The sequence below is a fragment of the Sceloporus occidentalis genome, unplaced genomic scaffold, assembly GCF_023333645.1.
Source record: "Sceloporus occidentalis isolate IW3139 unplaced genomic scaffold, rSceOcc1.0.p SCAF_2, whole genome shotgun sequence".
Taxonomy (NCBI): domain Eukaryota; kingdom Metazoa; phylum Chordata; class Lepidosauria; order Squamata; family Phrynosomatidae; genus Sceloporus; species Sceloporus occidentalis.
This window is the reverse complement of record NW_028316982.1, coordinates 250,723,322-250,867,500: the sequence shown is the minus strand read 5'-3', so window position 1 is coordinate 250,867,500 and position 144,179 is coordinate 250,723,322. Positions and strand designations below refer to the sequence as shown.

The 144,179-nt window shown below is 40.1% G+C and overlaps 3 protein-coding genes across 4 annotated transcripts; 1 reads left to right on the top strand and 2 right to left on the bottom strand.

Moving 5' to 3' along the window:
- Window positions 1–643: 643 nt before the first annotated feature.
- On the bottom strand, window positions 644–4,627 carry LOC149319984 (vitelline membrane outer layer protein 1-like). The gene is made up of 3 exons (XM_089508239.1): window positions 4,453–4,627; window positions 2,874–2,968; window positions 644–1,737 (listed from the first exon to the last, which is right to left on the bottom strand). The coding sequence occupies exons 1-3, from the start codon at window positions 4,621–4,623 to the stop codon at window positions 1,443–1,445; spliced, it is 561 nt and encodes a 186-aa protein (XP_089364365.1). The 5' UTR covers window positions 4,624–4,627; the 3' UTR covers window positions 644–1,442.
- A 27,095-nt stretch (window positions 4,628–31,722) lies between these two features.
- LOC149319983 (vitelline membrane outer layer protein 1-like) lies at window positions 31,723–39,490 on the top strand. The gene is made up of 3 exons (XM_089512717.1): window positions 31,723–31,913; window positions 35,899–35,993; window positions 38,690–39,490. The coding sequence occupies exons 1-3, from the start codon at window positions 31,743–31,745 to the stop codon at window positions 38,982–38,984; spliced, it is 561 nt and encodes a 186-aa protein (XP_089368843.1). The 5' UTR covers window positions 31,723–31,742; the 3' UTR covers window positions 38,985–39,490.
- Window positions 39,491–61,538: 22,048 nt separating this feature from the next.
- LOC149319982 (pre-mRNA splicing factor CWF19L2-like) lies at window positions 61,539–143,705 on the bottom strand. Of its 2 annotated transcripts, XM_089512715.1 has the most exons (18): window positions 143,580–143,705; window positions 128,167–128,277; window positions 127,300–127,413; window positions 125,351–125,464; window positions 120,231–120,350; window positions 113,894–113,981; window positions 112,472–112,587; window positions 110,231–110,913; window positions 106,849–106,945; window positions 106,390–106,482; window positions 91,830–91,955; window positions 91,143–91,280; window positions 80,348–80,560; window positions 76,867–76,983; window positions 69,004–69,159; window positions 67,288–67,368; window positions 62,582–62,683; window positions 61,539–62,023 (listed from the first exon to the last, which is right to left on the bottom strand). In XM_089512715.1, the coding sequence occupies exons 1-18, from the start codon at window positions 143,661–143,663 to the stop codon at window positions 61,883–61,885; spliced, it is 2,694 nt and encodes an 897-aa protein (XP_089368841.1). In that variant the 5' UTR covers window positions 143,664–143,705; the 3' UTR covers window positions 61,539–61,882. The 2 variants fall into 2 exon arrangements, with proteins under 2 accessions (XP_089368841.1, XP_089368842.1); XM_089512716.1 differs by lacking the exon at window positions 106,390–106,482.
- Between the last annotated feature and the right edge of the window lie 474 nt (window positions 143,706–144,179).

Sequence of the window (144,179 nt, the reverse complement as noted above, 5' to 3'; positions counted from 1 at the left end):
AAAAGCATTTAGCTCAGTGTAGTTGTTTCAAAGCTTGAGCACTACTTCATAAAAGAGATTCCTTGTATTTAATGCTTAAGATGACAGCATTTACTCTCCTCTTTGACTTTTGCACACACTCTCTCTTTCTCTTTGTGTTTTTTTCTCCTTTCATTTCCCTTTGCTGATTTACACCCTCACCCTGTTTGTTGTATTTAATAAAAATGGGAAGGGAAACAGAAGTGGGGAATAGGGAGAAAGTTGTGAGAGTAAGGGAAATAAGTGTATTTCTAATTATATTTGTAAGTTATCTATGGACAGAACAAGAAAACTGGGCAGAGTGAGGCCCTTAGGTTCTAGGGCCCCCATAGGAGCATAATCCTCCTAACAGCCCTGTGAGGTGAGACAGATAAAATGTGAGTGACTGGCCAAAGGCCAGAGTTTTAAGGTTCACAAGGGATTGTGATTTAGAGTATTATGGTTCATGAGGGACTTAGCCTGGATACACTCAATTCCAGTCTAATGCTCTAGACCAGTGCACCATATTGACTCTCTCTTTTGATGACAAATTCACACATGGAAACCTCAAAAGAAAGGAGCATAACAAGTACAAAAAGAATGAACACACATTAACATATAGATGTATTTATTTATTAGCTTTTTAATTTTTTTATAGGTTACTACTGTTTCTTTGCTACAGGAAAAACTATATTCTTTTCTATTGGAAAAAGCCTCTGAAATCCCCTTACGGTCACCATAAGTCCGAAATGACTTGAAATCATAAAGCAACAACAAATCACCTTGCTAAACCACTGGAAAACAAGTGAGATGGCTATTCTGAGCATAAAAATTATTGGAGCTCAGCATATGTTCCTTTCTGGAGCATGTGGAGGCCAGATGTTTTCATATAAAGAGCTTTTTTTTAACCATTCTGAATAACAAATGGAGTGATTAAAGGTATAGATGTACTGTAAATCTAACCAAATCTGAGATTACAGTTACTTTGAATTTCATTCAGAGTTGTCAAGCAGATTTGGTGTGATTAAAATGGAATCACTACTGTTGATGCATGAAAAAAAAGAAAAGAAACCAAATATGGATTCTAATAAAGACAGTAGTTTGGGCATCATGTATCTTATGTTTACAGAATATAGAAAATCTGTTAATTATACAGAAAAATTCATTATTGAGTAAACTGAGGGTGCATCCAGAATGATTGAGAAGTTCTAGATTTGTTCCAATGAACACTGTTCTTATTAATTTAGATAGAAGATATCCTTGTTAATAACCACTACCTGATTGTCAGTACTACATATTGTGACTTTAGAATACATATTATTGATATTTTAAGAAGCAGATAACAGTAAATCAATAAGAAATTTTTGGTAAACTATTGGGAAAATTAAGCTGGTTATCACAGTTTGTGGGAAATGACTAATTCTAGGAGGAAAAATACTTATACTTTATTTGCAGCAGAAGAATTTCACATCATTAAGTGCTGAGTCATCACCACTTCCTTGGTCTTCCTCTACCTTTGTCACAATCCCACATATGGCGCCAAAGTGACATTGAGGGCTCCACAGACCAAAATCACCCCAGCCTGCTCCATCACCAGTGAGTTCACTTCCATCATCACATGAAAACTTGATGTTGTTGGCTGCTGTATTATCACCACTCCCTTGATTTCTTTCCACTCTTAGTGAGAAAGAGACTAGCTTGCCTTTTGGACAATATTGAACCTTCGTCCATTGTCCCCACCTGTCAAAGAAAACAATAATGTTAGCCAGAAATTGATCACGTTAACTGCCTTGGGTCCCAATATCAGGAGAAAGGTAAGATATAAATAATAAATAAGGAAGTTAGTAAGTAAAGGCCTCTTTTGGACCATTTGAGGGGGAAAGTAAATGTCTTCTCCCTCTTTCCAAAATGGCATGACCTGTACATAAATTGGATGGACAGATCGAAATGTGATACTAATGCCTCACACACCTCATAGAAGACACTTTGGAGCAAGAAAATTAAAAAAAAGATTAACAATTTTGTGCGGAGCAAGGAGGTTCCCAAACATAATGGGCAAGCATTCCACATCTTCCAGAGATTGTTTAGGATGGGGAAAATATTGAACCTGGAGGCCACAAAAACAGCCCTGGGAGCTTCATGCAGCCTAAGAGCTGCATTTTGCCCATCCCTGACCTATGTAAAATTTAGATCTCTTGCATCAGAAGAGGCGAGTAGTATGAGCAACTCATACATTTATTTGTCCCCATGCTGGTCAATAATATTTTATTGGACACTATTATATTTGTGAATCTCCCTGAGCAAATTTTAATGACCTGTTTGAAAGGTGTACATAGTCATCCTTTTCCAACTCTAGCATAGGAATCCCACTGAGGCATCACCATTATTCAGTGCTTTTTTTTATGCTTAACCTTGCTCCCATATTGGTGTCCATAGGCTTCTTTATTAATAAACTGTTGTTTGTTTTGTTTTGTTTTGTTTTGTTTTGTTTTGTTGCATTGTATGTTACATTTCTTCACTTAAAGTAGGGCTGGGGAATATGCAGTCATCCAAGCCGCTCCTTGTTCCTTGATAGTAAAAATGCAGCAATATGTTAAATGCCTACTAATTTGCTGCCATTTCATGAACTTGTAGATCTATATTTAAAAACAAATTCAGACAAATACAAAAAGAAATAGCAAACTCCTTCAGCTCAGGTGTGTGTGCATGACTGAGAGAGAAAACAGAATCAAACCACTTTCCCCTGCCCATCTGTTCTGGATCACTGTGATCTTTGGTGCATACTGAACTAACTTAATTCAAACTATTTTACCCATCCAAATACCATTTTCCAAATAATACAAGAAAACAAAAATGAAAGTGATGCATGTACTTACTTTCCAGACTCAGATTCAATTACTTGGCCATTAGTACAGTACAGTTTGATTCCATTCAGGGCACTGTCATCCCCTTTACCTTGATTGCTTTCTACCTGGTGGAAGAAAAGATAAAGAGAGAATGATAAAACTGGATAAATCTAAAATTGCACTATTGCTTAGATCTGTCCATGAATAGAGGACACTGAGTTGGATCTAATGATAGTCATGTTTGATAACTTTTTTAAAAAGTGTGAAAATAAGGATGTGAAAGAAGACTTGGATTCAGTTTGGAGTCCAATGTAGCATTTTGAAAAATGATATTTCAAGAATTTATCATTCCCCCCCCCCCTTTGGTGAGAAAGGGATTAATCTACCTCTGTCCATATGAATTTGGAAACTGTTGGAGAAATGACCACAAGTAGTTTAAGTCAAGGTCAAACTGTTTGAGACAGCATATACGCTGGTCTTCTTCAGGGCATTCAGGACCAGTCATCTGGTTAGGTACATCAGGCTCATGGTCAGTTATCAGACCAACACCTAAGGGTACAGCTTGGAAAAAGCATGGCTGCCCACTTTAGGGTGGTAAGAGGACTTTGTCCTTGCCCAGTCTGGACAATCAGGACCTTTCTTGTGCTCTGCATTCCAAATTGGGGCAACTTACTAATGCATGAGGACACCACTCCCATTCTTGATAACTGTATATGGCTCTCCTTGTGACTATTTAAGTTGAGAGTGAAACCAGGGGATTTAAGAATCATTCATTTAAAATAGGGGCAGCCACCTCTGCTGCCAGGTGTGGATGTTGGAGGATGGTCAGTCTGCTGAATTTGAGGTATATATCCACCCTGGTTTAGATAAAAGAGTGTAGGTAGTAGCGGGGTGGGGGAGCGGATACTATCAGACCTTTTTCTTGGGGGGGAGGGGTTGTTTTTTCTTTCTCTCCTTTGTTTGGATCCTGTCCTTACTTCTCTGAACACATCTAGGCAAAAACAAAGAAAACTGTAGTGCTTCTTTAAAGAAAAAGTACTGATGGATTCAGCCTTGTATGAAATATAGAACTCTTTTACTTGAAAACAGGAGACAAGAGCTTTTACACATTATGTGCTGCTGCTCCTCATTTTCAGGGCTAAGGAAGACTTTGGTATGGATCTGTGGTGATCATATTGTTTACTGGGGCTCCATTAAGGGCCCTTGAGTGTGTGTGAAGGTAGCATGGGGCACACCCAGCTCAGGGGCAGAAAGCCTAGTTTTGCACCCAGGTGACTGGAGATCCACACAGAGGTTTACATCTACATAACAACCCAACAGCCATCACTCCAGGGAGGAATACCAACAGCCAGGTTGCCAGTGCTGAAGCTGATTCCATCTGGGCCAAGCCTTCTACAGCTGTAACAAATGAAGCTTGTGGATTTCCCTATGCAAATCTGTAAGTGTTTGTGATCAGTTGCCTTAGTGTAGCCTTATGACTTCATTGCTGAGCACAGCAGATTTGGGACTACACCTTTCACTATGTTTTTTTTAAAATTGGGCATGCTGGCTAAGGCTAAACTATCTTAACTTAAGGGCACCAGAGTCCAAAAAAAGAGAAGTAACCTACCTTTAATGAGAAGCCATTGGCAAAGCCCGCACGATAAAATTCTGGAATCCTCCAACTACCCCACTGTCCTCCATTTTGTACTGTGATAAGGTTAATGACTTCTTCAGCTTCTGCATCCCAGAGGCAGCAGGAAAGGATCAAGAAGAGCAAAGTGCTCATGTAGAAGTCCATTGCCACTCTGAGTGTAGATGGAGAAGTGAAGTGGAAGGCTAAGAGCTTGAGAATTTATAGCCCGGGAATTTGAACTGAGTCATATCTGGAAGCAGGGAAATTCTTTTAGAACATTCTGAAAATTGAGGCAACACATAAAAATAGACTTGACTTGACTTTGCTAAATTGTTAAACAAGATAGATAGTGCTATAAAAGTCACTCGTAGTTGATTGTAATGTGGGCTGAGGCTGATCTAAAGAGGGTTAGAACTGATAAACATCAACATTTCCTTTGCCCTGCTATTAACTTAGAAACTTCTTGGCCCAAAATATTTGTTTCTTTCCCTCAAAATGGGATAGAAAAACTGTTGTCAATTATCTAGACCCATTTTAGTCTGGCATCAGGCCTAGTTTGGAGACTGAAATTACCTTTGGTTATGTGCTTATGTGTTTCTTCATACTAAGAAAAGATGTTGCAAAAGCAGTCAACTGATACAATGCAAAATCAGACTATAGAATCATAGACTCGTAGAGTTGGAAGAGACCACAAGGGCCATCCAGTCCAACCCCTGCCATCAAAGCACCGCCAACAGATCACCATCCAACCTCTGTTTAAAAATCTCAGAAGAAGAAGATTCCACCACTCTCCAAGGGAGTGTGTTCCATTGTCAAATAGCTCTTACTGTCAGGAAGTTCTTCACAGTGTTGAGATGGAAGCTCTTTTCCTGTAGCTTGCATCCATTGTTCCGGGTCCTATTCTCTGGAGCAGCAGAAAACAAGCTTACTCCCTCCTCAATACAACATTCCTTTAAGTATTTAAACAGGGCTATCATATCACTTCTTAACCTTCTCTTCTCCGGGCTAAACATCCACAGCTCCCTAAGTCATTCCTCATAGGACATGGTTTCCAGACCCTTCACCATTTTAGTCACTCTCCTTTGGACACGCTCCAGTTTCTCAACATTCTTCTTGAATTGTGGTGCCCAGAACTGGACACAGTATTCCAGGTGGGGCCTGACAAAAGCAGAAGAGAGTGGCACTATTACTTCCCTTGATCTAGACACTATACTTCTATTGATGCAGCCTAAAATTGCATTGGCCTTTTTAGCTGCCTCATCACACTGTTGACTCATGTTCAACTTGTGGCTCCTAGATCCCTTTTACATGTAGTCTCCTTAAGCCAGGTGTCCCCCATCCTATATCTATGCATTTCATTTTTCCGCCCTAAGTGCAGTACCTTACATTTTTCTGTGTTGAATATAATTTTGTTAGCTTTGGCCCAGCTTTCCAGTTTATTCAGGTCATTTTGAATTTTGATCCTGTCCTCTGGGGTGTTAGCTACTCCTAATTTGTCGTCATCTGCAAATTTGATAAGTATGCCCCCAATTCTGTCATCCAAGTCATTGATAAAGATTCTGCAATGTCTGTGTTTTTGGTGTGTGGTTGTGGTTGTGTGTGTGCGCGCGCATGCTTGCACACGCATCTCAATAAGGCTCCACAGGAAACCTACGAATATCACCCTAATTCAAATATATGCAGCAGCCACTGAGGCAGAACAAGAAGAAACTGATAGATTTTACGAAGGAGTACAGGAAGAAATTGACAATACACCAACACAGGATGTCCAGCTGATCACTGGAGATTGGAACGCAAAGGTTGGAATTAAAGAAAAGTCAAAAACAGTAGGGAGACTTGGACTAGGCAAAAGGAATGAAGCAGGTGAGCATCTGATAGATTTTTGTTAAACCAACAACCTATTCATTGCAAACACATTTTTCATACAACCAGAGAAAAGGTTATACACATGGATATCACCAGATAGCAAACACAAAAACCAAATAGATTACATAACTGGAAGTGAAAGATGGCAAAGCTCCATACTGGTGGCCAAGAGTAGACCAGATTCTGATTGTGGCACAGATTATGAACTACTCATTTAAAAAAATAAAAGTAAACTTAAGAAGAGAACAAAACCAGTCATCATACTAAAATACAATTTAAACAACATTTCCTCAGAATTCATTGACAATATAAGGAACAGATTTACAGTCCTAAGAATAATAGATCATGAACCGGAAGAGCTTTGGTCCGAAGCCAAGGACATAATAAAAGAAAAATGCATAAAGACATTTCCAACGGACAAAAGGAAAGTGAAGAAAACATGGATGACAGATAAAATTCTAAAAGAAATAAAGGAAAGAAGAGAAACACTTTATTGCCGTGCAATCACCTCCCAGATGTCACTTCTTGCCATGCCTGGAGCATCACCATTCTAATCTACAACAGTTCTGTGACTCGAAACTGGCAGAACACATTAATCCATGCTACTCTGAATGGGATAGAACCATTGTTTCAAAGTGAACAACTGTGCCATGTTATGTTATCAAGGTAAATACCAACATCCTCTTCATGCCCAAACAAGTAAAAAAATTACTCTCTGCCCAAGAGACTGTACTCTCAATCGCACCACTGCCAGAGATTTGTTTGGTGCAAAAATGAGAGAAGGCCTTGTCTGAAGCTGTTCCCAGATTATGGAATGTCCTTCCAAAAGAATTTAGGAGAACTTCATCTCTGTTGTCATTCTAGTAGTGGACAAGTACCTTTCAATTCAAGCAGCTGTCAGGATCATAGGTTCTACCATTAGCTATGTTTCTGTATATGCTTTGTAAATTGAATGATGGGATGTGCAACACAACTAGTGAAAGTTTGTTTGCTGTTCATGGCTCCAGATAATGAGCAAATGACTGTAGGGTCCCTCAGGGTTCTGTTCTGTCACCCATATTATATAACATATAACCGCTGGAAGAAGTTTTGGGATGTGGTATCACCAGTATGCTGATGACACCCAAATCTATCTCTCCTTTTCATCTGATTGCAAGGAAGCTGTCTCTGTGCTGAACCAATGTCTGCTGTCAGTAATGAACGAGATGAGGGCAAACAAACTGAAAATTAATCCAGAGAAGACAAAGGTGCTTCTGGTCAGTAATAAGGCAGATCAGTGAATAGGGATTTTGTCTGTGCTAGATGGAATTACACTACCTCTGAAATCTCAGGCTTACCGCTCTGAGCTTGGATGCTCAGATCTCAGCAGTGGCTAGGAGTGCATTCGCACAGTTAAAACTTGTGTACCAACTGCACCCATTTCTTGAGATGCCAGATCTGGCTACAGTGACACATGCCTTGATTACATCCAGTTTGAACTAATGTAACAGACTCTACTGGGGGCTGCCTTTGGAAACTCTTCACAAACTTCAGCAGGTCCAGAATGGTGTGATTTGAATGCTGACTGGGGCCAGTCATAGGGAGCACATAATTCCCTTGTTTAAACAGTTTCATGGACTATCAGTTCATTTCCAGGCACAATTCAACAATTGACCTATAAAGCACTATATGGCTTAAGTCCAGACTATTTGAAGAACCATTTCTCCCCCTATGAATCTGCCAAAATACTAAGATCTTTGGAGGAAGGCTTTCTCTTGCTCCCACCACCATAGCAGGCTTGCTTGGTAAGGACATAAGAGAGCCTTCTCTGTGGCTGCACCCACCCTCTGGAATGTCCTTCCACAATGTGCTAGGCTGGCATTTAGCTTGCAAACCAAGATGTTTTTATTTAAGCAGATGTTTGAGATATAATCATACCAAGGTAGTGTTTATGGAGTATGTGTGTTTTAGTCATGCTTTTAAATTTTGTATCTTTTTATGTAATTTTATATGCTTTTTAGATTATTTAAAACTGTTTTTATCTATGAGCCACATTGGGTCCCTTCTAGGAGAAAAGCAACATGCAAATAAAATAAATAAATAAATGCGTAGATCCCAGGTTGAGGGAAATAATTACCAGCCCTATATTTTACACTACTAAAACCTCATCTGGAGTATTATGTTCAGTTCTGAGTGCCTCATTTTTAGAAGGATATAGACAGGTTGAAGTAGGTTCAAAGAAAGACAACAAGGATGTCAAGAGATATGGAGAACAACACACATGAGGAAAGGGTGAAGGAGGTGGACGTGTTCAGACTGATGAAGAGAAGACTGAAGGGTGACAAGATTGCACTCTTTAGATACCTCAAGGGCAGTCACAGACAGGAGAAGGCAGGTTTGTTCTCTTCTGCCCCAGAGGGTAGGATGAGATCTAATGGATTTAAGTTACAGGAGGGTAGATTTCAAGTGGTTCAGCAATGGAACCAGTTTCCTAGATAGGTAGTGAGGTCTCCTTCCTTGCATGTTTTCAAAAAGTGCCTGGGCCATTACCTGCTGCGATGCTTTAGCTGAAGATTCTATACTGATCAGAGTTTACAAGGTTTACAAGGCATCTTCCAACTCTGTGATTCTTTAATTCTGTGATTCTGTAATTCTGTGATTCTATGAAATTGCTCCATTCACACAATTCCTTGACAAGGAAAAGCATTAATATTATATTGATTCTTTCTTTCATCATTTAAGTTGACTTTAGGGTTATGCCTAATAAGATAGTTACAGTCCTCTGTTACATTTTCAGTTCAGCTCAGGGTTTCCAAATTTGACACTGTAGGCCCCTCAGGAATATTTTTTTTTTTCTGAACTGCTTTGTGAATAATTTTACAGCAATAGATACAATACATCAACCATGGAATACTAGAACAACTGAGAAGATATGGTTGTAAAAAAGATTAAGTAACTATCAGTGACAATTTGAAGACAGCAGTAAAGACCAAAAAGTCAGCCACTATTTCTGGAGATGAAGATTTTTATCCTCTTGTGGAAGGCTATTAAAGAAAGTGATGAAGTGACATCTCACTAGTCCCAATTCATTTGAGATGTGGTGCTGGAGAAGAGTACCATGGACAGCTAAAATGATAAACAAATGGATCCTAAAACAGATGGACACTGGAAGCCAAGATGACCAAATTGAGACTTTCATACCTTGGACACATCATAATGAGGAGGAATGATGCATTAGAAAATTCAGTAATGCTAGGAAAAATGGAGTGCAGTAGAAAGAGAGGAAGACCACATGCTAACTGGATAGACTCGATTAAGGAAGCCCACAGTCTTGGGCCTTCAGGACCTGAGCAGAGCAGCTGAGGAAAAGGGGCTTGCAGGTGTCTCACGCACAGGGTCGCAATGAGTCAAAGTTGACTTGAACACAGGACCAAACCCCACTGCAGAAATAATCCAGTTTGAGAGTGCTTTAACTGCCCTGGCTCAGTGCTAGGGAATCCTGGCAATTGTAGTTTATTGTGGCAATAGAGCTCTCTTGACAGAGAAGGGCTAAATGACTCACAAAACTACAGTTCCTAGACTTCCCTAGCATTGAGCCAGGGCAGTTAAAGCAGTCTCAAACTGGATTATTTCTGCAGTGGGTTTTAAACCACAGTTAATAACAACAAAGTCCCAATTAGAATTACTTCTCATGAAAGTCAGGATTCTCAGGAAGGAAGGGATTATAATCTCAGTAAAAACAGGAGTAAAATACAAAAGGAAAAAAGAATGTATGACACATGGGATGAAGAACTGAAATAAAATGAACCCCGAATCCTAAAGAGTGGGATGGACACTACAATAAGAAATACTGGGAAGAATAAATAACCATGATGTTTCAATAGAACTGCTACAATCCATAGAGACAGAATCAGCTGTAGTGATAATTAAAATATGCAAGCAAATATGGAAAACAAAATGTTGGCCAACAGAATGGAAATGATCAATATGCAATATGGAAATGATCAATATGCAAAAAAGGAGACACAAAGGACTACAGCAACTATAGGACCATAATGTAAATTTCCAATGCAAGCAAAATTATGTTCAATATTCTGCAGCGTAGACTCTAATCATATATGGAGAGAGAGGTGGAAGTGGAGGTGGAAGTGGGGTTCAGAAAAGGAAGAGGTATTAGGGATCACATTGCAAGCATACAACAGCTAATGGAGCACACCAAGGTACTCCAAAAGAATATTAGTATGTGCTTTATACAGCAAAGCCCTTGACTGTATATGGTGACCCTTTTACAGACCGAGTGCCCAAACCCAGACCCCACTTATTTATTGCAAAGTGCCACATCCCTCTGGCTTTCTAGTAAGAAACTCTGGCAAACTCTGTGCTAGGGCAACAGCATGTGTGCCCACAGAGAGGGTTCTGAGTGCCACCTCTGGCACATGTGCCATAGGTTCGCCATCAATGGCATAGGTCATGAAAAATATGAAACTCTCTTAAAGACATGGGAGTGCCACTACATTGGATAGTCTTGATAAGAAATTTGTACTTAGAAAAAGAGAATACATTTGGAACAGAATATGAAGAAACAGAATGGTTCCCAATTGGCAAAGGGGTAAGGCAAGACTGCATGCAATCACCCTATTTGTTCAACTTGTATGCAGAAAATATCATATGCAGGACAGGTTTATATTAGGAAGGATGAAGACTAAGGATAGGATGAAAGAAAATCAACTATCTGAGGTATGCAGGTGACACCATAATACTAGTAGAAAACATCACAAACTTGGAACTTTTACTAAGGAAGGTCAAAGAAAAAAGTGCAAAGTCTGGCTTACTGCTAAACATAAAGAAAAAATAGTAATGACCATGGATAATAAGTTCAACCTAGACAATGAGGACATTGAAAAAATTAAAGAGTTCCTGTACCTTAAATCAAACATCTATAAGAACAGAGATAACAGTCCAGGAATAATAACAATAAGAAGAATACCAGGACTGGAAAAAGCAGCCATGAAAGCAATAGACATGATCCTAAAGTGTAAAGATATCCAGCACAGCACCAAAGTCAGAATCATCCAAGCCATTATATTCCCCATTACCATGTACGAATGTGAGAGCTGGACAGTGAAGAAAGCTGACAGAAAGAAAATCAATTCAACTTAGATGTGGTGCCAGAGTAGAGTGAAGAGGGTTTTGTGGACATACAGAAAGAGAAAGAAATGGGTCCTGGACCAGATCAAGCCTGAACTCTCCCTGGAAGCAAAGATAATGAAACTGAGTTGTGATACTTAGGCCACATCATGAAAAAGCATGACTCACTGGAAAAGACAATAATGCTAGGAAAGGTGGAGGAAATCAAAAAGAGACGAAAACTACATACTAGATGGCTGGACTTTACTAATGAGGTCACAGGTATGAATTTAGAGGACCTAAACAGAGCAGTGGAGAACAGAGAGTCTTGGAAATGTCTCATTCACAGGGTCGCCATGAGCCGGAACCATCTCAAGAGCAGTCAACATCAACAGCACAAGCAGACCTCACAGCAATCTAATCTGGAAGAACTGCCTTTTCATCTTTGTTGTATACATTTCTGACATGCAAAGGACAATCAGTGTGGTGCAGTGGTTAATATGTTGTACTGGGACTTGGGAAAACTAGACTTATGAACCTTCTGAGGCATGAAATCCCTGGATAAACTTGGGCCAGTCTCAACAGCATCACAGGGTGGTTCGTGAGAATAAGATGAGTAAAGTGGCAGCCTTGAACTTGGAGGCATGGCAGAAAATGAATATGACAAATGAAAAACAGGATGAGATGAAAAGGAATATCCAGGGGTATATGCATGGCATGCTATTAAATTTTGGAGGGTTAGGAAGCAAATCATCTTTCTTACTTTTTTTGGAGAATAGTCACTGGGCAGGTTGGTAGTAATAGAATCATAGAATCATAGAATTGTGGAGTTGGAAGAGACCACAAGGGTCATCCAGTCCAACCCCCTGCCATGCAGGAAATCCAAATCAAAGCATCCCCGACAGATGGCCATCTAGCATCTGCTTAAAGACCTCCAAGGAAGGAGACTCCACTACACTCCGAGGGAGTTTGTTCCACTGTCGAACAGCCCTTACTGTCAGGAAGTTCCTCCTAATGTTGAGGTGGAATCCCTTTTCCTGCAGCTTGCATCCATTGCTCCAGATCATAGTCTCTAGAGCAGCAGAAAACAAGCTTGTTCCCTCCTCAATGTGACACCCCTTCAAATATTTAAACAGGGCTATCTGTCAGAGTTAGCACCCAGAATTCCAGACAATCAACCAGTCAGCTTGATTGATATAATCAACAGCACTTTATTGATAGATCCAGAATCAGACATGTGCCTCACTCAGCTTCTTAGCTGAGACTGACCACACCCTCCCCAAAGACAAAGGAACAGAATTCCCAAAAGCCAAATCCCCTCCCAAGCAGAAACCCGCCAAGCGAAGCCCCTCCTGGTTCCCACAAAAGTGAAAGCACATTCCCCAGCTCTGAGCGCTCGGAGAGCCAGGCTTTCAAGGCCACTAGATAAGACACCTGGCCCTGGTATGCACTACCATCACTATCTACTCTTCTACTGCAGCTAAAGCCCCATCATCCCCCAACTACTATACTACACTACAAACACTATCTGGTAGAATACTAACAGGATTCTAACAGTCAGCCCCCCGAAAAAAAAAAAAAAAAACCCCTACCCCAAAAGACAGCAGAAAACTAAATCAAGTGACAGCAGAAAGAGAAGGCTTGTTAGGGTACTGTGCATGTTGTGGCAACCTGGAAAGTGCATCAGCCAAAATGTTTTGGCGCCCAGGGAAGAATTTCAGCTTGAACTTGTATTTATAAAAGTCCTTGGCCCACCTTCTCTGTTTGGGGGTCAGTTTTCGAGGAGTTTGCAATGCCTCCAAATTCCTGTGGTCCGTCCACACCTCAAAAGGTTGTGGAGCCCCCTCTAAGAACTGCCGCCAACTTTCTAAGGCGTGTTTTATGGCATAAGCCTCTTTCTCCCAGCAAGGCCAAGATAACTCAGCCTTTTGGAACCTTCTAGACAGGTAAGCACATGGCCTTAGTTTATCATCTGAGTCCCTCTGCAATAATACCGCGCCCATGGCAAAGTCACTTGCATCCACTTGCACAACAAAGGGCCTATCTGGGTCAGGGTGAAGCAAAATGGGTTCATTACTGAACAGCAACTTCAACTGGTCGAAAGCCCGTTGGCACTCCTCTGACCACCGAATTGGAGCAGAAGGCTTGGGTCCCTTGCTCCCCTTTGGTGCCTCTCCCCCTTTCTTCTCCAAAGACTTAGTTTTAAGTAGGTCAGTTATGGGTAATGCAATTCTGGCGAAATCAGGAATGAATTGTCTGTAAAAGTTGGCAAAGCCCAAGAACCTCTGAACATCCTTGCGGTTTCTAGGGGGCGCCCAGTCTAGTACAGTTTGCACTTTAGCAGGATCCATTTCTATGCCCTGGTTAGAAACCCTATACCCCAAAAAGTCCAGTCTTTCTGTGTGGAAATGACATTTTGACAGTTTTACATACAGCTGATTATCCAACAGTCTCTTGAGTACCTCTCGGACTAACTTAATGTGGCTATCCAAGTCTTTGGAGTAAATTAGCACATCATCCAGGTATACCAGGACCCCTTCAAACAATAGATCATGTAGTACCTCGTTAATATGCCTCATGAAAATCCCTGGCGCCCCCGCTAGGCCAAAAGGGAGAACTAGGTACTCAAATGCCCCCAAGGGGCAATTAAATGCAGTCTTGTATTCATCCCCCTCTTTGATGCGAACACGGTAGTAAGCATCCCTCAAATCCAGCTTGGTAAAAATCTTGCCCGTGACCAACCGTCCCAGCATGTCTTTCATCAATGGCAAGGGGTATTTGTTGGTACTACAAATCCCATTCAAGTTACGGTAGTCTGTGACCAACCGTAAAGAGCCATCCTTCTTTTCCCTGAAGAAGACAGGAGCGGCAAAAGTCGAGGTCGATGGTCTAATAAATCCCCGGGCCAAGTTTTTCTCAATAAACTCCTTTAAGGTGGTGAGTTCCCTTGGGGTCATCGAGTACAACTTAGGTTTAGGCAGCGGCGCCCCCGGCTCTATTTCAATGGCGCAATCCGTCTCTCTATGTGGAGGCAGCACATCACATTCCTTAGCTTCAAAAACCCCCTGCAAATCTTGATAGCACTGAGGGAAGGAGACTGCTCCCTCCCCAACACAGTCCATTATCCCATCTCCTTGCACAGTCTCTAAATGGGCAGCCACCTCCTTTGGAGTCAACCCCGGGCGTGGCACCGGCGGGAGGAGAGGGGGAAGCACAACAGCCTGGTCCAGGCAATGCTCTCTGCAGACTGGATCATCAAAAATCAATTGTCTGTCCCTCCACCGTAAAGAGGGGTTGTGGTGATGCAACCAGTCAATTCCCAGCATCAAATGGTAGTTGTAGGTGGGCCCCACCACCAGCTGAAGTTGTTCCCAATGGTCTGCCACCCCAAGCCACAACGGGGCGGTTTTCCTCTCTGCTGCTTGCCCACCCATCAGAGACCCATCCATCTGTGTAAAGGGTATGGGCTCCTGCAAGGGGTGAGTTGCAATGTCCAAACTGCTGACTACAGCCGGGTTTATTAAGCACCTGGTGCACCCACAGTCAATGGCTGCAATTAGTTGCATGGCCCTTTTCTTTGACCCCACCATCAAAGTCACAGTCAATGAAAATAGGGGGACACCCCCACTCACCATTCGCACGCGGCTCTCAGTTCCATCAGCCCGCCTTTCGCCGCTTTCTAAGGCAGGCTCTGGTAGTTTAAAGGCCCCTCCTCAGGCTCCGAACTCCCACTGTCTGTCCAGACTTCAGACTCCCCTTCCTCCGCTGCTTGCAGACTGCGATCAGCTGGGGTCTTCTTCTCTGGCTTGCCTTTTCCCCCTTTCGCTGCTTTGCCAGGGGGGGTCTGTGAGGGGTTGGGTTTCCTCTCCTGGCCTTTGTCTGGACAGGCTGCAATTAAGTGGCCTTTATTGCCGCATTTCAAACACAGGCCCAGCCTGCGCCTTCTCTCCCACTCACTCTCCGCAGAGCTTCCTTGCCCTTTAGCTTTCGGTGCTGGGGCCCTGTTTCCCTTCCCTTTGGAATCTTTTTCTCTCCTCCGAGACAGCATCTTGACCTCTTGCTGAATGGCCTCCGCCTCTCCAGCCAATCTGATCCACTCCATCACGGTGGGGGGGTTGCCTCTGGTGAGGGCCCATCTCACAATCTCAGGACGCAGTCCCTCTTTAAAGTACTGAATCTTCATTCCCTCCGTACAGTCAGGCACTTGTGCCACCAATCTTCTGAATTCCATTGCATATTCAGACACCGACCTGGATCCCTGATCCAACGCCTTAAGTTCAGCCAAGGCAATGCTAGCCCGAAAGGGGTCTTCAAATCTGGCCCTTAGAGCTCTCATGAATTCTGCTAGGCTTCTCAGCTCAGTGGCCTGGCAGTCGTATAGCTGCACCAGCCAGTTCGCAGCCTCCCCTTTGAGATATCTAGCCACACACTTTACTTTGGCTGCCTCGTTGGGGAAGGTGGGTCCCCACTCCTCCATATGGTCCGCCACTTGCGATAGGAAGTAGGGCAGGGTGTGGGGATCCCCATCAAACTTGACTCCCAGCCTCCTGGCTTGGACCTCGTGCACTCTGTCTTGGGGGGGTGCCGCCGGTGGGGGACCCTGGGGCAAAGCCTCTTCCTCCCCAGCTCCCGCGCCAGCTCCAGCCCCTGGGAGCACCACTGCTGGGGCAGGGGCCGGTCCTGCACCTGCTCCTGCTCCTGCTCCCCCTCCTCCTTCACCAGTGAGCCATTGGAGGACCTCTAGGATCGTGGCCAGGGTGCCCTGGACCCCCTCCATGTCCACCGTCAGCTGCTGTACCTGCGTTTCCAAGTCGGCTTCTTCCCCAGGAGGCAGTTGCAGCGGCTGCGTGAAGCCTGTGTCCCAGTCCGACCAGCGTGTAGCACGCCTTCGCTCTTTCGTTCGGGGTGGCGCCACTGGCAGGCCAAACCACTGCCCTGGTGCCAGTGGGGTCTGTGGCAACTGCTGCCTCACCACCCTTGGCGCTGCCCCAGTTCCTCGAGCCTCAGTCTGAGTGTCCCCCACAGCCTCGGTCGTTTGGCTTTCTTTGGAGGATGCAGTTTCCCCTTTAGCCTCCTGGTCCGTCATGGTTGTTGCAGAAGTTGGTATAAGGAGTCTCAGCTAACTGTCAGAGTTAGCACCCAGAATTCCAGACAATCAACCAGTCAGCTTGATTGATATAATCAACAGCACTTTATTGATAGATCCAGAATCAGACATGTGCCTCACTCAGCTTCTTAGCTGAGACTGACCACACCCTCCCCAAAGACAAAGGAACAGAATTCCCAAAAGCCAAATCCCCTCCCAAGCAGAAACCCGCCAAGCGAAGCCCCTCCTGGTTCCCACAAAAGTGAAAGCACATTCCCCAGCTCTGAGCGCTCGGAGAGCCAGGCTTTCAAGGCCACTAGATAAGACACCTGGCCCTGGTATGCACTACCATCACTATCTACTCTTCTACTGCAGCTAAAGCCCCATCATCCCCCAACTACTATACTACACTACAAACACTATCTGGTAGAATACTAACAGGATTCTAACACTATCATATCACCTCTTAATCTTCTTTTCTCCCTAAGTCGTTCCTTATAGGGCATGGTTTCCAGACCCTTCACCATTTTAGTCACCCTCCTTTGGACATGCTCAAGTTTCTCAATGTCCTTTTTGAATTGTGATGCCCAGAACTGGACACAATATTCCAAGTGGGGCCTGACCAAAGCAGAATACAGTGGCACTATTACTTCTCTTGATCTAGACACTATACTTTTATTGATGCAGACTAAAATTGCATTGACCTTTTTAGCTGCTGCATCGCACTGTTGAACATCGCACTCATGTTCAACTTGTGGTCTACTTGGACTCCTAGATCCCTTTTACACGTAGTCTCATTCAGCCAGGTGTCCCCCATCCTATATCTGTGCATTTTATTTTTCTGTCCTAAGTGCAGTACCTTACATTTCTCCATGTTGAATTTCATTTTGATAGCTTTGGCCCAGCTTTCTAGTCTATTCAGATCATTTTGAATTTTAATCCTGTCCTCTGGAGTATTAGCTACTCCTCCTAATTTGGTGTCATCTGCAAATTTGATAAGTATGCCCCCAATTCTATCATCCAAGTCATTGATAAAGATGTTGAATAGCACTGGGTCCAGGACAGAACCCTGTGGGACCCCACTGGTCACTTCTCTCCAGGATGAAAAGGTGCCATTGTTGAGCACCCTTTGGGTTCGGCCGGTCAACCAATTACAAATCCATGTAACAGTTACTTTGTCTAGCCCACATTTTACAAGCTTGTTTGCAAGAATGTCATGGGAAACCTTGTCAAAGGCCTTACTGAAATCAAGATATACTATATCCACAGCATTCCCTTCATCTACCAAGCTGGTAATTTTATCAAAGAAAGAGATTAGATTTGCCTGGCATGACTTGTTTCTCTGAAACCCGTGTTGACTTTTTGTGATTATGGCATTGCCTTCTAGATGTTCACAGACTTTCTGTTTAATGATCTGCTCCAGAATCTTTCCTGGTATTGATGTCAGACTAACTGGACGATAATTGTTGGGATCCTCTTTTTTTCCCCTTTCTGAAGATGGGGACAACATTTGCCCTCCTCCAGTCTGCTGGGATTTCTCCTGTTCTCCAGGAGTTTTCAAAGATTATTGCCAATGGCTCCGATATTACATTTGCCAGTTCTTTTAATACACTTGGATGGAGTTCATCTGGTCCTGGAGACTTAGGTGGGTTACAAACCACCAAAAATACGTATGGAATACGTATTAGGGTTAGGAAGGGGCGGTGCTTCCGCTCACCCCTAACCCTAGTACGTATTCCATACGTACAACATGGCGGTGCCCCTTCCACATGGGGGCCGCCATGTTTACGTATCAGACGCTGTGCGTCCGCACGTGTCGCGGTGTCTATGACGTCGCGAGTCCGCCCTTGGCGCCTCACAACGTCATAGAGGCGCCGCTTAAAGAAGCTCCATTTTGGAGCTTCTTTTTCGGTCCGTGCGGGAGCCGCGCGGTGTGGCTGCTGCGGCTCCCGCATGGAGCAAATGGCGGCGGCGGCAGACCGCCTCAAAGCGGCGGTTTATAACCCACCTTATATTCATTTAGATTAACAAGATATTCCTGTACTATCTCTTTGCTTATTCTGCGCTGAAATTCCCCTATTCTGTCCTCTGCTCCATTATCCTCAGGTTGAGCACCCTTTGCCTTTTCTGAGAAGACTGAGGCAAAGAAGGTGTTGAGTAATTCTGCCTTTTCTCTATCTTCTGTTAGCATTTTGCCATCTTCTCCATGCAGTGGCCCTCCCATTTCCTTCTTCTTCCTTTTGCTGCGGTCATATCCAAAAAAGCCTTTTTTATTCTTTTTAACCTCTCTAGTAATCCTGAGTTCATTCTGCCCTTAAGCTTTTCTGACTTTATCCCTACATGTGCTTGCTATTTGCTTGAATTCCCCTTTGGTGATTTCCCCCTTTTTCCATTTCTTATACATGTTCCGTTTAAAACTTAGCTCAGTTGAAAGTTCCTTAGTCATCCATCCTGGTTTCTTGAGACACCTCCTGTTTTTCTTTCTCACTGGAACTGTTTGAAATTGTGCCTTCAGTATCTCCCTTTTGAGAAACTCCCATCCGTCCTGAACTCCCTTATCTTGTAGTATTTCTGACCACAGGATCACCCTCAATACTTCTCTAAGATTACTGAAATCCACTCTCCTAAAGTCTAGAATGTGTGTTTGACTATGCCTGGCTTCTCCTTCCCATTGTATAACAAACTCCAGGAGAACATGGTCACTTCTACCTAATGATCCCACCACTTGTACCCCATTAACCAAGTCATCCTTGTTGGTTAGGATCAGATCTAAAATAGCTGACCCCCTTGTTGCCTCTTCCACCTTTTGGACCATGAAATTGTCTTCCAGGCAAGTGAGGAATTTGCTGCTAGACCTTGAGGATTTTGCTGAGTTTGACTTCCAGCAAATATCAGGGTAGTTGAAGTCACCCATCACTACTACATCTCTCCTTTCTGAGTGTGTGGTCATCTGTTCTAGAAAGAAATCATCCAATTCCTCAGTCTGACTTGGGGGTCTGTAGTAGACTCCCACCGTAACATCCTTGTTGTTTCCCTCCCCTTTAATTTTTATCCAGATGCTCTTCACCTGGCTTCCATGACTGATGTCCTGGATCTCTTCACCGGCGTAAATATCTCTGACATATAGTGCTATTCCTCCTCCTTTCCTGTTTGGCCTATTTCTCTTAATAAGGTTATACCCCTCTATTTCCACATTCCAATCATGAGACTCATCCCACCAGGTTTCAGTGATGCCTATTATATCATATTTGCTTTGTTGTACTAGGAGTTTGAGTTCATCTTCCTTATTTCCCATGCTCTGTGCATTAGTGTAGAGACATCGCAGACCACGGGTCCCATTTATTTGCTGCTTGTGCAAGTTTTTTTGCCTCCCACTGTTGGGTCCTTACACTTTTTTTCTTGTTTACTCTATGTCAGTTTGACTATTTTCACCATCCCTTTCGCCTTCCTTAATATTGTCTCCCTTCCCCACAGAACTCAGTTTAATAAACAACCACAACAGGAAGGTTTCACAAATAATACCAAAGATAGAAGGGAGAAACTAACAAAGTACTGAGATACAGTATGTTAATTAAAAAATGTATATCCCAAATAAATGAAACCACCACTTGAACATGATACTGAAGTGTATTTTACAATGACACCATGTAGCTAACAGTGAAAACCATCAAATAATCATACAAAATATTAAATAAAGCAGAGTTTCTCAATTAAAGTCCAAATGCTATGTCAGGTCCTTCAGGCCTCTGCTGCAGAAAACAGGTAGTAGTAAATGGAGGCCATTTCACCATGTGTCTTCTTATCTCAGTTTGGTTCTTTCCCATGGGTTTGACTCCATCTGGGGGAAATTTAAAGAACTCAAATAAATACCCAGAGATAGCAATAGGATTCCTTTGAATTTTAACTAAACCACTGTAAATATTCACAAGAAACAATAAATAATGATACAATTTCCCTCTGTCAGTTTCCAGTTAATTTGATTGTTTATCTGTTCTTGTCTCTCCGGATTTTCTTCTCTTTGATGTGTGTACATGCACGTTTTTCACATCAACCAGTTATTTTCCTGCTTCTCCTTCCTGTGGCAGATATCCCACTCTTCTCATAGTATTTCTGCCCCTTATGTACTATGCAGTACTTTTTAAAGAAAATCAGCAGGTTACCTCCTCATCTCATTTTTCAACTAAGGGCAAACTCGACATGATGTTGAAGATGTATTCACAATAATTAACCTGGTTAATTTGAGTTTGTTTGTGCCAGCATGAGACTTACAAATTAAGCCTTGTTTATGTTCAATGACCAATCAGAAATACAGCCTAATATATACAAGATACATATGTGAGGAAAATCAGTGCTATAACAAAGTAGTATCTTTTCATCAGCTCTTCTAAGCATCTGTCTGATTTTCCCCTTAGACAAAAGGTAAAAACTAATCTTCCCAAAAACATCTTCCTTTGCTGCCACTTCCTTCTCTCTTGATGCTAACAACCATTCCTTGCCTAGAACCTACTGGAGTACCTCTCACTCGTCCCATGATTCAGTTTTCCTGGCCTCTGTTACTAATATTCCTTTGTATACTATATATACAATGTCTGGAAAGGCAGGCTTACTGTTGAACATAAATAAAACAAAAATAATGACCATGAAGGATATACATAAATTCAATCTAGATAACAAAGGAATCAAAATAGTAAAATATTTCCCATACTTTGGATCAGAACAGAGACTTAACACAATAAGTAACTGAGAGTCTTTCAATGTAACTTTACTTTGCATAACTATTTTTAAAATAATTCAACCAGTTAATTTGACTGTTTATCTTGTCTAGTTTTTCCTGATTGTCCCCATGCCAGGTGTTAGCAGTGGTGGTGGCCAAAAGGGGACACTGGCCCTCCAGGATTTGCCACAGCTTTCTCCCCTGGAAAGGAAGCCCAGGGCTGGAGCAGCCAGTAAGGGGGGCATGCACCCCTCCTGTTCCTCTGGTCTCAGACTTTCTTCCCTAGAGAGGAAACCCAGTGCCAAAGAAGCCAACAAGGACACACATTCATCACTCCTGCCCCAAAAGATGATGAGGGCCCAGGTGTCCCCCATCTTCTGGGTGTCACCCACTTCATCTGGTCATACTGTCCATGGGAATGGACCTCCCAGCTTGGTGCTGTTATGCAAAATAGCCTTATCTCACATGGCCCAAGACCCTCACTCTTGAAGAAATACACTACAAGACTGAAAGAAGAGTTACAGACTGGTTCGTATGAGGGTGGCAGCCTTTCAGATACCTTGGCCTCAAACCATTTGGGGCTTTATAGGGCATGGAATCAAACTGGAAGACAGCACTGCTGTTTCAGGATTGTTGTCGCAGCGCTTGGGAATAATTTGTTAGAAATTATTTCATTATCCTTAAGTCATTAAAATCATCAAATACAATTTTAAAATGCATTATTTTGCATCTTTTTATGCCAACCATGTTAAATATTTAGAGTAGCAATTAATGTTTCAAATTAATTAATGCAGTTACTTTGGGTGAGTAATTTTTGGTTGGGCCAGCCACCTTTATTAACACTTACTTTTTAAAAATGAAATTAATTATTAATGATTAACATAAATTAACTTCTTGAAATTCCCTTATCATTTTAACATTAACAATCAACAAATTTAATTTTCTTTAAATTTAATCATTAATTTTCTTAATGATTTAACATTAATTAACACTAAGCATTAACACTGTGATGCTCTGTGTGGTCTGTAAAACACATTCAAGTTGTTTCTGACTTACGGTGACCCTCAGGTGAACCTATCACAGGGTTTTCTGGAGCTGAGAGTGTGTGACTTGCCCAAAGTCACCCAATTAGTTTCCATGGCTCAGTAGGGAATTGAAACAAAAGCCTCATGATGCTTTTTATCATCTCTACTCAGAACCATCTCACAGGTTCACACTTCTGCCCAGCTGCTCATCTCACGGGGCAATTGCTATCTCCTCTCCTGTGATGCTGGCCCTCATGAAAATGTAAATGTACCCCCTCCCATATTTAACCCTTTGTCATCAGTGGAGAAGGTTCTGATAAATGGAAGGACTCCTATTTATCACACCCTGACCACCAGAGTCATAGTCCAATGCTCAAACCACTACACCACGCTGGCTCTGGCCCAACATCTCCTGTGTTCTCCATTTTCTGCCCCCTCAGTTAATCACAATGGCTGCTCCTCCTGCTCCTGTTCAGTTCAGATATGTTTACCTGTTGTCCTCTCATTTCCACAGCTGAGACACATTGTTGTACCACCTCCTTTCTGCTCCATCTCCCGCCTGCTTGTTTGCTTATCTAGGAGTTGTTGCTCTTTCTTACTCTTTCCATAGAACTAGTAGGACCATGCCAACTTGTGGGATATTTTTTTTAATAGAACAAGAAGTCAGTGGCCAAGCATCTGCAAGATAAGCAACAGTATTGCTTCTCCCATTCCAGGCAGCGGGAGGGTGTGGGCCATAACTATTTACAAATGCTTATGCCAAATAAAAAGGGTTAGTCTTTAAGGTACTTCTGTTGGTTTTCTTGGGAAACAGGGTTGGGCAACTGGGTGGAGAGACCAGGAGTCAATTCCAGGCCCTGGGTGTGCATGTGGGCCACACACCCCACAGCAAACCCAAAAATCAGATTTCCTTCCACAGGCCCCTCTTAACATGGCAACTGGAAGCAACATCCTGTCAATTCATGTCAACATTTTGAGCAGGATTGCAGGGGGCAGGGAATGGAAGCATTTGGGTTCTGTGATGTTTGTGGGGTGAGGATATTTCCACATGTTTTCAAAGGTTTTGGTGGCTTTCTGCCTGGTTTGGGAGTATGAATGGCCTGAAAAAATGTGTTGAAAACTTGAAAAATTGAGAGTGGATTGGGGGCTTTGGGGGCCACAAAAGTGGAGTCCAAGGTTGCATGTGTCCCACAAGTAACACTTTGCCCATTTTTGCTGTAAAGGAACATAGTTGCCTCCCTGAACATTTTGAAATGTTTTCCTATGTAAGAAAATGTATATTCTTCAAAGCAGATGTGAGTGCAATCTTGTAGATCTGTTCTTCCCCTTTGGCACCATTCTCCAATATTTTATTTCCACTTCTTATTGTAAATCCCTTCTACACTCCCACCAGTCCTGTAGCTGCTACTTTGCATACCTGCTCTAGATTACATTATAGTGGATAATGGGATAGAATCTATCTAAATTCAAATGTATAAATCTCAAATGCAGTGTATGCTTACTTTGGTGTAAGACACTTTTAAATTAGGATATAGTTCAAACTGGGATGTAGCCAGGATTTTGGGAAGGGGGGTGTCCAGACTAAGTGCCACCATTATAATGGGGCTTGGATGCAGCAGCGCACACCATTCATTGTAGCTAATGGAAGGGGGGGTCCAGACCCCACGGACACCCCCCCCCCCTTGGCTATGTCCCTGGTTCAAAGAACTATGCCATACAAGACATGCCATACATGTCTCTGCCATAAAAGACAAGTAAACATGGAAATAATCCTTCTAAATAATTTTATTACTTGGACCCACTTACTAAAAATCTAAGACACCTATGTACTACATAAACCTCTATTTGTCTTCCTCATTCCTTTTCATAAAAAAAAAAGGCTGAGCCCACAAGAAGTCTTGGAAAAATAAAATGAAACTTGCATTTTCCAGAAAACCCATTAAGATGAATATTATTGCCATGCCAAGTTGTAGAATCAGAATCATAGAGTTGGAAGAGACCTCAAGGGCCATCCAGACTAACCCCCTGTCATGTATGAAATCACAATCAAAGCACCCCCAACAGATGGCCATCCAGCCTCTGTTTAAAAGCCCCCAGACAAGGAGACTCCACTACACTTCAAGGCAGTGTATTCCATTGTTGAACAGTTCTTACCCTCAGAAAGTTCTTCTTGATGTTTAAGTGGAATCTCCTTTTTTGTAACTTGAATCCATTGGTTCATGTTCTAATCTAAGGAGCCTCAGAAAACAAACTTGCTCCATCTTCAATAGCGCCTCAGAAAACAAACTTGCTCCATCTTCAATAGCACATTCAAATATTTAAATACGGCAATCATGTCACCTCTTAGCCTTCTCTTCCCAGGTCAAGCATACCCAGCTCCCTAAGCTGCTCCTTATAGGGCATGATTTCCAGACTTTTCACCATTTTGGTCACTCTCCTCTGGACACACTCCAGCTTGTCAATATCCCTCTTGAATTGTGGTACCCAAAACTGGGCACAGTATTTCACATAAGGGCTGACTAAAACATACTAGAGTGGCAGTATTACTTCCCTCGGTCTAGATACTGCATGCCTATTGATACAGCACGTTGCAGCAAAAACAACAGAGTCCATGATACATAATACTATTTATTATTATTACTGCATTTTACTCTGCTTTACCTTACAACTTTGTTCTGTTGCATTTTCCTCTTCCATTCCTAATACTATTATTTACCAGGAACTATTTGCTGGCAGCCAAGACCCCAGTTCCCTGAAATCAGAGAAGGATTTCCTCACAGTTGCAATATTTATACTGGGAATTGGAGAAGGTCATATCAGACTACAAAGAGATTTCAATGAATACTGGTGAGTAGCAGCAAGACTATTTCTCATAAAACGATAAGGCTGCATGTATTGTCATCTATCTTGCCTTCCAGAAGGGCTAGAAACTTACTTTTTAAAAGCAAGTGAGCTTGGCATCTGAGTCAGCTAAATGTCCAAACAGCTGCCAGGCAGTATGCCTTGAATTTGGATAAAATCCAGCTGATTGGGTCATATGCCAACCCTACTTTTGATTCCTGCAGCAATCTTTTATCTGACAATAAAGCCTTTGACTTTACATTTTATCTAACACTTTTTTTGGATGTCTAAGGCAGATCATTGTCAGACCTAAATCTGAAAAAAAAATCTGAGTGGTTCTTTTCTCCCATAAGAAGGCCAAACCAGAACCAGATTTACACACAAACCTAGCCCTACAGCTCAAGGCAGGGGTGGGCAAAGTTTTGCCACTAGGAATTGAATTCCAAGCATATTTTTGTGGTTGCTGCCCCACACTAAAAAAAAGAGAAAAGGAAACAAAATGTTCTGAAGCCATCAGTTTCAAGGACAACAAATTTGCTTTAAAACAAGTTTGAAACAAAGCAAACAAACATAAACACAATTCACAACATCTTCCTTTCTGGATTGTGGGGAGGACAGCATGGACTATCCTGGGAGCTGCTTGCTCATGGCTTCGAATTTGAGACTATGAGGTAGACGTACCCTTCAATCAGCTCCATTTGGCAAGGACAGGCCCAGTTAATGACAATGTCATACCATTTTTTTTCAGCTGCTTTAAGAATGTCCCATTTTCTCTCTCTTCCTCCCACTGTCCCCTTTTGTCCTCAGATTCCTTCAATTGCTATAAACAGAGTTTAAAGTGTAAGCGTAGTTTGCATTCAACTCATTAGGAAGAAGGGAAGAAACAGTAACAGAACAGCTCCCTTCCTGTTAGGCACAGGCAAAAGCAAACTGCTGCAACCTCTTCTATCTTGTGTTTCCTTCCTCATTAAAGACTTCTGAGATTTTGGCCAACATGTCCTGGTTATCCCCAACGAAATGGTGAAGGGTATAAGTGGGACACCTCTAAATTCAAACAAAACTTTAGCAGCAATGAGACACTGGATTTATTCTCTAATCCACTGTCATCACATGAATGTTTGATGGGGACATGAGAAAAGGGCTGCTCCCAGAGTGGAATTGCCTGCCATGGAAAGCTAGGTTGGTTCCCTCTTGACAGTTTAATACCATTTTTGTTTACAAAGGCCTTTGCATGTTAACTGTCTGTTTTATTTGATGTGTGATATACCTTTATCATTATGACTATATTTTAATGAACTTTTAAAACTTTTGGTTTTAATCCGGTTTTTTAATTGTTTTAAAAACTTTTGTACTATCCATTTAAAAATATGTATACATTGTGTTTTAACTCACAATTTGAGCTGCCTTGGGTCTCATGTTGGAAGAAAGGCAATGTATAAATTAGATAGACTGCTCAACAATGGCTCCTCTTCATCCTGGAGAGTAGTGACTAGTGAGTGCCACAAGGTTTTGTCCTGGGCCCAGTGCTATTCAACATCTTTATCAATGACTTGGATGAAGGAATAGAGGGCATGTTTCTCAAATTTGCAGATGACACCAAATCAGGAGGAGTAGCTAATATCCCAGAGGACAGAATCAAAATTTAAAATGATTTTAATAAATTAGAAAGCTGGCCCAAAATAACAAAATGAATTTCAGTGGGGAGAAATGTAAGATACTGCACTTGGGTAGAAAAAATGAAATGCATAGATATAGGATGGGGGACAACTGACTTGAGGAGACTACATATCTCCTTTGCTCTTACTCATACTCCACCTCCTCGTCATACTGTTCAACGCCATTTTCGTAACCTTCAATCTGTTGACTCTAACCATCTTGGTCAGACCTTGGACTCATCTCTCTCTTCCCTAAATCTCGGGGACTCTGCTGATTCAGCAATGTCTTTATTTAACTCCACTCTTTCCTTGACTCTTGACAGCTTTGCCCCTGTCTCTGTATGCACTTCTTCCTCTAAGACTAGGCCTCAGCCCTGGCTTACCCCTATCATCAAGCTTCTCCAGTCCTGCTCTAGAGCAGTCGAACGTCTTTGGAGAAAGTCCAAAGAGTGGGCTGATTTTATTCATTACAAATTTGTTCTTTCTTCCTTCTCACGTGCCCTCTCTATGGCTAAACAAACTTATTACAAATCATTGATCTCCGCCAATGAGAGGCGCCCGCAGCGTTTGTTCTCCATCTTCAACTCGTTGCTTAAACCTCCCTCTCCTCCTGTCTCTTCATCATTCTCTCCTAATGACTTTGCTAATTATTTCGTCTCTAAGGTTACCACCATTCGCTCTGAGATAGTCCCTCCTGATTCCTCTTCTGCTCATAATCTTCTTTCGCCTTCCCCTAAAAAAATTTATGTGTTTCCTCCTGCTTCTTTGGATGAACTCTCTACACTTCTGAACTCTTCCAAACCTGCAACCTGTCCTCTTGATCCAATTCCTACTCGTCTTCTAATTTCTATGGCTCCCTCTTTTCTGCCCTCGCTTCTCCATATCTTCAGTCTCTCTCTCTACAGGCTCCTTCCCGTCGGACTTTAAACATGCTCTCATTTCCCCAATTCTGAAAAAACCTTCTCTTGACCCCTCCTCTTTGTCTAGCTATCGTCTGATTTCTCTTCTTCCCTTTCTTTCTAAGGTTTTGGAACGGGTAGTTTATTCGCGCTGTCTTGAGTTTCTTGAAGGCAACTCCATCCTCGATCCCTTTCAGTCTGGCTTCCGCCCAAGGCATTCCACAGAGACAGCTCTCACTAAGATCTCGAATGACCTTTTACAGGCCAAGGCTAATGGCCTTTACTCTGTTCTCAATCCTTCTTGATTTGTCTGCAGCCTTTGACACCGTTGATCACTGTCTCCTAGTTGACATACTCTCTGACCTTGGGTTCTCAGACTCTGTTCTCGACTGGTTTAGATCTTATTTGTCAGACAGATCTTTTGCAGTGGTTGCAGGGGGTCAGACTTCATCTCCTGTTCCCTTATCTGTTGGAGTTCCCCAGGGCTCTGTTCTGAGTCCCCTTCTGTTTTCTCTCTACACACTGTCCTTACGTAAACTCATCAGCTCTTTTGGTTTCTCCTACCATCTGTATGCTGATGACACCCAGTTGTATCTTTCCACCCCTGACCTTTCTCCAAGGCTTGAACAGCAAGTTTCGTCTTGCCTCACAGCTGTCTCGCAGTGGATGCGCCATCGGCGTTTGAAGCTCAACATGTCCAAGACGGAGCTTCTTGTCTTTCCTCCTAAGCCCACCCTTCAACACTCCTTTTCTGTCTCTGTGGACAACATTTCTATTCAACCAGTCCAGCAAGCCCGCAGTCTTGGTTTTATCTTTGATTCTTCTTTGTCGTGTATCCCTCAGATCCAGACCACAGCCAAGGCTTGTAGATTCTTTTTGTACAATATTGCTAAAATCCGACCTTATCTTTCCGCCTCTACTGCCAAGATCCTGGTCCATGCCCTAGTGGTCTCACGACTTGATTACTGTAACGTCCTCCTGACTGGGCTTCCTCTTTCTCACCTCCGTCCTTTAATCTCTGTCCAGCATTCAGCTGCACGCATTATCACTTCCACCCACTGCTCTGACCATATCTCTCCTGTGTTGGCATCCCTTCACTGGCTCCCCCTCCCTTTCCGCATTCAGTATAAGCTTCTGCTGTCGACATTTAAAGCCCTCCATGGACTGGCCCCTCCTTACTTATCAGACTTTATTTCTCCTCACCTTCCCACTCGGACCCTCCGTTCTGGTAGTCAAGGGTTCCTGTCTCAGCCCAGGATTTCCTCTGCCCCATCCCGGATTCGCCCCTTTTCACTTGCTGCCCCTCACTCCTGGAACCTTCTTCCCCCACAAGCAAGAGCCATCACTTCTTTAACCAGCTTCAAAACGGAGTTGAAGACCATCCTGTTCAGAGAAGCCTTCCCAGGCATTGCATAATTGTCGCTTACTATTTGATGTTCTTTTGGTGCCTGTTTTATTGAATCATTTCCTATATTGCTATGTATTTTATATGTATTATCCTACTAGAAAGGCCCCTTCCCCACCACCACTCCCTTTGTGTTGTGTCTTTTTAGTTTGTAAGCCTGAGGGCAGGGAACTGTCCAATTAAAAAGATTGTATGTACAGCGCTGTGTAAATTTACAGCACTTTATAAATAAAGGTTAATAATAATAATAATAATAATAATAATAATAATAATAATGGGATCTAGGAGTCCTAGTAGACCACAACATGAACATGAGTCAAAAGTGTGATGCAGCAGCTTAAAATGCCAATGCTATTTTAGACTGCATCAATAGAAATATAGTGTCTAGATCAAGGGAAATAATAGTGCCATTCTATCTGCCTTGGTCAGGCCTCACCAGGAATACTGTGTCCAATTCTGGGTACCACAATTCAAAAAGGATGTTGACAAATTGGAGTGTGTCCAAAGGAGGGCCACCAAAATGGTGAAGGGCCTTGAAACCACACCTTATGAAGAAAGAATTAGGGAGCTGAGTATGTTTAGCCTGGAAAAGAGACAGTTAAGAGATGATATGATAGCCCTGTTAAGTATTTGAAGGGGTGTTACACTGAGGATGGAGCAAGCTTGTTTTCTGCTGCTCCAGAGACTAGAACACAGAACAATGGATACAAGCTACAAGGAAAGAGATTCCACCTTAACATTAGGAGGAACTTCCTGACAGTAAGAGCTGTTCGACAGTGGAACAAACTCCTTTGGATAGTGGTGGAATCTCCTTCTTTGGAGGTCTTTAAGCAGAGGCTGGACAGGGACGTAGCCAAGGGGGGGTTCTTGGGGTCCGGACCCCCCTTCCATTAGAAAAATGAATGGTGTGTGCTGCTGCGCTGCCGCACCCAAGCCCCATTATAATGGTCTGGACCCCCCCCTTCCTAAAATCCTAGCTACGTCCCTGGGCTGGATGACCATCTGTCAGGAGTGCTTTGATTATGAGGTACTGCATGGCAGGGGGATGGCCCTTGTGGTCTCTTTCAACTCTGTGATTCTATGATTTTAAGCAAATGCAACAAATATAAAAAATGAAAAATCAATCTGAGTAATGCAAATTTGCCTTGGAGTGGAGGCGCCGCAACAATAACCACTTATATTGGAAGGAAAAAGGTCACAACTTTATTAACAAGAACAACTGTAAGAAGGGTTGTCCTGAGTATGCATGAGGTCTGAATCTGTCATCAATCAATCCATTATTGATTGATGAACCCATTTGTTTGGTCATGGCCAAGCTTCAGGATGACCAAAGGAGGTGACTGATTAATCGCCCTTCCAGCTCTCTGTTAACTGGTTGTGTGCATATTCACATCTCTACCCTTTGTCACTGGGGGATGTTGACATGATGCTGCCCCCGCAATGCCAACATGACAATCTTGCAGCACTCCGAGTCCCCACAGGACTCCTGATCCAGTGTTACGCAGCCCTGGAAACCACGTCCACCAGATCCAAGACCTATGCTACAGCCCAAACCAAACATAGGAAGGGAGGGGAGAGCCGGGCTGGAGCCGGGGCGCCACATGGCCTTAAATAGGCCCAATAACCAATCAGGAGCTGGGAAAGAGGGGGAGTCCTGCCCCTCCTGGCTCACGGGCCCTGGTCGGCCCAGCCAGCCACCAATCAGGCAGCACTTCTGTCTTTCAAAGCCTGCTGGGAGTTGAAGTCCAGGCATGAGCCCGAAGGTTCCACCCCTGATGCTGACTGGAGCCACTCCTGGCCCAGCTAGCCAGCCCCGAGCACTCTGGGGCTCTGCTGGGCCAGAGAGCCCTAACACACTGCAGCCTTTCTGCCGGTGGCAACCAGGCCAGCCCAGTAAGTCGGGTAGCCTTATTTTTGGCGAATGCTGTATGTGGCTTTCAGCTGATGCTGAAAGCCATGCAACAAAGAGGAAAGGGTGTGCGCGCCTATGGTGCGCATGCTACAGTATGCCACATGCATGAGCCCCATTAGTTTCAATGGGGCTCGAGCACATGCGGAACTTGCCTTATGCAGTGGGGTCCGGAACAGATCTCTGCATAAGGCAAGGGCGTGCTGTATAATGAGGCCAGCTTAAGGCCTTAGCATGTCTTATGCCAATCCTATCACTCACTAAACACCTCTGACCCATCCAGTGTGTGGTAAACAATCTCCAACAAAGGGCTTCTCACATTGCTCTCGTGTTTGGCATTTAAGGTTCATACATTTTACCTTCAGTGATTAACAAGTTTTTCTCCATTCCTTGGATAGCTGGAAGGCTCACTATCACCATTCTAAGAGAGACAGATGCAAATGCTTTTGACCAAAAGAGGTCTAAAATATAAGCAGAACAGAGAAAAAACATCAATAGTTGTCATGTATATTTACACTGGACCAGTTCCAACCTAAATTGCCAGGAACTCCTTCATGGGGATATACTTCCTTAACAGTTTAGCAACAGTATTACGACACAATATGTTTTTAGAGTAATTCTGTCTTTGCATATTGATTTCACATAGATATGACATTTTTCTTGAGGAATTTCCTGGTTTGCATGAGTGAGTCAGGTCAAATACCTAGGCTATAAATTCGCAAGGCTGTTCTTTTCTAGATAGGTTTCTGCATCTAGACTCAGAGCACTGTTGGTTAGAATGGACTTCTCCATCAGCACTGCATTCTTCTTGGTCCTCTCCTGCTGCTTCTGGAATGCAGAAGCCCGATCTTATAATTCCATCCTCATGGTGTCAAATGGAGGACCATGGGGTGATTGGGGAAACATTCAATTTTGTCCCCATGGTTATGCCCATGGCTTCTCATTGAAGGTAGGTTTCTTTTCTTTTTTAAACAGTGTAAAGGTACCTTGTAGTTAATTTAGAGTACAGTTTCTATCAGCCCCAGCCAGGATAGCAATTGATCAGGCATAATGATCCAAACATCTGGAGAGCACTACGGCTGCATCCGCACTGCAGAAATAATCCAGTTTGACACTGTTTTAACAGTTTGACACTGCTTTAACTTTAACATGGCTCAGTGTTCAATTATGGAAACTGTAGCTTGGTGACATATTTAGCCTTCTCTGCCAGAGAGCTCTCATGCAACAACTACAAATCCGAGGATTCTATAACATTCAACCATGGTAGTTAAAGTGCAGTCAAACTGGATTATTTCTGCAGTGCAGATGTAACCTATGTTGGGAAAGGTTGATCTAATGACTCAGTTTTCACTTCTGGTGGGCAGGGATCACATAGAGATCCTGGGCAAACCCTGCAACTGTTAAAGAGAGGGTAGAACTTTGAACAAAATTGTGGTGTGACAGGAAAGGCATAATGGACTATTGCTTATTTGTTAGGAATATGTACAGTGGACCCTTGTTATATGCTGGGGTTAGGTTCCACGATCCCCCGTGTATAACAAAATCCATGGATGCTCAAGTCCCATTAAATATAATGACATAGAAAAATGGTGTCCCTTATAAAAAATGGAAAATCAAGGTTTGATATTTGAAATTAATACTTTTTTTAAATATTTTCAAACCATGGATGCTTGAATCCGTGTATAAAAAAATCCGTGTATAAGAAGGGCTGACTGTACATATGAATCTTTTTAGATTCAATACTCAAACTAGGTTTAATACACAGAGGCCCTTATCACACGGAGGGTTTTGCAGCTCTGATCCAAAGCCACTGCAGGTCCAACCTTGCAAATTCATGTTAAAACATAATGAATTATCTCACATGATTGCTTTCTATGGGAGGTTGTTCCGAGGCAGATCCACAGTCAATCCAAAATAACTCCTGATTTTTGTGAATTCAGTAACAAGCGAATTCACAAAAATTGTTTCCAAGCTCACTTCAATTTCAATCCGAATTGATCTGGTGTGGAATGCGACTTTGTTTCCGTCCTGGTACACCCCCCTAAACCTCCAAGGTCCCACATGTCCCATAATTCTGCACAGCAATTTTGCCCCATTTGCTTCCGGTGCTCCTTCAAGAATGGAGGGCACGTTTGGATGTAGCTGACAGGGATGAAGGGAATGAAACAGGAGGCTGGGGGGAGAGATGGGAGCAACGGAGGGGGCCACCGGAAACTGGGGGGAGCAACAAACTCCAACTCCCAAAATTCCATAGCCTCAAGCCAAGGACCCCACAACAAACTCCAACTCCCAGAATTCCATAGCATTGAGCCAGGACAGTTAAAGTGGAGTCAAACTGGATTATTTCCTAAGTGTGGATGCAACCTAAGAGAAGGCAACTGTTACACAGGGAAGGAGAGTGGATTGGATTCAGGGAGGTGGAACTTTAGGGAGCATGGAGAATAATTATAATAATTATAATAAAAAAAACAAAAAATGTTTTTAAAATAAATAAATAATAATAATAATAATTTATTTTTAAAATAAGAAGAAGAAGAAGAAGAAGAAGAAGAAGAAGAAGAAGAAGAAGAAGAAGAAGTAGTAGTAGTAGTTGTTATTAGTTTGCTGAGGCACCAGAGCTCTCTGACAGAGAAGGCTCAATGGCTCATGACACTACAGTTCCCAGAATTCCATAGCACCAAGCCAGGACAGTTAAAGTGGAGTCAAACCAGATTATTTCCCCAGTGCAGATGCAACCTACGAGAAGGCAACTGTTACAAAGGGAAGGAGAGTAGATTGGATTCAGGGAGGTGGTACTTTAGGGAGCATGGAGAATAAGGGAAACCAGATCATTTCTGCACTCCTCCAAGATGGGTCTCCTTCAGATCCAAAGGATTTACTTCCAAGTAAACCTGCAGCTTCTACACTGATTATTTTGCAGTGAAAGAATATTATTATTATTATTATTATTATTATTATTATTATTATTATTATTTTGCCAGTGATACATTCGGATGAAGCAGAGGGCATGTAGGGATAGGTGACATTCCCTATCATTCACGTGAGGCTCTAGCATCCACATGAAACTGGAACCAGGAAGTGGCCCCCTTCTTCACCCCAGAAGTGCAAATGTTCACAATGCATTCAGAGCCCCACTGAGCATGCGCAAGGGTCCCAATTTGAATTATTGAATCCACATGGTATGTACCAGTGTGATAATTTAATGTGCACTCGCTCCGCTTTGACTCAGGAATTACCACAATTTCATTCTTCATGTGTGATAATTCATCACGTGAATTGCCCTGGATTTGAATTGACTCTGCTTCCCTTTCACTTTGGATTCTGTCTGGATTGGAGTTCCAGTCTCATGTGTGATAAAGGCCAGAGCAAGACAAACTCTCTTAATGACGCTTGAATAGATGTTGGGTAGATGGTTTGACTCAATAAAAGCCAGCTGCATATGTTGCACTGTGATATAGTGGTTAGAGTGCCAGGGAAGAGTGTCATTGATCTAGGGCTCAAATGTGCATGAACTTGTCATTAACCTTAATGAGTAGGCTTCCTATTTATCAGAGCCTGGAATGTTTTCTCTGGTTCTTTAAGGGCAGGAATTATAAGGCACTTGAATGCCTTATATGCCTTGAGTGCCTCTATCTATCAACCTATCTATCTATCATCTATCTGTCTATCTGCCTATTGTGGCTCTTGCTAGTACTCTGGGCTGCTTTGTTGTGATTGGGCTGCTATTGTTGTTGACTACAGGGAATTCATTTGGTTCACTACTCCTTTCCTTCTTCCTTTTCTCATGGCTAACAGGAGGAAATGTGCAGGATAGAAAAATACTGAGCTACTGTACCTCAGGATTTGCTATCTCAAGAGCCACTGGTTATGGTACTGCAGGATTCCCACCTGGAATATTGTGTCCAGTTCTGGGCACCACAATTCAAGAAGGATGTGGACAAGCTGGAGCATGTCCAGAGGAAGGAGACCAAAATGATGAAAGGTCTGGAAACCATGCCCTATGAGACGTGACTTAGGGAGCTGGGTAGTTTTAGCCTGGAGAAGAAAAGGTTAAGAGGTGATATGGTAGGGATGATTAAATATTTGAAAGGATGTCATATTGAGGATGGAGCAGGCTTGTTTTCTGCTGCACCAGAGACTAGGACACAGAGCACTGGATTCCAGCTATAGGAAAAGAGATTTCACCTCAACATTAGGAAGAACTTCCTGACTGTAAGAGCTGTTAGACAGTGGAACATGCTGCCTCAGAATGTGGTGGAGTTTTCTTCTTGGGAGGTTTTTAAGCAGATGCGATTTGTTAGGAGTGCAGGGACGTAGCCAAAGGGGGGGGGGATCTTGGGGTCTGGACCCCCCCCCTTTCCATTAGAAAAATGAATGGTGTGTGCTGCTGCGCCGCCGCACCCAAGCCCCATTATAATGGTGGCACTTAGCCTGGACCCCCCCCCCCCCTTCCTAAAATCCTAGCTACGTCTCTGAGGAGTGCTTTGATTGTGTTATTCCTGCATGGCAGAAAGTTGGACAGGATGGCCTTTGTGGTCTCATCCAACTCTATGATTCTATTATTCTATCTTCCTCACCCTACCCTGAATGGTTGTAGCAGCAATATAATTTCATTTCTTGGCCTGAGACACATGAGGATTGCAGCCTTGTTAGCAAAAGCAGGGCTTGTATGTCTTTCCTCTTCATCTCTGTTTCATTTATCATCTTCCTGTCCTTTCTCTTTGTATCCCACTTTTCACTATTTTGAGCTGATTTCCAGGCATGGTACCTCTATAGTCCTATTCCTGTACCTCTCCTGCTGCTTTCAGACCTGAAGCAATCTCTTGGTCTTCATTCAACACTATGTCTCCTATTCATGGATAAATCCGAGCAGTGTTGCAACCTTAGATTTATCCACAGTTTTATCATTATGTCTTTATCTCTTCTTCCATCAGGTGGAATGGAGTCAAGGTCGGGGGGATGACACAGCTATGAATGGAATCCGCCTGTACTGTACTGACGGTGCCGTAATAGAGTCTAGGGTTGGACCGTGAGTATTTATTAATTTTCTTATGCTTTACTTCCTCTTTCTCTTTGGCTTTATTGTTTGGGAAGTGGTGATTGGAGGGGCTAGTTTAAAATACTTTATCTTAGGTTAGTTTAGCACCACTCAAAGTTCATCTAGCTTATTCTGAACTTCAAAGGGTACCACCTTCTTGGCTTTTTTTGGCTTCTGATATGATCTCACAGGTCCCAGTGATGTTGATGGAGCCGTTGACATGGAACAAATGTTGGGTACTTGCCTATGCCCACACCCCAGTATGGAGCCCATGGGGGCTGAATGGGCTAGCTCTTCCTCCTTTTCCTTGCTGTCAGTACTTGTCTACTTGATCACTTTAAGTAACTAAGCAGTGACCAGGCCCAACCTTTCAACTACATGTAGTGCAGCAGTCACCTCCACATGTGGTGCAGCAGTCAGCAAACGACAGGAGTAGCAAACTATACTGCTCTCACAACAGCTTTCTGGAACCAATTGGTCCTCACAGGTCCAGCTGTGAGGAAGGCTCAGTCAGAGCCAAGCATAATATTCTTCTGTTCAGCCATGACTGACTGTCTCAGTGGAGCCATCCTGGTTACTTTGTACGAGTGCTTCAGCTCTCCTTGGAGATCAGCCAAGCTCACCCTGTTCTCAGAGGATGAGTAGTGGTGGTGGCAAGAGCAGTAGTAAGGGGGGCATGGCAAGGGATGGGTATGGCAAGACAAAATGGAGAGCTATGGCATAGTAGCAGCCTCCCCTCTTCTTGCCATCTTTCTCTTGGTAGCCATTTGCGAGCCTACCAATGAGACCAGGACAGGCAACATACCTTAAGTGGCAAAACCAGGAGGAGTGCCAGATCAGGAATAGGCTCCCTGCCCCCTTCCCTCTCATCCTCACAAATAGGTCTGGGTTTTGTTGCTCCATCAAACACAATGGTAGCTATAACTTCTTGCAGCTGCTATTCTTCTTCCACTCCCTATACTGTTCTGAGATGCCCCTCTTTCTTATTCACTCAACTAGCCCATGAAGTCCCTGCTGGGTGATGGCAGGGAGGGATGAGGTGGGCTCACCACTCTCTCCTTTTCTTTCTATCCACTGCTGCATTGGAGTAATCTCTATTGTCCTCTTCCTGATTCTGATGCCCTATGGGAGTTCATCAGCCCTCTTTTCTTCCATAACCTGAGTGGATAAAATAAAAGCTTCATTACTAAGGTAGGGCTTCTGGATTGCCATTCTCAACATGTCTACACAGGCCAAATGAAGTGGTTTCCCCCCGTCCTCATGCTCAGGCCCCATTCCCATTCCCACTATTAAAAGAATCGGATTGCTGAGCAAATTTAATAACCCTAGTTCCCATTTGAAACTGTCACGATGTGATCGAATCTGTCATGATGAAAAAGGCAAAGGCAAAAGAATCGTTTTTTTTCCAGACACCAGCTAAAAAGAGGTTCTTTTGAAAAAAACGTGATTCTGGAGCAAGTGGGAACGAAAGATTGGAATCGCAGCATTCTGGAGGGGAGGGACTAATGGCAGAGGGGTATTTAATATCCCTCCCCAGTTTTTGGAGATGTCACCCCCCTCCCCTGAGTGCTGTCTTGTCATTATTCGTGTGATGTTTGGTTACTTTTTTAAAAATAAAACTAAGTGCTTAAGCGACAGAATGGTTTAGCAACTACTTGCAAAGGTGCTAAACCACTCTGTCGCTTAAGCGCTTAATAGTATTTACAAAAAAGAAAGAAAGAAAGAAAGAAAGAAAGAAAGAAAGAAAGAAAGAAAAGAAAACATGCCCTGTCTTCCTTCTCACGGGCCTCCCTGGGTCCTGGTGCCCTCCATTTCCCTCCTCCTCCTCCTCCTCCTCCTCTTCTCCCTTTTCAGACTGGCAATGTCCCTTCCCCGGCCCCCAAGGTCCCTTCCCAGACTTGCCTCCATCTCATCCTCTTCTCCACTTCCCCCCACCTTGCCTTGCTCCATTGCCATCCTCCTTGTCACACTCTCTCAGCCTCAGAACACACTTTCTCAGGAGAATTCAAAGTGGTTCTGCCAGTGGGAACCACAATTGCCTAAAAAAAACTCGATCACACAGGGTAAGGGAAAAAAACCTTTCATAATGAGAACTAGGGATCTTTTGAAATCGCTTTCCAAACTGGCGCAAGGAGCGAATCACAAAACAATTCATCCTGCCAGTGAGAATGACCCCTCACTAAGTAAATAAGAGGGAATATTCATTTTACCTTGCTTTGGGAAGAGACCCTTTAACTAAGATTTCTTTCTTAATTTCAAAACCAGAAAATACATTCTCTGGGTGTTGTGTTTGAATGATAAGCTAGAAGCAATTGTGATTGGCACTTAATGCATAAAGCTTAATGATATCACCAGGTACAATCCCTACATCACAGGTCTTGAAACTCAGAAACCTCAGGGCTTTAAAAGATCCTGAACTGAGAGGCCTACAGAAGAGGGTTCGAAGAGACTTCAGTCCTCAAGCAGCCCTATAGATAGAAAGGGGTACTCCTTCAAGTATTGATGTTCCAAACTGCTTAGGGCTTTAAATTTTATCACCAGTATCTTGAATTTGGACTGGAAGAGTATTGGCAACTGGTGTAATTCTTTTAAAACTGCTGATATATAGTTTCTGTATAGCCAGCAGTCTAGCTGCTGCATTTTGCAGTACCTGATGACTAGCTAACATCATTTGCTTTCTTTGGCAGATGGGGAGATTGGACAGCGATTCAGTATTGCCCAAGAGGCAACCTAGTCTCTTTCTCTCTGAGAGTGGAAGGACAACAAGGGAAAGGTGATGATACAGCAGCCAACAATATCCAATTCACCTGTGAAGATGGAACTGGACTCACTGGTAATGGACAAGGCTGGGGCTCTTTTGGTCCATGGAGCCGCCGCTGCTCTTCTGGATCCATCTGTGGGATCCAGACAAGGGTGGAAGGTCAACAAGGGAAGGGTGATGACACAGCCCTTAATGATGTGAAGCTCTTCTGCTGTAGCTGAACCAAGTCTTCCCATGGGTTCACCAGAAATGTTATTCACTCTTTTTATTAACCTGAGTACTGTGTATATATATATATCTTTGGGCCCATTCACACTAGTCTATACCAAAGCAGATTGATAGTCGTGATTTTCTTTTTTTCAATGCTGCTCTCCTTCTCATGACCTACCTTTTAATACCTGTAATTTACCTCTAACTGTGCATCTAAAATGTAGAAATAATGCAGTTGGACACCACTTTAAGTGTTATTGCTCCATCCCACGGAATCATTGGATTTAATAGTTTTACAAGATCTTTACCTTTCTTTGCCAAAGAGTCCCACAAAACTACAATTTCCAGCATTCTATAGTAAGGAGCCATGGCAATCAAATCTACAATGTAGATGCACCCTATGAGAGTCAGTGTGGTGTAGTGGTTTTAGCCTACGTATGTTGAATCTTGATGTCATGCTTTATTAAATTTAAAGTATATGTGTGCATTGTAATCTAAATTAAAAATGCAGTCAAGAGTTGCTGTGTGTTATAGTTTTTGGTCTCTGCTATTACCTGTTAGTAAAATACCAAAACTGAAAGCAGCCTGCAGCATTTTGTGTTGAACTTGAAACAAGTGTGGATGTGATTGTAGATGGTCAACTGGTGTTCCAAGGGTTAATTGTAGATGGTTATCTTGCCTTAATGTTCCAAAATACAGAAGCTATAGAAAGATGATGATGAACAATGGTACAAAATGATGGGGGAGAAGTCTTTATTCAGTTTTGTTTTTAAAAAAAAAAACAATGTTATTTTTTGAAATTTAAACCTTTCAAGGAAAAAAACATTGAGTTGGTAAGCACTTATCTAAAATGAGAAAAGATAATTTCATTACTTTGAATGTAGGAAACAAACTGTTCTTTAATGAATTGAGATGGACTACCTAATCATATTTGCAGTGACTGGAAATAATGAACGAGCTACAACAAATTGCTTTCTTTTTTCCCCCACTCCCTTTTTTTTCCAGCAGTGAGGACATAGTGGAGTTATATTTCAAAAATAGCATAATGGATAGTATCCTCTTACTGACATTCACAACCTTAAGTCTAACGTACACCTTTGTATTGGGAGGGGGGGAGGTGACTGGAGAGATTAGTAATCTTTTCCCACCCAACACCATGATCAACCCACTTACCCACTCACATACAGTACATACATACACACACACACACCAACTAACCACTATAGCAGTCTCTTCATGACCGTGGCTGGTGGAGAACTGGGGATTGGAGAAGTATGTGACTATGTCCCCATAGGTCACATGCTAGGAGATCTCCAGAGGACCCCGGCAGTGGTTTATGTCATAATTCTGCATGTAGTTACAAGAACACAGGATGCTTCTCTGATCTCCTCCCCACTTTTCATGTACAACTGAATGGTGCATGGGGTATTACAGGAGCTTAACAGTGAGTCTGTTGGGGGGAGTACCAAGAGGAGAGATGTAGCATAATTCCACTGATAAAAGACACAGAAGAGAGCCTCTGCAATAGATTTCACTTCTCTGATAGGCATGTGTGTATAGAGAGATGTTCTTTTTGAAGAAGGTAAACAAACAAACAAACAAACAAATATTAATTCCTAGATGTAGCCAATGTATAGTCAGTATGTTAATGGTTAGATAATTTAGATATGAAGTCAGGGCTAAAAGATAGATAGCTGAGGATGCCAGAGTGACATCTCCGAGGCCTCTCTATTGACATCTTCAGGGCCTCTTTTCTCATCCTTGTGGCGCCTAAAGGGCTGCACTAGGCAAGGTCAGAGATCTTTGGAATGCAGACTGGATGAGTGGGGTTGATGGGTACTCATCTGGGGTTCAAAATGTATATTTTTGCTGTAACAAATGAAAATGTGATTTGGCGTTTTCTTTGTTCAAGGAACGATAAAGGGCTGATTCTTTTGAGATCTTGGTCCCAGAATGTGGATGAATTTCCTCTGGGAATGCTGCAGCAATAAACTATGTTTCCTTTCCAGTCGGGCTCCTGGGTCTCCCTGGTTCTGGTTCTAAACTAAATTCTACAAGAATTCTATTACATCTCAAGTATCCCAAGCTGTAAGATGAGAACAAAGAAGGAAAGGGAATGGAGAAGTTTTAACAAATGGAAGAAGAGGGAATTAATCAGGACTATCCCTACAAAATTGGGACAGTTGGAGGATATGAGCCTCTGCAAGGAATAGGAACAAAATGGCTGACCTTAACGCACTGCAGTTATATCATTCCTAAATACTGGCTGCTGCCACACAGGAGAATTGATGCAGTTTGACATTGCTTTAACTGCCATGGCTCCATCCTATGGAATCCCGGTATTTGCAGTTTGTTGTGGCACCAGAGCTCTCAAGCAGAGAAGGTTAAATATTTTACAAAATTACAAATCCTAAAATTCCATAGCACTGAGCCATGGCTGTAAAAGCGATGTCAAACTGTGTTAATTCTGTACTGCAGATGCAGCCACCATCTGTTACTGCTCTATTTTTAAACAGATTTGCTTTTCACTCTTTACCCCCAAATGAGTTCTTAAACTCTTTCTTTCAGCTATTCCTGTTATAGTGAAAAAAGAGTGTATGGGGGCAATGGAGCGGATAGGCAGACACATAGATTTCATTCAGTTGTACACAGAAGACATGGTCTAAGATATATTAACACATTCTAAAGAAGACTATCCAATACGGTCAAGTGCTGAGAAAGAAAATCCATCAACAAGCTATACCCCAAATAGTACAATACCTGCACCAGAATATAGCTGGGAAATGTTGAATTTGGCAAGGGCATTGGTTTCTTTCCAATGACAAGCCAAAACATGGATTTTTACTAAAGCCTTTGGGCCTAATTTATTTCAAGGTTTCAAACTGTTCTCATTTTTAAAGTCTTTTGCCATGTTTAACATGTTTTTATGTTGTTCAAATTATTTCTGCTATTAACCTGACATGTTTTTTAAAATATTTATATTGTATGTCACCCTAAAATCCTATGATAAAAGGTGGGATAGAAGTGTTTTAATAACTCATAAATAGTAGTCTGAGTTTTGCATTTCCTAGGTTCAAATCATGGCAGTAAACTCAGGATCTAGGTCTACATCAGCCCTACGTCAGTGTCCAGGCATTTCACAGGGGAAATTGTATTCTTGCCTGTAATCTTTTACCTAACGAGGCTAGTGTAGAATGGGAAGAATCTGACTTTCTGAAATAAGCTTTCTACTGTAATTAGCAGGCCTACTGTATTCCTGAGCTTGAAAAATCTCTTTTTGGCTTCTCGCAGAAGCATTTTTTAAAGGGAAAAGAAAATGTGTCTTGTTCTGTCTCATCATCACTCACTCATTCTCAGCTTTGCTGCACAACACACTGGTAAACTCAGCTCCTGATCCTTTCTGCTTCAGTGAGATCTATACTCACACACAAAACAAGCGGCTTAGAAATCCAGCTGGTCTGGTAAAGCTAATGGTATCCTCCCTGTCAGCCACAGATCTTCATCTTCCATAGCTAAAAAGAAAGAGGGGAGGGAGTTGCAGAGGAGGAGAGAATTGACTTTCAGATATGGCCAAAACATACAATCTTTGAAAGTCAGTTGTTCTAGAATAGTCTGCAAGTGGTGGAACCAATAAGTATTGGGATATATTTTGACCTATGATTATGTTGTGAATTATTGATTGTCTAACTCAGGTTGCGTCTCCCTTATCTGAAATGCTTTGAACTAGAAGTGTTTTGGATTGTGGATTTGCATATACATATAAAATAAGATATCTTGGTAATGGGACCCACGTCTAAACACAAAATTCAATTACGTTTCATAGCCTGATGGTAATTTTATACTATATTTTTAATAATTTTATACATGAAACAAAATTTGTGTACACTGAAAGCGAAGATGACACTATCTCAACCACCCATGAAAAAAGTTTTGGTTATTGGAATACTTCAGATTTGAGAATTCCTGTTAAGGAAGACTGAGAACTTTATCTCACAGGCCCTGGAACGAGCCTGTCGCGTTCTAAAAGGGAATGTTATGAGGACGGGAGGCGGCAAAGAACGCTGCTTACCGCACAGCAAGAACACTGCCGCCACTGCTGATCATTCCCATCACATTCCAGATGTGTTCTCCAGCGGGAAATTTTCAGGAACACTTGAGAAACGTTCCTGAAAATTGCCCCCTTGTGGAAGTATCCCAAACGTGATGGGAACGATTGGCAGTGGCAGCAGTGTTCTTGCTGTATGGTAAACAGCATTCTTTGCCGCCTCCCGACCCCATAACATTTCCTTTTAGAATGCAACAGGCCCATTCCAGGGCCTGTGCGATAAAGTTCTCATTCTGTACAGTGGGCCCTCAGTATCCATTCTGGATCCTCCACGGATATCAAAATCCATGAATGTTCAAGTCCCATTGTCTTCAATGGTGGTGCAGCCATGCAGCTGCACCATCATTGAAGACAATGGGACTTCGCCATCCCATCCCCTCAAAGCTTGCCTTGCCGCTGTCATTGTCCTAGCCACCTCCACCTCCATCTCCTGCTCCTCTTCCTCTTCCCCTTCCTCCTCTTCTGCTGCCTCTGCCTTCATCCTTCCTCCTCCCTCTTCTTCTTTCTTCCCTCCTCCTCCTCTTCCTCCTCCTCCCCCTGCCTCTGCTCATCAAGCTTCATTTCATTTATATACCGCTTCATACCACCTAAGCAGTGTCTAAGCGGTTTACAACTATAAGCTAATTTGCCCCCAACAATCTGGGTACTCATTTTAGCGACCTTGGAAGGATGCAAGCCTGAGTCAAGCTTGAGCCCTTTTTCTGGTCTTGAACTCTCAAACCTTATGGTTTTGAGTGAGTGGCTGCAGTACAGGCATTTAACCACTGCACCACCAGGGCATCCTCTTCCTTCCTCCTCCACTTTCTCCTCCACCTCCTCTCACTTGCCCCGCTGCTGCCACTCTTCCTCCTTTTCCTCTTCCTTCCTCCTCCTCCTCCTCTTACCCCCTGCCTCTACCGGCGCTTTTCCTCTTCTTCCTTCCTCCTCCCTCCTCCTCTTTCCCCCATTGCTGCCACCACTCTCCCTCCCTCCCTCCCTCCCTCCTCCTCCTCTTTCTCTTCTTTCCTCCTGCCTTCACCACTGCTGCTCTTCCCCTTCTTTCCTCCTCCTCCTCTTACCCCTCTGTCACTGCCACTCCTTCCTCCTCTGCCACCACCTCCCACAGGCTTGCCATCCATGAATGCTCAAATCCACAGATTGCATGTCCATGCATAAGGAGGGTCCACTGTATCTAGATTCCACTGAGGAAGGAGTTTTATTCTGCCTTCTTCATAATGATTCTTTGAGCTCTCTTTTACATCTCGGTAGCTCTTTCTTCTGGATTTGGGCACAGGAGAAAGAGGAGGAAGAACCTAACCCTGAGCCTAGTCCCAGTTCCTCATTGCCTGTGTCCATGGAGGCTGATGCTAAAGAGGACAGTCAGGAGCTGAGCACCCAGGCAGCAGAGTCTCCTGCTAACTTGGGCAGTGAGGTAGAGGAGGAAGCCAACTTACCTGTGCCTTCTTAAAGCCAGCAAAGATTAGAAGAGGTGGGGCTGCATCGTTCCAGGAGACTTTATGAGAAACACCAGGCAATTAGGAAGCAGTTGCATTAGGAAGTGCTGAAGATAAAAACCTGGGAAGAATGCCAGAACCTTTGTCAGAGATTAACTGACTTCCCTGGTGTAAGCATCCTTGTTGTCTGATTTCTTTGATTGGACCCTTGAACTTTACACTGACAATTCTGCTTGTTGAACCCCTGGACTCTTGGACTGGTTTACTATTTGGATTATTCAAACCCTGATGATGGCTAAACAACTTTGCTTTTGGAACCCTTGGTATCCTCTCTGGCCACCAATGTTGCATAATAATAACATTTTCAGAAATTATGTCAAATTATGTCCTGAATTATGATATTCAGGACTCCTGATATTCAGGACTTGAATTGGAAAGGGACATCATGGCGGCAGAAGCCACAGACTCCTATTCCTGCCACTATTGCCTTCCTTTCTGGTCTGGCCAGTAGGCCCGACAGACCAAGAAGCAGCTGCTGGGTAGCAACAGCACCATATTTTCCAGATACCTAGCACACAGCTGCTGACCTTGCCCTGCCTTCCCTTCCATCACACTGCACTTCCTTCTGGGGCAGATAGCATCATCACCCCTGTTGACCTCCATCAGTTGAAGATCAACTGATAAATAGAATTAAACTATTCACAGTATCAAAACAATTCAAATCCCTAGTAAAACATTTTAAAAGATAAAAAGCCAGTATAATGTTAAAATGTATGTGAATTGCACAACGCTAATGTTTTGACGCCTATGAAATTTGAGTAATTTCTGTAGTTTTCTGTTTATGAGAATGGATGGATGGTGAGGAGGGAGGTTGCAATAATAGCCTACATCAAGAAAAGAAAGAATTACAGATTTTAAAAGATGGTTTGTTGGCATGTTCAACTTATGGGATTGTTTTCATACCTGTCCCCTCTAGTCAGGCTGCTATCTCTTTAACTGCTCTATAAGTATTAGAAATTCAATAGCTATAAAAATTCTCCATTATTGCTCAAAAAGTCCACACCTAGTGTACTCTTGAAAGTTACATCACTGATATAAAGGCATTCCTCTAGAGGCAAAAGCTGGAGATCCATCAGTCTTCTTAGCACATGTCATCAATAAAGGTTGTGGCTTGATGGGAGTTCCAACTCCCATCTTCTCCTGATAGGATGGGAGATGGAGTCCAAGACTCCAGAGGACATAAAACTGGCAAAAACTTTACTATGGACCCTTCTTCACATACTCCATATTCCAAGGCCAACCTCTGCATTTGACAGACGGAAGCAATTGCCTTAGGCAGCTGGGTCTGCATATTCATGAAAAGGCAGCAGATGGTTAACTTTTAAAATTACTGTTGTGTTTCTTATTGTTAGAGAAGAGAGAGTGTGCTGGTGGGATTAGTTGCTTCATGGGTCACAATAAATAGATTTGCCTTTGATGCTATACACTTAGAATCATAGAACTGGAAAAACTGCAAGGGGCATCTAATCCAACCCCATTCCATGCAAGAATTCACAACTAAAGCAGTCCTGAAAAGTGACTATCCACTTTCTTCTTAAAGACCTCCAAAGAAGGAGAGTCCACTATCATGTGAGGCAATCTATTCCATTCTCAAACAGATCCAGCAGGAAATAAATTCTTCCTATTGTTTAAGTGGAATGTCTTATCTCAGAATTTGAATTCATTGGTTTGTATTCTAGATTCTGGAGTAAAAACAAAATAAGTTTGCTACATCTTCTATGGGATGTCACTTCAGATATTTAAACATGACTATCATATCTCAGTCTGCAAGCTAAACACCCCCACCTCCCTAAGCGATTCCGCCTAGTACTTTATTTTCAGACCTTTGGCCCATCTTGGTCTCCCTCCTCAGAGCATGTCCAAGCTTTGCAATATCCTTCTTGAAGTGTGGTGCCAAAAATGGATACAGGATTCCAGGTGCAGTTTTATCAAAGCAGAATTGAGCAGTAAGATTTGGAAAGGGGCATTGGCTGATCTGCCTCAGGCACCAAAATTACTTGGCTGGCTATAATAATCAGAGAAGGCTGTAGTTAAAGAGGTGTACTTTAGTTTTCAGAAATGTATGTTCTACTAACAGATCTCACCTGTCATCATTTAAATCCCATTATATGCATATTTATTTACTTATACTTCTCCCCACCCAAGTTCTTTTATGAAAACCTGTAAAAAAAACACTCCTGTCTCGATTATTTGATTTTAAACATTGCTTGTCAGTTTTGTACAAGATTTGCCTCAATGCTGCACTGTCATTTGTAATAAAGTAATAGGTCTTAAAATTGCTTGTGTGACATCTCATTGCTTCTGCAGAGGTGCATCTGATCCTTTCCTTAAATTGATGCCATTATCACAGCATTCTCCCTGTTAGAGGCTGTTCTTTGTAGATACCTGTTTTCCAGAATATTTACAAGATAATTCCTGAAATAACTCGTGAAGAGGGAGTCTTATAATGAGATTGGGATGATTCTGGTATATTAGGGTTGTCATATTCCAGCCAGCCAAATCTGCACATTGATAATACGCATATTATGTAAATTACTCTAATTATACAAGTTCTCATTTGCTTTCTAATTATGCAGGTTGTACATTGTTGTATCATTTCTACCATTATGGCTGCATCTGCACTGCAGAAATTATCCACTTTGACACGACTTTAACTTGCCATGGCTCCATGCAATGGAACTCTGGGAGTTGTAATTTTGTGAAACATTTTGCCTTCTCCATGAAAGACCACTAGTGCCACAACAAACTACAGTTCCCAGAATTCCATAGCATTGATCCATGGCAGTTAAAGTGGTGTCAAACTGCAATGATCAAAGAGAACCAGTATAAAATAATATTTAAAGGGAAATTCAAATTCAAATCCCAGCTTACATACATACATACACACAGAGAGAGAAAGAGAGAGGGGGGGGGGGGATATAATGCCTTTTTTCCAACATGGGAACCAAGGTGGTTTGGCCATGGAAGTTAGCATGTGACCTCCACTCTCCATTGACAAATACATTGGCATTTGAAGAGGGCTGCAACAGCTAAGAGATGAGTTTGGAGTTAGGTTTGTCATTGTGGACAGTTGGTAGTGAATTCCGACCTCTGCCAAATTCTTGCATGGGCATATGAAGGGATAGAGACCAGAAAGGGTTAAGGTCTGTTGAATATTCCAGGAAAATGATGTGATTTGTAAGCCTAAACCAATGCTATGACTGTTGTTTCTGGGCAGAATTGTAGGCCCCCTTGCCTTTAATGTAGCTATTTTGTGACTGACAGCAATAGGAAGGCTCTGCTGAAATGTTCTGGAAAGTTCTATGTATGGCTCTATAAAGAGTCTGCAACTGCTCTCTCTTTGTAGCTGCTTGCAGTAGGCTCTACCTGTGTACACATATAATAAACCTGGGTTACTGATCTCCTCTCAGGTAGATTCCAGAGGGTGATGCTCGGGACAGCTGCTCCTCAAAAGCAGAGTTTAATTGTGGCGTCCCTCAGGGCACCACCCTGTCCCCAATGCTATTCAATATATATATGAAGCCACTGGGAGAAATCATCTGCAGACATGGGGTGGGGTGTTATCAATATGCTGATGACACCCAAATATACTTCTCCATGTCCCAGTCAACAGCTCTGACAACAGATGGTATTTCTGCTCTCAGTCAGTGTCTTGAAGCGGTAATGGACTGGATGAGGAAAAACAAACTCAAATTGAATCCAGACAAAATGGAGGTGCTTACAGTAGGGTCCCCCAAACCATGCATCACTTCAGATAACAAACCAGGTAAATGCGACAGTCAGGAGTGCCTGTTATCAGCTTCAGCTGATACTCCAGCTGTGACCTTTCCTGGAAGTAAAGGACCTTGAAACCATAATACATGAACTGGTAACCTCATGACTCAATTTCTGCAATGCGCTCTACATCGGGCTATCCTTGTGGCTAGTCCAGAAACTCCAACTAGTACAAAATATGGCAGACCGGATAACACCTATCCTAAAATCACTTCACTGGCTGCCTATTAGTTTCCAGGTAGAGTACAAGGTGTTGGTTATTATCTTTAAAACCCTACATTGCTTGGGTCCAACCTATTTGAGGTATCGCCTACTTCCATATAATCCACCCCACACACTCAGGTCCTCTGGGAGGAACTTATTGCAAGCTTTAAAGACCAGACTAACAGCAACCTCAGTTAGCGGAGGGCCTTCTCTGCTACTGCTCCCAGACTATGTAATGGCCTGCCAGATGAGATTCGTCAAATTACCACCTTAGACAGCTTTAAAAAAGCTGTCAAGACGGATCTCTTCTGGCATGTCTTCCCTGAACAGAACCACTTGGCCACAGAATGATTACCCCCTCACACCAGGTATTATACTGTTGTGCTGTCCATTATTATTATTATTATTATTATTATTATTATTATTATTATTATTATGCTTTATTTATATAGAGCTGTAGATTTGCACAGGGCTGTACATACAAAAAATAAAACAGATAAGAGTAAACCTGTCCATGGCATACAATCTAAGAAATAATAGCATAATACATATAAGTAATACATAACAATAGAAGAAAGGGGTCAATAAAACAGGCAACAAATTAAAAATGTCAAATAGCAAATAATAGTCACGCAATACTTGGGAACACTTCTCTGAACAGGATAGTCTTCAAAACTCCGTTTTGAAGCTGGTTAAAGAAGTGATGACCTGTGTGGCTCATGGGGGAAGGAGGTTCCAGGAGTGAGGGGCAGCAAGTGAAAAGGGACAAATCCGGGATGGGACAGAGAAAATCCTGGGCTGAGACAGCAGACCTTGACTACCAAAACGGAGGGCCCAAGCGGGAAGGTGAGGAGAAAGAAGGCTTGATAAATAAGGAGGGGCCAGCCCATTGAGGGCTTTAAAAGTCAGCAACAGGAGCTTACACTGAATACGGAAAGGGAGGGGGAGCCAGCGAAGGGATGACAATAAAGGAGAGATATGGTTGGAGTGTCGCGTGGATGTAATAATGCATGCAGCCGAATGCTGGACAGAAATTAAAGGATGGAGGTGAGAAAGCGGAAGCCCAGCCAGAAGGATGCTACAGAAATCAAGTCATGATACCTCTATGGCATGGACCAGAATCTTAGCAGTAGAGGCAGAGAGAAATGGTCGGATTTTGGCAATATTGTATAAAAATAATCTACATGCCTTAGTGTGGTCTGGATCTGGGGGATACACAACAGAGAAGAATAAAAAATGAAACCAAGACTATGGGCTTCCTGGACTGGTCGAATAGAAATGTCATCAACAGAAACAGAAAAGGAGTATTGAAGAATAGACTCAGGTGGAAAAACGAGAAGCTCCATGTCTTATTTATTTTAATTAGATATTTTAAAACTCTGATTTTAACTGTAATATGTTTAATTCTTTTTTAAGGGGGGATGTTGTGAGGATATTATGTGAGGATATTTTAATAGTTAGCCACTTTGATTGTTTTTATTACAGAAAAGTGGGATACAAATAAAAGTTTTATTTATTATTTATTATTACTCCATGTCTCTGTATTTTACCTCCAAGCAAGGATCTCCTCTTGGCAGGGGGAGGCTCCTCACATTAGGAGTTCCCACTACTCATACACCTGCATAAATGCTTAACAGAATGTTCGCCAACAGCTTTAAACATGATTTGGTTAATGGAATGGAAGGCATGCTTATCAAATTAGCAGATAATACTAAATTAGGAGAGGCAGCTAACACCTCAGAGGATAGGATTGGGATTCTAAATGACCTTAACAGATAGGATTGCTGAGACTAAGCTAACAAAACGAATTTCAACGGGGGGAAATGTTGAAGAGTGAAGAGAAGAAATGGATTTCAGCTGGTTCTCTCCCATGTTAGTCTATGGCCAAGAATCAAGACCCTGGACAAGGAACCTGGAAATTGAAAAGGCTTGCTTTGCTTAAATCTGATTTATAGAGTTTATGTTTAGATAAAGAGAGAATCCACTGAGCTAATGTACTGCCATCTTTGAAGCAATTCTCCCCCTTTCTCCTTGGCAAGTCCTCATGCAATGGAAGTGTGTTAAGCAGAAGGCAGCTATGGGAAGGAATCCATTATATCTTGATGTTGTAAATACTTTTCATCTGGTGGATTTCCCAGAGACCAGTTTTTCAGACCCTTATTGTAATAATATTTGCTTGTAAGTAACTGCCTTCCTTGGCTGGTTCAGGGTCTACCTGCCATACCATGTTCCCAAGGGGACCTGGTAGAATTCTGTGGTTCCAGAATTTGCCCAACGGTATATAAGGTACTACATTTAAGCAGAAAAAAATGAAATGCGCAAATATAAGAATGGTGATGCCTGGTTTGACAATACATGTAAAAAAAATAAATTTTAGCAAGTACATCAAAATTTTAGTAGGCCACAAGCTACACATGAGTCAACAGTCAAAATGCCAGTTCTGTTCTAAGCAATATCAACATAAGTACAGTATCCAGACTGAGCAAACAGTATCACCCTTTTATGGTTTGGTCAGACCCAACCTGGAACACTGTGTCCAGTTCTGGGCACCAGAGTTCAAGAAGGATACGGACAACCTGGTACATCTCCAGAGGAGGATGACTAAGATGATTAAAAGTGTGAAACCAAGCCCAGTTAGGAATAGCTTTGGGGGCTGACTATATTAAGTTTGATGAAGAGAAGACTGGGAGGTGACATAATAGCCATCTTTTAAATCTGAAGCTATGTCTTGCAAAAGATGCATCAAGTTTGTTTTCTGCTACTCCATAGACTGAAGCATGTACCCATGGATTCAAATGTCAAGAAAAGAGATTTCACCTCAACATTAGAAAAATCTCCTGACAGTAAGAGCTGTTTGACATGGTAATGGACTGCGACAGACACTAGTAGGCTCTCTTTCATTTGAGGTCTTTAAAAAGAGGTTGGCCATGTCTCAGAAGTGTTTTAGCTGTATATTTCTCATAGGAGGGCATTAGACTAAATGGTCCTTGGGTCCCTTTCACTTCTATGATTCTACAAAATACTTGCAACAATGTCTTTATTTATTATGATCATCCCTTCATCAGTTTTGGTGTGGCAACTATGATCTACAATATTCATCCATAACATCATGTTTCCTTGAAGTAATGGGCATCAGATTCAAAATAAACTTCAGTGGCACCACAGACATATCTGATAAGCTAAATATTTGAAATTTGTTTAAAATATTTGACAGTATGTGAAAAATTGCTATTTTTTACTAAGAACAAATTGAGTATTCGAACATTTGTGTCCAGGTTTGTAATTATCTGGGTCTCCAGATGCTATGAGATTACAAGTTTCACCAACCCAAATAACATGGCCAATGGCAGGAATGATGAGAGGTGTTGTGTAAGGGGAATGCCAGAAAAGTAAAAGCACAGAATGAGCTCAGACTTGCTAGAGAGGTTAAAAACAACAAAAAGGACTTTTTTGGATATGTCCATAGCAAAAGGAAGAAAAAGAAAATGGTAGGGCCACTACATGGAGAAGATGGTGAAATGCTAACAGGAGGCAGAGACAAGGCAGAACTGCTCAACACCTTCTTTGCCTCAGTATTCTCAGAAAAGGCAAAAGGTGCTCAACTTGAGGAAAATGGAGCAGAGGACACAATAGGAGATGTGCAGCATAGAATAAGTAAAGGGGAAGTATAGGAATACTTGGTAAATCTAAATGAATTTAAGGCCCAGTACACATGGGTGGGACACAGCATGCTGGCACCGATTCTAGGGTTTGGGAGCATGCAGCAACCTCTGTGTGGTCTTTAAACAGAGGCTGGATGGCCATCTGTCAGGGATGCTTTGATTATGAGTTCTTGCATGGCAGGGGGTTGGACTGGATAGCCCTTGAGGTCTCTTCCAACTATGATTCTATGATTCTATGACAAAGTAACAGAAAATGTAGGGCATTAACTGCATAAAATACGGTAGTCCAGTTTGATACCACTTTAACTGCCCTGGCTCAATGCTATAGAATCCTGTAGTATGCTGTGGCACCAGAGCTCTCTGACAGAAAAGGCTAAATGCCTCACAAAACACAGTTCCCAGAATTCCACAGCACTGAGCCATGGCAGTTAAAGTGGTGTCAGACTGGAGTATTTTTGCAGTGTGGATGCAACCTATAAAACAAAAGTTAAAAATACTGATATAAATATATATTTATGCATCTTAGTCATGCTCAGCCTGGAGGACATTTTGGAATTCCTCCTGTAGAGAAGGTTGAAATGTAGGACATGTCCTGGAAAAGGAGGATGTGTGGTCACCTGACAAGTGGTCACTTAGCCAGGTACATCCTCAAAGCTGCAGTTAGCCCTGGTAGAAACACATATACCGCAAGATCTTGACATGCACTTGATCCTTTTAGTGAGCAAAGCCATCTTCATTCCTTACAGGTCAATGTGATTTGTTTTCCAAACACTTAACAGAATTAACCTAGGGTCAGAAACTAAGTTTTATTTGCATAGTCATTCAACCTTCACAAAAGAAATACCAGATAACACAAACAAATACTAAACAACGTTCATAAATCAAGGGTACTGAGATGACACACAGTGTTCTCTTTCAAAGGCTTTTGTCTAATAAAGATGGATAAAGACAAAAATCAGGCTGTCTTCATAGAACATAATTACAGCAGGGTACTTTAATACAGTAAAGTAATTAATTCACAGTTTTATCTAACCCTTTAGCAAATAAATTAATACAAAGCAGAAGCTGCCCTTTTTGAGGATAGAGTTGGTGCAAATCTTGCTTGTTGCATTGTTTGAAAACTAATACGGCATTACTGCTTGCACTATTTAAAAGATAACTCATTCAGTTGTTCATGATGTTACCAGTTTCTGCTATTTTTCATCTTTCTCTTTAAAAAAAATGAGATGGTTGTGGAAAACATCTGAGAATGGCATAGATTTGCTGAATAAACTAGAAAGTTGGGCCACAGCTAACAAAATGAACTTCAACAGGGAGAAATGCAAGGTACTGCACTTAGGGCAGAAAAATAAAATGCACAGATATAGGATGGGAGACACATGGCTGAATGAGACTACGTGTGAAAGTGATCTGGGAGTCCAAGTAGACCACAAGCAGAACATGAGTGAACAGTGTGATGTGGCAGCTAAAAAGGCCAATGCAATTTTAGGCTGCATCAGTAAGAGTATCGTATCTAGATCAAGGGAAGTAATAGTACCACTCTATTCTGCTTTGGTCAGGCCCCACCTGGAATATTGTGTCCAGTTCTGGGCACCACAATTCAAAAAGGATGTTTAAAAACTGGAGCGTGTCCAAAGTAGGGCAAGTAAAATGGTGAAAGGTCTAGAAACCATGCCCTATGAGGAACAACGTAAGGAGCTGGGGATGTTTAGCCTGGAGAAGAGAAGGTTAAGATAAGATATGATAGCCCTGTTTAAATACTTGAAGGGATGCCATACGGAGGAGGGAGCTGACTTGTTTTCACTTGCTCCAGAGACTAGGACCCGGAGCAATGGATGCAAGCTACAAGAAAAGAGATTCCACCTCAACATTAGGAAGAACTTCCTGACAGTAAGGGCTGTCCGACAGTGGAACAAACTCCCTTGGAGTGTAGTGGAGTCTCCTTCCTTGGAGGTCTTTAAACAGAGGCTAGATGGCCATCTGTCGGAGATGATTTGATTTGGATTCCTGCATGACAGGAGGTTGGACTGGATGGCCCTTGCGGTCTCTTCCAACTTTATTATTCTATGATTCTATGAAATACCCGAAAGGCCTGTAAAATGCCAATAATGTCCTTTAAAAGAAATTGTAAAAGGTAAGAAAACATTATTATACGTAGTAACTTTAGTTCTGTTTTTGTTTTTTAAAAAAACACCTTACAACATCTCCACTTGTCATACAGCTTTTGAAATGTAGCTTCAGGTGCACCCACACTACACAGTCATAGCACTTCAACACTACTTTAACAGCTATGACCCCACTCACTGGAATCCCAGAATTTGTAGTTGATGAGGGACTTATAATTTTCTGCTAGAGCACTGAAGTGCAGTTCTTCAGAGGAGGAACTAGAGCTCTCTCTACCTGAGAATTCTGAGCACCTCAGCAGACTACAAGATTCCATAGGAGAGAGCCATAGCCGTTAAAGAGCTATCAGACTGTTATAACTACACAGTGTGGATACATCCTTCATAAAGTCCTTCTTTCCAAAGGAACAATAAATCATTACCTAAAAGTTTTTTGGGATGGGGGCATAGGTGGAGCTGGGAGATCTAATACAACCATTATGATGACATAATTTTTTATGATTGGAATGGGATTGGAGTGATCTCCACAAACTCCTTTTCCTCCACTAGCTTTCAAGGCTTGGAAATCCTCCAGATCAAGTTTTTGTGTGACAGGGAAGGTTGCATGAGACGGGATGGAAAGAAAGATCCTGACATGCAGTTGTCTACTAGCTCAACATTGGCTTTAAACCATTCCCACACACTCTCAGCCCCAGAATAGCCCATGATAGGTTCACGTTCGATTCACCGTAAATTTGAAACGGCTTGAAGGCACACAAGAACAGCAATATTACCTCTGTTTATAGGCAGTGAGGTGTAGTGGTTTGAGCACTGGACTGTGACTCTAGAGACCAGGGTTTGAATCCCTGCTCAGCCATGGAAACCCACTGGGTGGCCTTGGGCAAGTCACAGTCTTTCAGCCTTTGGGGAAGGCAATGGCAAACCTCCTCTGAACAAATCTTGCCAAGAAAATCCCATGACAGGTTTGCCTTACAGTCACCATTTTTGTTTACCCATTAACCACATGGCAGCCATTTTGTGGTGGTATACAAAATATTTTAAAATAAATTCCCAACATGAGAATAGTCTCCAGAGAGTAAGAAAAGTCTGTGCTACAGTAACAATTCTGTATGCTATATAGTGGGCCTGTGGTATCAGCTGCAGTTTGATCCTGGACCCCCATGAATACCAAAATCCGTGCTCAAGTCCCAGTAAATACAACAATGTTGTATTTTGCTTTTTGGCGTTTATTAATTTTAAAAATTATTTTCAAGGCGCAGATGGTTGAATCTATGGATAAAGAATTCAGGGATATCAAGGGACAACTGTAGTAATCCCATCTTTTCCATCTTATCTTTATATCTACAACACACCAACCCTCTTTCCATTTTTATGAATTCACAGATCCCCTCTTGCCCTCTGCCTTGGGATGCTAATACAAAAACAGGATCAATAATCCATGGAACTGTAGCAACTGATAGTGTTTCAGCTTTCAAAATCAAAATAAAGTGATAATTATAATAACACAGTCTTTGATAATAGCCACAGGTGAAGGTCTAATACATTGAACACTAGTAATTTTTTTATTTGAATCATCCTAGGTATTTTTTTAAAGCCATTAATGGCCAATTGGTGAATTACTAAATGCCCCAAAGTCATATTCATGAAAAAAAACCTCTGCACTTATCAAAATGTTGATAAGACCCAGTGTCCTAATAGCAACCAGACAGCTATGTTTTACCCAGTATCTAAGCATGCCACCCCATGCCAATTAGGCTGTTCTTTAACTCAGATTCCAATCTTTCATCTTAAGAAAAACACGTCTCTTGTGCCTATAGAGGCCCAAGATACAAGGCAAAATATGGAAGCCCTCTTCTGCCAAATTGTTCTGGAAATTTCCGGCTTCAAGGAAGTTAAAGCAAGGGTTATAAGGTGATCAGCTTCCACTTGTGTTTTCTATTAACCACTTCCAGCTTTATAAAGTAGCAGTGGTTTGTCTTTAACTAGGGTTTTTTGAAAGCAGTCAGCTTCATAACCCATAATTTGACGTTTGTTTAATCAGTTTGTTAGGCCTCAGTGACATGACAAACCGAGCTGAAGCCAAAATTGAAACAAAGCTTCCCAAGCACATCCTCTTAAGCCTTGAGGAGGAGGGAGGAGGGGGAACAACCACATGGCTTACTATGGCTCTTCTTTTTAACACAAATGGAAAATATCCAAGCCAAACCATAATGTATCTTTTTAGAAAGAGGACAGGAAACTGGTCTTTTAATATATCACACCGAGGGAAAGACAAAACGAGAATTAATTATGAAAATACATGTTTTGGTGGATGGATGGAGAAAACCTTTCAGATATTATGCTCCAAGAGGTGCTTACTGCCTTACTACTGGATAGTAGTAAAATCCTGATAATATTTCCCAGCTGCTAAGAAATGTCCAGAGAAATACTAAGTTCTCTGCCTGAGAATTCTAAATACCCCTCCTTAAAACTGCAAATCCCAGAATGCAACAGGAGGCAGCTAGAGCAGTTAAAGTGGAATAGTAGCACTATAAGAGTATGGTGTGATAAACACCTAAGGCAGAATAACTTGTTGAAATTTTCAAAGCTCTTGTTGGATTAGCTTTGTAGAACCATTTCTTGCTGCTGTTAGATCAAAGATCTTGGCATGCATTTTTATCTTTTCATATTCATTGCATATTCGTTTCTTAATTTGCTATTACCTCCTCAGAGCCTTTGGGATAGATTGTGCTTATACATTTAAAACATGTCACTGACGTAGTTATGAATGCACAACTACACATCCTCTCCTGGCCTGATCCCAAAAGTTTTGCAGCTGTGCTGAACAGAGTAGATCAGTTCTGCTGGAAATCAGGGCACCATGGAATGATGTTTCCAGCCCCCTCCCACCAGTGATCTATAGTGCGACAAGGAATTGTGACAGGGGCCCTACTTGTGCTCCTTGGAGCCTTGTATGGTGGCAGTAAGGGTTGGAAACACTATCTTGCTGTGCCTTATCATCAGCAAAACAGATCTTCACTCAGTGAACCTGCTGACTGTTAACATTTACCATCATGCCAATAATGACACAATTGTAAACTTGAATACCAAGCAATTACAAATACCTAAGTCTACTCTTCATATTCATAGCTGCTCAACAGAATGCCAGCCCTGGTTTTTAAATTTAAGTGAGGAATAGCAGTGGAAATTTTCCTGATAGGCAAAGCGCCAAATGCAATTCACCAGGATCAGCAATTGGTCAGTTCCTAGAATACACTTTTGCTCACCACTAGACCACCCACCTGTTCTTTTTCTATTTTTCAAAGTTATAAAGTTATCACACTAGAGATAAAAGAATTAGCACAAGGTTGTCAAACCTGAGGTTTCAAAAGATCCATTTATCTAGGGTGAAAATATAAGGGAGACATATGCCAAAGGAATACTGTAATTGGTTATTTTGTCATGACTGTTAGAGGTGTACAAAGTAGTATGAACGAAGAGGCAATGAACAGTGCAGTGTATAACTACAGCTCAGTCTCTCTGCCAAGCCAACTGCTTTGAGGATGTTTTTTGTTGATAGCCAGAATGACCTTATAGCCATTACAGCAGGCAAAGATGTCCATTGTCCAGATGTGAAGCATCTCACACAGAGAGAAAGGAGGAAAGCCAAGGACCCTTTTCGATTAAGAACCTTGCTCACACTGTGTACTCAGGGAGGGATATAATGAATGCTAAAATCTTCAGAGAATGTCTTAAAGAAATGGGAATGCCACGACATTTGATAGTCTGTATTTAAGACAAGAGGCTACTGTTAGAACAGAATATGGAGAAACAGAATGGTTCCCAATTAGCAAGGGGGTCAGGCAAAGCTGCGTGCTATCACCCTAATTGTGAAGAGTGTGAACATAAGAAGAAGGAACATTAACAATCTAAGATATGCAGATGACACCATACTACCAGTGGAAAACATCATAGACTTGGGACAAATACTAAGGAAAGTTAAAGAAGAAAGTGCAAAGGTAGGCTGAACATGGAGATGTCTCATCCATGAATTCACCATGAGTTGGGGTCAACTCAAAGGCAGTTAACAACCACAAGATCTTCATTCCATTAGCAGGAAGAATTGGTTCTACAAAGACACTCCAGAATAAAAGACTCTGCAAAACCTCAGCAAGATCCCATGGCTTAGGGCTTTGTGTGGCCTAGGAATTTTCTCCAAGATTTTAGTGTTAACAGGGAAGAGAGGACAGTTAATACAGCAATGAATCTATTTATCAAGTGGGGAAGTTAACAGATTTCAGATTCAACAAAGAGCAAACTCCTGAACATACCTGACTAGACTCTTATAGAACAGTGATGGAGGACATCACTGAAGGACAGGGAAACTTGGAAATGCCTCATCCACAGCATCAACATGAGTCAAGGGTAGTTTACAACAATTGTCACCAACAGTGATTCTTTGGAGGAGTCTTACACACTTGCAAAGGGAATGTTGAGCCTCACAGTGGATACAGACAGGCCTGTTTTTCAGAGGGGGTACTTTATATTTTCAAATGGAGAAGCACACTCTGTTGCTTTTCTTTGTTTCTAGCCAGTTCAAGCAATTGGAGATGTGGGCAAATTTTACACTCTGCACAGACCCTTCCTCTATACTACCTTATATGATGCATGACAAATATCATCATCTCTCTCATGCATGCTTTTTCTTTGTTTCTTTGGGCTAGAACAATGAATTTTGAGCCCTTTTGGTTGGCTTAATATATTTTTCATCACACTATGGGTGTCTAAATTTGATCCTTTTGAAATTTCTCATTTATGCCATCCCAGTATGTTCCTTCTTATGGACGAGTGTGTTTCCAGACATTTTCAGTATCTCCACCATATCTATGTTCTTTGAAAACCAAAAATTCCCATTACCTCTTCTTGTTTTAGTACAATTGGCCCTCCTTAGCTATGAATTTTTTTATCCACGGATTCAAACATCCCTGCCTTAAAAGTCCTAAAAAAAGTACTGCCATTGAATAATATGAAGTGTGGCAATTCATGGGCAGTCAAATCCACAGAACGCCAGTGTCCACTGGACATCAGTTAACAGGAAGACTACATAGTTATGGAACTGTAACTGCAATACTGAATATCAGCCATAGATTTTTGGTCATCCTTCTCGGATCCAGAACGAATGTGTCAGCAGTACTTTTTTTTTTAAATCAACTAGCTACATCTATAGTTCTGTCTCTGTCTGTTTCTCTCTCTTTGACGTATCACTAGTCTGATGCCATTTGCACTCAGATGGCACATGCCCTTTTCATACTGACCTGGCTTGTTCTAAAATGTTCCTTAGTTCTAACAGAAATGAAACCTTCCCCCTATTATCATCAAGTTTAGACGTAAGCAGATGTAGCCAAAGAATTGACCTAGGCCAAGCCAACAAATGCCAACCATGTTCATCATTTTAATGCCTATAAAAATACTGCTGATTTAAGCATACCCATCCATTTACAAGCCCTATAAATATTAAGATCTATTCTTAGCATTTAATTTTTTTACTGGGAAAAGAAAGCATTTGGTGTTCACATACAATTCAGCAACCATTTGGACCCAGGGTCAAGGACTATATTTATTCATACAGGTGTCAGGTGACAACCTAATGAACTATCATTTGAGTACTGTACAAAATATGGTTCTCTTGAGATCAACATAGAAAATGCTAAAGTTTTTTTTAAAAAAAAACTCTTGGAAACAAGAATTGAAAAAAAAGTTGAAATATTGCTAGATCCCATGGTTTTGTTTATAAGCAACCTTCCCTTCCTGTAATACACTGCCAAAAATACACACCCATGAATTCACATATTCAAAGAAAAAAACAGATTGCATTTTTATGGATTCCACAGCTTTAGTGTGATCTGTACTCAGAACCAAACCATCATTCAGTCAATCAGTACCAACTGGGCATATAAGACGACTCCCAAGTTGCGTGCAGGCAGCGCCCTGGCCTACTATATGCCAAATTGAAGGGGCCTGGCACCCACACACGCTGGCCTGAGGGGGCTTTTGTGGAGGCCTGAAAGGCGGGTGTCACAAGTGGCAGTAGGGCCTCCTGTAGTCCGGCCCAAAAGGGCACTAGATGCCGCAGAAGAAGCTGCTGGAGTGGAATATCCCAGGCGGTGGCGGCGATGGTGAGGCATAAGGGGTCGGCTCTTTCCCTCATCCCAACTATCCCTCTCCCGCCGGACCGGCTCTGGAGCCACTTCTCCGCCACCTTTTCTGGCTTCCAGTCCCTGAAACCAGCAATGGCGGCGAGAAAGAGAGCCTGGCCGCGGTGCCTGCTGGGATAGGAAACCGCAAGGACCCCCCCCCCCCCCCGGGAGACAGAGAGGTGGCTACACCATTCGCCTGTCTCTGTGGAGGTCACCAAACACAACCTGGCATATAAGACGGGGGTAAAAGGTCGTCTTATACACCAGAAAATATGATATGTATTGCTCTAGATGTTATTTTATTTTTACATAAAAGGGAGTTTTCAGTTTGTACAGTCGGCCCTTCTTATACACGGATTTTTTATACACGGATTCAAGCATACACGGTTTGAAAATGTTCCAAAAAAGTATAAATTTACCTTGATGTTCCATTTTTTATTAGGGACACCATTTTGCTATGTCATTATATTTAATGGGACTTGAGCATACACGGATTTTGTTATACACGGGAGATCTTGGAACCAAACCCCAGTGTATAACAAGGGTCCACTGTAGTAGTTTCCTGTTATGTTGTTGTTATGCATCTTAAAATTGACTCCAACTTGTGAAAGTTATTTTTTGCTTCTGTAGGCTGTTGTACATTTTTTCACTAGGTGACAGACTTCCCGAATTTTTCGAAGAGATGAAGTCACAGTCAGGCCTGGGATATGAACTTCTCTAGAGGGTTTCTATGCAGCTCCCATGTGGTGCTTTCCTTCTGCAGAGCCTCCAAGCTCTTCAACCCAAGAAAGAAAGAAAGAAAGAAAGAAAGAAAGAAAGAAAGAAAGAAAGAAAGAAAGAGCTACCACCTAGAGTCCAGATAGAGAGAGGGCAAGACTACCGAGAAATAAAATATTTGCGGGCTGGAGTGAGGGGTGAAGAAAAGAAAGAACGTTGGGTGGAGACTGGGCTGTTTCTAGCCCTTGCCAAGCTGGGTAATACTTAATAAACTACAAACTACTGAATGAAAAACTCACAGCACTATCATCTATAAAAACAGACTAGCATTTAATAGAATGTAACTGGCAAACACTAAGTACAGAGGGCAGGAGGAACAGATTACAAAAGACACTTCTCATCAATTTCACTAAGGTCCTAATTTTCCAACAAGCACTCATGTCAACATTGTGATACTGAAATTAACATAATTCATAGTTAGGTTTCTTACTGTTGTTTCAAAGAACTAATTCCCCTATTTATTTTGTGCCTCTTAAAGTGTTCACAAAAAATAGAAAACATCCACGTCATCTTTAATACAAGCTTTAACATGAGCTTCTCTGATGGTTTACTGGGAAATCCAGATACTGTAAATGTCCGCGTAGTTTCTTTATCTTCATGCTTTGTTTTTGGTGAAGTCAAACTGTTTCCATCTTTGAGCAAAATGCAGCACCTTCTTCCTCTGGTCCTCAAAGTTCTCTCGCAGTCCTTTTCTCCAAAGCCTCGGCTCCAAATCCAGCATGCCACCAATTATTTCCTTGCAAAATAGGACAAACCAAACACAAGATTACTGCTCTCTACTCTTAACCTGGAAATCTCACAGCTATTCAAAACAAGGACTGCAAAGTGGGAGGGGAAGAAACATTCTAAGCTTTGCATTTTACAGGTGATTCACACCCTTGGGTGCAACTTGAAAGTGTACCAAGTAAATGTACTTCCCACAAGGAATATGTGGATGGAGTGGGAACATGAGATTTGAATAAAAACAACTCTTCCTCCCCTGAAAATCCATCCACTATGTTCTAGATTCTATCTAGCAAAGAAAGACAATTAAGTTATCTCATAGATCCATTACTGAGGCTTTTATATATTGATTCTGCTAAAAAAAAATAGTCCTGTGCCTTCAAGCAAATCTGCACTTCTATTTTTCCTTTGCTGGTACCATGTAGATTGGATTAGTTTGTACAGCTCAGTTACTAATATAATACAGTTCGTGTTTTCAAGCATGTAACAAAACTGCCTTGCTAATACATATATGACATTTCTCAGTATGTCTTGTGCCACATCACAGAAAAGAAGCTGTACATGCCAATACCTTTCCAAAATAATGCGGGAACTTTTGTTGATCTTCAATGACATGAGCAAAGCCCCCTTGGAGGCCAAAGTCCACAGAGAAGTACGGCAACCCTTTTGGAACCTAAACAAAAGAAATAAAAAGTACATTTTTAAAAAATGGTCAACACTATTATTTATTTAGATTTAAAGCTTGCTGCATCTAGGAAACCTGGAGTGGGAGACAGCACCGCATAAAATGATCAGCAAGACTGTGTGGTGGTGTTCTGAGAATCCTGAAAAGAAGTTTCATGCAATCCTCATCCCCAACATGGTCCTAAAGGCTGCTGTTTCCCTTTGTCTTTCTTGCACACCAATACTTTGACTGAAGGCCCCCTGCCGCTCCATTTTCCTTCACTGCCCCCTCAAGCCTTCCAATGCCCCCAGAGGGGAGGCACAACACCAACATTGGGAATCACTTTATTAGACCAAAACAGTCGTAGGGGGATTTACATCCTGGTTGTCTTTCATATTTTACTGATTTTATTGGTTTGATACTAATAAATGGAAAACCATAACCCATCCTGGATTGTCTGCTGATGAAAGGTGCTTTTTTTTTTAAATAGCAAAGAAAGAAGCAGACAGACAAACAACTGACTCTTGAGCCTCAACAATCAAACCAAAAGGTATTACAATATTTTTTTTTAAATGGTATTACAAGGCCTTCAAAAGCACTCTGGCTTCCTTGCAAATCCAAAATAAATAGAAATTCTTTTTGGGGTAGCATGAACCAGGAGAGACACCTTTCTGTTTCCACTGACAGACAACCTTTTGGTGTGTTTGTGTAATATTTCAATATTTTATTGGGAATTTTCTATGTGAAAACATAGCAGTCAGAATTGTACAGTATTAGACAAGTGCACTTTCCACCCCAAAAGCTGCCTTACTGGGGAAAGACTAGAAGGGTGAAGAGACTGAGGGATGCATGACCAAATAATATACGGGACATCCCAGGGATGCCAAGTGCTCATCTGATGAAGCACTGACATAACAAACATTAGAGAGAAGACTCTCAAACAAAAGAACTCAAAACAAGCAAGACAGTCTATATTATAAATTGCTGGGTTTTTATTCAGGTTTGCATTTCTATGATCATTTATCTTTGTTCACTTGTTATATGAATGGGCAGTTGGTGCATTCATGTTTCATACATGTTTGTAATATTATGAATTGTTTCTATCGTTTGTTTGAGGTTGTTTATTTGTTATGGTCTTAATATAGTATGAGTACTAACATTCACAAAGAAGTAGTAAATTTCTAAGAACTTTTAAACAGTGCAGAAAGCTTCACAATTTGAAGTCTAACAAAAAATAAATAAATAACATCATCACCACCAACATCCTGTGCATGGGATGGAAGCATTTCCCAGTTCTTCATGCAGCCTCACTGTGCCTCCCCAAACTCTATTCTGGAAGATTTGGAGCCTGGAGAAATGTATGGGAGATGGTACTGTATGCTGCAAGGTGGCAGGAGGAGATTGGCAACTTCCATGAGCAGGATTCTATCACTGAATCAAAAGCCTTCTTCCATTCAGAAAAAAGTGAAGTTTGGATTTCACACAAAGTGTTTTGATATACATCATACAAAACAACACACAGCTGACATATGTTTGGATTTCATTCAGGTGGTTTAAAGCAGTGTTGCTTATGCTATCCAATGTGAGAGAATGGCTCCCTCCTCCAATGCACCAGGGAGTGATACCATATTTGTGCCCATTGGTTACAAGTCTTTGGCGGGTTACAGACTACCTGATTGGGGTGCCCTGCGCCCGCCCCTTTCCCCGCTGTATTGGGGCCTCAGCTGCCAGACTGGCAGCCTCTGAGGCCCCGATCCACCGCTTTGCAGGCCGCGAGGAAGTGGCAAAAGGCCCCTTTCTCCTCTGCGTCGCTGGGCGCAGCCATGTAAAGGCTGCGCCCAGTGACACAAACCCCAGAAGGAGCTCCGTTTCAGAGCTCCTTCTTACGCCACGGAAAGGGCACTCTAGGCGCCCTCGTGCGGCACAGAGGCGGTGCGGTCGTGACGTTGTAATGGCGGCGGCTGTGTGGAACGGCCGCCGCCGTTTTGTACAGACTCAGTCCATGCTAGGGTTTGGGATGTCTGGAAGAGACGCCCCTTTCTAACCCTAGCATGGACTGAGTCCGTTCTAGGGTGCCCGTCTGTAACGGGCTTTTATTTCCCTGAAATGATCTAGGGACTGGCAGGTGATGGCTTGTAGTTCACGGATCACCTCTTTTGAGTAACCCTAGTTTAAAAGATAGCCGGCCGGGGGGCGGGGGGGGGGGGGGAATCCAAAAAGTTAGTGAAATGTAAAATGGCCTGGTACCTCCATTTGCTTTGCATTTATTGAAATGTGAAAAAGTGATAGTTTGGTTAAATGAACATTTATCGTCATTAGAAATCTGAGGAGCCCTTGAGAAAGATAAAAAAAAAAAAAGAGCCCATCAAGGTTCAAGATCCCTGATACCAAAACCTTTACCTGCAAAAATACAAGAAGCCTTACTGTAGCCTCAAATGGGACAAACGTCACAGCAGCATATAATTTTCAGTGCCTGCTAGATGGTCTGAAAAGAACTCTAAGCATCCTTTCCCTGCTGATGTGCAAATCAGGACTATGAGTTTATGCACCAGAGTTTAATAGTTTTAGAAATGTACTGCTTCTGCTATGTTAGATGGATACGTCAACCATCCTTCCTTTCTTCCCTAACCATGAGTTTAAATTTGCTTTGCAAAATTCATTTTGGCACTATAACCAATTTAGTGCAGCATACTCAAGAGAAGGGAGTAATCAGAAGAAGGAAATGAGAATACTAAGCATAAATATTTTATGTTTGAAGGACTTATTCCTGAAATTTACTCTTGCACCTATAAAATTATAAAAAGTGTCATTATACACTCCATGCATCTGAGGAAGTAAACCAAGCCTACAAAAGCTTATGCTACAATTTCTTTCATTCAGTTAATCTCAAGATCCCTTTGCATACTGATAATTAAACAGCTATGTCTCTGTATGCTTTGATATGTTAGTTCTGATTGTGTTTTTATGAAATAAGTATATGGAAACAATGTCAAATAAATCATATATAAGACAACTATTTTCTTCTCCTGCTGACAACCAAATGAAATAAAATGTACCATATATACTTGTGTATAAGCTGTCATCATGTATAAGCCAAGGGCAGGTTTTGGGGTTAATTTATCGAATTTGATATGACCTGTGGCTAAGTTGAGGGTAAAATATAGGAGCATGTAACAAAGGATGTAAAGGATAAAGCAAAGGAAAACAATGCCCAAGATCTTACAAAATTCCAACAGGCATAACTGTCTGTGTTCACAATAAAGGCTTGATGGATGAGAAAGGAACTATGGTAAATGGTGGTTGTATGATGTGGGTGAGATAACCAGACATAGGTGGGGCTGAAAACAAGGTGCACATGTCAAAAAAGGATGTTAAAGTACAATAAAAAATGGAATCATCACGTTTTCAGAGTAAAGTGGTGAAAGGTGAGAGCTTAGCCTGTCCTTGGAGATCCTAAAAGAAACACCAACACCATCTACTCCCTTGGTGCTTTTTTGAAGGGAAGCGTCAAAGAGCCACCACTGCTGCCATTTTCCTGCCCAGGCATTCAAAAAAGGCCAGAGGCGGCATCATGGCAGAGACAATAAAAGGGCTCAGGACTTTTTAAAAGTTCTCCCATGATGGACTAAGCTGTCATCCTTTGCCACTCAGCAAAGAGATGGTTTCTTTTGTTGACAAGAGTTAAGATACACTACTTACACTGACCCATAGATAAGTTGACCTAGTTTTCCAAGTAAATTTCTTTTACTTAAATTTCTAGATTTATATAGTAATGATGCCATTTCTGGCCTTTTTGAATGCCTGGGCAGAAAAATGGCAGCAGCGGTGGCTCTTGACACTTTCCCTCAAAAAAGCACTAAGAGAGTGGAGGGGGTTAGTATTCTTTTAGGTTTAAGTAAATTGAAAGTGTCTTTAAAAGGGTAGCTGTAAATGTGAATCTATATACTAGAAAGTCTCATCTGTTGAAGCTCAAATTGATCTAGTCTTTTTATTTAGTCTTAAACCAGAGTAAGATCAACCCTTACTGAAATAAGAAGCTGAGGAAGATATAGAGAGATTAACTTTGAAAGACAGTGAACAATCAGACAGCCTTAATTTAAAATCCTGAAATAGCAGAAACCAAGAATGAGGAAAACACAGACAGTAACTTCAATTCCAAGCAGACATTTGGCACAGTGAACACTATTCACCTTCCATGTATATGATGAGATGACTCTAGATTTCAGGATGCTGCTCTACATTCCCTGGTTCCCTATGAATAGTTCAAATCAACTCAATAAGCAGTTGTTGTTTAGGACTGCAGCCTTAGATATTTTGATAAATGAGCTGAAAGATGAAGTTATTTGCCAGCTTCATCACTATGGCTAGTGCTTAAAAAATTTAGGATTAATTAAAAAGTGTTACCTTATCTGCATTAACTTATGCAGTTAAATGTTTGAATCTCATCACTGTGATCATATTGGCCCTTGGAATTCAAATCTCTTTTGCATCAACTATATTCAAAAGTATTTTCTCCATTCAGAGTTCTGTTATGAAATGTAACTTGGGCAGAATGAATTGCTCATCTGTGCAAAAATTACTTTGCATTACTATTAAAATAATTCAATACATACCGATTTACGGATATCTTTTGAAGACAGATCAATCAGTTTTTTATTCATGGACCATTCTTCATCAGACTCCATTATAGCTTTCTGAAAAATTATTGCAAGAATTATGAAACATTTGTGAAATGGCATTATATGCCACAAATGAAGTGTAACTTTAAAAAAAAGATGAAAAGCAAAATTAGGGAATTTAAATAGTGCATATTAATTTTATAATGTAAAAAAATTATTTGGAGACATTTCTGTAATTTGTCAAATTTAATTTGCATAGATTAAAGTATAATGAAGATTGATTTCATTCTAATTTTATTCAGTACCTTTCACTTTTTATTTTTGCAGTTTTAGAACTGTATTGTAACTTTAGCCTGACACAAATTAAGTTAGAGAATTAAAAATGGCACAAGCCTTTAACAGTTCTGTGAATTAACTGAAGGCCTGAAAAGATGGATTAAAAAAGCCTGCTTCCGGGCATCATCGGAGTGTGGCATTTACATGCTGCACACTCCGATGACACCCTAAAGCCAGTGTGAAGCCATCCAGCTGCCCAAACATGGGTGGCTTCAAAGCACTCTGGTGTGGAGCGTTTACACACAGCACACTGCCAGAGCATCTTGAAGCCAGCTTCAGGCTGCAGCAGAGCTGCAAAAGCCAGCTTTTTTTCCAGCCCAAAAAGGAGTGGATCTTTCCCAGTCCTTTTTGGGCTGGCTTCAAGGCAGACTGGAGCCGTGGCGTGTGTGGTTGCCGCAGCCCCAATCCGTCTTTGGAAGGGGCAGCTTGAAGCCGCCTCTTCTTGTCAGTCTGTTCTGGCCCTTTTTGTATAGAAAGGGTAAATCAAAGACTCAAAATGTTATTCTTTTGTTGTCATTAAAATCAACAGTACCTATTCTATTTTTCAAAATAACTACTTCTTGTGCTATTTTGTTTGCTTCCAGATTTTAATTTTCATAACATCTAGCCAAGGTCTTCCAAAAGGAAGCCATTCTGTTTCAACTTTGTTTATGGAGTTATTATTAATTAGAAAAGTCAGTATATCTAGCTCTTTCATACCCCAGACACAGTTTTAAATGGCGCTGAATAATTTTTTAGTATCACTATCATTACCATCTATTCCATCTTTTTTCCAAACTGAGACTCAAAAAGATTTACAACAATTAACACACACAAACCACAAGCACAACAAAGGCTAAAGCTCCCATTTTAATGAGACTTTGGGGGCTGAGTGTTCTTTTAATGCCCAAAGAGCAAAAAGAAAGCATAAGATAGATGTACCCCAAGTCTCATAAGCACAGCATACAAGGATGGATAGGAGGAACAAACTGTATCCAAAAAAGCCCCATAAACACACACATCACTGCACGTTTGACTTGTTCCCTTTTCTTGTAGAGCACATTTGCTCTAATGTTTGAAAAGGCACAGGGGCATATCTAATACCAATCTTGATCATAACTGTAAACTGGGGTAAAGAAACTGTGGGATAATAATGGGCTGCAGAGAGCTGTCTGCAAAGCAGCCCTCTTGGATTTTGTCCAAGGACCATTTTGACCCAACTTGTATACTTCCAATATTTTGTCCAGCTTTAGGTATACTTGCATTTTCATATCTTAAGTTGGGAGAAGAAACATACATTGATGGGAAATTTTATATGGAGTATAAAAATTGTAATTTTAAAACAAAAGGAAAAGTGGAAAAAAGCACAAAATGTGGAAGTCAAATCTAAATTACCTTGAAGTAGATGGGGGCCATGTCTCCGACCTCCTTTGGAAGTGGGATACATTCATATACCATGTGATATCGCTTCTTTATGCTTAAGTTTGTCTCAAGAAAGACACAGTCCAGCTCCTCAGCTTCAAACATCTTTACCAAAGTTTTTCTGAATACCTGTAAGGTGAGGGGAGAAGAAGATCAAGACAACTACTTTTCAGTCACAAGAAATTACATAATGTAATTCTTATATGAACTGAGAAGTCTATTTTCACAGACAAATGTCATGTAGCATTCAAAGTGAGATTATAATATGGTCACCACAGGAACTGTGTTTATAATGCTAGTGTCGGGTGTCATCTTACATGTCAGTTGAAGAACACTCTGAAGTTGAGAAAATTTGGCATTGTAAATGGAGGCAGAAACAACAGGAGGTTTCAGAGTGTCATTTGCCTAAAAGTTAATACTTTCTCTTGTACTGAGTCAAAATGCCACCATACCTTGACTCTGCCTTCCAATTACACATCTTATCAAAAAGTGACATTTTCATCAGGCATGATTGACCTTTTAGTAAGATACTTAAATTCCCCCTTCTTAAAAAGCTGTTTTGAGATCTTTCATCTCCAGTTTGCAGAAATTTATCTGATCTGTTATTGTAACAGACTTGACCTGTGTTCATACTTACTCATCTTCCTCATAGGATACAATGTCACAAACAATTATGAAGTGGATTGATTTGCATCTGAAGTGGTGTCTGGAACCCAACATTTTTTAAAAAAACAAGCAGATATGGTGGAAATCACAGTCTTGATTTCCAATAACTCAAAGATGACTTTGGTGCCCAAATATGAAATGGTATGATGATATCTGGACAGAAGGCAGGTGCTAAAAGGTTCCATCAAACTGAGCTCCATGAAAAAAGTAATAAGCTAGAAATAACTTTGAGGCACCTTACATTTTTATTTGTAAAGTCTTAAGTCCACAGTGCAGAGAATTAGTGTTTCACTGTACACCACATAAACTAACCTTGTAAGTTTAACATGACTGGAAGCTAATTACTGTTGGAATAGAAACAAGATCTACAACTTGAGTCATTATAGGGTTAATGACCATTATAGGATTAATGGTGAGCTACTGAGATATAGGTGATTTTCAGCTGTGTGTGTTGCTCTAATCAGTTGTTGAATCTTCACAAGGCTAGCTTTAGTATGTGATCTCTCTCTCTTTTTCTCACTCACTCTTTCTCTTAAGTCTCTTTTCTGTTGCATTATATTTTGTGTTACTTGCTTCAATGTAGTTTATATTATTTAATGTATTTGCTATTTTGTGTCATTCTGTTTGCCATTATTATTATGATCCTTTTTATATCTTTCATATATATTGGTTTTGAATGCTTTTGTTATATACAGTGCGCCCACGCCATACGCGGACTTGAGCATATGCGCTCAAGCTGCGGCGCGCGCGCGGGGCGGAAGGGGCAGCGCGTCCCATTCAATTGAATGGGTGCGCGCACCCGTTGCGTCCTGTGCGCCCCAAGGACACCCCTTTTCAGGCTGCGGGGAAGCGGCCTTTTGCCGCTTCCCCGCAGCCTGGAAAGCGGCGGATCGGGGCCTCGGAGGCTGCCGGTCTGGCAGCTGAGGCCCCGATACACCGGGGAAAGGGGCGGGTGCAGCCCGCCCCAAAGATAAAGATTATTTATAGTACCTTTTGCTTTTGGCAGTTTCAGTACCTTTGTTTCAACAATTACCATACTGCACTGCCAAACAAAACTGTATATAAGTTTTTAACACTGAAAACCTGTATTTTGTTCTTCAAAACATACATTGCAAAACACTAACTTCACAGGCCATCGCGTCACTGTAAAGCAGTGTTTTCTTATTTCCCTAACAAAATACCTAAATGTTTGCCTTAATCACACATTTCATAGAATCATAGCTGGAAAGTAAAGTAAATGTTATCCAATAAAAATCCTTTTCAATGCAGGAAAACCCAACTAAAACCAACTAAAGTTATCACCAAACACTGTCATACAACTTCTGCATACAAAAGAAAATCCATGATCTCCAGAGATAGTCTATTACAGTATGAGTCTCCTTTATCCAAAATGCTTGGGTAATCCAGAAGCATTTTGGATTTTTTTAAGATTTTGGAATATTTACATTTATACAATGAGTTATCTTGAAGCTGGGAACCAGGTCTTAACATGAAATTCATTTTTGTTTTGCATACACTTTATACACATAGGCTGAAGGTAATTTACACACAATATTTTTTAATAATTTTCTGCATGAAGCAAGGTTTGTGTACACTCACCAATCAAAGCAAGTAATTAAGCAAAGGTGTCTCTATCTCAGCCAGCCATGTGAGCAATTTTGGAGTACAGTGGACCCTTCATATTTACTGAGGTTAGGAGCACAGGACACTCATGAAAGTAGGAAAATCGCAAATTAAAAAAAAATATTTTTTGTATCTCAGAGAATACCTCTCCAGGAATCTCTAGGTCCTCCAGGCTACTTCTTTGGTCATGAGATGCCAGAAGTTGACCATGAAATTGTGCAAGAGGACCTACAAATGCCCAGAGAAGAGTTCTCTCTAGGAATCTCTGGGCCCTCCAGTATGACTTTTGGCACAAACTGACAACAGAGTCAAGCTGGAGGACCTAGAGATTCCTAGAGAGAATGTATTAATAAAATCCATGAATAAGCAAATCCACAAAAGTCAAAACCACAAATGTGGAGGGATGACTATATTTTGAGTTTCAGAATTCCGGATAAGGAATAGTCAATTTGTACACTGTCAATCAGTCCTTACTGTCAGGAGAATCTTCCTAATGTTTAGTTGAAATCTCTCTTCTTGTAATTTGAATCTAGTGGTTCTGGTCCTATTTTTGGCGGCAGCAGGAATCAAGCTTGTTCCATCTTCTGAAAATAGGTCAGAGGAAACCTCCACTATCGTGATTCTTTACAGTTCATACTTCATACTTCTTCTTGGAAAGGGGCACCTGTCTAAAGAGTGCTTCTAAGACAAGCAAAAGCTGCGAAGACAGGTTAAGTGCTGTCAACGAAACATACAGACATAAGGATGTCCAAGAAGCAATGGCATTTAAATACAAATTAAACTGAAATAACCCCTGTGATGATCCCCCTGTAGTCTAAGCAGCCAAACAGCAGGCCTGCCTTGGCTCTTAGTCCCAGCAGATCCTTAACTTCTCCCCGAGTCTCCTGGTCTATGTTCCTACTCCTTTCTGAGTTGAAGATGACCCCTGGAGATCCTTGAATCATGCTGCCACCACCCAGTGAATTCGTATTGTATTTCCCTTAACATACACTGGGACTTGTTAAGGACTTCTAGTTCTACTTCTTGCTAATCTTCTCAAGCATCAACCGAGCTGGGACATGTGTAAAGGAGTGTCGAAGTAGCAGATATGTTTAAGGAAGTATTTATTATAATTAAACAAAACATTTTTTTCTGGAAAAAAATGAAATACAACTGCAAACACTGAGGAAGAGTGGGTGAAAGCAGGACCCAGATATTTCTTTATGCACAGGTTGTAACAACATGTGCCCTGAATTTTCATTCTCTGTTAGAAAATAATTCCCAAATACACTTTCTGATGTCTCTAGGTTAATTTACATTTTTTAAGGGAGAATGGATTTATACATCACATTTAGGAACGTCCACAGAGAAAGCCATTCATGCAATTCAGAAAGAAAATTAAACTAGCATACAGTTTTAATTATGAGGAGGGCCTCTGCCTATATGAAGTGCAACCAGGATAGGCTTTGAATCAACGTAACTGCTGTTATGATTTGCAGGATATTGCTGGAATATTGGGGAGAGGGGAGGTAGAAGAGGCTTAACCTTTATGCATTGTTAGGAGCTATTTATTTTTCAAGCGAACTTTTCTACATTCTCTTACACCAAATTTGGACAAAGTAGGTATGAGGATTGTGAATCTGTGCTGCACATGAACAAAATAATAAATAAGGTATCTCCACAAAACTTGAAATAAGAATGTAAGAGGATATTTACACAGGAAACTACTGTGTCCACTTCTGGACACCGCAATTCAAGGAGGATGACAAGTTGGAGAGTGTCCAGAGGAGGGCGACCAAAATGATGAAAGGTCTGAAAACCATGCCCTATGAGGAGCTATTTCGGGAGCTGGGTATGCTTAGTTAGCCTACAGAAGAGAAGGTTAAGGTTTGGCATGATAGCCACATTTAAACATTTGAAGAGATGTCATATTGAGGATGGGCAATCTTGTTTTCAGTTGCTCCAGAAACTAGGACAGAGGAATGGATTCCAGCTACAGGAAAAGAGGTTACATCTAAACATTAGGATTAACGTACTGACTGGTAAGAGCTGTTCAACAGTGGAGCATGCTGCCTTGGAGAATGGTGGACTCTCCTTCTTTGAAGATTTTTAAACAGAGGCTGGATGGCCATATGTCAGGAGTGCTTTGACTGTTATTCCTGTATGCCAGGGAGCTGGATTGGATGGTCCTTGTGGTCTGTTTCAACTGTCTGATTCTATGATTATAGGAAACAAATTTAATAGAGCTTTGAGTCTTCTCAATTATAAATGCTCTTTTCAACCCTTATGTATTTTGCTGATGCACAATTGGCTAAGCTACTTGGGAAATATGTACTTAGTGAAATAGATGAATCTTCTAAGTGTTTCTGCAGAATTTCCCACGCATATTTAATTACACTTTCCCATTATAAAAAAAGTATTTTCCCTATCATTTTCCTGTGTTTATTTTTAGCTGTTCTGGGGTCAAATCCTAGAAAGTTTTTGACTTGAATGACCTCTAGCTGGCTCCACTAATCCTTTTAAATAAACATTATCTCTTAAATGTAAACCATTCCTGTGTTTTAATCTACGTGTGTGTGTGTGTGTGTGTGTGTGTGTGTGTGTGTGTGTCGAGTGATAGTAACATCACCTTCACACATTTTATTAAGGATTTAGTTTTTGTGGTGGTCTGAAAAATTGAAAAACTGAAAAAATCAAGGAATTTTGGGGGAACAGAAGTATCGTAGCTTTGGATCAGTGAACTGGGGCCACATATACCATACTGACCTCCTTAGAGGAAAGAGAATATAAACAAAATAAACCTTGTTCAGTTTTTATTTCTTGCACTTTCAGTTCACTTCCTTTGATAAGATCCAAAATAGTAATTGAAGGACTGTATCATCATATAATGAGCCTACTCGGGCTTTAAGATCTACAGGCGATGCACTTCTCTCTATCCCATTGCCTTCACAGGCATGGCTGGTGGGAATACAGAAGGCTTTCTCTGTGGCTGCTGCCAAAAGTTGGAACTCCCTCCTTAGGGAAGTAAGGATGGCCTCTTCTCTGCTTTTCTTACAGTGAAAGGTTAAGACCTTTCTTTCCCCACAAGCACTTCCAGCAAGCTTTTGTAAACTGGTTTTAACTTTTATGGTTCTGTACCATTTTTAATGCTTTAAAGAAAGCGGTGGATTCATGCTGCCCTTTCCAAAAGCAGATTGGTACTGCGGCAACTGTACACTGCAGCCCCAATCCGCCTTGAAGCCGGCCAAAAAAGGATCGTCAAAGACAGCTTTTTATGCCAGTCTGTTTCACTCCTAAGATTTTAATTCATTTTAATTTCGTTGTTATTTAATATTATTTTAATCTTGATTTTGTGTGTTTGTAACTACAGTTGTCCCTCCATATTCGCTAGGGTTAGGGGCACAAGACCCCCGTGAATATGGAAAAACCGCAAATAACAAAAACACCATGTTTTTACATGAAAGGGCACCTCTCTAGGAATCTCTAGGTCCTCCAGGGCAACTCTGTGGCCAACGTCTGAGAGACACTGACCACAAATGCCTAGTAGTGTATCCTCTCTAGGAATCTCTAGGTCTTTCAGTGCAACTTTAAGTTAAAGTTGACCATAGAGTTGCACTGGAGGACCTAGATATTTCTAGAGAGAACCTATTAATCAAATCTGTGAATAATCAAATCTGCAAATATCAAATCCGCAAATATGGAGGGATGACTGTATATGTGTTTTTATTGGATTCTGGCTTTTTGTTAGTCACATTGAGTTCCAGCCCAGAAGAAAAGTGGGATATATATAAAGTGAAGAATGGATGAATGGGTGGGTGGATGATTCCAAGGTTGTGTCACATCTAGGCAGGATAGGTCCAAAACACACTGCAGAAATAATACAGTTTGAGACTGCTGTAACTGCCCTGGCTCAGTGCTAGGGAATCCTGGAAATTGTAGTTTATTGTGGCACCTGACCTCTCTTTCAGATAAGGCTAAGTGTCTCACAAAACTACATTTCTCAGAATTCCCTAGCATTGAGGCAGAGCAGTCAAAGCAGTTTCAAACTGGATTATTTCTGCAGTGTGATTTGGACCATGGAGGACCTTTGGGTATGAGCTTCAAAAGAAATTGTCTAATTTATCTAAAAAACCATGCTTCAATCCTAGAGAAGTGTAGATTATACTTTTCTTACTAGATGTGTGATGTGTGCCGTCAAGTCGTTTCTGACTTATAGCAACCCTAAGGTGAATCTATCATGGGGTTTTCTTGGCAAGATTTGCTTATCATTAAAACCAAATCGCTTTTAAGCAGCATTATAGTATTTGGATCACTGAGCAAGCAAACCACAGGCATTTGGGGAGAAACTGGAAAATAACACAACCCAGCCTTTGTACAAGTGAACCACATGACTAGAATTTGTAGAATATCATAAAAGACATCAATAAGAAAGCATATGTCTGTCACCAGCAGTTTGAATCAGTTTTAGCAAAGCCATGTCTTGCAAGACTCAATGCAGATGTCTTCCAAGCCCAGGTATGGAAGAGTTACACACATGCTGTAGGGAATATCAGTGTACTGCTTTCTAAGATGCTGCTAAAACATAAGGAATTATGCTATCATGAAATCACAAAAGTCCCATTGACTATTACACATATACAGATTAAGAAAGCAAGGATAATTTTTCTAGCACTTTTGGAGTTCATGTAAAAAAGCAAGCCAAAACAAACATCACAATGTGGCCATATGAAGGGCAAACTGAAGATCATTTCAAATTAAGATACTATCTAAATAACAGGATTAAGACAGGCACATTTTGATAGACGATATTCATAATATTATTTGCTATATGCAAAGGTGTCACTATCTCAGCTACCCATATGGACAATTTTGGAATATTTTGGATTTTGGAATTCAGGATAAGGGAGACTCAACCTGCAGCAATTGACAGCCATCTAATGTTGTTTGAAATAGATATACAGGTGCTCTACCTCCTGAACAAATACCATTCACGTTTTTCTGTTTTCTGACAAAGTTACAAGGATCAGATAAATTGGCATGCTAAATGTTGCTAACCTTTATACACCCACTTAATGTTATTTTTATACTTCAGAGCACTTATTCAGAATGTTGACTTACAGCGAAATTCCAAGTGAAAGAAAGTAAAAACTTTAACTTCAAACTATTTAAAGTTTCTATTTCCCCCATACTATTACCACTTTTATTCTCCTGACTATATATAATTATTCACTTTAGTTATCCCTTTGTACACTATTCCCATCTTGGGAGAAGAGAACTGATTATTTATGGACACAACTTCCATACCAGAGCTGCAAACATCTTTCTGAATACAATAGTCCCCTTCCCACTGTGGCAGTCTGGTTGGAATTCAGAGGAATATCAAGTGCTATGAGTTCCACTCTTTTAAATGGCAGACTTAAGTATATGATGACAGGTCTGCCACTGAAATTTAATAAGAGCTTAATTTTGTTTGGGGTGTCATCTCAGTGTTAAACACCACAAAAGTAATGAATGTATGAGAAACCCCCATAGAAAGCTAGCTACATCAAACTCAAGGTTTTTGCTCACCTGAATTTCCTCCCAGATATCTTCATCTAGAAGAGTGGCTGCAGTATAGTGCTGCATAGGAGCTATAAGGCAGTGACCTTCAGTAAGGGACTGGTAGTTTGGCAGTGATAAATATACCTACAGCAGTAAAAATAACAACACAAGACAGTTTAACCAACTATTTAATATATACTCAAGAACACTTATGTTTTAATAACAGAAGGTAATCCCTGAGCAAATCATAAACATACACACACATCCTAAAAAGAAAGTTATGGTCAAATTAAACTTGATGGATGCAGATCTCTCTCTGACTCTGGATGTAATCCAGCCATAAGTCTGGTGTGGAAATGAAAGATGTGAGGGATTGCAAAATAATTCTCTCATCCAAACATGATTTTCCTTTATTTTTCTTTCAAATGGGATCCATATCAAAAGTAAGGCTGTATTAGAGAGGGGGTACAGTAAGAAAAGACAGAGAATTCAAGGAGTATCTTGCATTTCTCACCTGTTTGCCCTTGTTGTTCTTTAACATGATGAAAGTATTTTATCACCCAGCTCCATAAAGTTGGGAGAAACCTATACAGTACTTAAAGAGGTAGATATGCAACAATCATATCTAGTTTGGGCTTCAGTTAGGTAACATTTTGCTATAAAAATGATCTTTGATTTATTAAGTCTCTCTCTCTCTCTCTCTCTCTCTCTCTCTCTCTCTGCTGTATCTTAATAGGAATTCTGAAGAAATATACCCTAAAAATTAGGTATCTATTTTAGAAAACCTGGAAGCTCATAACCACATTTCTGAAACCTTTCTCCTTTAAGGCTCATGAAAACAAAAGAGTATATACCAATACAAAACATAACCCTTTTTTAGTCCCCTGACTTCATAATACTTCATAACACTCCTAAATGCCAGCTAAATGAATAAACCCTTTCTGTTTAACACGACAGTGTTAAACTTACATGTGTCATATCTTTCCAGTCTTGGGGGGAAGGGGTATTTTTTGTTTGGAAATTAGTATCTCCATTGTATTTCAGTAAATAAATCATTTTCAGGTATGTGGTGTTATGTACCAAAATTATTTTAAGACTCACATGATTCAGCTAAATTGGCCTATAGAAGGAAAAAACAGCACTGAGCAGATTTTCAGTTGTTCAGTTTAATGCCCTGAACCACCATGTTTTTAGCTTGCACACATTATTATGTGATGTTTCAGACACTCGGAGGATAGCCAGCTATCTGTGCTGCACAAAAATTGGAGATCAGAAAGTTGTTCCTCTTGCCAACATTCGCCTCACAGACCAATGTGAAACTCTAACTGAATTTAAAAACACTACCAGAATAAAAATATAATAAGAATTGCATGTTTGATCTTTTAATACTTCTGTTGAGAATATCATCTACTAATAGAAACTTGTCCTTCTGGATCATGCACACAACTGACAAGTGTTTTGTTTGTCTGCTTGTCCATTCCCATGAAAAGACCTACAGCAGCTTGTTTCTTAGATGTCTCACAATCCAACGTTTCTAGATACCATAAATTAAACAAGTTTAAATTATATAAAAATCAAACTTAGGCCCCATACAGACAAGCCAAAATAAAGCTGCTTCAGGTCACTTTGGAGGTAGGCTGTTTAAATTATGCATGCGTCCTAAGAGTCCGGAAGCCACACCAAGGCCACGATCCAGTCCTACGGACTGGAGCACAGCTTTGGCGCAACTTCCGGACTCTTAGTACGCAGGCATCATTTAAACAGCATACCTCCAAAGTGACCCGAAGCAACTTTATTTTGGCCTGTCTGTATGTGGCCTTAGTTATGTTTTTATTCATTCTTTGAGACTAGTACTAGTTCCTGAGAAACTACTGGCAGTGTTTCTCACTATGATAAAACACACTTAACAGAAATATTTAATTCTGATGATAAATTCTTCAATGTGCAGTCACCATTCAGTCACCTGCTGGTATTTTTTGCAAACACTTCTCTGCATCTCAGACCTCACATCACAATTTGGAACTAAGGTCCTTGGGATCCTCCAGAATTCCAATGTTGTCATAGATCTCAAAAAGTGCTTGTTTCTCCAACCTCTGTGGGTTGAGAGATGCCCACGTGTGGGCGAAATGAAAGATTCTCCTACTGCACATCTGGTGAGCCTCAAGAGCAAGAGAACTATGGCTGAATAAGCTTCATGTAGTTTGCAAAAACAGAAATGTAACTGCCTCTAAATTAGCAAGTTACAAAAGCACTTCCCTCTAAAGAAACGGCATGGCTTTCGAAAATGACTTCTTCCATCTTAGAGCCAGTTTCCTCTAATAACTTCTAAGAAGACAAGCCAGAAAAGGGTATTGCCACCAGAGCAGTGCACTAAACAAATAATCAAACTTCCATGTAAGTGCCTTCTTTCTTACATCCTTTCTTAGATTTCGATAGTCTGAAGGTTTCAGAAGGAAGGCTAATGGCACTGCTCAGCAGCAGGACCTTTCCTGCTAAATAAAGACTCTGCCACTGAACTGTCTACAGAAGATCATATGGTCATTTGTTTACAGAGCCGTCTGGCTGACTACATACAATGTTTTCACTACATTTTGAAACACGGACATCATTATAAAGCTTGGTGCTTTTACACTGCATCAAATAACTGGAGAAGCGAGGAAATAGGGAAGAATAATGGAGTAGAAAATACTGGAGGTAATGTATGAAGCAAAAGAGACAGCTAGCAAGTTACAGTAGATATGTTCCTCATCTTCTGCTGCTGTACATTTTGGCTGCTTGTCCCCCTCAAACTTTACTGAGATTAACATTAAGCATGCGCTCTTCATTCTGGTAAAGTATTGTTGTTGCTGTTGTTAAGTGGATTTTTTTTAAATGTGTTTTGTTGAAACTTTTATATGTATTTTGGTTTAGTTGTTGGGTCACTTTGACAATCAAACACAATCATATTCCTTCTGTGTATTATGCTATCATAACATATACTTTGGACTGAATATTTTGGAAAGGAAACATTAAAAAGTCAAAACTAAACAGTTCCATTTTTTTTACAACAAATCAAAAACAGTTTCAAAAAGAGAAGACTTTCCATATGACTTCTTAATATCTAAATGACTTTGCTTTGCCTTTGTGGACCTTATTTTCTTTACAGCTTCTAATTTCAATTTCTTCTGAATGACCCTTTTCCTCTTAGTACTGAACTCTGCTTTGGTTTCCAATTATTTACCCCCTTTACACAACTTAAATATTCAGTTCTTGTATATCACTGATGCAAGGTCATCTGCAAATCTGAAGGACTGAAGGAGATTAACTTGATCAGTCAAGACAGTCATATCATTTTTGCTACATTCTGTGACTCTTTCCCCTTAAATGGAAAGGCCAAGAACATTCAAAGACAATAACTCATGTCACAAGAAGCAATCTTACTTTTAATCTCATAAAGTCATAGCAGAAAAACAGCCCTCTTTCATTTCTTCCCATGTGCGAAGCAAAATTAGCTATGTTGCTTTCTTACCTTGTTACCGATTGCAATGATCAGATGTTTTGGAAGCTCAAGGCTACCGAAGCAGTGAGGGCACTTTTCCATACGTGCAGCAAGTTGCTGATGCTCACGGATGGCTTGGCTCCTCTGCCTTCTCTCCTCCACTTCATTCTGTTCACCCTTTGCCGCTTTGGAAACAAACATGTCATCCAGAGTGTAGTAGTCTCTATCCGTTTTATCTGAAAACTGAGCAAAAGCAAAATTTAGCCAGTTAGGACAGTACTGAAAGTACAGTACAACACAGGACAGATCCCAATCTGAATGTTTATATTCTGCATTAGACAGGCATATCTGGCAACCATAGTCTTAAGACCCTGGCCATTGACCAGCATGCATGGCATAAGCAAAAGAGATCCTGGAGACATATGTAGTCCCTAAGGCTACTTTCTCTGGGCCCTGAACCCACCCCATGTTTTCTTGGATCACTTTTTCTGGGAGGGAAATCCCAGACTGCCTCACTTGAAGTCCTCCAGGAACAGTAATTCACCTTTTAAATTGAATATAGCCTACACACTGCTTTACATCTAAAAACCTATTTTGGAAAAGCAAATTGAATTTGCATTTACTTCCAGCTTTTTCCCCACCAGGAGGACATTTTTGGAAGCAACTATAGCCCCAGAGGATCCAGGGGCAGAAGTTAGGTAAGCCTGCTTACCTAACCCTGCAATACAGGTTTGTTGCTATTGTTAGTTGCCCTCAAGTCAGCTTTGACTCATGGGGACCCTGTATATGAGGCATCTTCAAGTCCCCTCTCCTTAACTGCTCTGCTCAACTGCTCCAGGCTCAGGACTGTGATTGAGTCTATCCATTTAGAATGCAGTCTTCCTCTCTTTCTACCACCCTTCACCTTTCCTGGTATTATTGTCTTTTCTAATGAGTCCTGCCTTCTCAAGATGTGTTATGACAGCCTCAGTTCAGTCATACTGGCCTCCAGGAAGAGTTCAGGATTTAAGACATAATAACAAAACAAGAATCTAGGGTGACAAGGAGAGAAAATATAGAAACAAAATGGAACATGCAGAAGATGGAGCCACAGGAATTAACAGAAGAAATCTGCAGATGTCAGCAAATTAGGAAGGGTAGAAGAGGGCAGAATCAAGATAAAAATGACCAGAACAAGATTGGGGATCTGGCCCAAAAGTAACAAAATTAATTTCAGTAAGAATAACTGTAAAGTACTACATCAAGAGAGGAAAAATGAAATGAACATCTTGGGAAGACATGTGGCTTGATAACAGCACATGTGGAAATGAAACAGGGGTCTTAGTCAACCAGGAGTTAAACATGAGTCGACAGTGTGGTGCCATGGCTAAAAAAGCCAATGCAATTCTAGGCTTCATCAACAGTATTACAGGAAAGTAACAGTATCACTCGATTCTGCTTTGGTCAGACAATGTCACCCAGAATACTGTGTCTGGATCTGGGCGACACACTTCAGGAAGAATATTGACGAAGAATATTGACAAGCTGGAAGATGTTTAGAGGAGGGCCACTAAGATAGACAAAAGTCTGGAAACCAAGCACTATAAGGAATGTGGGTTTTTCGGGCTATGTGGCCATGTTCTATTAGAGTTTATTCCTCTTATAGAACATGGCCCAAAAACCCCACAAAAAACTATGGATGCCGGCCATGAAAGCCTTCGACTTCACACTATAAGGAATGGTTTCAGAAGCTGGGTACATTTTACTTGGAGCAGAGAAAACAGAGATATAGTACCTCTGGTACAAATTTTCTGTTAAAGTCGTTATGTCCATCATAATACATCAACTTCATTAACTGAAGGTAGCCAGCTATCTGTGCTGGGAGGGTAAAAATTGTTAAAGAGTGGGATACACTGCTTCCATGCATGGTGGAATCTCCATCTTGAGGTTTTTAAACCAAGGTTGTTTGGGTATCTTTTGAGAGTGATTGCATGACAGGTGGTTGGATTAAATGGCGTTTGTGATGCCTTCAAACTTTAAGATTCTTTTGATTATCTGAGAATAACCTAGGTCATGTTAAGTTCTTCATACTAAGGAACAATCAGGAGAGTCTGCATGAAGAAGATACTGAATATCTAAGTGAGACTTCAGGCAGACTGAATGAAGGCCAGGAGGGGGAATTGCAGTAGCTTAGGAATGATGACTTGGGGGAGGAAGGTAATGGAAAGGGAGTCAACCCTTTATGTAAAGTTCTTCTGGGTCTTACTTCAGGAAAATCAGCATCAGAAGAAAGAAACCTGGGAAAACATTCCCATTTTCACTTGCTTCACTATTTTGTTCTAACCATTAATAGCCACTCTTGAAAATATTATTATTAGTATTATTATTATTATTATTAACCTTTATTTATAAAGCACTGGAAATTTACACAGCCCTGTACATACAATCTTTTTAATTGGGTGGTTCCCTGCCCTCAGGCTTACAATCTAAAAAGACACGACACAAAGGGAGTGGTCTTCAACAAAATTAAGAGGATATTACATTATTATTTCTCAGAGGAAAACTATAATGTATTGGAGAAGAGTGATATGTTCTAATCTGTAATACAATTCAGGTCTTTGAAACATTTTCATGAAGTTTCTATAGAAACCACATTAATGCTTCCCAGAAAGCTTTTTAAAATGTACAACGTAATCCATACAAAGTGTGAGAATTCACAGCATCTTTGTTACCATGCAATAAACTTCATCACTGATGAAAATACTACTTTAGATTAAAAAATTATACAAAACAGACTTGTACATTCTGGGAACAGTATCAAAAGAGGTTAATCTAGCTATCATGTGCTTTAGAAAAAACAAGATATATCTCATTTCCATCATTATACTGACAACATAATACTTAATTTTATCTTATACACATTGCAAAAATAATATCAGATAGCATTGTTTACTTACGCCAACAGAGTTTAACATTTGTTTTTCATTTGTGGTATTAATTCAAATAATTTAAAAATGCAATTAATAAATTTTAATGTATAACTGAAAAGGCCACTTGTCCTTGCCCTAACTGTGTACTCACTTGTCATCACTACATGAATGCTCATCTAGCCTTATTTAGATGCAAGAAAGTGAGCAAAATCAAAATTACTCCATCCCTGCATTCATTTTATTTAGTGATATTTTGCTATCATGTTTTGTCCCCTATATTGTGCCACCCAAAGATGCAATACAAAGATTGTGTTTGCCAACTCCTTTTTCTGTGCATTGTCAAACAGATTTGTCAATTTCAGTTTGCAATCTAAAAAGGTTCTGTCATGTTCAGTTGCTTGCTTCTGAAAGTAATATGAACCTAGCAAAATTAAGCCATTGTACTGTCACTGTACTTGTCACCACAGCGCACAAGCACATCTGTGTAAGTATGCCATACATTTGTTATTGTGAGAGCCAGTTCTCCAGCCCTGCTGGAGCAGACAAGTCACCTGTCTAGCCCAACATCTAGTATGTCACAGTGGCCAACCAGATGTCAAAGTTACTCCACCATTTATGTCTCCTTTAAAATGTTCTTCGTTGGTTGCCTGAGAATGAAGACACTGAGATAATCAAAAGATTTCCTAGACTTTTGCTCAGTCATCCATCAAAATGGTGACTTCAGTCAAGAAATCAGAAGAAGACTAGGCCTTGAAGGAACTAGATAAGACAGTCAAGTGTAAAGTCAGGATTTTCCATGCCATTGCATTTCCAGTTTCTGTGTATGGCTGTGAAAGCTAGGCAATGAAAAAAACTGATAAGAAAGTTGTCTCATTGGAAATGTGGTGATGGAGGAGAGTTCTACAGATATCATAGACTGCAAAATAGACAAATAAACAGGTTCTAGAATAAACCAAGCCTAAACTTTCCCTAGAAGCCGAGATGACTAAGCAGGGACTGTCATAATTAGGACATATTATGAGAAGACATGACTCACTAGAAAAGATAATAATGCTTGGCATGGTAGAAGGCAGCAGGAAGAAGACTCAGTCAAGGAATCCACAGCCCTGAGTCTCCAAAACCTGAGCAGGGTTGTTGAAGACAGGGCGACTTAGGGGTCTCTTATTCATTGGGATGCCATAAATTGAAGTAGACTTGAAGTAGTTAATATCAATCAAATTGGTGGCCAAATTAGTCTGTAGTAACTAAATAGCACCAAATTCCACCATTTGAACTATGCACTTCATGATATGTTTCCATTTGTTTGTCCTGAATCTTTTAACAATACCTAGTCTCTTATCCATGTGTAAAACCATAATTCCAAATATTAAATTGGTACTGTATTCTCTTCTACATGTATTGTGCTTTGTAAACAACAATATACAGGTAAAAGAATTCTAGGTCAAACAACTTTCTCCATTCTGGTGAGAAAAGTTACTCTGAAGTACAGAAAGAGAGAACAGGAGATTTTTTTTAGTGTCTTCCATTTCATTAATTTATTATTTTTGAGAAAATATCATAAAAGAGAAAAAAATGAGAGACCTTATCCTTCAACATAAAAAAGGAAACAGCAGAGCTGCTGAGACTAGTGCAAAAGTAATGGCCAAGTAGTAGTGAACTCATGTGGAATATTTGTACAGATCTGGTCACAATAACTTTAAAGAGATACTGTTTAACTGAAACAGATGGAGAAAGACCTGGAATAAATACATTAGGATGCCAGTCTGCGAAGTAGCTAGATCTCTAGCGAAACTGAATTAATTCCTTTCATTTGAGTTTTCTGTTGTCTTCACTTCACTGGAAGTATAGTGATATGATAGCCTTGTTTAAATATTTGAAGGGATGTTATATTGAAGAGGCAGCAAGCTTGTTTTCTGCTGCTCCAGAGAACAGGACTTGGAGCAATGGATGCAAGCTACAGGAAAAGAGATTCCACTGCAACATTAGGAAGAACTTCCTGACAGTAAGGGCTGTTCGACAGTAGAACACACTCCCTCGGAGTGTAGTGGAATCTCCTTCTTTGGAGATTTCCTAACTTTTATTCAAAAGACCCAGTGCTGCAGTCAAAACCTTATGAGAGGCCCTCAAAAATAATATCTGTAATGGAAAGCTTTGTTTCTTGAGGTAGGCCATTGCTACCAGTTTTCTTTTTCTCTTCCCAATAGTACATGCTTTTTAGTTTAAGAACAGACTGGCTGTCCATCTGTTGGGAATGCTTTGATCGTGAATTCCTGCATTGCAGGGGGATGGCATGGATGGCCCTTGTGGTTTCTTCCAACTCTATGATTCTATGATTCTATCTCATCAGATTATCTAGGGGTACACTGCAACAAATGCATAGAAGTACTACTATTGGATAGCATCCTCAAGTGCAAAATTTACCAAGACTTTTATTTCTCCTTCTTCCAGTTTTCAAATGTGATTATGGTTTTTACAAAAGTTTATGACACTAGAAGAGATCATTAATACACAGAGATGAGGAAACAGCAACTAATATTAAAATACCTGCTTTTGAACAGGAATGCTACCTCAAAAAAAAAAAAGGTAGAGAAAAGGCCAAAACTTATATAAAATCCTGTAACAACACATACTTGCGTATTTGATTCTATTTATTACTACAGTTTTGTAACTAGTTTTTCATTCATCATCTTTCGGCAGCTGATGTAATTCTTCCTTGCATTCACCCACTGAACTTTCATTTCTTCCAGTAATAACACTAACATAATCATAATTCACGATACATCCCATACATGAATGTAAGCAGAGATGCTGCACTCTGAAAAATTGCCAGAACAAAAAAAAGGTATATAAATTGTGTAAACTGGATCAGTGCGATTTTAAATTGCCATGGCAACATTGACATCATCCATTTTAGATGGCAGCACTTATATTTCAGGAATGTAGTACTCCAAATATATTACAGGAAACTGACAAACTAGAATACCAGGGGTATCTGTGAATAACAAAAGGTTTCAGCCAAATAGACTGGGAATATGAAAAGAACAATGCAACTATTCTTGATATTCACCTTTAAAGAAAACGAATTTTAAAGAATGACACGTTTTACTCTAGTCTTAATTAAATACTGTAATGATAAGGTTTCATTATGTAAATTTCCTTGTTAGCTGTTTAATCCCCACCATAACTGCTGACATCTGAGTTTGCTTACTAATTCATTTATTAATAGAATGCCTGCCAATAGTTTCTTCCTACTGAAATAAAAAAGCTGTTCTATTAAACAGTCATATTCCACTATGATTTTTATCACTGATGTAGATTAGGATCCAAAGTAGCCAATAGAATAAAAGGAGAAGATCCACTAGTGCTGTTCTACAAGAATTTCTACAAGAATCTGCCAGCACTGTATCAGGCAGGTTCTAATCTAGAGCACCTCATATACAAGCAGAAGATGATCTTTCTATTTCAGCTTTCATGCAAGATGCCAACTGAATACAGAATTCATGCTAATTGATTTCAGCAAAGTGCAAGCCCACATGATTGAATATTGGAATATACCCTATGATCCAAAACACACTGCAGAAATAATCCAGCTTGAGACAAAGTTATCTGTCCTGACTCAATGCTAGGGAATTATGGGAATTGTAGTTTTGTGAGACATTTAGCCTTCTCTGTCAGAGAGCTCTGGTGCCACAATAAACTATAATTCCCAGGATTCCCTTGCACTGAGTCAAAGCAGTTAAAGCAGTATCAAACTGGATTTTTTCTGCAGTGTGTTTTGGACTTATGTTTTCAATAAATAGGTAATAAAAACAGTACATAGTTCTATTACAGGCACCTAGAAAAGAGTGACTATGGCATTCAAATAGGACTATGAAATACATACTGTATCTATGCAGTGGTGGAACCTTCTGTCTGCACATAATGTATTGTGGAGAGGAAGCCTTGCTGCTAGAGATACTGCTAAAGAAAAGCTACAGCTAATATTTCTTCATTTAAAACACACACACACACACACACCAAGGAATATTTTAAACACATCAGCTAGGCAAGATATGATCTCCCAATAACAGCAGATCAAGAAAATGATGGGCTCTGCAATGGAGGGAGATTCGTAGTACAATACCAAGAGGGTTTCATTTCCTAACTTTGAAAATATTTTCATTTTTCTTTATTAAAAAATATTTATTCAAAAGATCCAGTGCTGCAGTCAAAACCTTGAGAGGTCCTCAAAAATAATACCTGTAATGCAAAGCTGTGTTTCTTGAGGTAGGCCATTACTACCAGTTTTCTTTTTCTCTTCCCAATAGTACATGCTTTTTAATTTACAAGTATGTAAAAAGCTGATTATTTCAAGACTGTTTTATTCCAACATTGCCCTGAACATTCACCAGTAATTTCTATAGAGCATGAAAACCATCTGCTTAGATAGGTTTACATACAAGTGAAATCTAACAGACTCCCATGCTGAATGCAGAAACACAGAGACTAACCAACAGTATAATGTCATTAAAAAGTTTTTTAGTTCAGCCAAAAATAACATAAAATAAAACCTTTTTAAAAGAACTGGGATACAGTAAATCAAAGAAACAGAATAAAATCTACTATGAACTGGCCTTCAGCTTTTGCCAGAAGAAAATGTTTGCTCTTTAAATAAGAAATTGGAGCATCTATTGAGTGAGCCATGAGGCCAGGTTTAGCTAAATATTCTTCAGGATAAACGGACCTTTGTGTTTGTTTATGATTATTTGTTCTGTATTTCCGATCAGGCAAATATGTGTTCCAAAATACAAGGGTTTTGCCATTTCAGATTAAGCTTTAGTATATTCACTCATATCCAGTCCTTTACTACATCCAAACAACAATTCAGTACTACAAGACCTTCCTTGCAATGGCATTACTAGAGGGTGCAGACCACACCAGGTGACACTCTAAAGGGGGGGGGGGGGCAACACCACTGCTCCTCAAACACCTACCTTTTGGCAGAAAGGGGCTGTGGCATTCACCTGCTTACCTTTAAAATACTTTAAGAGATGGTGGGAATGGGGTGAAGCTCAGTGGGAGAAGAAATGAGAGACCCCAGAATTTTTTTAAATTTTGATTTTTAATTAAAAATTTGATATAAAAATATGTATTTTTTTAAAAAAAATCCAATTTCAACCAAAACTTCACTATGTATACATAAATACATTTGGGTTGTGTATATGATAGTGTAAAATTTGAAGGTATAATTTTAATTTGACATTCAGTAATATGGGAATTATGCTTTATGAGTAACATTAGCGCAAAAAAGCATTACTAAGGATTCTATATGGTGTGAAATGGGAGGTCAGTTGAGGGGTAACACCTTGAGTTATCACACCAGATGACACTAACCCTAGTGACACCACTGCTTCCTTACCATCATTTGTAAAGGAGAGATAGAGTTGGGTATCATCAGCATACTGACGACACCCAACCCCAAAGTTCAAGATGACCTCTCCCAGCAACTTCATGTATTCAGCCAAGAGGCTGAATGTTTCCAGAGTGTGGTACTGGGGAACTGTTGTTCAGCCTTTTGACAATCAGCCTGTAGGGTTCCACAGGGGTCAATACTGTGCCCTATGCTTTATAACCTTACCCATTCCCCCACAGCAGGTGGGTGGATGAGAAACCTAAATATAATTAATTAAGGGGTTGTTTTTTTTAGCCTAAACATAACACAGTTGCACTTTTTGACCAATTTTTCTACTCTTGATACAGGCACACCAAAGCCAGCAATCAGCAATCCAATCAAAAAGATGAATGAAAGTCCTGTACAATGCTAAAGGGCCACTTTTCTCATATTCCAGGAAAAATATCCTTTTTAGACTTTTAGCAATTTAAAGATGACATTCATTTCAATTGATATGTTTTTCATTTCTTTCCCAAATGAAAGCATGGAACAGAAAGTCATTATTTGGGTGTCAATACTCTGCACTTCATTAATAAAAATGACAAAATAGTTCAGAGGCTGGCCCTAACTGGAGAAAAAAAATCAAATCACTACTTTTTCATTTTAAAGTTTGACTTCAGAGTTCAGACATTAATATTTTAAGAAGCAGTGTTATAAGAATATATTACAATTACATACACGCTGAAAGCTCAGTAAAATGTCTGGTGCACTAGAGTTAGCCTAGGAAAATCTGGATTTAAATTCCCATCTAGTGGTAATGCTTACTGCGGGACTTTGGTCCAGTCACCTTCTCTCTCTAGATAACACTGGGGCCTTTTAAGGGATTTTAGAGGAGTCAACATTTCAAGGCTTTTACCTGGCAAGGAACACTAGAAAGCCAAGAGTAAATCTCTTTATCTGTTCCCAAATCCCGAAACACTGTTTTTTCCCCTCTCTCTAAATATGATAGCCAATATAGGATGCTATTTCACACTGATTTAAGACAAGATGGATCAGAAGCTACTGGTAATCTCGGGGTGATAGCAAGAGCTATTGATTTCCAAACATTCTACAGAAAATTAAAGGGGGGGGGAGATAATGACCCTTATGCTAACTGCTCATCTATGAAACATTAACTGAAAACCTGTAAAATATGAATATTGGTTGTCACATGCAGCTGTATTGGCCACTTTGATTTTTGTTGTCAGAATATCTTAGATTTAGGTTAACATTTGGAACATAGTGTATGAAAGCTGGGGATGTAGTCTTCACTATTTAGCAACTGCTTCTGATTAATACATGTCAAAGTGTTATGAAACAATCTACATGGCAGAAGCCCCAATTCTGTCCACATCTGATTTAAGGCTTAGGTTTCCTTTGCTTGCCCAGGTTTCTGTTTCCCATGAAGGCTTGATCACACCCAAATACATCTTGCTTTAAAAGAGAAAAGGTGAGCTAGGACAAAGTGATCTGGAGCAGAGAAGTGGCAAGGACAAGAAAGTGGTCACCATTTTCCCTACTCTTTGCTTTTCTGGTAACAGATATTGGGGATTGTAGTGTATATCCAGCAACATAAGAAAGACCATAAATGCCTACCTGTGCTTTAGAGCAAAAGGACCTTAATCTCAACTGCCATTTTGTTTACATTTGACAATCAGTTTCATAGCACTGTATCACAGAACATTGTTCTGTCGGAGGCTTTTAAGTAATGCCAGCCATAACTTGAAACCATCTTCCAAATTTCTAGAAGGGAAAATCAAGCTTCCACTAGAGCAAGCTTTTAAGGTTAACATATGTCTCACACAACTGCATCCACATTGCAGAAATAATCTAGTTTGCCACCACTTTAACTGTCATGGCTCAATGCTATAGAATTCTGGGAACTGTGAGACATTTAACCTTCTCTGTCAAAGAGCTCTGGTGCCACAACAAACTACGATTTCCAGAATTCCATAGCACTGAGCCATGACAGTTAAAGTGGTATCAAACTGGATTATTTCTGCAGTGAGGATTCAGCCTAGGTTTCATGGAACACCAAGTTTCCTGGAAATTACCACTATACAAAAAATTAGGGCTACAACTCTATACACTCCTATCTGCATGTAAATTACTTTAAAGAGAACAGGATTTACTTCTAACACACACAGGATTATTAAGGAACATGACCAGGTATTCTTTAAATGTATTATAAATCCTGAATACCACAGGATGGAGGGAGTGATTCAAATGCTCATCCATACAAATGAAATGCCTCACATATTTGTAAAATATAATTGAATGAATCATAGTACTAACCCAGTTTTCCTGAATCTTACAATATTCACTTATAGGCATGAAGATATTTTAGCCAAGTCCAAATTACAGTGCATCCATTGATCTAACAATTGGATTAAGGACTTTTAAAGGCTTTCCCCCCCAAAAAAGTAAGGAAATTGAAAATAATTGCTTAAAAAGTATTGAAAATGTTATTTAACTTTTAACATAAATTCAAACATATCAGTCTTACCTTTGATGCCATTCTCATGAAAAGCTTATTTTGATCCTCTGCTGTTCTCATTTTTTCATTTCTGACCAAATCCTTCAGGCTCAGATTATCGTCGTCTTGAAAATAGCGAACCCTTTCCTTGTCGACATGAGTATTGATCTGAAAATGAATACCAAGAAATGAAGGTTAATTTGGTATGATTTACTAGCTATTTCAAAATGAATATTACTAAAAACTGTATAGGACTAAACAATTCCAAAATCAGCACTGAATTTTACAAAATGTTACACCTTCAGAAAAGTGACTACAAACTGATATAAGAAAGAATTCATAATAATTTCTCATCAAAACCATCACCACAATGGCCTTTTTAAAAGGCTATTGAAAGTATCAAAACAGATAACATAAAAGCAAATACTGTTGCACCGAGAGAAATGAACTGGTAAGTATATTCACAAATCACAATTCTTATCATTTCCTAGGGAGATATTCCTGACCTGGCTCAACTAGCCATAATGGACATGAGAAAAGAATTGGAGCGGGGAGTGGAAGAGAACTGCCACTTTCCCTCTATTTTATAGCATTCTAAAATGGTTTAAACACTTTCTTACATGGATTTTGGTGTTCATGGTCAATTCTGCTCAAATACATTATCAAATATATTCTAAGAATTGAAAATTTTAAAAATTATTACACAAACACACATACCATCTGCTTTTTCCTTCTTTTGCCTGTAGAATCGAATGAGTCTCGTGACGTATTAACAGGCCAAGCTCTCCCAGTTTTGTCAGTTCTAACCAAGACAACTTCATGATCTTCTTGAAAGGCTGTGGTCTGTATCAAAGTATGAAAACAGGTCAGACAACATAAGAGTTTTGTTTTGTTTTTAAATGAAATAAAATATGTGCCATATTTTCATTTAAAGAATGAACACATCTTCTAAACATAGCAAGATGGAACCAGTACACACAAGTTATTCAGAATTATGTTTCCTTTTCTATGTTTAAAATAGCCGCTTGGTTATAATTACATTGTGAGCGGCAGTATATCACAATAAATTATATACAAAAACATCTTTTCTTTATAAGGTCTCAAATTTTGCAGTTCATCTATATTGTCATTAATATATTCCATCATTAACTGAAATGTAAAGGCATGAGATTTAACATTCTATCTTAAATCCAAGGGCTTTCAGTCCGATAAGTTATTAACTTTTTCCCATTTCCTCAGAAATTGTTGCTCAGTTTTCCCTTTTATCACCATTGTCAACTTCAATTCTTCAAATAATTCTGTGCTTATTATCTTCCAATATCTAGCAAATATCAGGCGAGCTGCTGTAACCAAATACAAAATAACACCTTCTTCTTGTTGGTTTAGTTTTCCTTTTATATCTTCTGTAATATTTAGTAAAAATAGTTCAGGGTTTAATTCAAATTCGATTTGCATAATATCCTTACTTTTGGCATGAATCAGATTCCAGAATTGAGACGCTTCAATACACTCACATATGATAATAAGATGCACTGGGTTGTTTACATTTCCAACAACTGCTATCTTTGTTTCCTCTTATCTTAGCCAATTTTAATGGTGATAGATGCCACCTATCAAATAATTTATAATAGTTCTCTATTAGGTGAGCACTTTCAGTAAATCTTAAATTTTTCATCCAAACTTTTCCCCAATTTTCTAATGTTATTTGATGAGTAACTGTTCCTAACAAAACGATCTTAGAACCAAGTGTCTTTTTTTATTAAAAATACTTTTAAATATTATTATTTTGCTTTCTGCTATTATACATCTTTTCTAATTTTACAGTTATATGATACCAACATTTTAAAGTAGTTCACTTTTAAATCTTGACAAAGTGTGAATCTGTTTTTCTCCAAGATTTCTTCCAATGCTCCAGTTTTATTTCATGTTCAATATTTTTTGCCCATTTTATCATTGTACTTTATCTTTAATAATTTCTTCCTTCACTTCTTGATCTATTAGATATTAGTTGAAGCTTGTCATTTACCATTTTCCTTTTTTCAACAAGATTTTCTCTGTATTCCTTCTATTTCCAGTTTTTCTCTTAATTTCATCTTAAACTTTTTCACTTTTTGTTTTTTATTTGCCATCTTCTAAAAAAGGCTTCTTGCAGGAAGATCCACAATGGTATTCTTCTGTGTGTGTGTGTGAGAGAGAGAGTGTGTGTGTATTGCATCTTCCAAATCATCAAAAACACTCACCTAATATAGTGATCTTCAAATTCTTTGTTAATTTTTCGCTACCATACCCCCACATACGCATGCCAACCAAATCTTAAATTGAAGCCCTCTAATTTTAGCGCTGTTTCATTTTCTAAAGATATCCAATCTGTGATCTATGTTAATCGACTAGCATAATAATGAAATTTAATGTCAACAACCTCCTCTTTCCTTAATATCTTTCATTTCCCTCTGGGTTTTTTCCCTGCCCATACAAATTTCAGTGTATTTCTTTGTCAAGCATTAAATGGTGGTTTGTTATTATTAGCAAGTTCTGAAACAAAAAAATCATTTTAGGTACAATGTTCATCTTAATTGCTGCTATTCTTCCTAACAATGATAAATTCAATTTCAACCATTTTTATTTCTCTTTTAATTTATTTCAGACTCTTGTTTCATTGAACAAGATATACGTTCTGGTGGACACACACAAGGAGCTCTCCTGGTATGAATCTGTTACTCTTTATATTTGCATAAATAATAAATGATAATCAACTAATCTTGTGGCAACTTTAAAAACTAACAAATATGATGGAAGCTTTTACAAATTAAGAGGCCTTTAAACACATCGGATATATTATCCTCAGCTTCAGGTTTATACACATGGCAGCATGGGATGGGAAAAGAAATGCAAGAAATACAAGCTGTGACAATGACATTAATAATATTGGCCACTCACACAATGGTTACTGCTGGTAACACAAACATCTTGGCACTAGATAAACTAATGAACATATGTAGGTTAATGAGGGGGGAAAATCCTTTATCCTAATTCAAGCTGTGGGAGTAGAAAGAAATGTCTTGATTAATTTTAAATCAGCTGTTTCTTTTTCCAATGTTCCTTTCAAGTTCTAGTCTTCCATTGAGGTTCCTTTGCTCAATAATGATTACTTTATTATCATTTATAAGGTCTCCTGGGAATCTGTGTTTTCCTTATTGGTTTTTGAACCCTTTAAGTAGTATGAGTCTCACTATCTGCCCTGTGTCCCATCCTTGGAAAAAAGGTGGGATATATATGTGTGTGTATGTACATGTATATGTACTTTGGCCCTATTATGAGAAGGCAAGACTCACTAGAAAAGATAATAATGCTTGGTAATGAAGAAGGCAGCAAGAAAAGAGGATGACTGTATTCCAGATGGAGAGACTAAATCAAGGAAACCACAGCCCTGATTGATTGATTGATTGATTGATTGATTGATTGATTGATAATACATATGTGTTTTTATATAATCTCCCCTAGTCTTTCATGAAAATATGGAAGAAAACAAAGTAATACTAACCGTGTGCCCAACACTGAAGCCATGGCTTCAACTGGTTTGTGAAATGGTTAAAAGTACCTTAATACTACAAATATATACTCTAAATGGGGAATGGGAATTTTGTGACACTCTAGCTACTACTGTACTTCAGTTCCCAGCATTCACCAACAACTGCCTAGGGCAAATTGTAATTGCAGTGGACCAGCATCTGGAGAGTCTCTGGCGGGATACAAACCGCCATATAGTACGTATAGGATATGTACTAGGGTTAGGAAGGGGCGGTGCTTCTGCACCCCCCTAACCCTAGTACGTATCCTATACGTACAAGATGGTGGCACCCCTTCCACATGGGCGCCGCCATCTTTACGTACTGGACGCATAGCGTCCAGACGTGTCGCGGCGCCTATGACGTCGCGAATGCGCCAGCGGCGCCTCGCGACATCATAGAGGCGCCGCAAAAAGAAGCTCTGAAATGGAGCTTCTTTTTTGCTCCGCGCGGGAGCCGCACGGTTTGGCTGCTGCAGCTCCCGCGCGGAGCAAACGGCGGCAGCGGTTTGTATCCCGCCTCTCCCATTCTAAACGATTACTAGCACTAGAGAAGAAACAGAATTTGCCCTATGGCAGCCAAGAGAAAACCCCTACAGTTGGTTTATTTGTTTTCAAAACACAGCTAACAAGGGCCAAGCATTATATCTGAATCGGCTCTAAGTAGTGCAGTATTAAACATCAGGGAAAGTATCTGCAGATGTATAGAACAAAAAACAAATATAAATAAATAATTTGAAAATAACATAAGCCTCCCACACATTAATTAGAAAACAGAAACTCATTGTATGCTAATTGATTAAATTAGCTGTAATAAGGGGAATGTTATCAAAACTGGATACATTAAAACTGACTTTGTCAGGTTTGATAAACACTGATATCAATCTCTATCCAAGCCATTTTCCGCCAAATAAACAATGTGTCCACCTCACATCTGCTATACCAGTAATGACAGCTTGTCCCTGAAAGGTCTAAAAGAGTATGAAAGTTCTGTGATTATGAAAGCAGAGCTCTAAGGTCTTGATTATATTTTTCATGAAAACCAGCACAGAAATAATGGATAAAGAGGTGGGAGGGGAACACATACACGCACAATCACACCAAGAGACAAAGCTAAACTCTGGAATGCACATTGTTTTCCCTCTTATGCAATTCTCCTCCACCATCTTTGCTAGGTTACATTTGCACTGATGCAAATAGGAACTGTTGTAAGCCAGACATTGAAACTAGAATGACTAGGAATATTGTTTTGGATTTCATTGTAGTTGCTATTGTGTACACACAGCATGAATCCATTGTTAACACCACAAAGGAAACAGGGCTGGGCAAGAAATACAGGGGAAACAAGCTTACCCCACAAGGCCTGTAACTAATTTGCAAAATCAAGGTTTGCAGATATCCAGCATTTACAACCGAACCTATTCAAATGCAATAATCTATAACCAGGGTTAAAATAGATATAAAATTTAAAATTACTGTAAATAGTATGCTGACCTAAGTCTTCCTTTCACAAGCTCTGGAATCAAGTTTCTAAATGTGGGCCATCTGCATTCATCATATCTTGCCAACACCAACATGAATACATACAAATTAAGTATTTGATTACTAAAATAGATGGTTATTCAAGAGTTGTGTATATCCCTCAAGTCAACTTGAACTGCTGAAAGTGTATGGTAGAGACACTCATCAATTAATGCATTTCAACTCTGAAAAACCAAAAATTAGAATCTCAAAGGATAGTGTGTTATCTGTGCAGCTCCAAGAGAAGAAGACTGATCCATAATTTAATAGCAGAAAATGAAAGGACCCAAAATGTACACCATTTAATTAGAGAGCAGCCATTTGACACTGAGCAGCTGAGCAAAGGGAGTTGACAATAGCCTGATAACTTTGTAACTGCCAACTATTAAAATGCAACTGCTTCCCAATATTAAATGGCCAAAGTAAATGATAACAGTTGCAATAGTCTTTTGCAGGAATGAAAGGGGGAGATATTGGTGCTTTAAAAAAGTTTAAAGTTAATGAGCAGATTATATATTGCATGAACTATACATGATGCGAGGACAACTGCAGTTCTCTACCAAGAAGTAAACAAATTAATCCAAACATGGTATCACAGAGCCATTATAAGTGATATCCGCAAATAGAAAAAGAAACTAGGTTCGATGTCCTTAATAGCTAGATCATTCAAAATAAAGTACACAATTTCCATTAAGACTCTTAGCTGTATTACACATCTGAAAGACTACCTCCTCCCATAAAAGCCTGCTTGACATCAGAGATCCTAAGCAGACAGGCTTTAGCATGTCTCACTACCCTGCAAAGATGGGTTGATGTGACAGGACTGTCTCAAGCAGCAGCACCTTGAATGTGGGACTCTCCCCCAAGGGAAGTCAGGCTAATTCCATTCTTTTGAAGGTTCTGGTGAGCAGTTAATACTGTACAGTATTGTTTCACATGTCCTTCTATCTTTAAAACTAGGGTTGGCTGCTGTGGTTATTTTGTCTGTGCTTTTAAAACTATTTTTGAAAACTATATCTGTTCTTTGGAATGGACTGTCTAAGCTTGCCTTGAAATGCTTTGGTAGCCACAGGGCAGTCCCAGTTATCAGTATAGACCTAAATAGTGATCAGAAGGAAGGGATTGGAAGTTCTGTTGAAAGCAATATTGAAGGCATTTCTTCACTGCCCAAATGTTCCTGTCTTCCTCTGTTCCCAATGCAGCTTCTGAGTTTAAATGAGATCACAGGTTCTCAATCTGGGAGGCAGGCACCCCCAGAAGGTGTGAGATGGAATTTTAGGGGGTGCAAAAAAGGGTGGCTTCTGTACTTGAGTCACAAGTCATTTTTTTGAACAAACTAGAATCTAATTGCTCAATTTAGATTTGCAATTTATACACTGAGCGAAAACCTTTTTTAAAAGTTCAGTTTCTTCACCCACAATACTGTACATGATTTAATGTGTCGTTCAAAAATTAGAAATTAGACCTTTTCATCTTTAAATGTGATACTGCTTTTGTAGGGGGTGCAAACATTAATCAAACATTTTCTAGAGGTGTGGGGCATAGAAAAGGTTGGGAACCACTGTGTTAGATCATCTAGAGGCTTGTGCTGTTTCTTTGATACCAATTCAGCCTGACACACTATGTATTGTATTGATAGCGGCTTTACTGTTTTATTGAGTGTATTTTATATGAAAAGGTAGTTTTTTATCTTGTAATGTTGTTTCTATTGTTGTAATCCCACCTCGATAGGCAGGGAGAGGCAGGAAATATAAATAAATTATTATTATTATTATTAACCTTTATTTATAAAGCGCTGTAAAATTATTATTATTATTATTATTATTATTATTATTATTATTATTATTTGCACTCTTTAGCCAGAGGGAATGTCCCTTCAGTACTTACTCTGGATGACCTCTTTGTATTGTGGGCCATCTGTACCAATTCCCAGCTGAAGTAAAGTCTAAGGGGCCAGAGGCTAAAACAGCCTTAGACATATCTGACAGTAGCAACCATAAAATGAGAGAATACACAATTGCAACAACTAGTGAAAGTCTCAGGTAGAAAAACTGATTTCTTCCAAAGTAGAATGTGAATCTGAGCAACCAGGTTATTACAGCTCTATGGTGTACAAACAAGACTTGGCCCCTTCATGCTTTACCCTAAGCAATAAAGCACACAAGTGAATTTCACTGGCCTCAGCTGTCAGGCTGCCATCAGCCAGACGTACTTAAATATGCACATATTACAAACTGTGCAGTTAATTGAAAGATCATCCACACACCCCAGATGCATTGGAAGAAAGCCAGGCATCTTCATCTAAGGAATTTAGCTTAATTACTCATCTTAAACTGTGTAATTACTTTCATGAAAATGTTTTCTTTACATTCTGGATACCATTGACTAATGAACCTTAGAACACCAATTACACATACTGTTATACTGATGAGCCTCTTTTATAATGGCTTTTCAAAATTTAAATCATTCCTAATTGTACTACACTGAATCAAAAATGTCCCAATTCAAGTTTAATTAATATACAGTGTAGGTTTTGAAAATGGGGCAGAAATGTTGATTTTATAACTCACCCTCTCTTCACATGGGGCATGCCTCTTGAGAGGACAGTAACAATCAGAGTAAAAATGAACAAAAGACTGTCAATGTAGCTGCTGCCAACTGGGGGGGGGGGGGGAATAAAAAAGAAAATGGGAGTAGCCTGTTCTTAGGGAGTTAGTAGCTGACTGCAGAATCTTGCCGACTGGGTTATCAGATTAGAGTTTAGATATAAAATCAGGATGAGAAAATCTTTCAGCCTGAAGCCCTAATTCAGCTTCACAGATGCTCTCACACTGACATTCCCCATCATTGAAAGCAAAGGCAAAATGGTGGAAATCATTACTCCAGGACATTTGAGCTTGCATTTTTGATGTTAGTAAATAAGCTTGATGAGAGGCTTTTCAGCCTTTTAGAAAAAAAGTTAAAGCCCCATACAAAAACTGGGAAACCACCAAATTATGATGAAAGGGGAACAGCCCTCTAGGGAAGCTTAGAGAGTCAAAGTCAGACCACTGAAGAAATTGTTCTTGCCTGAAGTTCCCTGTCTTTTTACAGAAGAAGGGGCCATGCTAAACTGTAGAAAATTAATGTCTGGATATAGAGGGAGGGAACAGAAAATAGAAAGACATGAAAGATAAAGGTTGAGAATTCATCAGTGACTTTCCAGTTCTTCCACTGTTATGTATTATTTCTGAAGTTATGTCTTCAATTAATTTAATTTTTAATTCAATATTGGATTCATTTACAGTATGCTTTCATGTCTCAATACAACTGCCCAATACTATGCATATTTCCTTTACTCAGATGGAAGTCCCACTGAGTTAAGTGGGCTCATTTCCAGGTAAGTGTCTCTTGGTGTAAATGGTTTTGCTGGCATCAGCCAACACTAGGTAAAATGCTTGCTCTGCAAAGCAAAAAGATGAGAACCAGGGTTGGCAACACTGGAAGTCAAACTTTACAACACACCAGCTTTAAGCGCTTGTGGAAAACAGAATCAAAGAAAAAAGTTGACAGTCTGCTTTGCCTTTTCTAAATATCAGTGGCAATCTCCAGACCACCCCGACCCCAATTAAAGACTGAAAACATTAGTGTGTGCAAGTATATAGGGCAGTGATGGTGAACCTTTTAGGGGTAGAGTGCCCAAATTAAAAGGTATTGCAGAACCTGCCCTCTGGGGACAGGACTTTTGGCTTCCAGGGGCAGGACGTCTGCCCTCCAAGGGCGGAACTCCTTCCCCCACCCTCCCGGGGGCAGGGGGCAAGAAGAGGAACAGGCACAAGCTTAAGCCCCTTGAGAGTAGGGACTTGTTACCCCTTCCCTCTGTAATGACCCAGGAATCTAGATGGTGAATAATGATGACAATGGCAAGTGAGGTTTTAAACATTATTTAAGAAGTCTGTTCTCAAGACTCTCACAGTCACCCAAATCTATATTCTTAACAATTTCTCTTCGATGAGTCACTTGTCAAATTTCATAATTTCCCTCCTTATCCATTTCATTACACTTGCAGATATAGCTCACCTGCTACTGCTATTTCCATTTAAGTAGTTTTTTTCCCCTTATACATCCATTCCACTGCTTAACTTTCTCAAGTTGTCATATATATTTAACCAAAGTCTCTATTATGGTGCATACATCAACTCTGTGCAGTGTGTGTGAGCCTTGAAGTTGCCTGTCTAGTAATGGCGACTCCACAGATTTCATAGGGTTTTCTTACGCAAAGAATACTCAGAAATGCTTTGCCTATATATTCTCTGAAATGTAGCCTACAGCACCTGGTAGTCATAAGTGATCTCCGATTCAAATAGTAACCAGGGTTGGCCCTGCTTAAGTTCCAAGATCAGATGGTATCTGGTGCCTTTAGTCATCTTGCATGATCCTTAACTTTCTAACTGCTCCCACCAGTTCCTTCCAATGAGGATACTGAACATAAACTACTGCATTATTTAAGTGAGCACCTGTGCCCGATTTAACTCTAATAATTCCCTCTCCCATATCTGATTTCAGCCATAGTTCTGACAAAGTCCTTTATTATATCATGAAATTTTTACAAGGTGACTTTATTTCTTCAAAATGAACACAAATGAAAAACATACTCATCATTATGTTTGCTGCACAGCTTTTAAAAACTAAAAGAGACATAAATTTAACTGCTTGGTGTAACAGATAAGTTTAGGGACAACAAAGATAATCCTTTAAGCATATTTAAGAAATTGAGATTATGATGCAGAACTGCACAATTCCATTCTCCCTCAAAGCAAGGCTTCCACTTTTAATTACAAAAAGGTTGTACTTGATGTCAACTAAACTATCTAGCCAAATTCATTCTAGATTTGACCAATCTTATGCACAGTAAGACCTACTGAGTTCAATGGAACTTTTTGGAAAGTGTGTAAAGCATTGTATTCTAAGGAAACTAATTAGACTTAGCAGTAATGAATATTGATGGAAACATCATTTACTGAGATTCCCCCTTCTTGCCCATTCCAGATATTTTGGGATTAAAAGTCCCAGTGTCAGCATCCAGCATCACCAACAGGAGTTTTAATACCAACACAGCAGGAGGGTACCAGGCTAATGGAGTGTGCCCCAAATTCAGTTATGGAGGGAGTCAGATGTGAAATTCAGTATGGCCTCCTTTGAACTAAGATATCAGCTGAAAAGCAGTGGTCCCCTCTGTGCATGCTTTATTTAAAGAGAAAGAAAGCTAGAAAGTAAGTATGCTGAAGCTGTTATTCTATCTTATGATAAACAGGATCTACATTAATTTCATTTTGCAATTCCTATCACACAAGTTTTGTCCCAAGATGGAGCAGCCTAAGACATCTGGCTTCACCTAAAATCATTTTCAGACAAAGGAAATATCCAGACACCCATTGTGTGTGACAGAATACAAAAAAAGGAGGAGGAGGAAAAGGAGGAGATTCTTTTCTTCTAATCTTTTGATACATAACCATAATTTTACAAAAGTACTGTCTATGGCACAATAAATTCTCTAATCCTCTTATGAGCCCAAAGTGACTATGTTCCAAAATGACTATTAACTGCGCTCTGCCTTTTTATTTCCAAATACGCACATCTCTATTTTAAACAAATATGCATGCATAAATGCATATAAATATTATCTTCATGACTCCTATTTAACTTTTCCAGAAATGCTTTCTTTTGAGACTTTCATTAAATTAATTTGCTTCTTACAGCTTATACATAATTATTAAAGAATGATATGAAAATGACACACTTGAGTCTAGAAATTTGATTTTGTTACTTTTGCACTGACACAGCAATGAAAGATGAGACTCTTTTTAAAATGTAGTTACTGAATTTAAAAAATCCAGCTCTTTAGAAAAAAAAATCTACAAGATAATGGTGAATTCAAAGACATAGCTGTGTTAATCTGTTTCAGTGTAAAAAGATATAAAGGAACCCTTTAGCACCTTGGATAGACCTCAGAAAAAGAAACAATACCATGCACAAGTCAACTTCACAGCTAGTTCTCATCATTTGAATACTTACACTAAAGGTGTGACATTTCCTATGCTTCTGGGAGAGAATTTAGTTAACTGATCTGATTGATGTTTGTTTGTTTCCTTAAAACCAGAGTTTTTGCATAATGAAAATGGGGTGAATGGATGTGGAACCCAAGAGCATGATATTATACGCACAAGATAAATACATAGGAGCACTGGGTAGGGTGCTAATAGTCAAGGAAAAGTACTAGTACTATTTATTTATTTGTTCATTTGACTTTTATCCCACTTTTCTCCCAGTTTGGGGATCAATGTGGCAACTGGCACCGACACATGGGTCTCTTATTCATTTATTGGAATGCTATCAATCGGGATTTGCCCAGAAACATATATTAATCTCCCTCCCCACATACACATCTAAGAATTTATGACTCTCAAATGTTATTTTCTTTTATGGGGCCAGGACAAGGAGGCCTTTGGGGAAAAGAGTGTGACAGTGATACAGACATATCCATAATGCCTTCTAATGATAGAACCCATCACTGATGTTATTTATGCTTTCAATTTGTATTTCAATATTAATATTTCAATGCCATATTCACTGAATTCCAACACAAGAGATCCACTCCCTTGAGAGCAAAATGAATCTTTTCTTACCTGAAAGCTCAGAACTAACAATACAATACAGTAATTAGGGTGATTTATGGTTCCTAGTTTACCCAAACTTTAGGTGTGATGCAAACACACTAGATACCAGTATAATTAGGAGGTGTGAATGCAGATAATTAATAAAGGTATCAATTATTTTTCCTACTAGCATGGTATTATTTGCTTCCAAAGCTTTTTGTTACTAACTTCCTGAATACCCATGGCCATATATTTATTTCAGTTGGCTCACATTTTTATGCTGAATTTCTGAAGATTCAAGACTTCTATCATGTTTGACAAACAACAAAACAGCACCTCCTTAAGCACCGTATCAATTAAATAAATGTTAATTAATAATCCACTGTAAAACTATCTGCAAATCTACAGTGATGTTATAATATATATATATATATATATATATATATATATATATATATCACATCACTGTAGATTTGCACAGCACTGTACATAAAAACAATAAATATGTAAGAGTAAACCTGCCTGTGATGTATAATCTAAGAAATAATTGGATATTACATATAAAATACATAGCAATACAGGAAATGGTTCAATAAAACAGGCAACAAAAAAGAACATCAAATAGCAAGTGACAATCACACAATGCCTGGGAACGCTTCTCTGAACAGGATGGTCTTCAACTCCGTTTTGATGCTGGTTAAAGAAGTGATGGCCCTTGCTCGCGGGGGAAGAAGGTTCCAGGAGTGAGGGGCAGCGAGTGAAAAGGGGCGAATCCGGGATGGGGCAGAGGAAATCCTGGGCTGGGACAGCCGACCTTAACTACCAGAACGGAGGGTCCGAGTGGGAAGGTGAGGAGAAAGAAGGTCTGATAAATAAGGAGGGGCCAGCCATGGAGGGCTTTAAACGTTGACAGCAGGAGCTTATACTGAATATGGAAAGGGAGGGGGAGCCAGTGAAGGGATGCCAACAAAGGAGAGATATGGTCAGAGCGGTGGGCGGAAGTGATAATGCATGCAGCTGAATGCTGGACAGAAATTAAAGGACGGAGGTGAGAAAGAGGAAGCCCAGCCAGGAGGACATTACAGTAATCAAGTCGTGAGATCATTAGGGCATGGACCAGGATCTTGGCAGTAGAGGCGGAGAGATATGATCGGATTTTGGCAATATTGTATAAAAAGAATCTAGAAGCCTTGGCTGTGGTCTGGATCTGAGGGATACACGACAGAGAAGAATCAAAGATAAAACCAAGACTACAGGCTTGCTGGACTGGTTGAATAGAAATGTTGTCCACAGAAACAGAAAAGGAGTGTTGGAAGGTGGACTTAGGAGGAAAGACAAGAAGCTCCGTCTTGGACATGTTGAGCTTCAAACGCCAATGGCGCATCCACTGCGAGACAGCTGTGAGACAAGACGAAACTTGCTGTTCAAGCCTTGGAGAAAGGTCAGGGGTGGAAAGATACAACTGGGTGTCATCAGTGTACAGATGGTAGGAAAAACCAAAAGAGCTGATGAGTTTACCAGTGGACAATGTGTAGAGAAAAAACAGAAGGGGACCCAGAAAAGAGCCCTGGGGAACTCCAACAGATAAGGGAACAGAGGACGAAGTCTGACCTTCTGTGACCACTGCAAAAGATCTGTCTGACAAATAAGATCTAAACCAGTCGAGAACAGAGTCTGAGAACCCAAGATCAGAAAGTATATCAACTAGATGACAGTGATCAATGGTGTCAAAGGCTGCAGACAAATCAAGAAGGATGAAAACAGAGTAAAGGCCATTAGCCTTGGCCTGTAAAAGGTCATTCGAAATCTTAGTGAGAGCTGTCTCTGTAGAATGCCGTGTGCGGAAACCAGACTGAAAGGGATCGAGAACGGAGTTGGCTTCAAGAAACTCAAGATAGTGAGCATAAACAAACCGTTCCAAAACCTTAGAAAGAAAGGGAAGAAGAGAAATCGAACGATAGCTAGACAAAGAGGATGGATCAAGAGAAGTTTTTTTTCAGAACTGGGGAAATGAGAGCATGTTTAAAGTCCGAAGGGACAGAGCCTGTAGAGAGAGAGAGATTGAAGATATGGAGAAGCGAGGGCAGAAAAGAGGGAGCTATAGAAATTAGAAGACGAGTAAGAATTGGATCAAGAGAACAAGTTGCAGGTTTGGAAGAGTTCAGAAGCATAGAGAGTTCATCCAAAGAAGCAGGAGGAAACACAGAAAATTTTTTAGGCGAAGGCGATAGAAGATTATTAGCAGAAGAAGAATCGGGAGGGACTATCTCAGAGCAAATAGCAGTAATCTTTGAGATGAAATAGTTAGCAAAGTCATTAGGAGTCAATGATGAAGAGACAGTAGGAGAGGGAGGTTTAAGCAAAGTGTTGAAGGTGGAGAACAAACGCTGCGGGCGCCTCTCATTGGCGGAGATCAATGATTTGTAATAATTCTGTTTTGCCATAGACAGGGCATGTGAGAAGGAAGAAAGAACAAATTTGTAATGAATAAAATTAGGCCACTGTTTCGACTTTCTCCAAAGATGTTCGGCCGCACTGGAGCACGACTGGAGAAACTTAACGATGGAGGTAAACCAGGGCCATACTTCTATGCACAGGCATACCTCCGTTAACAAAACTGCTGACAAGGAAACTTCTTTTTAGAAAGTCCGTTTATGTCCTCCTATCCCCTCTTTTTTTCCTTATCCTCTGTCTAGGTGGATATTCTTAAGAGCATTAGCATTGGAAGGATGGTGAAGGAGGGGTGAAGAAACAAAAACATTTACTGTCAGGTTGCAGCAGTGTGTGTGTGTGCAGTAAACAACTCAATAAAAGCTTGAGCTAGGTAATGATGGAATTCTACTCTAGTTATGTGTGCGCCTACCTGCAACAGGAAGCATTAGCTGTCTCTGGAATCCCTTATGGAACATATATAACACAGAGTAAAGGGGAAAGCAGATAAGCTTGCCTCATCAATTACCCTCATCATGTTAAAGAAGCTTAGATCTATAAATTTGGCCACCAAAATGGAAATTATAAGTACTGGAGGCTAATGAAAGGGGGGGGGGGGGGAGATATTGTCAGATGTATTTTGGAAGAAGTTTTCTAGTGGTCTTTTGAGGATTCAAAATGTTTTTCCTTACTTATTCAACATTTACATGACCTGGCTGTTTCATTTCAAATATGCATATTGTAAGTTTTGGATAAAAAGTTTGCTAAAACATGTTAAATTGTTCTTCTTTTCTGCAGTGTAGGAACCTGATTCTATTTATTCAAAGTTATTTCTGCTTTTGGTACCAAAAATTCTGTTAAAGAATTAATACTCAGAAGCATAACTCCTTTGCTAACTGAGGTATACCTGTACTTACTTTGCTGAATTGAGTCTTTAAAGTTTTTTTTCACAGCTTTCCTTCACAGGATAATAGTTTAGCACACAGTATGACTCCTATTTGTTTTGTAGATAACTTCTACCAAACAACTATATTTAACAGGGTCTCATCTCTACCTACCACACATCTGTCATTACTGCTTTTGTTTCAGCATCCAAAGCAAACACAGGATAATGTTGCTTTCTTACCTCCCTTGCAGACTCTGTAGCTTGTATCTGTGTTCCACTGCTTTTCAGCTTGCGTGCATTGTCAAGCTGAGCTTGAAGTTTTGCAGCTAAATCCTTTAAAGAGAACAGATGCTGCTGAATTTAATTGTACTATCAACAACAAATCCATCTCCTCTTAAATTGTTTGTGGGTTTTACTGTTCAAAGATCACCATACAGAAATATGAAGTTAATTTATCATATAAACAAAACTCTATAACCAAAGATCTTGATTTTCATATGCCGAAGTCAAATCAGTTTAAAATATTCAAGCAAATTCAAATGTCTTTTAAAGTAACAAGAGGCACATTTCGGTACGTGGGCTTAATTTTCCGAGGGTTTTAGACCTTCCAGATAATGTGAACAATGATTTCTCTTTGGATTTCACAGTTGAGATATATGGCAATAAAATAAATGCATTCAATACTATTTCTTCACATACCTTGTTTCCCATCAATTCTGCTTTCACAATTCTAGCACCCAGTTTGTTCATATCTTCATCACTAAGAATATGGGGATTCTCATCCTCTGAAAAAGGCCTAGTGAAAAGACCCCCCCCCCAAAAAAAAAAAAAACCAGTCAGCATGCAGAATGTGAAAATACAGTTCATTGTCCCAACCTGAAAAATGGGAAGGACTTGTAGCTGCAATACAGTGACTTATGACACACCCACAATAATACTTCAAGTGAGGCTCTGAGTAGTTCACAAACATGCTACTGCCAGAGGTCCTAGACCACATTGCAGGTTAGGGATCTGTGTTAAGAGAGAGAACTTCACATCATTAACTCTTCAAGGGAGTCTGTTGTTAAAACTGCAGATCAGAGTTAGGCCACAGGCTGCTCTAGATTCCCATTCAAATAACTCCCATACAGGCAGGTATCAAACTATTTAACCTTTCTTTTCATACATCTGATCAAACCATATTTTTAAGAGGGGAAGGGGCAATTTAGGACTATATAAATTTGAAAGTATCTTACAAAATAACTAAGTTAATAATTTAATTAAAAATTATAACCAAAACTATACTTGTCTATCCTTCATTATAAGAGACTGGGGTTTTTGCTCAGTATGATAATTAGCAAATTAAATAAAAAAGGTTTGGTGAACATGTTTTCAGCTGCTCTAAGATATTGGAAGGATATAATTTGTGATTTTCTCACAAATCTTGCTCCTTTTGAAACTGAGAAGCTATTTATATTCCAGGGAAAACCCAGTTTTAGATGAAGTAGGTATTAGCTCTATTGCTATATGACACCATTAAAAATCCACCATGTTAGCTTGTATTGTTGACCATGCATCCTATTTCAACTGTGCTAGAACAAACTTCTTGATCTAGAATCAAACTGATACGTCTGTATGTAAAAAGTGTCTACTGAAGAGAATTTCAAAATGAACTCTGCACAACAGGAAAGATGTGGAAGGTCAGAGTACTTAAGAAAGAGAGACAAACTATTTTTGAAATCTTCTCAAGGACAAACCTAAGCTTTCTGAACAATGACATGAGATCTAACAATTTTTCTTCTGTTCTCAAGTTTTTTATTTTCCTATGAAGTGCACCACAATTTGAATGTAAATGCACTTCTCCTCTCTCAAAGTAACATTTGGGTGAATCTGCCCAACAATTCTGTTTTGTCAAAGTGTGCATCATAAAGAAGCACAGAGGTCTTTCAGCATTCTAGAGTGTTTCAGGTAAGTGGAATCATCAGCTCTGCATCTATGTAAAGCCAGTCACTGTGATGAATCAGAAATGCCTCACTCTTTTGGTGAGATTTAAAACAAACAAACAAAAACTATTTAAAGTCGAAGGCTTTCATGGCCGGCATCCATAGTTTTTTGTGGGTTTTTCGGGCTATGTGGCCATGTTCCAGAAAAGTTTCTTCCTGACGTTTCGCCAGCATCTGTGGCTAGCATCTTCAGAGAATGCTTTGCCTGGAAAAAGTTGGGTGTATATATACTGTGTGAACCTGGGAGAAAAACTATTTATCAGTATACAACCATACATTATTGTCTGTCAATTTCGAAACCTAAGTATCTGTCTGCATTCTAATAATAGCAATACAGAAAATGAAACTAAGTTCTGTTAGATGTACAGTGGTTTATGGACATTACTTTTTTTCCAAAGAAAAGGAAAAAGATTAGATGTAGAAGGATCTACTGGCATTATATTATGTACCATCATTGAAACTACTAACTTAATATAATTTTTATAAATGATCATCTCTTTTGTTCTATCTATACGTAGCAGGAAAGACAAACCAAGAGAAAAAGATTCTCTCTTCTCAGATTAAACTCGTTGCCTCAAAAAATAGAATCACAAGACATGAAAGACTTGTGCTGGTCACAGTTAGTCGTTTCCAGTGCCCTTCTAATACCTCTTTTCTCTTTTTGTTTCTACCCAAGTAATGAAGAAATTCAAATAGTTAAAACACTAATCAAGAACACAGACTGAAGTTGAGAAATAAGAAGACTAGGAATGGGAAGGGCAACTATGAAAGAACTAGACAATATCCTAAAGAGTAAAGATATAGTAATAATAATAATAATAATAATAATAATAATAATAATAATTTGTATCCCACCTCTCCCTGTATTGGATCGAGGCGGGTAACAACAAACAAGAACAATTAAATCAAACATGAATATCAATAGATAAAAGCATAACATGACATATTAGATTCTAGTTCCCCAATCTCCCTTCCACCCTAAAATACCATTAAAAAACAATTCCCAATAGAATGGTTAAAAAACAGATCGGGATCAAAGTCCAGTGGGTACACCTAAACAAATGGAGAGTGAAAATTCTGAGGAGATCAGTTTGGGAAGGCCTGCCAGAAGAGATTAGTTTTTATTGCTTTCTTAAATGCCTCCAAAGATGTTATATGGCGGATCTCAACTGAACACTAAAGTTAGAATCATCCAAGTGATTATATTCCCCATCATTATATACAGATGCAACAGCTGGACAATGAAGAAAGCCGGTAAGAAGAAAATCAACTCATTTGAGATGTGGTATTGGAGAACAGTGCTAAGGATACAATGGACAAGCGAAAAGACTAATGAACAGGTCACTGAATAGATAAAATTCTGAAATTACCCAGGAAGCCAAGATGGTCAAATTGAGGATCTCTTACTTTGGCCACATCATGAGAAGGCATGACTCACTAGAAAAAACAGTAATACTAGGAAAAGTAGAGGGTAGTAGAAAGAGAGGAAAGCTGCACACCAGATAGATAAGACTCAATCAGAGAGGTTACGGGCATGGATTTGCAGAAACTAAGCACAGCAGTTGAAGATAAGGGGTCCTGGAGATGTCTCATCCATGAGATGTGGTCAACTCAAGGGCCATTAATAACAATAACAACAACAAAAGTGTTATTTTAGGTGTGCAAGCACTATGACAAAAAATAAAAAATAATCATACACATGGACAGTAGGTTAGCCAGAAGGCGGTCAAGCATGTTTAATACACCTTGGGCAATACTATGCATGGAGCACCATCAAAAACCTTCTTTTGCTTAATTTGTTTTCAAAACCAGCTCTCAGCGCTTAAAACAAGAAGTAAGGATATATGAAAGCTCCCCTGAGCTAACGTATATACATTTCCTTTGCTGTTTAGTAAATACCATGTCTCCATTATTTGGGTTTTTTTAGAACATACTTCCAAATAAGTGGGAAATTGTTTCTAGCCCAACCTGAGACCCATCATTAGGTAATTTTAGCTTATTCATTATGTTCATGAGTGTTTATATAAAAAAGATCACAATCCTAACAAGGTATGCCTTTAGGTTTATTTATATAAACTCAAAAAAAAAATTCTTATTACCCCAAATATGACAATTTGCTGTCCAACATCTCTTTTTTTTTCAAAGCATCCTTCTGAATCTCTTTGTGTTTCTCTCTTGTGTCTTTCTCCCCAATAACAAATTTCTCATTTCTAGATGATTTTTCATCTACAGTTTCTTTTCCAATGTCTTCCTTTGGTTGTGCTTTACGCCATCTTGGAATTGCATCATCATCATCATCATCACCAGGTTTTCTGAAACCATAACCCATAGAACTAGGAGTAACTAATCGGGATGAACGACTCTGCAGCTTGCCTTCTTGGTCGCCATCATCATTAGGTTTTAAGAACATAGCTTTTAAAGGTTTCAAAAAGGGTTTCTCATAATTTTTTATTGGATTAAAATCCCTTGCAGTCCTATAAGAAAAGTTTCTCACTGTAGATTCTTTAGTACTATGCTTTGGCTCTCTATCATCTGTTGGTCTGTCTCCCCTGGAATGTCTCTCTTCTTGAGAATAGTCTTCGTTATGCCTCTCATTAATATGTTCCTTATATGAATGCTTTTCTGTACTGCTTGCTTCTTGCTTCTCTTTTGCCTCCCTTTGTCTCGTACTACATTCCTTTCCTGGATATTTACTTTTTTGCCAACCTCTTTTCCAGTCATTTTCTTTTCGGATTACAGATGTCTCTGCTTCTTCTAACCTTGAACGAAACAGCTCTACTGACTATAAGAAGGAAAAACAAGGGACTTTAATATGAAGCAACTTCTGAAAACATATTCACATACATTGACATTGTAAAAGGCCAGAAGTTACACAAGTCTGATAATATCTCATCAAAAATTCTTGATATTAATTACATTTTTTTACTACTGCTCTTCCAATGAGCTCACAATTCCACTCCCTCCATTAATCTTCTAATGCTCCTGTGAAGATATAGCAAAGAGTATTGCCACAGGCCATCTAGTGAGCTCCCTAACTGAAGACAGATATGAACCCAAATTCCCCCAGTCAAGGATAACAATACAGCTATTATACCACACTGGCATAGAGCCAGCAAAAACTCTTGCTTCCCCCTGTTAACTCCTCTGTATATATATATATTCTAGTGTTTAGCATATTTACTTAGAAATCCCACTGATTACAACAGGATATTCTCCAAAGTGAACTCTGTAGGATTTCAGCTTCAGATCATACTTGATTTAAGTTTGCAAATGAGCAGAAACTGCACTAAAAAATTTTTAAAAGGGAGGGAGGGAGAAAGAAAAGGAATGCGACAGCTTTTAAGACTAACTGGTTCTATTTTACATGAGCCTTCATGAATATAAATCCAGTTCTTCAGGTGCAGTACAGAGTGCACTGTACTACACTCTGTACTGTATCTGAACAAGTTGGTTTATATCCCATGAAAGCTCATTCTAAAATAAAAAAACCAGTTAGTTTTAAATGTATTACCATATTCCTTTTCCCTGCTCTTCCTCCCCCTCCTGCAAGAGACTAACTTGGCTACTTCTTTGAAATCCACTGGGGGAAAAATGAGTAATGGTTTCAAAGCACTGTATTGACCTGACATTGTTGCTGTTGTGTGTTTCAAGTCATTTCCAACCCATAGCATCCCTAAGGCAAACCTATCATGGGGTTTTCTTGGCAAGATTTATTCAGAGGAGGTTTGCCTTTGCTTTCCTCTGAGGCTGACTTGCCAAAGATCACTCTGGGATTCCATGGCTGAACAGGGATGCAAAGCCATAGTCAAATGTTCAAACCACTACACCACATTCTCTCATATGACATGAGATACATAAAACAATTTACTGATAGTAGTCAAAGTGTGTTGCCTGATTCTTCAGTTATGCTGTTTGGCACATGCCTTTTCTCATTCATCTGGTTCTCCAGGTTTCTAATGGAAGAGTCAAGATGTGTGTCAGTTCACTCTTTAAGGGTTTTTGTGGGAGGAGGGGCAGGGGATAGATTTATTCCTTCAGTCTGCATCCCCTCATCCACCACTACATAGCTGATGGTGTGACTGGCCATTTTATGATAAGACTATGTTTGTGCAACCCCATGTAATACGTACATACACTGGAATTCTGACCATTAAGTAAACTTTCTCATCTAAACTCGTCTAACCTGCTTATCTAACAAAATAAATAAATAAATAAACCCAAGTATGTATTTCCTTTTAAATAAGTGCATTTATATGCATGAGTGAAATATGTGGGAAGCAGTATTTTCCCATTATACAAATATTTTTACAATGGACAGATATTTCCCTTTCAATACTTACCCCATATCTTTCAGCTACTATTTCATCCAAATCCCGTTTCTCCCTCTCAGATTGTTCCTTCATTCTTTGGTAAGATTTTCTCAGCCAACTTAACCCACCATCTTCTACTCCTGCCACTGCAGAAACAAATGATATTCAGCATACTGTTAGCCAATACTGTAACTTGATTATTTACTGCATATGTTGTGCATCACACACCTAACATATATTTGTCCACAGAAATATACTTAACACTGGCATAGTTCTCCAGTTTCTGCTCATGTTCTTAAAGTTTTCTGGAACCACAGCCCTCATCTCTTTACTTAAAATGAATCAATACTTGCCATATCCTTAAAGTGCTAAACAGAAAACAAACCTACCAGATTATCCATCTTCCTGCCAATCATTCTAACACATTCAGTGAAGAGGCTTCAAAAGAAGCCTTAAATGAAACTAGTTACTCAGTTTCTGCTTGAGAAATATTGCTTCATATTATATATCACTTCAGATTATGTTGACTATGTAAAAAGGCTGGCATAAGGCTTCAAGCCCTATGAAAAGTTAAAGTTACCACGACCAGCCATGGCAGCCCATAGAGAAAGGGGGGGGGGGGGGAACATATGTGATGATATCAGAACAAAAATTAGTCTATCTTACGTTCATAGAGGTGAGCAAGAAACAACACAAGTGGCTGATATCTTTGGCACCTGCCCTATGTTAAATATAACCTCTATTTCTGACTTAAAGAATCCTATGCTTTTTATTCTGGTGCTAAAATTAGGATTTGCACTTTTCAGTCTTTCTAAAATGGCAGCAGGAAACTCCTACCAACTTTTAATGCACTGAGCACTGAACAAGGTTTGTACAATTTTACAAATGGGATGCAATATGCTGAAAAACATCATTTTTGTTTGTTCTTGCAACAAATAAACAAAATAACCCTAGAGAAAGAAAAATTGAAGTGAAAAGGATTACATAAATAATATTCTTCACTAACTGCATCCTTAATGCACTTCATTTCAAATGGGATTCACAGAGTTCAGCGGCTGAATATTTTAAAGCTGCAATTTGTGTAATGGAATGAAAGAGACCAAAGGAGATGACAACAATTCATCATGTCCTGGTACAATCAGGTCTTTTTTTAATTAGTTCACAATTTAGATGTCCATTGTAGAAACTGAAGGTCAAGCCACTCAAGATTTTAAAAAGGAAGGAAGGAAGCAAAGAGGGGGAAAGTTAAAAGTATTCTTCAAAACTATGTGGTATGATTTTGGTCTTGAGATCATACTAGAAATTGCATGCAAATTTTAATTTAGTTTCCCTTGAATACTAATGAGGGGTTGCAGGGAAGAACAGATATTAGATCTTAGCAAAAAGGTCAAAAAACAGAAAGAGATGGAATCACACTATAACTTTCTAATTTAAATTGAAAGATTATGTTACCTTTTCCTGATGGTGTTACTTCTTCTGGTGGTAAACCTGTGCCGCCATCTTTCCAGTATGGGTTGAGCTCTCTTTCAGCAATCAGAGACTATTTAAAATACAGCAAACATCAACCACTGCATCACAGAAGCCCCTTTCATGTCCCATCAAATTCACTTTAGTCTTAATTACATAGGTACAAAACACTGCCGAAATAATCCAGATTGAGACCGCTTTAGCTGCTCTGACTCAATATTAGGGGATTCCAGCAGCTGTAGTTTTGTGAGACATGTAGGCTTCTCTGTGAGAGAAGTCTGGTGCCACAATAAACTACAATTCCCAGGATTCCTTAGCACTGAGCCAGGGCAGTTAAAAAGCAATCTCAAAGTACAGTGGACCCTTGTTATACACCGTGGATAACAAAATCTGTGGATGCTCAAGTCCCATTAAATATAATGACATAGCAAAATGGTGTCCCTTATAAAAAAATGGAAAATCAAGGTTTGATATTTGATATTTATACTTTTTTGAACATTTTCAAACCATGGATGCTTGAATCCGTGTATAAAAAATCCAAAGAAGGACCAACTGTAGATTATTTCTGCAGTGTGTTTTGGACCATATTTAATCACCCTTTCTGGATACCAGTGTTAGCTTTTATTTTTGTCTTTCATAAAAATGTCCTTCATCTTTCCAAAGAAATGGTTGAGAAAAGGAGTTTTAAAATATCCAATTTCCAACTATATAAAAGAGATCTGCTGTGTGCTAAATAAGAAATACATTTCATCCTTATAACCACTAAATGGATGCTAGACTTCCTTCATCTGTCTCAAAATAAAAAACACAGAGAATTCTCCTGTTACTTCTTTCACTCCATGAATTAGACAAATGATGTACATTAGCACTAACAATGAGATGCCACTGTTAATGGAATAAGCAAATAATCAAATAATCAGTACTATCTCTGACAATCAAGGGTTTGGTTTTTTTGGTTTTTAAAGGAAATCAATGATTTCATCTAAAAGGGCTTGTCTACATGGGTTATATGATTACCTCTAAAAGAGATTGTCTGCATGGGTTATTTGCTTCAAATTCCCCCTGGCTTGCTGCATCTTGGTTACATGACACAGGGCCAAAACTCTGAATCGGGCACAGACTGTCTTCACGATGTCTGTACCCAATTCAACCTTTCAACACACCAAGAATCTTCCTTACAGAGAAATGACAGATAGTAAGCTTTATGGAGCATCCAAAATGCTTTATATGTTAACACTCAAACACAAATCACATCTTCAGTGAGTCACACCTGTGAGTCACTAGGGGCAGAGCTAGCAGACTAGCTCTTTATTTTTTCTCCCAGAGCCTCTGCAGAGCAGTTCCTGCTACAGAGAAGAGGAGGAGAGAGGTAGCTGGGCAGCCATTTTAAGTGGTGACTGTTTAATTGTTTTTAAACTCTAGGAAGAGTGTGCTTGTAGTCACATCTTCAGTGAGTCACACTGAGTTTCAATTTTTATTTCATTTTTTTTAATCCAAGGAAATCTACTGCAAAGGCAGAATTGATCAAGCTCACTGCCACAAATTGTTGAAGCATCAGGGGCTTAGCGTTGGTGTTTTCTGGAGGATTCTTTTTTTCAGGAGGAAGCCCACAGTCCTGTGCCAGTAATTTCCTAAGACTTTTCAGTATGGACACTGACGGAACCACGGCAGTCACCTGCAACACTTGTGGGATGCTTGTCTTCTTGCCTAAAGAAGTGGAGAACTTCACATGCCCCAAGTGCAAATTGGTAGCCCTCTTGGAGGAGAAATTGCAGCAGTTGGAGTCCAGAGCAGCTACACTTCAGCATATTAGGGAGCAGGAGGATTTCCTGGACAGAACAGAACTAACAATCCTGGACAAATACCATGCAGAGGAAGATGCTAGAGCCGAGGAGGTCACTTCACATACACAGGAGGAAGATAGCTGGAGGAATGTCACACAGAGAAGTAGGCCAAGAAGGGATTGTTCGGGGAGCTTGCAGCTAGAGAATCGATTCAAAGCTCTTTCCCTTATCAAGGAGGATGAAGAAGAGCAACATGGACAGACTTCAGGGACAGAGCAGGCAAGCCTGAGCATCCCACCTAAGGGAACAGCTGCTGCTAAATCTCATAGGAGGCGTGTGGTCATAGTGGGGGACTCCTTGCTGAGGGGTACAGAAGCAGTGATTTGTAGGCCTGACAAGATGTCTCGAGAGGTGTGTTGTCTCCCAGGGGCAAAGATCCGTGATGTGACAGAGAGGCTGACAAGACTGGTCAAGCCTACTGACCAATACCCCTTCCTCTTGGTCCACGTGGGAACCAATGATACTGCAAGACACAGCCTGCAGAACATCAAAAGGGATTACGAGGCGCTTGGTAGGAAGCTGAAAGGAATGGATGTACAGGTTGTCATCTCGTCTCTTCTGCCAGTTGAAGGGCACGGTCCAGGAAGGGAGAGGAAAATAGCGGATGTGAACAACTGGCTTCGCAGATGGTGCTGCCGAGAACGATTTGGATTCTTTGATCGTGGGCTGCGGTTCCATGAGGAGGGACTTCTTGCAACGGACGGGTTGCATCTCACACCAGTTGGAAGAAATGTTTTTGCCAACAGTCTCAAGAACTTGATCAGGAGGGCTTTAAACTGAGTTCCGTGAGGAAGGGAGACAATATTAAGGAAGGCGAAAGGGCTGGAGAAAATAGTCAAACAGACATAGAGGAAACAAGAAAAAAAGTGCAAGGATCCAACAGTGGGAGGCAAATAAACTTGCACAAGCAAAAAGTAAATGGGACCCGTGGTCTGCGATGCCTCTACACTAATGCACAGAGCATGGGAAATAAGCAAGATGAACTCGAACTCCTAGTACAGCAAAGCAAATATGATATAATAGGCATCACTGAAACCTGGTGGGACGAGTCTAATGATTGGAATGTGGAAATAGAGGGGTATAACCTTTTTAAGAGAAATAGGCCAAACAGGAAAGGAGGAGGAATAGCACTATATGTCAGAGATATTTACGCCAGTGAAGAGATCCAGGACATCAATCATGGAAGCCAGGTGGAGAGCATCTGGATAAGAATCAAAGGGGAGGGAAACAACAAGGATGTTATGGTGGGAGTCTACTACAGACCCCCAAGTCAGACGGAGGAATTGGATGATGACTTTCTAGAACAGATGACCACACAGTCAGAAAAGAGAGATGTAGTAGTGATGGGCGACTTCAACTACCCTGATATTTGTTGGAAGTCAAACTCAGCCAGATCCTCAAGGTCTAGCAAATTCCTCACTTGCCTGGAAGACTATTTCATGGTCCAAAAGGTGGAAGAGGCAACAAGGGGGTCAGCTATTTTGGATCTGATCCTAACCAACAAGGATGACTTGGTTAATGGGGTGCAAGTGGTGGGATCCTTAGGTGGAAGTGACCATGTTTTCCTGGAGTTTGTTATACAATGGAGAGGAGAAGTCAGGCATAGTCAAACACGCATTCTAGACTTTAGGAGAGCGGATTTCAGTAAACTTAGAGAAATATTGAGGGTGATCCCATGGTCAGAAATACTAAAAGAGAAGGGAGTTCAGACCGGATGGGAGTTTCTCAAAAGAGAGATACTGAAGGCACAATTTCAAACAGTTCCAGTGAGAAAGAAAAATGGGAGGTGTCTCAAGAAACCAGGATGGATTACAAAGGAACTTTCAACCGAGCTAAGTTTGAAACGGAACATGTATAAGAAATGGAAAAAGGGGGAAATCACAAAAAAGGAATTCAAAGAAATAGCAAGCATGTGCAGGGGTAAAGTCAGAAAAGCTAAAGTGCAGAATGAACTCAGGCTTGCTAGAGAGGTTAAGAACAACAAAAAGGGCTTTTTTGGATATGTCCGCAGCAAAAGGAAGAAGAAGGAAACGATAGGGCCACTGCGTGGAGAAGATGGCAAAATGCTAACAGAAGACAGAGAAAAGGTAGAATTACTCAACACCTTCTTTGCCTCATTCTTCTCAGAAAAGGCAAAGGGTGCTCAACCTGAAGATAATGGAGCAGAGGACAGAACAGGGGAATTTCAGCACAGAATAAGTAAAGAGATAGTAGAGGAACACCTTGTTAATCTAAATGAATTTAAGTCTCCAGGACCAGATGAACTACATCCAAGGATATTAAAAGAACTGGCAAATGTAATATCGGAGCCATTGGCAATCATCTTTGAGAACTCCTGGAAAACAGGAGAAATCCCAGCAGACTGGAGGAGGGCAAACGTTGTCCCCATCTTCAAAAAGGGGAAAAAAGAGGATCCCAACAATTATCGTCCAGTCAGTCTGACATCAATACCAGGAAAGATTCTAGAGCAGATCATTAAACAGAGAGTCTGTGAACATCTAGAAGGCAATGCCATAATCACAAAAAGTCAACATGGGTTTCAGAGAAACAAGTCATGCCAGACAAATCTGATCTCTTTCTTTGATAAAATTACCAGCTTGGTAGATGAAGGGAATGATGTGGATATAGTATATCTTGATTTCAGTAAGGCCTTTGACAAGGTTTCCCATGATATTCTTGCAAACAACCTTGTAAAATGTGGGCTAGACAAAGGAACTGTTAAATGGATCTGTAATTGGTTGACCGGCTGAACCCAAAGGGTGCTCAACAATGGCTCTTTTTCCTCCTGGAGGGAAGTGACCAGTGGGGTCCCACAGGGCTCTGTCCTGGGCCCAGTGTTATTCAACATCTTTATCAATGACTTGGAGGAAAAAATTGGGGGAATACTTATCAAATTTGCAGATGACACCAAATTAGGAGGAATAGTTAATACTCCAGAGGACAGGACCAACATTCAAAATGATCTGAATAGACTAGAAAGCTGGGCCAAAGCTAACAAAATGAAATTCAACACGGAGAAATGTAAGGTACTGCACTTAGGGCAGAAAAATGAAATGCACAGATATAGGATGGGAGACACATTGCTGAATAAAAGTACATGTGAAAGAGATCTAGGAGTCCAAGTAGACCATAAGTTGAACATGAGTCAACAGTGTGATGCGGCAGCTAAAAAGGCCAATGCAATTCTAGGCTGCATCAATAAAAGTATAGTGTCTAGATCAAGAGAAGTAATAGTGCCACGGTATTCTGCTCTGGTCAGGCCCCACCTGGAATATTGTGTCCAGTTCTGGGCACCACAATTCAAAAAGGACATTGAGAAACTGGAGCGTGTCCAGAGGAGGGCGACTAAAATGGTGAAAGGTCTGGAAACCTTGCCCTATGAGGAACGACTCAGGGAGCTGGGGATGTTTAGCCTGGAGAAGAGAAGGTTAAGAGGTGATATGATAGCCCTGTTTAAATATTTGAAAGGATGTCACATTGAGGAGGGAGCAAGCTTGTTTTCTGCTGCACCAGAGAACAGGACCCGGAACAATGGATGCAAGCTACAGGAAAAGAGATTCCACCTCAACATTAGGAAGAACTTCCTGACAATAAGGGCTGTTCGACAGTGGAACAAACTCCCCCAGAGTGTAGTGGAGTCTCCTTCCTTGGAGGTCTTTAAGCAGATGCTAGATGGCCATCTGTTGGGGATGCTTTGATTTGGATTTCCTGCATGGCAAGGGGTTGGACTGGATGGCCCTTGTGGTCTCTTCCAACTCTATGATTCTATGATTCTATGAAATCAAGTCCAAAGGGGGTTTCCTCTTCTTTATTTTTAAGTACTGTATGTTGAATTTTTAAAACTTCAAAAATGAGCCCCGCTGATACTACCACAAATTATTTTGGAAACTTAGTTCAGAGATTAGCTGATTTTGACGGCAAGAAGGCCCTGCAAGAAGTAGCAGCTCAAACTCTACCCTCTCCAGATAGTATGAGAACAGCAAAAGTGCAGAGCATAACTCCTTTAAGGGAATCATTTTCCATCAACTCTTGGATCAGTTTTCACAGCCTATGCTGTGCTACAGAGCTCAGTTCTACTCTGAAGGACCTTCTGGAACCACTTGCTTATTATTGGTGATAATCCATCATTCTGGAGATGGTGTACCTAGGCCTGCTCTGTTTTACCCTTGTGACTATTCCCCAGCCTACTTCCTGCAATTTTACTTATATCCATGGCTGCAGGTCACTTTCTTATCACCTCTTATATTTTTTAATAGCTTCTATCCGTCCCCAACAGCTGAATCCTGCTCCCCCAAGGAATCAAACTGCCAAGACGTTACAGAGCATAGTGTTCAGTATTGACTGACAAAGCATCTGGTCCCAAAATGGAAGGCAACTTATTGAAGCAATCCAAATTTTAGACAATGAACAAGCACAACTAGGAAATACAATGATTTTCAGTTTCTCATAGTGATATATATGTCATTAACCTAACCCACCTGTTCATGTGCTTGAGCTTTCTCCTGTTCCAATAATTTTTCCATCTGCTTTTCAGCCTTCAGCGATGCTGAAGACAATGTTTTCACAGACATAAAATCTAATGTCATCCACTCATCTCTCTGCAAAAGAGCAAGAAAAGAGAAGAGGGAAAAAACTACTTTCCCACATCATAACAAATGTTATGATATACAATCAGCACAACAAATCTTTACGAACAAAAGTCAAACTTAAAACTGTGCTAAAAAAGATATTGTATGACATATACCATGACACAGAAATAAGAGTTCTTAAGATAATTAATGAATCAAGCTTTTTCATTTCTGTGTATTTTTTTCACACAAACTTTTTTAAATAGTACATATATAAGTAAATATGGTGGTCCATATGGGGGGAAATGATAATTATACACAAATTCATCATACCAAGCTTACGAACATGAATTTTTCATCTCTCCATTAGGGCCTCATATTTTGTAAATCATTACTTCTGGAGAATTTACATATCCCTCATCCCAAGAGTGCTGAAAAATTGATGATCCTCTTTGCACACAGTTTCAGTCTCTGTTATGTCCAATTTGGCAACAGCATTCTCCATCATGGGGCACAGGTGCACTGTACAGCTCTTGTGACATCCTACTCAGACTATGCCCAAGTATCAAATAGACTGTTAAGTAGATCCAATTAGTCTACATATTTATTTCTGCAACATTTGGAAGCCCTAAATTATATCACCATGTCAAGGGGCGGGTTGAAGTCTTTTCAAGAAAAACAACACTGGGAAAAAAATGAATGCTGCCAATGATACAAGGGTACCTGCTATACAAGATAAATAAGGCTATATACCTTCCTGACACAAAGAAAGATAGAAGGCAATAAATAGATTTGTGTTTGATATATAGTCATTGGCCAGCAAAAGCACTTTTATGTAAACCTCAACATCTTTACTATGGCCTGTTACAGACTGCCAAAATAAAGCTGCTTCAGATCTCTTTGGAGGTATGCTATTTAAATGATGCATGGGTCCTAAGAGTCCGGAGGTCGCGCCAAAGCCACACTCCATTCCTAAGCACTGGAGTGCAGCTTTGGTGCAGCTTCCAGATTCTTAGGATGCATGCATCATTTAAACAGCATACCTCCAAAGAGACCCGAAGCGGCTTTATTTTGGCAGTCTGTAACAGGCCTATATCTCCTTGTTATTATAATTAACATTCCAATATTCCAATAACAACAACAGCAAAAAATAGCAAATATAAAAGCACTATCAAATGAAAATTCACATATAAAATTCACATCAGAATTAAGTAACCCCAACTGGAAAACCACAATTAAAACATCGTTCTAAAGAGTCACAGAAGCAAACATGATCTCAGCAGCTGTGCAGCATGCTTCCTAAGAATAAGATTCCACCTTCAAATTTGCTAAAACCATAGGAAGAATGGCTTGTGCAAGTCAGGTTTTAATGATAAATGAAAATTATGCATAATACTTTCTTAATTTGTTGCAGAATACATTATGCTGTATGGTAGAAATTGTTTTACAACGCTGACTTTACTTAAGTGATGTTTTTAAAGAACTGTTCCCAGAAGGTGAAGAGTATTCTCATTTGAGGCGAGTTGAGTGGCAAAACCAGATATGGAATTTTGTTAACCCAGAATGTTAACTGTTATCTATTGTAATGTCTTACTAGAACTGGATGAAGTCCATCATATTTTCCCTTTTAGTATCACAAACTTTTAAGCAGCTAAATTTATTCTGATAATATACCAACTGCAATATGTATTAACCAACTTTATTGTTTAATTGTATGTAAATTACTCTGAAAATATTTATTTAAGAGCAATATGTAAGCTAGTCTGTAAAAGTGAAACGGAGAAGGAAATATGCAACACATACATAACACGTGTTTGAGGAATCTGTCAAATTAATATTGACCTTTTAGCAGGAGGTGTTATGTTTACCATGGTTATAATTTGTTTTAAAATGGTAAGGGAGAATGCATTATTATCTAACTATTTTAAAGCCAGTGGAAAGGCTATTTGTTTCCCTTGGCCCTTGTTAGATAAGTAAACATGCAAAACATAACATTTTATTGCCACAATTATGATTGAGGAAATGCAAGCAAAAACTCATTTTGCAATGAATGGGGAAGTAGGAACACAAGGTCATGTGAAATCCTGAGGACGCAATGCTAATGTTAATTACAGAAAATCAACATATGAATTTGCAGAACAAGATTTCAACCACAAGTGATGATGTGCTATGTCTAACATTTTTCACACAGGTCTCCATAAACCTTTCACAGACTGCTTATGTAACTGAAGTGATGAAATGTAACCAAAGTCATTGGGTAGGACTAAACCAGGGGTAGGCAACCTTTTTGAGCCGGGGGCCAGGTTGCTGTCCCTCAGACAACTGGGGGGCCGAAGCCAAAAAATAAATAATTAAATATTATTAATTTTTTTTAAATTAAATAAATAAATAAACCAGGACAAATGCAGGACAACATTTTCAAATGGTGGACACTTTTTTTAAAAAAGTGGAGGATACGCAAAAAAATTTGCTGATTTTTAAAAAAATGCTAATATAAATGCATGTTTCTGAGGCGTCTATAGAAATTGCCCCCCTTGCCCCTGCGCGCGAGATGCCAAAGGCCCCGGCAGCAATCGGCGGCAGGACCGGGCTGGGGCCGGTCCCAAGGCCTTGCCGGGCCGCATCCGGCCCACGGGCCGCAGGTTGCCTACCCCTGGACTAAACTCTCGAATGAATAAAGTTCTTATATTTAAAAAAGAAAAACACATTTCCCTGGAGACTTACAGGAGAGAAAATGGAAATGATATCAACGATACAAAAAAAATGTCCCTGGAGCAAAAATAGGTAGCAGCTAGTTAGGAGTTTACAATGACATGTCAAATGAAAGAAAACAAAAATACTGTATCTTCTGGCGTATAAGTCTACTTTTTAACCCAGGAAAATCTTCTTAAAAGTCGGGGGTCATCTTATACGCGGGGTGTTGTCTTATAGGGCAGGTACTGAAACTTCCAAGCTGGACTGGAAGAATCTGTGGTCGCCGCATATGGTGGAGGGAGTTAAAAAACGGCTGCAGTAGCATCCTCACCGCATGCGGCAACTGTATGAAAGCAGCAAGGGCAGCACTATACAAGTACAGTAGAAGAAAATCCACTCACTAGGATTCGTGGAAAGAAATGACTTAACGCGGTCCCAATGACGAGGTGAGGGGGCGCCTCATGGGGAAGGTGTAAGTGAAGGGCAGAGCAAACTGCAGGCGTCCGGGACACCCAGGGTATGGAAAAAAGAGCTGTGTTTGCACTACTGCTCTGATTGTCTTGGAGACAGGGAGGGCTGGGCAGACAGGGAGAGCTGACCAATCCAAGCAGGCTTTGTATACAATAAGTTTTCCTGCTAAGTACCTGCATGTCATAAGAATTTAAATTAAAATTACCATATTGAAATCAGATCTGATGCTTTTAAAATTTTTATTTGGTGTGCGTTGGAAGAGGGGTAGTCTTATACGGTGAGTATATCCCAAACTCTATATTTTAATTGGAAAAGTTGGGGGTCGTCTTATATGCCCAGTTGTCTTATACGCTGGAAAAACTGTCTAAAATATAATATGGAGTAAGTTGTGCATTCAGGAAATTATTCAGCTAAGGAAATTTCAGACTTACATATGATATAATTTACAGTTTCCAAGTAACATACTGAGGATGTATGTTTGTAAAACACAATAAAAACTAATGTAGTGCAATAACTTGCAATACTTTGTTTAAAGAGATTTCCTCTGAACAGATATATTCAGGACTACAATATAAAGTATGAGCTGCAAACCAGGAAAATCCTGGGCGAAATCTTACCATCACTACAGACTCAGTAAGGGACTTAAGTTAGACCCAATACAGACGGGCAAAGAGCACTGTCTTGGGGCCGATTTAAGGGCTTGGGAGAGCGGAGTGTCCCCACACTCCCAGGTCCTACTGCGCTCTCCCAGCACCATTTTGATGCACGTGCCTTCAGGCGACGCACTCACTTATGACGTGCGTTGTGTACCGCATCCAAACAGGGCGCACCACTCCAGGGTGCACAACAGACATCACCGCACTGCTCCAAGGCAGTAACGGTGCCTTGGCAGTGGCAGAAAAAGAAGCCGTGTTTTGCAGCTCCTTTTTCTGAGCACATCGTTGCAGCGATGTGCGGTCGCCACGGCAACGATGCAGGGGATAAAGGGGCGGCCTCTGTCTTCCTCTTCCCCCCCCCCCCCCCGTCTGCCTAGCTCCTTAGTCACTATATCAAAGCCTCAGTCACCTACATTCAACAGGTTGAATACGCCTTATGAGAAATGTTTGGGATCAGAAATTTCAGATTTTATTTTGGAATCTGAATACAGGAATACCTATATTTGCAACATATTTAATAATTTTGTACATGAAATAACGTTTGTACACACAGAACCATCAGAAAGCAAAGATGTCACTCTCAGCCACCCATGAAAAAAGTTCTGATTTTTAGAATATTTCGCAATTCAGAATTCAGAATAAGGGAGACTCAACATTTACTGAATTCTATATAGGACTGGAAGAATTTTGAGTGAAGCATCTTGAAAATCATAAACCTCAATATAAAGTGTCCAGTCTAAAATAAAGCACAAACTATGTGTTTTCTAAGACTTTCATGACTGAATAGTCTGAGAGGAAGGGGGCTATAATCCTATTATCCCATGATTATTTAAATTCCCCAAGCTTCCTAGCCTGTTTTTAATCACAAATTAGAAAATAGCGCAATATGGATATCAATTTTTCCCCCTACCTGCCTAGCTAATAGCAGCTTCTGGGTGGAAAATTTAAAAATAAATAGCATGAGGGGAGACAGTTAAAAGCCTCTTTTCTTAATCCAAAATTACTCCCTTCATTGAAGCTGCTTTTAACCAAAGTAACATCACAAATGCTCCACATTGTGCTTAGTTTGACCCTAAGTGTTACATTGATCCAGAAAAAAGTACACTTTTGAACAGTTAATTGCAGATAATAGATTTCCTATCTCACCTGAGAGCTAGACTAGAATTATTTTTCAGCTCTCCTTCCTGCTCTTTGATTCCAGGTGCTTACCTGAACTGTCACAGGACTTTCTGCAGTGTCTGGTTGTTCCTTCTTTACTTTCCAAGCCTTTTCTGTATTGGAAGGCCCTGTACTGGTAGCCTCTACCCACTCCTCCGAAGATTCCTAAGAACAGGAATGGCAAATCATAAAATTGGTCTCAGATTACTGGAAAGGCCTTTAAAGTCTACCTGACCATTGAAATGTCATTTTAAAAATACCTTATCTCCTTTATCCATGAAAACAAAATAATGAGAAACTGTCAGAGGCTGCTTTTATCAACCAGGAAAGGTAAGCGTAAAGCATTAAGGGGACACATTAGAAATTTCAGGGGAAAATATTAGGATTTGAAGCTCTTTACAAGTATTTATAGTCAGCCAGATTAAAATATGAATCAGGCATATTCCCCTTTGGGAGTCGAACGACCCTATCACAGGGGTCACCTAAGACCATCAGAAAACACATATTTGCATGTAGCAATGAAAATAATTTTATGGTTGGGGGTCACCACAACATGAGGAACTTTAGTAAAGGGCCGCGGCATTAGGAAGGTTGAGAACCACTGACCTAGAGGTATGCGTTAATAACTGAGATGATCGTGTTTACTGGTGACACAAAATTATTTAGGTCAATGAGAATAAAAAATGATTGTAGAGTTCTCCAAAAGGATCTGTCGAAACTGACAGAATGAGAAATAAAATGGCAAATGAATCTAAATGTAAAATTATCCATGTTTGAGGGGGAAATCCCAGCTTTACATGATGGATCTGAGCTGGCAGTGACTGAATAAGAAACTAATCTTGGGGTTTGTACCGTAGATAGTTTGATCAAAATATTGACCGAGTATGCAATAGTTATAAAAAGGTGAATTCCATGTCTGGTACTGTTAGAAAGAGAACTGAAAAATCGAACTGTCAACATCATACTGCTCCTATAAAAATTCATGGTATAACCATATCGGAATACTGTGTACAGTTTTGGTCACAACAACAGCCCCCTCCCAAAAATAGAAAAGAAGGCAATGTTAAACTGGAAGACGTGTTAGAAAAAAAGGTGATATAGATATATAAATTTATGTCCTGACTGGAGAAAGAAAGTAGTAAGATCTTTCCTCCCTCCCTCTCTCTCTCTCTCACACACACACACGCATACATACAAATACACACACACACACACACGTATATTATATATATATATATATATATATATATGGCACTAAAAATTTTGGTGATCCACTGAAACTCTGAACATTCAGAACAGATCAAAGGACTGTTACACACAGTACAGAGTTACAGTAGAAGACGCAGTTAGGACTTTAAAAGAGGACTGAATGAATTCATGGAGCATTGGTCATAGCTACTTGACCGGATGGCTTATCAACTTCCAGGTTCACAGGCAAAACATCCAGGTTCACAGTCTGTATAGTCATCCCTCTGCATCCACGGATTCCTTATCCACAAATTCAACCATCCACAGCTTGAAAATATTTTTAAAATATATACATTCAATTTTATATAAGGGGCACCCATTTTACTACACCATTTTATCTAAAATCCACAGATTTTGGTTTCCACAGGGGATCCTGGACCCAAATCCCAGTGGGTACCAAGGGCCCACTGTATATCAGTTGCTGAGGAAGACAAAATCGAGGGGGGGGTCCATCTTGGTCATGTCCTGCTGGTAGGCTTACTATAGGAACTAATTGGCCACTGTGCTAACAGTACGTTGGGTTACATAGGCCTTTGACTTGATCTTACAAGACTATTACATTCTTATTCTACATGTCACTTTTGTACATAAGAAATCAACTTACTGTCTCTACATCATTTGTGTATGCCACACCAGTAATCGTACCTCAAATATATAACCCGTTTAAAAAACCTAATTATAATCTCAAATACATTTGCAATACAGGATTTGTTATAATAACTACTATTGGATGACTCAGACAATATACTTACAGAAGAGCTATCAGATGAGTCATTGTTTTTTTCTACTTTATACTTCTTCCTCTTTTCTTTTTTATGGTTTTTTGAATGCTTCTCCTTTTTCTTCTTTTTTGTAGCAGAGTGTTCCTACATTTAAAAAAAATCATTTGTATCGAAGTGTCAGGCCAGTAAGGTATGGCTTATTTTGTCATTTTTAAACTGCAGGGCACCTTTAATATCAAATAAAACAAGCCACTTTCTCTCCCCATTGATTCTAGCTCTCTAGTTTAGATTAGTATTTACACAGCACAATAACAACAGCCGACTTTTTTAAAAAAGTAAAAGTATTATTCTGTCATAATTTAAAGATTTTGCTCAATTAATGTGACATCATCCTCTCCTATTGTTTTACCTTGGGGGGGGGGGGGGCAAGATATAAATAAAGTTTATGGTCATTCTAATCATCAATATCACCAGTCAGGCGAAAATGAAAATCATGCTCTAATATTGCTTGGTTTTGCTACTATGATGGAGGTATGTAAAATCACAGTTGGTGAGATTTATTAAATGGATGCCCTTTGTATATGACAAATGCAAAACAGTATTGGGTCAAACAAAGAGCCAGCATAGTGTACTGGTTTTAGTGTTGGACTATGACTCTGGAGACCAGGGTTTGAATCCCCTTTTGGCCATGGAAACCCATTGCGTGACGTTGGGCAAGTCACACTCTCTCAGCCTCAAAAGAAGGCTAAAGCAAACGCCCACAAAGGAATCTTGCCAAGAAAACCCCATGACAGGTTTGCCTTAGGCTTGTCATAAATCAGAAACAACTTGAAGGCACACAACAACAAAAGTGGTGCATTAATACAAGTTTTTATTTATTAGAGCTACAAATATTACCTTCTTCAATTCTTCTAAACGATCATTCACATCAGAAAGCATCCACGTATCTTCCCCTCGGAGACGCTTTAGCTCTTTCGTTCTCTCTTTTTTTTCATAATCAGCTTTTGCCTAAAATGAAAAAAAGCAAGGAGGATAAGAAATGATTGAATATTTAAATAAATATTGGTTAATACACATGCATGAAATAATTACTTATCTAAAGCAGCTATTGCTGCTGTGTTAAGTAAAACTTAATTTACTTTTGGAACAGATTTTTTTTTTAAAAAAAAGAGAACATTATAATCAGCTTTATTTCTTTCTCAACATTTATAATTAAGATCTGAAAACAAAAACATATTTGACCAGTCAAGTGAAAAAAAAAATCAAATTGTCACCATATTGTATTTTTATAGTGTCATTCGGTAAAATATACCTTGTAGCCTGCACTTTCACAGGCCATATGTTCATCCAACATGTGAAGAACCAAAGCTGACAGTGCATGTAACATGTACTAATTTATCAATGTGAAGGGATCTTGTAGCACCTTTGAGACTAACTGAAAAAAAGATGTTGGTAGCATGAGCTTTCGCAGACTTGAGTCTTCTTTCTCAGATGCGTGTAAATATGTATCTGAGGAAGTAGGTTCAAGTCTATGAAAGATACAAGATCTTTTAATTTACCCATGGACCTTATTCATTTTACTAAGGAGATTATCACACGCCATTTCTGCGGTGGGATGGATGTGGGATCTGAAACTCAAAAATTGGTCCTATGACATTACGCTGTCACCGGGTGGTAGGCAACCTGTATGCAACCAAGGTTTCTCAGGGATTCTCACACAGCTTTTTAGATGGGAAAATCCTGTGTATGAAAAGCTGCAGGAGAAGCCCAGACTGTATATGGATTGCCTATGGGCTGCCTACTGCCTGGTGAGCATTGCGATAGGATCCATTTTTGAGTTTTAGATCCCACGTCCTTCCCAGCACAGAAATAGCGTGCAGTAATCTCCTTTCTTTCACAAATGTAGTTGCCCGCTCTCATAAACTTCTGCACTAGGAAATCATAAGAATCATAGAGTTGGAAGGGGATTCATGGGGCATCAAGTCCAACTCTCTGCTTAGTGCAGGATCTCCAGCAAAAGCATCACCAGCAGGTAGCTGTCCAGCCTCTTTGTGAAGATGTCCAGAGAAGGAGACCACACCAGTGATCTAGGTAAATGGTTCCACTGCCAAACTGCTCTTACTGTTGAGAAGTTCCTTCTGCTGTTCAATCAAAATCTATTATGATGTAACATACAACTTGGCCCTACCCTCTAGGGCAACAGAGAACAGGCCTGCCCCCTCCTCTCTGTTACAGAGAACCAGCATGTTATTTAAGGGGTGCCATCACATCACCCTTCTGTCTTCTTCTCATCATATCCAGCTCATTCAACCTTTCCTCATATCTTTTGTTCTCTATATCTCTTAACCTCCTTGATGCCCTTCTCTGTACCTGATCCAATTTGTCTGTATCTTTTTTAAAAAATGAGGTGCCCAAAATGGAACACAGTACTTCAGATGAGGCCTGAGCAGCACAGAATGTAATAGAATTATTACTTTCCTCAACTTGGAAATTCTGCTTCTATTAATGAAAGCAAAAATAACCCTCACCTTCAATGACAAGAATCAAGTACAGTACATGGACTATTAAGACTAAGGTCCAAAACACACTGCAGAAATAATCCAGTTTGAGACCACTTAAAATGCCCTGGCTCAATGCTATGGAGTTCTGAGAACTGCAGATTTGTGAGACATTTAGCTTTCTCCATCAGAAAGCTCTGGTGGCACAATAAACTATAATTCCCAAGATTCCCTACCACTGGACCAGGGCAGTTAGAGGAGTCTCAAACTGGATTATTTCTACAAGATGTTTTGGACCTAAAACCTTCAGCTTTTCACTAGAACTGTGAACAGATCCAGGTCTTTCCATTTATCACAGCAGCATAAAAACACCAATGTCAAAACAGCAAGTATTCTTCTCAGTGTATAGCAATGGCCATACATACCTCCATGACACAAGACATAGATACAAGCTGGAACGACAGGTAGTAGGGCTGAATCAGAAAGAAAAACAGGCAACATACATGCCATCCTTTTTAAGCCACCAGTCTTCCTCCTCAAACTGTAATCTAAACACATCCTTCAGTCTAAGGGTTGAAACAGTACAATTTGGGTAACCTACCTCTTACGAATTTCAGGTAAGACCAGATGTTACTGTTGACATACAGATATTCCTACTGCTCAAAGAGACACCCTCGTGTCATTGTTTCTTTCTCCCACTTGAAAAATAATCCAGCATTACAGAATGGTTGGTGTGACATCAGTTTCATCATCTCACTACACTTATTTATTATTATTATCCTGCCTTCCTCCTGGTACAGAGACTCAAGACGGCTTGCCATTGATTGGAAAACAATGGCATCAATATGCTTTTTTGTTACTAAAAATAACTAAAGGGAAGTTACTTTCAAAGGCAGACAAGCATTCTCTATGATATCTAGTTAGTCCACCTTTTGTCACTCAAGATAAAACTAAGACCTTTTTTTTATCATAAAGATAGATATCTAGCCAAAAGGTAGCTCAGCTTATTAATCACATAATCATACCAAGTATCTTCCAATGTAAATGAAACAGAAACAGTTAAATGTAATACTGTATCTGAATCCGGATTTCCTGAAACAAACAGCCATCTTTTGAGACCAATACACCAGAAACTACAAGCAGTATATTAAAGTGTTAAATGGGGAGAAGAAGAAAGTGTATCCTGTACCAAAAGCTTCTAAATAAAGAATGGGCAAAACAAACCATTAGACTTCTCCTTAATTAAGCTGCAACACTTCTCTCCTTTATCTTCAATGGCATTTACCCATAAATAATCACAGTTCCCCAACTGCATTTCTGCAATATTACTATCTTCACAAAGGCATATAAATACGCTACAATTCCTTCCTCCCTAAACATTCCATTAGTCCCAAATTTAGGTCTCTCTCAGTTCAACCACCCTACTGATTATTTTGTTGTCACTCAAAGTCACGCTGCAGTAACCTCTTGTTCCATTTGCCTAATGCAATCTCACATAGCTCACTGACACCAATCTTTTTCTCCCTTTCTGTATTTTTATAATTAAATCCCCAGCTAGTTGCAGGGTTCTTTCCCCTACCATAAAAACGGACCTTAATTGTTTCACATTTCTCAACTCTCACCCAGCACAAGCATTTTATTCTGAGCCAGAGCTCATTAGCGCTGTCCAATACCACAGAAATACCCACCAATTTTCCTTTTGCCCTTACAGATTAATTTCTCCCTTCCAGCAATTTCACCTCATGTTGTGAGCAGAGGCTGCATTTAACTTCTATTGTTCCAGGCACATTAGGAAGTCTAATGCTTTAAAGCACCTGACAGATGGTCCCCCTCTCTCACACACGCATAAACACACCAGCCATCAACAGCAGGAACTTGTAGGCCTCATGCTTGCAGCTATGTGTGTGGAATGGCCCTTAAAATTGCCTGAACTCACTCTGCAATGGCAAACCAGCACAATAAAAAACCATCTTTCAAATCTATCCTCTAGCAGATACCAAAATACACGGATGTTCAAATCCTGTTGTCCCCAATGGTGGCGCATGCCTGTGACCGCACTGCCATTAGGGACAACAGGACTTGAGGTGAAGTCCCGTTGTTCCTAATGGCAGCGCGGCCACATGCATGTTCCGCCATTGGGGACAATGGGGGCTTGCCATCTGCAGATGCTGAAATCTGCGGATGGCAAGTCCAGGGATACCAAGGTCCTACTTTATAGCTAAACTAGCCCCTGATTCTCAAGGCAGCTATGTTCTAAGTGCTTTGTGAAAATATACACAGAAATGACAGAAACACTTTAGGCTTTTTATACAATCAAATATCCCCCCTCTCAATTTAGAATTTAAACTTCATTGTAAGAAATAATCCATATTAAATTCAATGGAAACTTGTTAGTACAGCATTTTTTTAAAAAAGAGTCTGAATTACTTTACACGACGACAACTTGGATAGTTTAACTCACTGGTAGTAATACTGCAGGCTGTTATTGATGTATTTTAGATAATATTGTTTTTTTTCTATTTTGTATTTTGCACTATTGATTTTTGTTATTATCCCGCCTCGATCTGCAGGGAGAGGCGGCAAATACAAATAAAATTTATTATTATTATTATTATTATTATTATTACATTCCCTTGTTTGAGCTGCAAAGTTCTAACAATTCAAGCATATCTATCTTTGGAAATATGTACAGAACCCACTTTATCAAGTGCTTACATGACGATAGGAAGTGTAAAAAAGACAAAAACAGAACTCCTTCCCAAGTCTATATGAAATTTCAGAGATAATCACAATTTTCCTATGCTTCAGAAGAGAAATAATATATTATACCAAATTCTGCACAATGTCCCCAACATCTCTATGAGGAGAGAATAATTTTTCAAAACAGTACACCTTTGCATTGGAGAGACTTGGATTGATTTCCATGGGTTCCCCTTCTGTGTTCACTATAAAAATGCACATTTTTCACCAGCAAGAAGACTGGGTTTTAAATGCATCTGAAAAAACAATAAATCCTCCTTCCATTTCTGTCTGTACATGAAAGACGCAACAGTGTTCAATATGACTGGTAGGACTGATATATACAGTTGGCCCTCTGTATCCATGAATTCTACATCCACGGATACAACCAACCATAGCTTGAAAATATTCAGGAGGGAATTCCAAAAAGCAAACCTTGCTTTTCATTAGTTTATATATAAGGGATGCTATTTTGCTATGCCATTATATATAATGGAACATGAACATCCCCCAGATTTTGGTATCCATGAGGGGGGCATATCTTGGAACCAAACCCCAGCAGATATTGGTTCCCCCCTATACTTGAAAAACATTGTTCCACCAAACCACATCACAAGTAGCTTCTCAAAATCATCTCACCTTCAAAAATGGCTCATCATATGGGAATGGAGGCTGCTGTTAAAGCAACAAAAGCCTTCTTAGGCAAACACAATAAACTGAGCACTTCTTTGGATACAACCAATTGTTTACTCATATCTTCCAAGTTTACTGTTTATTTTGCCTTTTTAAATTAACATTATCAGGAAAAATTAAATGCCAGCATAATTCACATACTGAAAGACTAGGCAACTTACAAAGGATGGGAAAGAAAAATACGATGCTTGAGGCTTTCAAATAGAAACCCCTTTTTAATTATTAGTTGGCAGAAATGTAGTTAAAAATGCAACCCTGATGTATTAAAATTATTTTACTGCTTGTATCCTTAATGTTAATAATTTGTTAATGCTTTAAGACTGCAATCCTATGCTCATTATTTTAGAATTAAGTCTGACTGAGAACCAAGAAGATTACTATAAGTAAACAGACATAAGATAAAACAAATTATTTTTGTGCTTTCCTACTTTATAGGCTAAAGCAGGACCTTCGGAGCTATTTTTTCATGAAATGTCAGTTCAGACTGAAAACGTGGTTTTAATGTATCTTGTCAAAGTGATCAAAATCTGACAGAACAAGGATTTGCTCAACTCAACTTCCTTAGAAAAATGAAAATGAAATGCTAGTACTGCCATTGAAAGAGGCTGACAGCTCCAACAGTTGCACCCCTGACATCCCCTCAGGCACCACAACTGTTTTCAAAAAATATTCTGTAATTTGCAATTCTACTAAACTAGTCAGCATCTTGATGACCTGTCAAAAACCAGAGAGCAAAACACAACCAAGTCTTGTCATGCTTCTTGTCACACTCCTTTTTACACACTGAATGCTATCCATCTAGGGTTAGTGATTCTATCTAAATAGCCTTTCCCTAAGGCAATTAGCACTGCAAAAATTCATACACCAAATATTTTGCAATGGTCTAATTCCAATATTGCAAATATACCAAAAAAAAAAAAAACCACAAGAGAACTTTCTCCTTTCCCTCACCCTGCCACTCTCAAGATGCTCAATAACCAGCTGTAGAGAAATGCTCAGCCCTCTGGAACACATCTTGGGGCACATGGGAGGCTAAAATGAGAGAGGAATCACCTCTTCCCACTTCTATTGATGGGAACAGTTTCACCAGTATAGCTACTGTGTTTAGCAGTCTCTCTCAATGTTTGACCCAATTTGTTGATGATACTGTGTGCCTTCAGGTCACTTCTAACTTATGGTGAATTTATCACAGGGTTTTCTTTGCAAGATTTGTTCAGAGGGGGTTTGCCTTTGCTCTCCTCTAAGGCTGAGAGAGTGTGACTTACCCAAGATCAACTGGTTGGTTTGCACGGACAAGTGAGGATTTCCACCCTGGTCAAACCACCATGCTGGCACTCTGTTGACCTCATAGCATTTGTCAAATACAAACTGCATCCTTTAAAAAATCTATCCAACTCTGGTTTTATATACTTCCTTCATATTAACAAAGCCAAGAAATTTTACAGCATGATTCTGTAGACATGTAGTATAGCAGGGGACAAAGACAGAACTTCTCAACACCTTTGCTACAGTTTTCTCCCAAAAGGAAAGAGGTGCTCAACCTGAAGATGGCAAAATGCTAACAGAAGACAGAGAAAAGGCAGAATTACTCAACACTTTCTTTCCCTCAGTCTTCTCAGAAAAGGCAGAGGGTGCTCAACCTGAGGATAATGAAGCAGAGGACAGAATAGGGGAATTTCAGCACAAAATAAGTAGAGATAGTACAGGAATACCTGTTTAACCTAAATGAATTTAAGTCTCCAGGACCAGATAAGCTACATCCAAGGGTATTAAAAGAACTGGCAAATGTAATATCGGAGCCATTGGCAATGATCTTTGAGAACTCCTGGAGAACAGGAGAAGTCCCAGCAGACTGGAGGAGGGCAAAGGTTGTCCCTATCTTCAAAAAGGGGAAGAAAGAGGATCCCAACAATTATCGTCCAGTTAGTCTGACATCAATACCAGGAAAGATTCTAGAGCAGATCATTAAACAGAGAGTCTGTGAACATCTAGAAGGCAATGCCATAATCACAAAAAGTCAACATGGGTTTCAGAGAAACAAGTCATGCCAGACAAATCTAATCTCTTTCTTTGATAAAATTACCAGCTTGGTAGATGAAGGGAATGCTGTGGATATAGTATATCTTGATTTCAGTAAGGCCTTTGACAAAGTTCCCCATGACATCCTTGCAAACAAGCTTGTAAAATGTGGGCTAGACAAGGCAACTGTTAAGTGGATTTGTAACTGGTTGACCGAACGAACCCAAAGGGTGCTCAACAATGGCTCCTTTTCATCCTGGAGAGAAGTGACCAGTGGGGTCCCACAGGGCTCTGTCCTGGGCCCAGTACTGTTCAACATCTTTATCAATGACTTGGAGGAAAAAATTGGGGGAATACTTATCAAATTTGCAGAAGACACCAAATTAGGAGGAATAGCTAATACTCCAAAGGACAGGATCAAAATTCAAAATGACCTGAATAGACTAGAAAGCTGGGCCACAGCTAACAAAATGAACTTCAACAGGGAGAAATGTAAGATTCTGCACTTAGGGCGAAAAAATGAAATGCACAGATATAGGATGGGAGACACCTGGCTTAAGGAGACAACATGTGAAAGGGATCTAGGAGTCCAAGTAGACCACAAGTTGAACATGAGTCAACAGTGCGATGCGGCAGCTAACAAGGCCAATGCGATTTTAGGCTGCATCAATAGAAGTATAGTGTCTAGATCAAGGGAAGTAATAGTGCCACTATAGTCTGCTCAGGTCAGGCCCCACCTGGAATACCGTGTACAGTTCTGGGCGCCACAGTTCAAGAAGGACGTTGAGAAGCTGGAGCGTGTCCAGAGGAGGGCGACTAAGATGGTGAAGGGTCTGGAAACTAAGCCCTATGAGGAACGCCTTAGGGAGCTGGGTATGTTTAGCCTGGAGAAAAGAAGGTTGAGAGGTGATATGATAGCCCTGTTTAAATATTTGAAGGGATGTCATATTGAGGAGGGAGCAAGCTTGTTTTCTGCTGCTCCAGAGATTAGGACCTGGAGCAATGGATGCAAGCTGCAGGAAAAGAGATTCCACCTCAACATTAGGAGGAACTTCCTGACAGTAAGGGCTGTTCGAGTGTAGTGGAGTCTCCCTCCTTGGAGGTCTTCAAACGGAGGCTGGATGGCCATCTGTCAGGGATGCTTTGATCTGGATTTCCTGCATGGCAGGGGGTTGGACTGGATGGCCCTTGCGGTCTCTTCCAGCTCTATGATTCTATAAAATGGAGCACCGGACACAATAAGGAAAATGCAGCACAGAATAAATAAAGAGGTAGTACAGGAATACATGATTAATCTAAAAGAATTTAAGTTTTATTTCTTCAGGACCACATGAACTACATCCAAGGGTATTAAAAGAACTGGCAGAAGTAATCACAGAGTCACTGACAATAATCTTTTGAGAACTCCTGGAGAGGCCCCAGCAGGCTGGAGGAGAACAAACGTTGTCCCTATCTTCAAAATGGGAGACAAGAAGATCCCAACTATTGTTGTCCAATTAGTCTGACATCAATATCAGGAAAGATTCTAGAGTATCATTAAACATAAAGACTGTGAACACTTAGAAAGGCATGCAATAACAAAAAGTCAATATGGGTTTTTGAGAAACAAGTCATGTCCGACTAATCTGATCTCTCTCTCTCTTTTTTTTAATAAAATTACCAGCTTGGTAGATGAAGGGAATGCTGTACATATAGCATATCTTAATTTCAGTAAGGCCCTAGAACAAGGTTCCCCATGATATTCTCGCAAACAAGCTTGTAAAATGTGGGCTACACAATTCAACTGTTAGGTGGATTTGTAATTGGGTGACCAGCCAAACCCAAAGGATGCTCAGCAAGCAATGGCTCCTCTTCATCCTAGGGAGAAGTGACCAGTGGGGTCCCACAGGGTTCTGTCCTGGGCCCAGTGCTATTCAAAATCTTTATCAGTGACTTGGATGAAAGAATAGAGGGCATGCTTATTAAATCTGCAGATGACACCGAATTAGGAAGAGTCGCTAATACCTTAGAGGAGAGAATCAAAATTTCAAATGACCTGAATAGATTAGAAAGCTGGGCCAAAACTAACAAAATGAATTTTAACAGGAAGAAATGTAAGGTACTGCACTTAGGCAGAAAAAATGATATGCACAGATACAGGATAGGGGACACCTGGCTTGACAAAACTACATGTGAAAGGGATCTAGAAGTCCTCATAGACCACAAGTTGAATGTGAGTCAACAGTGTGATGTGGCATCTAAAAAAGCCAACATGATTCTAGGCTGCATCAATACAAGTATATATAGATCAAAGGAAGTAATAGTACCACTCTATTCTGCTTTGCTCAGGCCTCACCTGGAATAGTGTGTCCAGTTCTGGGCACCACAATTCAAAAAGGATGTTGAGAAGCTGGAGCATGTCCAGAGGAGGGCCACCAAAATGGTGCAGGGTTTGGAAACCATGCCCTATGAGGAGTAACTTAGAGAGCTGGGGATGTTTAGCCTGGAGAAGAGAAAATTAAGAGGTGATATGATAGCCCTGTTTAAGTATTTGAAAGGGTGTCATATTGAAGATGGAGCAAGCTTATTTTCTGCTGCTCCAGAGAGTAGGACATGGAACAATGGATTCAGAAAAAGAGATTCCACCTCAACATTAGAAGGAACTTCCTGATAGTAAGAGCTGTTCAACAGTGGAACACATTCCCTTGGAGTGTGGTGATGTCTCCCTCTTTGGAGGTTTTCAGACAGAGGCTGGATAGCCATCTGTCTGCTTTGATTGTGTGTTCCTGCATGGCAGGGGGTTGGACTGGATAGCCCTTGTGGTTTCTTCCAATTCTATAGTTCTAACTTATGCCCAAGCCATGGTAGCCAAGTGTTTAATTTCCCTTCATCAAAGGTGGGGAAGTGTGGCCCATGGACAGCAAGCAGGACATCAAAGCCCTTTCTTACTTCCTCCCAGACATACTCCCCCCCTAACTGTAAGGTATACCCCCAGAAGACAGCTGGTTACATATTACTTTTTAAGGCCTAAAACAGGCCAAAGTGAACAAAATTACATATTAAAAGCAGTTCTGTGAATGGAATTTGTGATTCAGGGTGCAACATGAGAGATGTCAGGGCCTTCCAAGGCCTAGAGATAGCATAAAAGGCCCCTGGATCTTCAAAATTTGTTCAAGGACATCATGCCGCAACTTGAACCAGCTCTCTTGCATCAACCATGCTGGAACTCACAATACAAATTACCACTAGCAGCTATCCAGAGAGTTCATTAAAAGAATATTTATATCTGCTCTTTAAAAAAGGTGAGATTTATTTCTTGAGCAAAGGTAAGGTTTTGCCCCCACTGAGTAAAAGAACGTGTATCACATTTCGAAAAATATAATTCTGGGTAACAGGAAAGAAATGTTACATTGAGTCTCCCTTACCCAAAATGTTTGAGATCAGAAGTGTTTGGGATTTTGTTTTTTTGTTTTGTTTTGGGTTTTTTTTTGGTATTTTTGAATAATTGCATATAAATAATAAGTTATCTTAGAAATGAGACCCAAGTCTAAATATAAAATTCATTTATGTTTTGTACACACAAAAGTTTGTGAACACTGAACCATCAAAAAACAAAGGTTTCATTATCTTAGCCAACCATTATGTAGAGATCTTGTTGCACCTATGAGACTAACTAAAGAAAGAAGTTAGCAGCATTAGCTTTCGTAGACTTACTTCCCCAAATGCATTTTTAGTCTTTTTTTCTTTAGCTAGTCTCAAAGGTGCTACAAGATCTCTCTACATACTGATTCTACAGACAAACACAGCTATATCTTTGAATTAAGCGATCATGTAGCTGTAAAGGGGGTCCCAAGGGTAAAATGTTTAAGAACTACAGTACTGGATTACAGCAAAGCCTTTGACTATAAGGATCATGAGAAATTATGACTTGTCCTAAAAGAAATGTGGGTGATACGACATCTGATTCTCCTGATGCACAGCCTATATTCTGGACATACCATGAGAAGATACGACTCACTGGAAAAGATAATAATTATTGGTAAAATGGAAGGCAGAAAGAAAAGGAGGAGATCGCATCAAAGGTGGATTAACTCAATCAAAGAAGCCACAGCCCTGAGTTTACAAGACTTGAATAGTGAAGTTAACGATCTGGGCTCTTTGTGTTCATAGGGTCACCAGAAGTCGACTTGACAGTAAACAATGATAATTTGTTATGTGTGACAAGAAATATCCAACACACAAAATCACTTATGCGTAGGAAATCCAGCTTTCATACAAACCATCACAGTGGGCAAAAATGCATATGAAAACGCCATTTCAACTCTCAGAATCTCCCTGAGCTATGGAAAACTTGTCCTGGTTATAAAGAAAAAGGCATGGAGCTAAGAGTTCACAAAAGGAAACATTGGGCCTGTACAGACAGGCCAAAATAAAGCTGCTTTGGGTCACTTTGGGGGTATGCTGTTCAAATGACACATGCATCTTAAGAGGCCAGAGGCTGCACCAAGCGGCTTCTGGGCTCTTAGTATGCATGCATAATTTAAACAGCATACCTAAAGTGACACAAAACAGCTTTATTTTGGCCTGTCTGTTCAGGCCCATTAAGACCCTTTGAAAAGTAAGAACATAGTGAGTTTAGGTACAATACCATTCTGAATTCAGTAACATCCAAAATCTACAAAACTGTGCCAACCAACAGTGCCAACCTTTATTAGGTCAACCAAAATGGACAAAACGCATGTCACAAGCTTTCAAAGCTCCACTGACCTGTTTATCAGGCAGAGATATTAAAAATCATACCGGGGGGGGGGGGTATTTTGTGCATTTTGGTTGGCCCAATAAAGATAACACTGTTTTGTATATTTGGGATCTTATTGCTACATGGCCAACGCCGCTACCTTCGGATATGCATTCTGAATTCAGTTTTACTATCAGTTTAATTCCCATGATGCCCTCCACAACATCCCACAGACTCCTGGGAACTGTACTTTATCTATATTTATACTTATACCCTACTCTTCTGCCACAAAGGCTCCCCCGGCAGCTACAAATTGTTAATTAGACAATCAGACAATTTAGGAAAGGCTACTGAAAGTCCTCCCACATGGAAGGGAGTCATTCTCCCATACTTTTCCTAGCACTGCATTTCTCCCCAGACTTCTGAGGAATGTTGTTGTTGTTGTGTGCCTTCAAGTCATTTCCGACTTATGGAGACCCTAAGAAGAGCCTATCACAAGGGTTTTCTTGACAAGATTCATTCAGAAGGGGTGTTGCCTTCTTCCCCTGAGGCTGAGAGAGTGTGACTTGCCCAAGATCACCGAGTGGGTTTCCATGGACAAGCAGGGATTGGAATCCTGGTCTCCAGAGTCATAGTCCAGTACTCACTCCACTACACTATCCTGGCCTGGATGTACTAAAACAAGTAACAGCGCTTGGGAAACCATACTTGCCCATAGAGAATTACTGGAGAATACTTGCCCATAGAGAATCATTGGGGAATATTTGCTCATAGAGAATCATTGGGGAATATTTGCCCATAGAGAATCATTGGGGGATATTTGCCCATAGAGAATCATTGGGGAATATTTGCCCATAGAGAATCATTGGGGAATATTTGCCCATAGAGAATCATTGGGGAATATTTGCCCATAGAGAATCATTGGGGAATATTTGCCCATAGAGAATCATTGGGGAATATTTGCCCATAGAGAATCATAGGGGAATATTTGCCCATAGAGAATCATTGGGGAATATTTGCTCATAGAGAATCATTGGGGAATATTTGCCCATAGAGAATCATTGGGGGATATTTGCCCATAGAGAATCATTGGGGAATATTTGCCCATAGAGAATCATTGGGGAATATTTGCCCATAGAGAATCATTGGGGAATATTTGCCCATAGAGAATCATAGGGGAATATTTGCCCATAGAGAATCATTGGGGGATACTCGTCCATAGGGAAACATAGGGGATTATTTGCCCATAGAGAATCATAGGGGAATATTTGCCCATAGAGAATCATTGGGGAATATTTGCCCATAGAGAATCATAGGGGAATATTTGCCCATAGAGAATCATTGGGGAATATTTGCCCATAGAGAATCATTGGGGAATATTTGCCCATAGAGAATCATTGGGGAATATTTGCCCATAGAGAATCATTGGGGAATATTTGCCCATAGAGAATCATAGGGGAATATTTGCCCATAGAGAATCATTGGGGGATACTCGTCCATAGGGAAACATAGGGGATTATTTGCCCATAGAGAATCATAGGGGAATATTTGCCCATAGAGAATCATTGGGGAATATTTGCCCATAGAGAATCATTGGGGAATATTTGCCCATAGAGAATCATTGGGGAATATTTGCCCATAGAGAATCATAGGGGAATATTTGCCCATAGAGAATCATTGGGGGATACTCGTCCATAGGGAAACATAGGGGATTATTTGCCCATAGAGAATCATTGGGGGATACTCGTCCATAGGGAAACATAGGGGATTATTTGCCCATAGAGAATCATAGGGGAATATTTGCCCATAGAGAATCATTGGGGAATATTTGCCCATAGAGAATCATAGGGGAATATTTGCCCATAGAGAATCATTGGGGAATATTTGCCCATAGAGAATCATTGGGGAATATTTGCCCATAGAGAATCATTGGGGAATATTTGCCCATAGAGAATCATAGGGGAATATTTGCCCATAGAGAATCATTGGGGAATATTTGCCCATAGAGAATCATTGGGGAATATTTGCCCATAGAGAATCATTGGGGAATATTTGCCCATAGAGAATCATTGGGGAATATTTGCCCATAGAGAATCATAGGGGAATATTTGCCCATAGAGAATCATTGGGGAATATTTGCTCATAGAGAATCATTGGGGAATATTTGCCCATAGAGAATCATTGGGGGATATTTGCCCATAGAGAATCATTGGGGAATATTTGCCCATAGAGAATCATTGGGGAATATTTGCCCATAGAGAATCATTGGGGAATATTTGCCCATAGAGAATCATTGGGGAATATTTGCCCATAGAGAATCATAGGGGAATATTTGCCCATAGAGAATCATTGGGGGATACTCGTCCATAGGGAAACATAGGGGATTATTTGCCCATAGAGAATCATAGGGGAATATTTGCCCATAGAGAATCATTGGGGAATATTTGCCCATAGAGAATCATAGGGGAATATTTGCCCATAGAGAATCATTGGGGAATATTTGCCCATAGAGAATCATTGGGGAATATTTGCCCATAGAGAATCATTGGGGAATATTTGCCCATAGAGAATCATTGGGGAATATTTGCCCATAGAGAATCATAGGGGAATATTTGCCCATAGAGAATCATTGGGGGATACTCGTCCATAGGGAAACATAGGGGATTATTTGCCCATAGAGAATCATAGGGGAATATTTGCCCATAGAGAATCATTGGGGAATATTTGCCCATAGAGAATCATTGGGGAATATTTGCCCATAGAGAATCATTGGGGAATATTTGCCCATAGAGAATCATAGGGGAATATTTGCCCATAGAGAATCATTGGGGGATACTCGTCCATAGGGAAACATAGGGGATTATTTGCCCATAGAGAATCATTGGGGGATACTCGTCCATAGGGAAACATAGGGGATTATTTGCCCATAGAGAATCATAGGGGAATATTTGCCCATAGAGAATCATTGGGGAATATTTGCCCATAGAGAATCATAGGGGAATATTTGCCCATAGAGAATCATTGGGGAATATTTGCCCATAGAGAATCATTGGGGAATATTTGCCCATAGAGAATCATTGGGGAATATTTGCCCATAGAGAATCATTGGGGAATATTTGCCCATAGAGAATCATTGGGGAATATTTGCCCATAGAGAATCATTGGGGATTATTTGCCCATAGAGAATCATAGGGGATTATTTGCCCATAGAGAATCATAGGGGAATATTTGCCCATAGAGAATCATTGGGGAATATTTGCCCATAGAGAATCATTGGGGGATACTCGTCCATAGAGAATCATAGGGGATTATTTGCCCATAGAGAATTACTGAGGAGTACTTGCCCATAGGGAATCACTGGGCAAATAATCCCCAATGATTCTCTATGGGTCAGTATCCCGCTATGCTTCCCTATGGGCAAGTATGGTTTCCCAATGGGCAAATACAGCCCTCTCCTTTGTTTTAGTGCGTCCCATGCTGGCCTTCTGTTGCCCCAGCTGCTACAGAGGGCATCCATTTTAAAAAGCCTGGATGCAGCTCTGATGGAGGCCAGATCCTCTGAGAGGAAGAGGGTCCCCCGCAAGAGTACAGAGTGGGGCCTACGAGGGAGGAAGGAAGGAAGGGAGGAAGGCCCCTGACGTCACCTGCTCCAGCAGCGCCTCGCGCTGGCGGCGCCGCTCTTCCTTCCGCGCCGCCAAGCTCCGCTCGCTTTCAAATCCGGACGCCATGTTTGTTAAGGGCAAAACAAAGAGTTGGGTTACGGCCGTAAAGGAGGCGGAAGGCGGAAGAAGTCTACCTCGGGCTGATGGCGCGCATGCGCGAAACTGAGGCCGAGCGACGTTGGGAAAAAAGAAGGGAGGAGGCAGAAAAACCTAGCGTCCTCTCGACGCGCATGCGCACTTTAGTAGTCTTTGCAGTGGTTTGGGACACAGACAGAATTAATGGCACTCGTTGAAGGTGTGCCTTCAAGTCGTCTCACATTCATGTCGACCCCTAAAACCATATCCTGGGGTTTTCTTGGCAATATTTGCTCAGAGGGGCTTTTGCCACGGCCTTCCCCTGAGGCTGAGAGAGTGTGACTTGCCCAAGGTCACCCAATAGGTTTCCATGGCAACAGCTCAGGATGGTCTCCAGAGTCATAGTCCAAAACTCAAACCACTACACCACTCACTCTCTCTCTCTGTCTCTAAGGCACATCCACAGTGTGGAAATAACACAGTTTGATACCACTTTGAGTGCTGTGG

Excerpts from the sequence above, each read along its gene's own strand:
- LOC149319984 (XM_089508239.1), bottom strand. The coding sequence starts at position 4,623 with ATGGACTTCTACATGAGCACTTTGCTCTTCTTGATCCTTTCCTGCTGC. Across the intron at positions 2,969-4,452 it reads CCAATGGCTTCTCATTAAAG|GTAGAAAGCAATCAAGGTAA; the intron begins GTAGGTTACTTC and ends TTCTTCCACCAG. Across the intron at positions 1,738-2,873 it reads ATTGAATCTGAGTCTGGAAA|GTGGGGACAATGGACGAAGG; the intron begins GTAAGTACATGC and ends TTTCTTTGACAG.
- LOC149319983 (XM_089512717.1), top strand. The coding sequence starts at position 31,743 with ATGGACTTCTCCATCAGCACTGCATTCTTCTTGGTCCTCTCCTGCTGC. Across the intron at positions 31,914-35,898 it reads CCCATGGCTTCTCATTGAAG|GTGGAATGGAGTCAAGGTCG; the intron begins GTAGGTTTCTTT and ends TTCTTCCATCAG. Across the intron at positions 35,994-38,689 it reads ATAGAGTCTAGGGTTGGACC|ATGGGGAGATTGGACAGCGA; the intron begins GTGAGTATTTAT and ends TTTCTTTGGCAG.
- LOC149319982 (XM_089512715.1), bottom strand. The coding sequence starts at position 143,663 with ATGGCGTCCGGATTTGAAAGCGAGCGGAGCTTGGCGGCGCGGAAGGAA. Across the intron at positions 120,351-125,350 it reads AAAGTCCTGTGACAGTTCAG|AGAGATGAGTGGATGACATT; the intron begins GTAAGCACCTGG and ends GCTCTTTTGCAG. Across the intron at positions 106,946-110,230 it reads AGCAAATTGTCATATTTGGG|GCCTTTTTCAGAGGATGAGA; the intron begins GTAATAAGAATT and ends TCTTTTCACTAG.